Source organism: Nycticebus coucang, chromosome 12 (assembly GCF_027406575.1).
Source record: "Nycticebus coucang isolate mNycCou1 chromosome 12, mNycCou1.pri, whole genome shotgun sequence".
Taxonomy (NCBI): Eukaryota; Metazoa; Chordata; class Mammalia; order Primates; family Lorisidae; genus Nycticebus; species Nycticebus coucang.
Window position 1 is genome coordinate 88,489,881 of NC_069791.1, and position 144,179 is coordinate 88,634,059.

Consider the following 144,179-nt stretch of genomic DNA (forward strand, 5'->3'; position numbering starts at 1 on the left):
TGGGAAGGAAGAGTCAGAGAGGGGGAGGCTGCCCTGGCAGAGCACGGGTGCGTCCCTGTGCTACTTTCCATCACTGTGTCAGCCTCCGGCCCACCTTTCCCACCCCCTTGGCCGGGTACACTGGCCCTTTCACTATATGCCCCATCCAAAGTGACCACTGGCTCCAGCAAATGGGGAAAGGCTCATGCATGGGTGACCTTTGGGTGACTTTCTGCAGCTTCACCTCCACCACCCCATCTACTTGCTCTCGGGGTGTGTTGATGAGTTTGTCCCAACCAGCATTTCTGGAGTGGTGACTGTCAGGTGCCTCCCATAAACCAGCCACAGTGAGAACAAGTAAATAACTGCAGACCAGGAGTCTACCTAGGGGGCAAGCTCTGTCTCCACCCAGCACCCTCTGCTCCTGCTCACAGATTTTCCTTGAATCCATGCTGGGAGAGAAGAAGGTATAGCCGTTACCTTGATGACCCCCAAGAACACAGAAGAGTGATACAGGAGTTACCACCCTTTCCTCTAGGCACAGGCAACAGAGCACAGAGCCTGAGAGTGATAACTCCAGAGTCCAACTAGCTAGGTTCACATCGCCCATCCTGGAACTGGCTCCGTGACCTTGCACATGTCACTTAGCCATTCTGTATTTCAGTTTCCTCCTTCTGAAAAAGGGGTTCTTGGAAAAGTTCCATGAGCTTATTATATACAATAGATCTGCAGATACGTATATAGAATTAAATTGTCCCTATCATATTATAGTAGTGTAATTATATTTGTCAATATTGTAGCCCACTGCTAGATAAGCTCCACTAAGGCAAAGACTTTGTTGTATGCCCTGGAACCTAGCACAGTGTGTGTTAGTTTATAGATGCTGAGTAAATAATTATGGGAAAAATAATGGATGAAGGAAAGAAGGAGGAAGAAAGAGAGAGAGAAAGAGAGAAAGAGAAGGGGAGGGGAGTGGAGGAGAGGAGAGGAGAGGAGAGGGAGAAAGAAGAGAAAGACTTGGGCGGTTGAGAATGAGTTGTAGACCCACTTTTGATTTTGAGTTTGCTCATTAATGACTTGGGAGCATTTAGTTTCTTTTGATAATCTTGATAATCTCCCTCCCCTGCCCTTCCCCTCTCCCCACCCTCACACCTGCTTTGACAAATCCTGCCCGATTCTGATCTGCCTCCAGGATTGGTTTTCCATAATTCTGAGGAAGACTCTGATGACCCATTTAGAACAGGTCCTACGGCAGACAATAGGGCAGTAGCAAGGGCTGATCCTGCCTAGGGCCCCGTGATCTCAATTAATGGGGCTGGGTTCACCCAGATGAGGGTTTGGGGCACCTGAGATGTTTCCGGAAGTTACCTGGGTGTCACTTCTGAGTCAGCCTCTCCAGCTCACATTCTGGGGAGAGTGAGGCTATAAGCTTGGAGAGCTGGGGGTGGGACAGGGGACAGAGAATGGCTAAACTGGGATTAGTGGAGGAGGGCAAAGGGGTGTAGCTCATTCCAGGCTCAACCTCCAAAAGCAATAATGCTTGCATCCTCTCCTTCCTGCTTTCCCCAAGCCAGCCCATCCTCAGATGTTGCTGAAGGACCGAAAACTTGGTGCAGATTTAGAACCCTGGAGAGGGCAGTTTACCAATGTTGGCAACAAATTCAGATTTCTAAAAAGCATGTTTGCAGGCTAGCGCCAGCTCCCAGGCTAGTTAATTTCGGGAGGGCCTTTGGCCTCTGGAGAAGACTAGCCTCCCACTCCCATCGCCCTGCTCCTTCCTGCCTCTTACTTGTAGGGGTTGATGTTGCAGATGGTGACAGCAGGAAAATCCAGCTTCTGGAAATGGACTTTAATGGAGACAGAGACGGTGTAGAAGGAGAACACAAGGAGGGCACATTGCCAGAAAATAAGAGCCACGGCTGTCAGTGTGAACCCGATCCAGAGCAGGCGCCGGAGGCGGCCCCGGGACACCACGATGCGGCGGCAGCCGTGGGTGTTGGTGTTGAGGCAGTACCACCGCATCAGCTCTTTAATGGTAGGCGCCTGTGGGCCTGTCACTGGCAGATTCTTCTTGATTTTGGCTTTGATCTTCTCTCCGGGAGCCATGGCAAAGATAGGACTTTGAGGGCAGGTGTGCTGGAAGGGCAGAGGAGAAAAGCAGGTGAGCTGGCACATGTTGGGCCACTGCCATGTTCCTGGAGGCCAGAGCTGGGAAACACCAGCCCACGTGCCCTTAGAGAGCTCCCTACCTGTCCTGCTGTGGGTTGCACAGTCCACATTCTGAGGCTTTGGCCCCTTCTCCAGGATATTTGCTTTTGGCCACCACGGCTGCCAAAGAAGCTGCCTACTCCTCTTACAGCCCCCAGGCCTAGCCCTGTGGGGGCTGGGTGAGGTTTAACCTGTGAGTCACTGGCTGGATAGGCTGATGGACCTTTCTCTAGGTTCCTGGGGCAGGAGCCCCCAGAACAACCTGACCAGCAGCTCTCTTATCAGATAGGGGTACCCGTGCCTTATCGCCTCCTTCAGGGCAGCATTCCTATCTTACTATGCCCCCTGGTGCCTAACAGTGTCTGGCACAGAGCAAGTGCTTGGCATAATTGTTATGGGCAGATGAAATCTACCCAGAGAATTTCCTGGCAGCCACCTTACATCATGTTCCTGGCCATATTTTTCACAGGCTTTTCCCTGCCTGGAATAATTTTGTTTCCTCTCTTGACAGTCAAGCTCTTGGTGTTTCCAGAGCACCTGATACAACAAGAGCCCACAACTATTGGCCATTTAATATTTGCCAGGCAGTGTGCCATAGTTCCTTGATTCTAAGATACCATTAATTTGAAGAACACCTTCAATTTAGTAATGGCATTGGGGGAAAGTATAGTATTGGAAAGCAAATTACTGCATTTATCAATGTACATGGCACATTTCAATTATACAAAACTTTCCAATGTGAAATAATTTTAGAAATGAACTACCCCTCTACAGACTCATCTAATGTTTATGATATAGTCTCATTAATATTTGGAATCTCTCTCTATAAGTATACATGCGGCCTATATATATATATTTATATACACACACATATATAGTTCATTTCATGTTTCAACAATTCCATGAGGTAGACATACTGTTATTATTTTTATGTTAAGAGGAGGAAAGTGAGTTCAGAGAGGATGAGTAACTTGCACCAGAACACACAGCTAGTTAGTATAGTAGCTGGATTGGAACCTTGCAGCCTTAACCATTGGGTATATGCCTTGAGGGGCTTGGTATTGCACTGGGTGCTGCCACCCCCTGTCACAAAAAGCAGTACCTGGAAAGAAGGTAGGAGGAAAGAGAAGGGGGCCTGAGCTGTTTAATTCCCAAACTCTAGATAGTAAATGTGACTTCTAACAAGACTTGTAAGCACTAGTATTGGAAGTAGGGGATATATACAAACTCTGTCCCCTATGGCTTCCACAGTGACAAAGGCCAATTAGGACATACTCTACTTTGGAGTAGGGTATACAGGGTGGTACCCAGGATTCAAGTGATTCCCTGTAGAAGAATTAGTAGCCGCAAAACAGCACTTGCTCTTCTAAATACTCATTCTTCACAGGTATCACCTCATTCAACTTTCACAACAATCTTCTGAGGTGGGAATCAGTTACTCCCACTGTATGCATATACAAATGAAATTGAGACAGTGCGAGGTTAAGTAGTTGGCTCAAGGTGACACTAGAAAGTGGCTGAGCCGGGATTTGAACTCAGAAGTCCATACCTTTAACCATCAGCTATGCTTTGCCTCAGTAATAACAGTGACAACACCAGTAGCCCAGGAGCAATAACAGCAGCTATCATTTATTGATCCTTTACACTACTCCCAGGCACCCTACTCAGTCTTTTGTGCACATTACTTAATTTAATCCTTACTACAATTATATGATGTACTGTTGCTATGCCCATTTCACAGATGGGGAAACTGAGGTAGAAAGAGACGAAGTAATTCGCCCAAGGTCACACAGGTAGAATGGATCCAGCGGATCTTGAGTTTCAGGGCCCTGGCTCATGGCAGCGACTCCTCTGCACTCCCCTCGCCTACCCTCGACCTTGCCTTGCTCCTCCACCATAGGGAAGGAGCCCAAAACTCGGGGAGGGATGAGATATTTGTCCCAAATCTAGGGCCGGGTTCGGTGGACTAGAGCCTCACTGGTGGCAACCGCATCAGTCTGTGTGACAGCGCGGAAGTCTCTTGAGCCCCCGGCTTAGGACGCCGGATCGGACCTCCTCCAGGGCGACTCTGCAGCCCCTGCCCCGCCCCCGCGAAGCGAGCTGGTGCTGTCCTGCTGCCGAAGCCACGTCTGCCCCGGGCCAACCCGCTTCAAGTGTTTGCTTCTTTCTGCAACAATAGCCACCCCCAGAAAAAGCATTCCGGAGCAACAGCAGCGATCAAGTCCTCGCGCCTCACAGAGGCCGGGAAGGGCGCAGAGGAGGTGCTGGGCGGAGCGACGAGGTGAGGTGCAGCCACGACCCCCGGACCTCCAGGTTTCTGAGTAGCTCAGAAATGGCTCTGGCTCTGTTCTATGACCCGGGCCACGGCGACCGTAGGCTCCAGAGAGCTGGACCCGGATCGCGCCGGGAAAGGCGTCTCAGCATCCTGGCCACCGCGGAGTAGCCACTGGCTGATGCCCGCCTGGTCAGAGACCGCGCGGACGGCGCCGGTAAAGCCACAGGGCCCTGCGTCCTCCCTGGTGCCTGGACCCCCGAAGTGGTCCAGCCCGACCCGGTTGAGCTCACCTCTACGTTCCAAAGGATTCGTGGCTCACGTAGGCGCGATCCCGGTACTCTGCTCTGCTGCTCGGCTCACAGAGCTAGCTAGCATCCCCTGGCCGCCGCGGCCAAGGGCTCTTGTGGGCGGGCCTAGGCCCCGCCCCTAGAGCCCGCCCCTCAGGCTCCGCCCCCACCTGCCCAGGTGGTGTCTCCAGGCCGCAGACACCTGCAGCAGCTCGGAGCCAGCTACGACTCCACAGCGCCCCCTGCCGCCCCGAAGCCACCTTGGATCCTGCATTGCACCTCGCAGCGCCTCCTGCCGCCCAGTTACTGCCTCGCGCCTCCCTCTGTCGCACAGGTGACAAAGTCTTCCTCCTCCAGCATCAGGAAATCCCCCTCAGCCCCTCGTTATCCGGACTCCCGCTGGGCTTGCAGCGTGAGGCTGCTTCAGTGCCCACCTGGGTCTGGCTGTGAGCTGTTCAGCCAAGCCACCCATCCTTTGCTCTTTTCAGCTGCCTTTTTATAAGGACTCACATAGATAACTAAAAGAAGTGAGTTTAAGTTAACTATTAAATAAGTTATTATAGAGCAGCATGCCACTTCTCTGCTTAAACCTATTCAATGGCTTCTTACTTTATGCAGAGTAAAAGCCAAAGTCCTTATGATCATCTACAAGACCCTACATTATCTGATCCCTGTTCTCACTCTGCTTTCATCTCCTCCCACCTTAATATGGCTCATCCTGTTTCAACCTCACGGGCCTCTGTGATGTGCATTGAATATGACTATGATTGGAATTAGCCTTGGAAAAGTCACATTGCAGTGTATGCCATATCTAGTCCCGGGTGCAAATGTACAACTCTTTTTGGGAACACTTTTCTATGCCAGATGACACCAGTGAGGATCCTGATCTACTAAAAGGGAAAAGGGGTAATTATAACTCTGACAAGGAAATAGATTGTCCTTTTCTAGACCCCTTCAGCTACTTTGGTTTTTTTTTTAAGATACCTTTTTTTTTTTTTTGTAGAGACAGAGTTTCACTTTATGGCCTTTGGTAGAGTGCCATGGCATCATACAGCTCACAGCAACCTCCAACTCCTGGGCTTAAGCTATTCTCCTGCCTCAGCCTCCCGAGTAGCTGGGACTACAGGCGCCCGCCACAACGCCCGGCTATTTTTTGGTTGCAGTTCAGCCGGGGCCGGGTTTGAACCCGCCACCCTCGGTATATGGGGCCGGCGCCTTACCGACTGAGCCACAGGCGCAGCCTTACTTTGGTTTTTCTTTATACAAGGTCTTGCTCTGTTTCCCAGGTTAGAGTACAGCGGTGTTACATAGCTCACTTTAACCTTCTGCTCCTGGGCTCAAGCCAGTCTCCTGGCTCAGCTTCCCCAGTAGCTGCAACTACAGGCACAAGCCACCATGTCCAGCTAATTTTTCTATCTTTAGTAGAGCCTCTTGCTCAGGCTGGTCTTGAACTGCTGGCCTCATGTGATCTCCTGCTTCAGCCTTGTAAAGTGCTAGAATTACAGGCAGGAGCCACAATACCTAGACCTCCTTAGCTATCTTTGCAAGACCTAAGGCTAATATAAGCTAGGTGTGGGGTCAATGGGACTTAAACTTCCAGGCTCACATTTATATTATGTAATAGGATGGCAGGATTCCAAAAAATTATCAACGAGGTCTTCCATGACTTGCTGGGTTGATGAGGGGTGATGAAGGGGTTGTAACATGCTAGAAGACCACTCTTTGTCACCCTTGGTAGAGTGCTGAGTTGTCATAGCTCACAGCAACCTCAGACTCTTGGGCTCAAGCAACCGTCTTGCCTCAGCCTCTTGAGTAGGTGGGACCACTGGTGCCCACCACAAAGCCTGGCTATTTCTTTTAGAGATGGGGTCTTACTCTTGCTCAAGCTGGTCTCAAACTCATGAGCTCAAGCTATCTGCCTGCTTTGGCTTCTCAGAGTGTTAGGATTACAGGTGTGAGCCACCATGCCTGGCCTTCTTTATTCTTTTTAATTTTTTTTTTTCTTTTTGAGACAGAGTCTCACTCTATTGTCCATTCTAGAATGCCATGACATCAGTCTAGCTTACAGCAACCTCAAACTTCTGGGTTCAAGCAATTCTCCAACCTCAGCCTCCAGAGTACCTAGGACTACAGGCTCCTGCCTACAATGCCTGACTAATTTTTGCTATTTCTTAGTAAAGACGGGGTCTTGCTCTTGGTCAGGCTGGTCTCAAACATCTGACATCAAAGAATCCTCCCATTTCAGCCTCCCAGACTGTTAGGATTGCAGGTGTTAGCCACTGCACCCAGTCTAGAAAACTGTTTTTATTTATTAAGCAAGCCCTAGTTCTCAATAATTTGGACAATATTTCTGTGTGTAGCCTTAGCTTGGGCTAATAGCATCAATTGTTGAAATATTAGAGAAATGTAAATCTGGTTTCATTAAATTTCTAGGATCTTTTTTTCCCCTGAGGGGAATACATATGCTTCTGACAAAGGTTAACATCATTTTCCTAGTATAAGAAATATTCCCTTATTAAATTCTTTAAGGATCAAGAAACATGTGTAGATTACCTACATTAATGGGGGTTCGTGGAAATTATAACTTCCTGGCCATGTTGGAGGGGTTTTTATGCCCCATTCCCCACCTGCTTAGCCCTTGCCAATTTCACATTTTACCACCTGAAACACTCTGCTTCTAACACTTATTTCTAATTTAGGTAGGATTGTGTATATTGCAAACAAACGACAACAACAACAACAAAAAAAAAATGAGCCTAAGTTTAGTGGAAAAAAAATTAGCTCATGTACAGGGGAGTTTGGATTTAGGCCCAATTTAAACTTGAGTTCAAAAGATGTCACCAGGGCATGATTTCCCTGTCTGTAAGTCTTGGTTCTATTTTCTCAGCGTTTACATCATTCTCCATCCAGTGTAGTAACAAGATTGCTGCACTAGTCCAGCTCCTACTCAGTACATAAGTCTGAGTTCAGAAGGACTGGTGGCTCAAGCATAGACTGTAGGGATAGTTCTGAACAATCCCGATTGGGCTTTATTTGCCCTGATTGAGGCATGTTTCAGCTTCTAATTGAACACCTTGTTTAGACTGATGGATCGGCTTAGGTTTGGATTACATGCTGCGTAGAATCACTTTCACCCAAAACATACAGACTGAGAAGGCAGAATGTGTGGTTCTCCCAAAGAATCATGGTAAATCATGGGTTGCAAAAACATCTAGTCTTACAAAATTTCCCTACTTTTGCCTTAATTGTCACCTGCAATTGTCTCAGTGAAAAACTCTTCTCTTGGCTTTGCCTTTTCTAAGATTTATTTATACTCCTTAGAACTTTAAAAAATTCCTCTATAGGGCTTCTAGGCCTTAAAAGATCAGTGGAAGGATTCAGGGTCTTCAGATGCTAGTCACAAGAAATAGCAGAAGACTTTAAATCTTTTAGAAAGTCAGAGGAAATGTAAAGATGTCTAAAGTGGATTAGAAGACTAATCCACTAGTCCAGGTTAAACTGATACTAAGCCTTACCAGCGGTTCTCAACCTGTGGGTTGCGACACACAGGAACTGTAGTAAAGGGCCGCGGCAATAGGAAGGTTGAGAACCATTACCTTAGGCCTTAGTGGCACAGAATCGGCTAAGTGTGGGAACCCAGTGGGGTTAATAAGTAAGCTTGTTCCCAAGTTTGGCTCTTTCCAAGATTTCTGCAACTCTAGAAAGATGTCTCTGTTATCTTGTTCCACTAAGACGGGATCAAGGTTCTCTCTACATGCATGCTCACTAACCTAGTTTTTTTGGGCTACATACTATCCTTGATCACTGGGGAGTAGGGATCAGCATCTTTAGATCCTCTCGTGTGCATTTCATGATTTTTCTGATGTGGCTTCTCTTGAAGGGTGGTGGTTTTACACGATCAGCACCGTGGACAGCAGCCATAGCGCAGTCGTGACTTCTCCCTTTAGGCAGGAGGTCTCTAAGGGGATGCTAATCTCCCACAAAATGCCATTCAGAATTTTAGGATAAATATAGTGAAAAAGATCAAGGTGTAAAAGTGACAACCTCCAGCCAGTTTATTCAGTCTGTATGGATGAGAAATCATAGTTAGATTTCCTTTAGAACTAGAAGTATATGTTCCATTAGGGGTGGTTATGTTCTACACAGTTGCCATGAACAATGAATTAGTGAATATGAATATATGATTAGATTCTCGAGAGCCTCTGGTCACAGCATTTACATCAGCCAATCAATACATAACTTTTTTTTGCATGTGTTTCTGCTTAAAGTCACCTTATTTAATAGATAGTTGATTTGATAACACTGAAATCATGGAGACAAACATTATAATTCATGTCTGAATAAAGCTGATCTAACACCTATATTTTCTCAGTAAGGCAGATCACAGCCTTCTTGTGCTTAGGAATATTAGAGAGCACTTTAGCACTCTGCTTGGGGAGCCATTGTAAACAGCAAACTTGCCAACAAAAGCACAAAAATGCCAAAACTGTGGTACTAATTAGACTTCAAAAAAGGACACTTGTCTATAGTATATGAGCTGAAACAAGAAGGCGGAGTGTTGCCTTATTTGACCTCAGCTGGGAGCAAACACATTGAGGGACTCAAATTTTCTGCTGCTCTGCAAGTGTCTGTAAAGGGACACGGTATTGATTATAGGGTTACAAATAAATTTTAGTGAGTAGGCCAATTTGAAATCTGTGCATGAGAGTTGACTCTATTTTTCATTTTTCTTTAAACTAATTTGGGTTGATTCCTCATCTTTTAGACTTTCCCCCAGGTCTGAGTAAACAAAATATAACCAGAGGTTATAACCTTACAATGGATCCTTACAATGACTCGTAAGGCCTTACATGATTTCATTGGTTCTTCCTTTTCTTGAATCTGAGGATGCTTAATTAGATTATTGTCTTGAGATATTTCTTTTTTCAATGCGTTTACAACTATAAATTTCCCACTAATATGTTACATCCCATAATTTTTATACAAGGTGTCATTTTCACTTATCTCAAAGTGTTTTCTAATTTCCTTCATGACTTCTTCTTGGGGACAATGTTTATTTAGTGTCTTGTTTAATTGCCACATATTTGTGAATTTCCCAAGTTTCCTTCTGTTTACTGATTTCTGATTCCACTCAATTGTGGTCAGGATACATACATTGTGTGATTTCAATCCTCTTAAATTTATCTGGGCTTGTTTTATGGTTTATCATATGGCCTGTTTGGGGCCCGACATGATTTAGTGCCACTAAACCAGTTACCACTCTCACCTGAGATATATTGGTTGCTCATTTTTTCCCTTCCATCCTCTCTGGCCCCTTTGCTATTTTTCAAACACATCCAGGCATGTTCCCATCTTAAGATCTTTGCATCTGGCTCCCCTCTGCCTAGAAGGCCCTTCCTCCTCATTTTTGCCTAGCTCCTTGTTCTACCTCTTTCAGATCTTTGCCCAAAAGTCATCTTCCCAGTAAGTCTTTCATAACCACTGTATTTAAAATGTCATCCCCTCATTCTGTTTCTCTTTCCTGCTTTCTATTCTCCATAGCACCAATTTTCATTTGACATACTATGTATTATTTGTCTGTCGCCTGGCTTTCCCCATTAGAATGCAAGCTCCTTGAAAGCAGGTATTTCTGTTTCTGTTCACTGCTCTGTCCATAGTGTAAAAAACAGTAGTTGGTACACAATAGGAGCTCAATATGTCTCTTATAAGTCAACCAGGGAGTAAAGTAATAGAATCCATTTTAGTTTGGGTTATGATTCACTCCCCTATGTCAAGAAGAGTCTGCCCAAGGAGAAAAAGGTTGTCTCAGACAATGGAAGTGCAGGCTGGAGGGCTGAATAGCCCAGACAGAGACAGTTATGCTGCAATTTACATATTCCATGAGGGCTAGAACTTGAGTATAAATGATACACACAGGGCCAGCTTCATGGGTATGTGACTCACACTTGGAAGGACCTTATGTTTGATTTAATGCTTTGCTGTCTTGAATTTTTTAGTAATGTTTGAACAAGGAGCTCTGCATTTTCATTTTCGCCAGGTCCTACAAATTATGTAGCTGATCCTGCACTTGCAGACTCCGTGGACTTAAGAACATTGATAAAGGTGGGAAATTGCTAGAGAAAGCATTAATAAAATCCAGCTTTTCTAACAAAGAAGCCAGTAGTCAGATTGAGAACATAGATTAGAAAATTCAGGCTCTGGGGCAGTGCCTATGGCTCAGAGAAGTAGGACACAAGCCCCATATACTGGAGGTGGTGGATTCAAGCTCAGCCCAGGACAAAAAACTGCAAAAAAAGAAGAAAAAAAAAAAGAAGGCTCTAGAGGAAAAAACAATGTAAACGGACATTCACTAAATTTAAGCTGCATCTGTTTGTATTGATAAAAAAAAGAATGGATATTCAAAATGCTATTCTTTCAGCTTTTTTGTATGTTTGAAAAACGTCATAATGAAAAGTTTGGAAAATAAAAATAGCAGTATATTATGTGTATACATACACACATATGTATGTGTAATATAAATATTCATGATGTATAAAACATGCATAATATGTGTAACATCACTGAAACATATATAATATGTGTATTTCCAGGTTTTTTGTTTGTTTGTTTTTGAGCATTTTTAAGACAGAGTCTCACTCTGTCATGCTGATTAGAGTGCCAAGGCTTCATAGCTTACAGCAACCTCAAATTCCTGGGCTCAAGTGATCCTCTTGCTGCAGCCTCCAGAGTAGCTGGGACTACAGGTGCCTGCCACAATGCCCAGCTAGTTTTTCTATTTTTAGTAGAGATGAGGTCTTGCTCTTACTCAGGTTGGTCTCGAACTCCTAAGCTCAAGTGATCTACCTGCCTGGCCTCTCAGAGTGCTAGGGTTACAGGCATGAGTCACTGGGGCCATCTCTCCAGGTTTGTTATTCATCTACTGAGGAAGGTGATTATCTGTTGCTCCATGGTTTGGTCAATAGCTTACTCCACAATTGATCAATATGTAAAATATTTTAAAGTATTTCTTAGCAAACAGTTAATTTAGATTATTAGGAGGGAGTTTTGCTATTTGAAAAACTATTAATGTTTCTTCTACTATCTTTTTAAAAGATTTTGAATGTACTCAAATTTTGTTTGATAATATTAATCATTGTAAAAATGTTAAATAATATAGAAAATCTTGCCTAATTACCACTTACCACAGCCACTAAATCCCACCTCATTATTAACAGTTTTGTATATTCTTTCAGACTTAGAAATTGTTATATAAAATAATAGAAAACTGCATATAGGACCCAAATTAGCTTATGTTTTTCTGCAACTTATTTTTTTCCCACTCCCTGCAAATTACAGCAACCTTTCCCTATAAATCCATAAAAAGGTATCCTTTTTTTTTTGAAGAAGAAGACAGAGTCTCACTTTGTCACTCTCGGTAGAGTGCTCTGGTGTCACAGCTCACAGCAACCTCCAGCTCTTGGGCTTAGGCAATTCTCTTGCCTCAGCCCCCTGAGTAGCTGGGACTACAGGCACCCATCACAACACCTGGCTATTTTTTTCTTGTTGTTGCAGTTTGGCCGGGGGTGGGTTTGAACCCACCACCCTCGATATATGGGGCCGACGTCCTATTCACTGAGCCACAGGCACCGCCCCCCCAAAAGGTATCTTATTCCTTTTACTAGCCACAAAGTATTTACAATACCTGTTGATCCCTATTTTTCCTTACCTCATGTAACCAGCAAGTTTTTATGAAAATGTGATGTAAGTGTGCAAAATTTAAAAGAATTAAGTGAAAAGAACTTTTTGAAGAGATTCCAGGTTTTTTCAATACCATCTCAATTAAATTTTCTGTCCCTAACTGAATTCAAGATACTTAATTGAAGCCTTCAAATTTTATTTTCCCAAACACCAGATCATTGTTACTGGTGCTCCCTGGAGGTTGTACAAGGGTCATACTCAGGTGGAAATTTATTTAAAGGTATAATGTATACTACAAGAAACACACCTAGCTTCAAAAGACAAATTAAAACTCCAAGAAAGAAAAAATATATATACAAGTATATATTTAAAAAGCAGGTTTCCTGGCAAGGATGCAGGGAAACAATATTTCTCATACATTGCTTTTGGGAATGTAACATGGGACAGCAACTCTGGAAAATAGTTCGGCAGTTCTTATAAAAGTAAATGTGCACTTACCACAAAGCCCAGCAATAGAATTCTTGGGCATATTCCTAAGAAAAATGGAAACTTATGTTCAGGCAAATATCTGTACACAATGTTCATAACAACATTATTTTAGTAGACCCCAACTGGGAATAACCCACATGACCTTTAGTGGAATATTACTCAGCAATAAAAAAGAACAAACTATTGATACATGCAATGACTTGAATGGATCTCAGGGGCATTAGTTTAGTGAAAAGAAAGAGCCAATTTCAAAAGATTATGTACCGGGCGGCGCCTGTGGCTCAGTCCGTAGGGCACCGGCCCCATATGCCGAGGGTGGCGGGTTCAAACCCCTCCCCGGCCGAACTGCAACCAAAAAATAGCCGGGCGTTGTGGCGGGCGCCTGTAGTCCCAGCTACTCGGGAGGCTGAGGCAAGAGAATTGCTTAAGCCCAGGAGTTGGAGGTTGCTGTGAGCTGTGTGAGGCCACGGCACTCTACCGAGGGCTGTAAAGTGAGACTCTGTCTCTACAAAAGATTATGTACCATATGAAATTTATAAAATATTCTCAAACTGACAAAACTATAGAGATGAAGAACAGGTAGGTGGTTGCTAAAGGATAGGGGTGGCAGTAAAAATGGTTAGATGGGAATACAGCAGGAGGGAGTTCCTTTGTTGTGACAGATGGTACTGTATCTTGATTGTAGAATGTTTATATGAATCTATGCCTGCCTTTGAATTGCATAGACACCCCCCTGCACACACACAAACATGAATGAGTACGTGTTAAAACTGGTGAAAACAAAATAAGGTCTGTAATCAACAATGTCGATTTTCTAGTTTTGACATTTTACTTTAGTTATATGTCATCATAAGTAGAAGCTGAGCAAAAGGTCAAGAAAGTCTATGCTCTAGTTTTGTAACTTCCTGTGTGTATAATTATTTCAAAATAAACAGCTAAATTGAAAACATTTGAAAATCAATGATCTAAGCTTACATCTCAAGCTGGAACAAGAACAGTAAATTACACTTAAAGGAGAATGAAGGAATATAAAAGAGCAGACATCAACAAAATAATAAAAATAAGTTCTTTATATAAAGTCTTGATCTCTGATAGTGTAAGTCCTTATCATGCAAGATTATTATAAGATGTTCAGAAGGAAGGCAGCCATTTGTGTCAGATCCCCAGATGTCACTGTATGCTGATCTTTTCAGAGCCCTGTCTCTCTAGGAAAGAATGCCAATTTCCTGCTGGTTGCTGCCTAGAGCAGTCTGGGACCCCATGGCAAAAGTGGGTTAGGCCAGGGCTAATGTCTTGAATATTTAGGTTGCAGTCTTGTACTTGGTTCTCCAGTTTTCAGAGTAGTTTTTCTTCCCTGCTCTTCACTAGGCCTGTTTCTCTGAACTTGCACCCTCTCTAGTTTAATGTCTTTGTTGACTACCCTTCCTGCTTAAGTTGAGTCTAAATAGACTTCCAGTTGGGCCCCCTATTTTGAGCCTTATTCCTCTCTTTGGCTGCCTCTGAGGTGAAGGTGTTGGCAAGGTTAGTTTTTTAGGAGGCCTTTTCCTTGCCTTCTCTCTGTGTCTTTTTTTTTTTTTTTTTTTTTTTGCAGTTTTTGGCAGGGGCTGGGTTTGAACCCGCCACCTCCGGCATATTGGGCTGGCACCCTACTCCTTTGAGCCACAGGCGCTGCCCTTCTCTCTGTGTCTTTACGTGGTCTTCCCTCTGTGCGTGTCAGTGTCCTAATCTCCTCTTCCCAGAAGGACACCAGTCGTATTGGGTTACAGCCCACCCCCAATGACCTCATTTAACCTTAACTACCTCTTTAAAAACTTGATTTCCAAATACAATCACATTCTGAGGTACTAGGGGCTTAAGACTTCAATATGTGAATTTGGGAGGAATGCAATTCAGACCATAACGCTGACTTTTTAGAGATCCTACAAGGTTTGCTTGTTGACATTTTCCTCCATGCACGTATTTGATATTTTTCAGTTCTACTTAGATCTTGAGCTGTTTTCCAGATTTTGAAACTTCTTGACACCTCTCTGCTGGATTGTCTATTAGGGACTTCACGGTATTACTTTCCTCTGCATCACAGGGAAGAAGCCTAGAATTACATTTCCAAGAATCTCTTTCTTCGAGTTGGCCAATGTGACGTACTCAAAAAGATTTGGAAAATAAATGGGAAGAAGCTGTTGTTCTTTGGCAGCAATTATGGGCAGACAAATGAATAGACAACAGACCTGAGGTTCTCATTAGCTTCCAACCAGGCTGCTGCAAATGACCCATTTTAGTGCTGTGGGCAGCTGCTAAAGAAGACTGTAAGTCAGTTCTCCCAGAGGTCTTGAGCCGAGTTGGAATTAGGGAGAGATGAGTGAGGCTGGGTTGTACAAGCACAGGGTTGAATTTTGTTTTCATTTAAAATTTTGACATTTTGTTCATCATGGATTTTGTTTGCTTCAAGTTTGATTTTGAAAAGTACCACATTAAACTATCCATTAGCTTGACTGAATCTTTCTACAATGGGTATATAGGTCAAAACGTCACATTGCACCCCATAAATATACCCAATTATTTGTCAATTAAAAATAAATAAATTTGGCCAGGCACAGTGGCTCACGCCTGTAATCCTAACACTCTGGGAGGCCAAGGTGGGGAGACCACTTGAGGTCAGGAGTTTGAGACCAGCCTCAGCAGGAGTGAGACCCCTGTCTCTACTAAAAATAGAAAAATTAGCTGCACTTGGTGGTGGGCACCTGTAGCCTCAGCTACTTGGGAGGCTGAGGCAGGAGGATGACTTGAGCCCAGGAGTTTGAGATTGTTGTGAGTTAGGCTAAGGCCATGGAACTCTAGCACAGGTGACAGAGTGAGATGCTGTCTCGAAAAAACAAAAACAAAACCACAAAACATTTGAAAATACATTGCATAAAATATTCTTTGATGCCCCCTTAAAATTTGTGTCCTAGTTGACTGCCTCACTACCCTTACCTGAGTCCCAGCCCAGCCCTTACATTTCCAGAGGAACTCCTGAGATTCACTCTCCTCAGAGCTACTGTCTGAGATTGGTGTCAGTGGATTGCCTGCCCTTGGTATCCTCGGCTTTCCTACTTGAAATACATGGGCTGGTTTCTGTTTCCCGGATGAAAAGTTAACTTACATGATCTCTCATTGACTGGTTTTTCCTCTTCTGATTTCTCTGTTGTAGATCTATATCTTTTTTATTCATTTACTCTCCTTTCAGTAAAATTTTGATATGGAAAATCAGTATGTTTAACTCATAGTATTTTTCTAGAAATCCCTCTATCTCCAAATTTCATTTCCAAATCATTCAGACAATTATACATTACTCATTGCATCATATCCAAATTATAACTGAGGGCATCTTCCACATTTTTGCCCAGGTTTTAATCTTTAGCACTTCTTGACAAGACCATTAGGTCCTACGTTATCTCACCCCATTCCCATCTCCTCTACTTCATCTTTGGCCATTTTTCTGCTTGCTTTAGGAAAATCTTAGGACAGTATATATATATGGTCCTCCATACTGAGATGGAGCTGAGAAACCAAAGAATGACTCAACACAAATCCAGCTTGGTGATGAGGATGAGTATATTAGAGGCTACTGGTCACTTGTGGCCAGGACAGGAACCCTCTGGGCACTCACTCCTGGGTGGGAGAAGTTCTTCAGAGGGTAAGAGCTTCACTGCCTACCTGTCATGTTGCCTTTTCCCAGTGAGTGATGTAGAGCTTTTACATGTTGTCATTAAAACAAATCAAGCATGCCCAGTACAATCATCATGGGCCTTCATACAACCCATGTTATGTGAATGATATTATAATTTTCCACTAGGTGGAGATTTTAGCATTACTGTTAGCCAGGGCTGGTTTACAAGGGTTGCCTCTACCTCAAGAAAGCGCTGAAGCTCATTTCTTGTGCCTAGCAACTATCTTCTGGCTAGTTTCGCTTAATCTATTTTGTAACAAAATAATAGCCCATTGTTCCTCTTTGCGTGGTGGAGAACTTGCATTTCTCCCTCACCGCTTTGCTCAATTCACTGCAGCCACTCTGTACTCTTTCTGGGACATGCCCAAGTCATTCCCAACTCAGGGCTCTTGTACTTCCTCTTGCTTCTGTCTAGAGTGGTCACCCCCAGATTTCCATGGCTGCTGTTCCTTTACCCCATTCAGTTCCCTGTTCAAATATTCCTCCTTGAAGAGGCTGTCTTCAATACTCTGCATAAACTAGTCTTTCTCACATCATTCCCTAGCTCTTTATTGGTTTTATTTTTCTGCAAAGCAATCATCAGTAGCTGAAATTATATTGCATACAGCATTTGTTTATTTGCTTATTTTCTGTCATTTCCTATTAGAACGGAAAACACTTTGTATTTTCACTGCTACATCCCCAGCACTGATATTTTTAATATATGCACTGGAATGAATCTCATGATTCTCTTATTTTTGGCTTTTTTTTTTCTTTCCAGTGAGTTATGGTGTTACTTGAGCATCTTACTCCCCCAAGTCTTTGGAAGGCATCTTAGGCAGGGCCGGGGCCTCTGTTCCATTGTCTCTGACTCCTTCTAAGATAGTCTTAAGATTCCCTTAGGAACCTGCTCTCTGAGTAATAATCATCTAATTTCCCCTCCTTTCTGATCTCAGAGTCCTAGAGGCTGAGAGCCCACTCTATGCGGCTGGTACCCAACGAGCACATCACTTGCCTTTCTAGGTGCCCAGAGGTTACCACTCCCTTAAAGGAATCATCATTTCCTCAGTCTGTCTCATGTCATCCAAAGTTCATGTTATGATTACTCAATATTATTTTTTAAATTTACCTTTCCATTTTTTTAAAAGATGGAGTCTCACTCTGTTTCTTCAAGCTAGAGTGCTATGGCATCATAGCTCACAGCAACCTCAAACCATGGAGCTCAAGTGCTCCTCTTGCCTCAGACTCCCAAGTAGCAGGGAGTATAGGCATCCCCAACAATGCCCGGCTAGTTTTTCTATTTTTTAGTAGTGACAGGCTCTCACTCTTGCTTAGTCTGGTCTTGAACAATCCACCTGCCTTGGCCTCCGAGAGTGCTAGGATTATAGACATGAGCTGCTGTGCCCGGCCTACCTCTTGGTTTTTTAAACTTACACATATTTTATCTTTTTAGAGATGGGGTCTCACTATGTTGCCCAGACTGGAGTACAGTGGCCATTCACAAGTCTAATCATAATGCACTATAATCTCAAACTCCTGGGCTCAAGTGATTCTCTGGCCTCAGCCTTCCAAGTTAAATGTATTTTTGACGAACTTTTAAAGTTGGAATAATTTTAGATTTACAGAAGGGTTGCAAAGACAATACAGAGCGTTCTGGTCTACCCTTCACCCAATGTCCCCTAACGTTAACATTTCACATAACCATAGTACTACAGTACATTTACTAAACTAAGAAATTAACATCTGTCTAACACTGTTAGCTTCCCCAGATTTTATGATGGAAACCTGCTTCATCAGATTTTCCACCAACATCCTTTTTCTGTTCTGGGATCCAGTCTTGGATACTATGTTGCATTTAGTCATATATTTTTAGTCTCATCTAATCAGTGATACTTTCTCAGGTTCTTTTTCTTTTTTCTGACCTCAACAGGTAATGCTGTAGAACAGCCCTAAATTTAGGTTTGTCTGATGTTTTTCCTCACCATTAGAATGGGATTTGGTGTCTGGGCAGAGTACACCGCAGAGTTAAAGTGCTGTCTTCATCCCATCCCATTGAGAGAAACTTGACATCAACTTGATTTATCATTATGAATGTTAATCTTGATTTCTTGGTGTAGATCATATCTGCCAGATTTTTCCATTGTAAAGTCATTATTTTCCTCTTTCTATACTTTGTTATTTGAAAGTGAGCCACAAAGTCTAGCTCACTCTCTAGGAGTAGATGTATTTTCAAAGAAAACTTTGCATTATCGCTGCAAGTGGCTGATCGGTATTGCCATCGGTATTGAATAGAGGGAGAATGTAAAAATAAATAGAAGAAGACAAAATGATGTAATTAAATCTATCTGGCTATCCAATCCTTTTTTTTTTATTGTTGGGGATTCATTGAGGGTACAATAAGCCAGGTTACACTGATTGCAATTGTTAGGTAAAGTCCCTCTTGCAATCATGTCTTGCCCCCATAAAGTGTGACACACACCAAGGCCCCACCCCCCTCCCTCCATCCCTCTTTCTGGTTTTCCTCTCCCCCCCATAACCTTAATTGTCATTAATTGTCCTCATATCAAAATTGAGTACATAGGATTCATGCTTCTCCATTCTTGTGATGCTTTACTAAGAATAATGTCTTCCACTTCCATCCAGGTTAACACGAAGGGTGTAAAGTCTCCATTTTTTTAATAGCTGAATAGTATTCCATGGTATACATATACTACAGCTTGTTAATCCATTCCAGGGTTGGTGGGCATTTAGGCTGTTTCCACATTTTGGCGATTGTAAATTGAGCTGCAATAAACAGTCTAGTACAAGTGTCCTTATGATAAAAGGATTTTTTTCCTTCTGGGTAGATGCCCAGTAATGGGATTGCAGGATCAAATGGGAGGTCTAGCTTGAGTGCTTTGAGGTTTCTCCATACTTCCTTCCAGAAAGGTTGTACTAGTTTGCAGTCCCACCAGCAGTGTAAAAGTGTTCCCTTCTCTCCACATCCACGCCAGCATCTGCAGTTTTGAGATTTTGTGATGTGGGCCATTCTCACTGGGGTTAGATGATATCTCAGGGTTGTTTTGATTTGCATTTCTCTAATATATAGAGATGATGAACATTTTTTCATGTGTTTGTTAGCCATTCGTCTGTCATCTTTAGAGAAAGTTCTATTCATGTCTCTTGCCCATTGATATATGGGATTGTTGGCTTTTTTCATATGGATTAATTTGAGTTCTCTATAGATCCTAGTTATCAAGCTTTTGTCTGATTGAAAATATGCAAATATCCTTTCCCATTGTGTAGGTTATCTCTTTGCTTTGGTTGCTGTCTCCTTAGCTGTACAGAAGCTTTTCAGTTTAATGAAGTCTCATTTGTTTATTTTTGTTGTTGCAATTGCCATGGCAGTCTTCTTCATGAAGTCTTTCCCCAGGCAATATCTTCCAGTGTTTTTTCTATGCTTTCTTTGAGGATTTTTATTGTTTCATGCCTTAAATTTAAGTCCTTTATCCATCTTGAATCAATTTTTGTGAGTGGGGAAAGGTGTGGGTCCAGTTTCAGTCTTTTACATGTAGACATCCAGTTCTCCCAACACCATTTATTGAATAGGGAGTCTTTCCCCCAAGGTATGTTCCTGTTTGGTTTATCAAAGAATAGGTGGTTGTAAGATGTTAGTTTCATTTCTTGGTGTTCAATTTGATTCCAAGTGTCCATGTCTCTATTTTTGTGCCAGTACCATGCTGTCTTGACCACTATGGCTTTGTAGTACAGACTAAAATCTGGTATGCTGATGCTCCCAGCTTTATTTTTATTGCTAAGAACTGCCTTAGCTATACAGGGTTTTTTCCAGTTCCATACAAAAATGCAGAATCATTTTCTCCAAATCTTGAAAGTACGATGTTGGTATTTTGATAGGAATGGCATTGAATAGGTAGATTGCTTTGGGAAGTATACACATTTTAACAATGTTGATTCTTCCCATCCATGAGCATGGTATGTTCTTCCATTTGTTAATATCCTCTGCTATTTCCTTTCTGAGGATTTCATAATTTTTCTTTATAGAGGTCCTTCACCTCCTTCGTTAGGTATATTCCTAGGTATTTCATTTTCTTTGAAACTATGGTGAAGGGAGTTGTGTCCTTAATTAGCTTCTCATCTGGACTGTTATTGGTGTACACAAAGGCTACTGACTTGTGGACATTGATTTTATATCCTGAAACATTACTGTATTTTTTGATGACATCTAGGAGTCTTGTGGTTCAATCTTTGGGGTTCTCTAAGTATAAGATCATGTCATCAGCAAAGAGGGAGAGTTTGACCTCCTCTGCTCCCATTTGGATTCCCTTTATTTCCTTGTCTTGCCTAATTGTATTGGCTAGAACTTCCAGCACTATGTTGAATAGTAAAGGTGACAGAGGACAACCTTGTCTGGTTCCAGTTCTAAGAGAAAAAGCTTTCAGTTTTACTCCATTCAGTAAAATATTAGCTGTGGGTTTGTCATAGATACTTCAATCAGTTTTAGAAATGTGCCACCTATGCCTATACTCTTCAGTGTTCTAATTAGAAAAGGATGCTGGATTTTATCAAATGCTTTTTCTGCATCTATTGAGAGGATCATGTGATCCTTATTTTTGCCTCTGTTAATATGGTGGATAATGTTTATGGACTTGCATATGTTAAACCAGCCTTGCATCCCTGGGATGAAGCCTACTTGATCATGATGAATGACTTTTTTGATGATAAGCTGTAATCTATTGGCTAGGATATTGTTGAGAATTTTTGCATCTGTATTCATGAGTGAGATTGGTCTGAAATTCTCCTTTTTGTTTGGGTCTTTTCCTGGTTTTGGTATCAGGGTGATGTTTGCTTCATAGAATGTGTTGGGGAGGATTCCTTCTTCCTCAAGTTTTTGGAATAATTTCTGCAGTACAGGAATAAGCTCTTTCTTGAAGGTTTGATAGAATTCTGGTGTGAAGCCATCTCGACCAGGGCATTTTTTGTTTGGAAGATTTTTTATTGTTTCTTTGATCTCAGTGCTTGAAATTGGTCTGTTCAGGAGCTCTATTTCTTCCTGGCTGAGTCTAGGGAGAGGGTGTGATTCCAAATATTGATCCATTTCCTTCACATTGTCAAATTTCTAGGCATAGAGTTTCTGGTAGTATTCAGAGATGATCTCTTGTATCTCTGTGGGATCAGTTGTTATTTCCCCTTTATCATTTCTGATTGAGGTTACTAGAGATTTTACTTTTCTATTCCTCGTTAGTCTGGCCAATGGTTTATCTATTTTATTTATTTTTTCAAAAAACCAACTCCTTGTTTCATTAATTTTCTGAATGATTCTTTTGTTTTCAATTTCATTGATCTCTGATTTGATTTTGGATATTTCTTTTCTTCTACTGAGTTTAAGCTTAGATTGTTCTTTTTCCAATTCCATAAGATCTCTTGTGAGATTGTTGATGTGCTCTCTTTCTGTTTTTCGAATGTAGGCATCTAAAGGGATGAATTTTCCTCTCAAAACTGCTTTTGCAGTATCCCACAGGTTTTGGTAGCTTGTGTCTTCATTATTGTTATGCTCAAGGAAGTTAATGATTTCCTGTTTTATTTCTTCCTGCACTCATCTGTTTTTCAACAGAAGATTGTTTAATTTCCATGCCTTTGTGTGGGGTCGATCGTTTTTGTTAGAGTTGAGTTCCACCTTTAGTGCCTTATGGTCTGAGAAGATACAAGGTAAAATTTCAATTCTTTTGATTCTGTTGATATTGGTTTTGTGTCCCAGGATATGATCAATTTTGGAGAATGTTCCATGGGGTGATGAGAAGAATGTGTATTCTTTATCTTTGGGATGGAGTGTTCTATATGCGTCTATCAAGCACAGTTATTCTAGGGTATCATTTAAATCTCTTATATCTTTGTTTAATTTCTGTTTAGAGGATCTGTCCAGCTCTGTAAGAGGAGTGTTAAAGTCCCCTGTTATGATGGTATTATCGGATATCATATTGCTCAGACTGAGTAAGGTCTGTTTCAAGAATCTGGGAGCATTTAAATTGGGTGCATAAATATTTAGAATTGAAACATCTTCTTGTTGTATTCCTCCCTTGACCAATATAAAGTGACCATCTTTGTCTTTTTGACTTTAGTTGCTTTAAATTCACATGTATCTGAAAATAAGATTGCAACTCCCCTTTTCTTCTGAATGCCATTTGCCTGAAAAATTGTCTTCCAACCCTTGACTCGGAGCTTTAATTTGTCTTTTGAAGCCAGGTGTGTTTCTTGCAGACAGCAAATGGATGGCTTGTATTTTTTAATCCAGTCAACCAATCTATGTCTCTTCAGTGGGGAATTCAAGCCATTAACATTTATTGAGATAATTGATAAGTGTGGTAGTATTCTATTCATCTTATTTCGTGAGAGTCTATTGCTTAGTTTTATCTTTTGCATCAGTGTGGAGGTTAGGTTCTGTCCTTTAATTTCTGAGTTCTTACTTTGCTGCTGATCCATTGTGGTGGTCAGTGTGCAGAACAGGTTGAAGTATTTCCTGTAGAGCTGGTCTTGTTGTGGCAAATTTTCTCAATGTTTGTATATCCATAAATGATTTGATTTCTCCATCAATTTTGAAGCTTAGCTTAGCAGGGTACAGAATTCTGGGCTGGAAATTGTTCTGTTTAAGTAGATTAAAGGTAGATGACCATTGTCTTCTTGCTTGGAAAGTTTATCGGTATTATCGGATATCATATTGCTCAGACTGAGTAAGGTCTGTTTCAAGAATCTGGGAGCATTTAAATTGGGTGCATAAATATTTAGAATTGAAACATCTTCTTGTTGTATTCCTTCTTGTTGTATTAGAGAAGTCTGTGGTCACTCTGATGGATTTGCCCCTGTAGGTCAACTGGTGCTTACTCCTGGCAGCTTGCAGAATCTTTTCTTTTGTCTTGACTTTGGACAGGTTCATCACAATGTGTCTTGGAGAAGCTCGGTTAGAGTTGAGGCGACCTGGGGTCCGATAGCCCTCTGAAAGCAGTGTGTCAGAATCTTTGGTGATATTTGGGAAATTTTCTTTCGTAATATTCTCTAGTATGGCTTCCATTCCTCTGGGGCATTCTTCTTCCCCTTCTGGGATTCCTATAACTTGTATGTTGGAACGCTTCATAAAGTCCCATAATTCTGACAGTGAACGTTTTGCTTTCTCTCTCTTCTTTTCTGCCTCTTTTACTATCTGAGTTATCTCAAGAACTTTGTCTTCTACCTCTGAAATTCTTTCTTCTGCATGGTCTAACCTGTTGATGATACTTTCCATTGCATCTTTAAGTTCCCTAATTGACTGTTTCATTTCCTTCAGCTCTGCTATATCCTTTTTATATTCTTCATATCGTTCATCTCTTATTTGATTCTGTTTTTGGATTTCCTTTTGGTTATTTTCCACTTTATTAGCAGTTTCCTTTATTGTTTCCATCATTTCTTTCATTGTTTTCATCATGTGTATTCTAAATTCCCTTTCTGTCATTCCTAACATTTCTGTATAGGTGGAATCCTCTGCAGTAGCTACCTCATGGTCCCTTGGTGGGGTTGTTCTGGACTGGTTCTTCATGTTGCCTGGAGTTTTCTGCTGATTCTTCCTCATGAGTGATTTCTTTTATCTGTTTCCTTGCCCTAATTTTCCTTTCACTTCCTCTTGCTCTTTAAGTTCTTGTGCCTGTGGACTAAGGGTTCGATGAGTCCTTTTGGTACGGGACCAGAACGGTGAAAAGATTGAAGAGCAAGAAAGGGATGAAAGAAAGGAGGACTGAGTGAAAAGAAAAAAAAAAAAAAGAGAAAGCAGAGGGGGTGGGTAAAAGGAATATTGACAAAAAGAAGAGAGGCACAGAAAGAGGGAGACAGAGCAATATAGGTGTACAGTAGGGTACTTTGACACAACCTTAAAAAGAAACCACCTTCAGGGGGTGCCCAGTTGGGTGGTTCCCTTGAGGTCAGCAGCTCTTTGCTAACCTGATCAGACACAGTACCCCACCTCCACCAAGTAGAGAGGAAAGACAAAAATGCTATAAATCAAACCAAAACAAGCAAACAGAAAACTTTACGGGATAATATTGGGTGAAAAACCAAATAATAGTGGTAGAAACACTATCAAAAATGAAGTTCTAGTTATTAAAAAAGGCAGCAATGGGAAATTATAATTAAACTAGAAAAATTGAGAAAGAAAAAAGATCTGTACAGAAAAGGTTGAAATTAAAAACAACAACATCAACAACATGAAATAAACTAAAAAACAACCAAACCAAAAAACAAACAAACAAACAAATAAACAAAAAAAAAAACACAACCAAAAACAAAGCAGTATGTACATGTTGTTGAAGATTGTCTGGGCAACATGTGGTCTTCTGGGGTATGAGATGTTAATCACAGTTCTGATATGACTGGAGGCTGCTGATTTCTCAAACCCCAGCAGGTAGACAGCCTAAATCTCTCTTCAGCCTACTTAAAAGGCACTTTGAACTTGTAAACTTGCTGAGCAGAAGCTTTCCCAGGAAAGTGCTTGTCGCTGGAATCACTGCTGAAGTGGGTATCCACTTACCCAGTGTGCCAAAACCAGTCTCACTCTGCCCCTGAGGGTTAGGGCTGCAAGGTGGCTCAGACCCCACCCTTAGGCTACTCCGTCGCTGGGTTACTAGCTCCCACCCAATTCTAGCTCTGCGACCTTGAGGGCGGAGCTTGCCGGGGCAGATTGCTCACAATGGCTCCCTGTGGCCCATAGCCAAACACTATTAGCTCCGTCTGGCTCAGCGGCTCAGACTGGGGCCCTAGACAACGGCCAAAGTTCTCCACATTCCTGCTCAGGCTCTCCCCAAGGCAGTTCAACTGAGTGCCAAGTCCAAAGACACCAAAACAGTTCGCAGGTAAGGCCTTTCCGGTTTGCAGTCTCGCTGCTACTGAACTTACAGTTGAGGGGCAGGTCTAGACCGATTGAACACACGCGACCACTTGCCGGTTTTCCACTGTATTAGTCCTCCTCTTGGGGTCCAGAAGTCTCTCACTGACTCTCTGTATCCTCACAGGGGTGATAATAGGCAGATCCCACCAGCCAGAGATGCCTGGAGTCCTATCTCCCCGGACTCACGGTGCCCAGATGCAAGGAAGCTGTTACTCAGCTGCCATCTTGCTCTCCTCCCTGGCTATCCAATCCTAAGTAACAAAAGACCCTTAGTACTTCACAGGTTAAAACAACACAATAATCCATTTTGCCCACTAATCCTGTAGGGCTTGGCAGGGAGGGCTGTCTCTGTGCTATGTGGCATCACTGGAGCAAATGGACTGTGAGCTGAAGGATCCACTTCCAAGATTGCTCACTCACATGGCCTACACCAAGCAAGTTGGTGCCAGTTGTCAGCTGGAGCTCAGCCAGGACCAAGGGCTTGGTTTGGTCCTTTTCCATATGGGCCTCTCAGTGTGTCCTAGGTTCCCTCCTAGGAAGGCAGCTGGCTTCCAAGGGTGAACATCTTGAGAGACAGAGAAAACCAAATGGAAGGCATAGGTGACCTATTATGATCTGGCCTCAAATGTCACATAGTCTCAATTCCACCAAATTCTTTCAGTTGAGGCAAAAGTTCATCAAAATGCAAAAGAGAGAGGTTTTACATTCTACCGCTCCATCAGGGACTGGCAAGATTCTCAAAAAGCCTGTGGAATGTGAAATACAAACTGCTACCATACTGTTTCCTTCTGAAGGCTCTGAACTTGAGGTTTGCTCCCTTTGTGGGTAAGGAGAGAAGGAAAGATGTTGGTAAGTGTTGGAGAGGGTTACAAAACCCGTTAGCACCAACTGGAGAGTTTTCTCTTTACAAGAAATTAATGAAAAGGGCATGCTTTTCTTAGAATCTGAGTCTGTAGATCCACCTTGAACTCCTCATGCTTCCTTAACACACCAAACCTTTTCATGTCCCTGTGTGGTATATGTGAGTCTCTCTTCTTGAGGTCCCCTCACTCCCTTATCTGCTAGAAAGCTCATTTTCTGTCTTCCAGACCCAGCTCCATTCTCAGAGGCAAGAACAATAGCTTCTTGTTTATTCTAACTCTTATTTATCCCTTATACTATAATTTCTATAATTTCTGAGACCTGTTTGGTTTTCCAAGTTCATTCATCACATTTTGAATTCATAACACACAGGAACAGCATATTATTTGTAATGATAAGTTTTTGTCCATTTGATCTCTGCTTGTAACACCCCACCTAACAACTATTAACACATTTTCTATTGTTTAAACTCCTATTTATCCTTCAAAATCCAACTTGACTAACACTTCCTAAATGAAGTGTTACTTTTTCCTCTCATTTAAGTCCATTGGGCTGGCTCTGCGCCCGTAGCTCAGTAGCTAGGGCACTGGCCACATACACCAGGACTGGCGGTTTCAAACCCAGCCCAGGACTGCCAAGCAACAAAAACAACAACAACAACAACAACAAAATAGCCGGGTGTTGTGGCAGGTGCATGTAGTACCAGCTACTTGGGAGGCTGAGGCAAGAGAATCGCTTAAGCCCAAGAATTTGAGGTTGCTGTGAGCTGTGATGCCATAGCACTTTACTGAGGGTGACATAGTAAGACTCTGTCTCAAAAAAAAAAAAAAAAAAGTCCATTGGGCTGATATAACAAAATACTATAGACTAAGAAGCATATAAACAACAGAAATTTATTTTTGGTAGGGCAGTGCCTGTGGCTCAAAGGAATAGGGCACCAGCCCCATATACCAGAGATGGCGGGTTCAAACCTAGCCCCAGCCAAAAACTGCAAAAAAAAGGAAAAAAAATTATTTGTACAGTTCTGGGGGCTAGAAAGTCCAAGATCAGGGTGCTGGCAGATTTGCTGTCTGGTGAGACCCTGTTTTCTGGTTCACAGGGGAGGGTCTTCTTGCTGCATTCTTATTGGTAAAAGGAGCAAGAGGGCTTTTTATGAGGGCAGTAATCCCACTGACCTAATTACCTCCCAAAGGCCCCACCTCTTACCGTCATCACCTTGGGGGTAGAATTTCAACATATGAATTTGGGGAGAACACAAGTATTCAAACCATAATACATCCGAATTGAGTTATTCCCCTCATCTTCTGTATTCTCACAAGATTTCATTTGTCTCCCTATTACAATGCCCAGGTGTTACAGTGTCATCTTTAAGGGCAGAGACCAAGTTAAGTCATCTTTATCTTATACCAGTTAACCAGATTCTGAGATAAGAATTCATGTGCAAGTGATTTATTAAGGAAGTGATCTCAGAAGAAACTGTCGAGGGCCGAGAGAAAACAGATCAAGAAAAAGGAAGAAGTCAAGCAAGATTGGAATGTGGGACAGTCTTAGAAAAAGTACCTTCAGCTGAATCCTGCAGAGGGGCTCAGAAGTTGCCTTGATTACAGGCAAGGAAGCTAGCTTCTATACTCATATGCCCAGCAGTTACTGGCCAAGAACAGGAGACACGCCCTGCCTCAGTCTCCTGAATAGTAGGGACTACCAGCACCCGCTACAAATCCCAACTAATTTTTCTATTTTTAGTAGAGATGGAGTCTCCTGTTCAGGCTGGTTTCAAATTCCTGAGCTCAAGTGATCCTCCCACCTTGGCCTCCCAGCGTGCTAGGATTACAGGTATGAACTTCCTTGCCCAGCCCATAGTTGCTTTTTTTTTTTTTTTAATTTTTTTTTGTAGAGACAGAGTCTTACTTTATTGCCCTTGGTAGAGTGCCATGGCATCCCATAGCTCATAGCAACCTCCAACTCCTGAGGTGATTCTCTTACCTCAGCCTCCCGAGTAGCTGGGACTACAGGCGCCCTCCAGAATGCCTGGCTATTTTTTTTGTTGCAGTTTGGCTGGGGCTGGGTTTGAACCCACCACCCTCAGTATACGGGGCTGGCGCCCTACTCAGTGAGCCACAGGCCCCGCCCCCCCATAGTTGTTTTTTAAAAAGCTGATAAAACTGAAATCTGATGAGGATAGCATGCTCACACATGTACATGCACACATATACACTTCAAGCTGACTTTCTTATAAATATGGATCTAAAATTCTACATGAAATGTTACCAAAGAAATCAAGCAACACATTTCATACGATTGAAATGACACCCCTCATGAATAGGTCGTAGTGGACATCTGTTAATTTTGGTTGTCCAGCATTGAATGATCTTCCTTTTGGGAGGAATTTTAAGATAAATGGAAGACAGCTCTCCTACAATAGGAGCTGACAGGAGAGGACAGTCCTCTCCCTGCTGCCCAGCAGCTAGTGACCACACACAGGGCCTAGCCCATCCAGATGTGCGCTTCCACTTTGAGCTTAGAAGAAGAAAGGTGTGTTAGCAAAAGTCCAGAGACAATTAGAAACTATTCGAGATCATACACAGTGGCTGGCCATGTCGTGTGACTGTCACTGTCTGACAACGATGCCAGCTGTGCCGATGGTGCCAATGCTTAAGCAGCATTTTCTAGAACAGGGGCTTGGCTAGGTACTGTCTTCCTTCGTTTCCAAAGACTGATTCTGAAGTTTTTCTGACAGTGCTGTGAGCTGTCTATGTTCTCTTAAGGAACTCCTTTTCTGCTGAAGTTAGTAAAAGTCGTTTATGTTGTTTGCAAACAAGAACTGATGATGGGTACAGAGTCCAAAGGAGAAAAAAAGTGGATGAATGCTCATGTCTCTTGATGCCCAGAAGGCATCTGATAAAATTCAAGATCCGTTTCTGATAATAACCCTTTCTGAAGTAGGAATAAATGGATACCACTTTAATGCAATAAATAATATATAGCTCAAACCAAAAGCAAGCATCATGCCTAATGGCAAAGCACCAGAAGAATTGTTATTAATGTCAGAAACGATGCAGGCCTTCCTACTCTTATTACTACTCCTGACAAAATTTTGGAAGTGCAATTAGACAGGAGGAAAGAAACAATTGTAGAGGAAGAGGCAAGGTTATCATCTTGTGCATTGATATAAATTCTTAAAAAACTCAAGAGAATCAACTGAAAATTATGAGAAAGAACTAATATTTATCAAAGTGTCTGGTTACAAAAGTAATTTTGTCCCATAGACAAACAACAGAAAATATAATGGCATAATACAGGGCAGCCATAAAGTTCGTGCTCAATTTAAAATTAAAAATTGCACACGAACTTTATGGCCACTCTGTATAACACTCATCATAGTAATAAAGAGGAAGGAAATGATGGTGCTCTGATGGACATAAAAATCCCTTGTCTAGTTTTTTAAAAACATATTTTATTCTCAGATAAGATTAATATTGTGATGATGTCAATTTTCCCTAAATTAATTTATTTAAATTAAACAAACTAACCAACAGCTAAGAAAATCTACAAGGTATTGCCCTATGAAGCATTCCAGTATATTCTAAACCTATATTACCCTGGGATATAGAGACACATCAATATAGAACAGTATTTTTAAAACCTTAAATGTATGTGGAATTTTATAGGTGATAAAAGTGTCATTTTAAAGTGGTGGGAAAAGGTCAGATTACTTTGAAAATGGTTCTGAGACAATTGGCTAGCCCTATAGGATGGGGAAAAGGCAAGATCACTACCTAATTTTTCACACAAAAATAAATTCCAGATGGAGACGACATTGAAAGTAATGAAAAAACTCTCATGACAGCATTAAATGAAAATGTGGATGAGTATTCTGATGATCTGGGAGTAGGGAAGGCTATTTGTCTAAGCATGTAAAAAAATCAGAAAACTTTAAGAAAAAGACTGATCCATTTGATTCTTAATTAAAATTCTCTATATGATGTGAAAACACTGTAAACATGGTTGAAAGGTAACCAAAATGAAATGACATTGACCAAGAAATAATATAATTCATATTCAAAACTTTTATGAACCAACATTTATAAAAGGAATACAACAAAAAGAAAAATTGGCAAATGATGTTGGAGGTAAATTATACCAGTAAAAATACAAATTGCTAATACAAAAAGTATTACCAGTCATTTTCTTGTTTGCAAAAAATAGAAACTGACACTAGTTTCCACAAAAAAGGAATTTACAGGAAGCTTATCAGGTTAGGCCACAGAATAAAGCAAGCTGGAGAAACAGGCTTGGGCAGTAAACCAGGGAGGCAGACACCTGTAAGAACTTGCCACTAGAGTAGCCAGTTGGACACTTGCTGCTACCACACGTAGCACTGTATACTGCTGTACTGTCACACTGCTGAATATATAGCCAATAGATTCATTAATTCACTTCATTATCTCCAGCTAACCTTGTATCAATATTTCCAGACCTGAAGTCCAGGTAGGAGCATCTGGTTAGTGCTTCTTAGGTCATCTTTCTGGGCTCTGGCTTTTAGAGGTGGGAAAGGAAATGCCTGTTCCTCACCTCCTTCTCAGTTTTCATAATGGGAGCTTGAGTTGTCCTGTTTTAGATATTGGATAGCCGAAAGTCCAGCACATGACGTTTAACCTCATTCATACAGATAAACCACATTAATCTGCCATCTTTTGTTCTTCAGACTTGTCAATGTGAAAAAGGCTGAAAATTTCAACACTGTTTTGGGATTAGGAAATGTGTGTTCCCCATTCACCGTTGGCTGGATAAAACCTTTCTAGAGGTCAGTTTGACAACTGGTGTCAAATACAATACATACACACCTTGTGATCTAAGGTCTCTAAGGAGATAGTTGCGAGGTTGACAAAGTATAGGTCATGATGATATTTGCTGCATTGTTGTTTTTAATTTGTGTTTCTCTAGCTTGAGGTAAGGAGTAGAAACAGAGAGGCAGTGGAAGATTTATTTACTATGGAATTTTGTTCTGGGTAAGTCTTCAAGAATGACCGTCTGGGTATTCCAACTAGAGACTCTTCCAAACCTGTTCTGGTCAAGCTGAGATTGGATGGCTTGGGGCCCCAGTGGGGACCAATAAGCCTAGAATGGTGGGAGGAGCCAGATTGGAAAGAGGATTCTTACAGGTTCCAGCAAGGAGTTTAGGTGTGATTTAGATACACTGTTGCCAAATAACCAATCTGCTCTATGATGGCTACACACTGGGTACTCAATAATGAAACAGACGGGTCTCAGTAAGGTTGAAGCCTATACTTCAGTGATGGTGACAGACTGTAAAATAGAATTCTAATATAGTCAAGTCAGGGTCAGTGTCATGCCTGAGAGGTGCCAAGAGAGCCTGTGGAAGGGATGCTTCCTGAAGTGGGTGATACATAAGGTGAAACTTTAAGGAGGAGAAGTTAGCTCAGTGAAGAGGGTCAAGGGAAAGTGTTCATGGCAGAGGGAACAGCTTGGGCAAAGGTCCTTGTGTCTGGATCAAATCACCTGGAGCCACAACTGTATATGTGAAAGTTGAGGGCTATCGCATTCACACGTTAGTACGAATGATCAGATAGCTCTTTCGTCCTGATATTCAGATGAACCCAAGGTTCAGTGAGGAATATTTTGACTTGGAGGTGGGAGAGAGGTGATTAGGCATAGTGAAGAACACTTGGGGATGTCATCATAGAGCCCTACTTACAATGCGGTGGGAGGCCAGAAACAAAAAAAAATCGTTTACTTTAAATGTGATGTAAGGTTGCCTTCAAGCTTTAAAAAGGCAGAGGGCTCTTCCTTTCCTGATTTCTCTCTTCTGCAGTAAGCTGGATTCAGGCTAACAATGAAGGCAGTCCAAAGATGTACCTTTTTTTTTTCTGTACTATTTTTTCTTTAATGGAACCAACATTTAAAAATAGGATTTCCACCTTCTCTTAAAAAAAAAAAAAAAAAAAAAGATCAGTTGATTTGGTAACACCTAGCTCTCATTCTCACCTGGGAACAATTGACTGGAACTGAGTAGCAGCCACCCCTTTAGAAGGATATTAATTTGCAGTTTGCTACAGAGCCTATCATTCCTTATTTTCTCCCCAACACTGAGAGCCAAGTCACTTAAAGGTCAATATGATCCAAACACCAGAATTCCTCACTCATTGCTGTGACCTAGATCTGGTCCCTGTGATATTTGTGGGTCTGTGAACTCTGGTTTAGAGGCTGAATATAGGGGCTTTATTCAAACTTGCGTTTGAATTGGATAAGGACTATACCAATTTCAAAAGCGTTGAACAGAAGATTAAAGAAGATATTGCATACTGGGCATAATGTGTAGAATACAGCAGCTATTATAAACACCCACCAGGAATTAAGCTGCAGGAGGGCAGGGAGAAATCGTGTATCATTCCTTGTAGTATCTCCAAGGTTTAGCACAATGCCTGGCACATAGGTTCTCAGTAATTATCTGTTGAATGAATGAACGAACGAATGATGGAAGAGCTCAGCAGGGTTCTAAATGTTTCAATGAAAAGGAAGGTAGTTCCGGTAACTACTCCAAGGTACAGCCTGGAAGCCAAGCCCACCCTGTAGTGGAAGGCTCTGTGACAGCCTTCGGATGGTACGCAGACGGTAGGTAATCTGCAATGTCCCTTGGGGACCAGGCAGGGCTAACCTGTCCAAAACTGGTCAGGGCCATGTCCACCAGTTCTTCCATGGTCTGGTAAACGGCGGCATCCTGATTCCTACACGTACCCCAGGCCTCCCCCATCTGATCAGCAAAGAGCACGACCCACCCTTGTGGTCCCACCGCCCAGAGCCTCTACGTCCGGACCGCGCCCACACTAGACATGGCCTCCCTCGGGCTTCACGCAGCAGCACCGCGCCCGCAGCCGAGAATCATCGCTTTTGGCTGGATAGGAGGCTATGTTCCCACAGTCAATATGGCGACCTTGGCGGCTTCACCTACAGGCGGGAGGTGCCGGAGGCAGGTCACGTGAGCGACCCAGCTGGGCGGACCGCGCGCGTGCCCGCCTGCCCCGCCGGCCGCTGCTCGCTCGCTAGTTCTCTGGCTCGGCGGCGCTCTGAGGAGTCTGGGGCGTCGAACCCCGGGCCCGGTGAGGCGAGGTGAGGCGAGGCGCGGCGCGGCAGGATGCGGCGACGGCCGTGGCGGAGCCGCGGGCCGGGCGGGCGGGCGCGGTGATGAGCGTCTGCACCCGCCGCCATGTCCAAGGTAACGGCGCCCGGGCCCGGGCCGCCGGTGGCGGCGGCGGCGGGCGGGAAGGAGAAGCGCTCCTTCAGCAAGCGGCTGTTCCGGAGCGGCCGCGCGGGCGGCAGCGGCGGTGGCGGCGCTGGCGCAGGGGGGCCCGGGCCGGCCGCGCCCTCCTCGCCCTCCTCGGCGCGCTCGGTGGGCAGTTTCATGAGCCGGGTCCTCAAGACGCTGTCCACGCTCTCGCACCTTAGCTCTGAGGGCGCCGCCCCGGACCGCGGCGGCCTCCGCAGCTGCTTCCCGCCCGGGCCGGCCGCCGCGCCCACGCCGCCTCCGCCCGCCTCGCCCGCGCCTCCCGCGCCGCCCGCCTGTGCCGCCGAGCCGGTGCCCGGCGTGGCGGGGCTCCGCAACCACGGCAACACGTGCTTCATGAACGCCACGCTGCAGTGCCTCAGCAACACCGACCTCTTCGCGGAGTACCTGGCGCTGGGCCAGTACCGGGTGGGGCGGCCGGAGCCCTCGCCTGACCCGGAGCAGCCTGCGGGCCGCAGCACGCAGGGCCAGGGCGAGGTCACCGAACAGCTGGCGCACCTGGTGCGGGCCCTCTGGACCCTGGAGTACACGCCGCAGCACAGTCGCGACTTCAAGGTAAGCCCGCGCGCGGCGCCGCTCCCGGAGTCCCTGGGGCGCCCGCCCGCCCGCCCAAGTCTTCTTTCTCCTGGCCCTTCTCGGCTGGGCTGACGTCTACCTTGGTTGCTTAAAGAGGTCTGGGAGAGATGCCACTGATCGTAAGGGACATTCATTCATTGTGTACTTATTGAGAGCTTACTACATAATGTGCCAGTACTCGTGAGAGGCACAGGGCAGCGATATTGCGGTGAGCAAGACTGCCTGCCTGCCTTCATGGAACTTGTAATCTTCCGGGGGATGAGGTGGGTGGGAGTGTCGAGTCTGGGTTCAGTATCCTGGTTCTGCCGCTTCCTAGCGGTGTGACTGCGGGCAAGTTACTCAACTTCTCTCTCCTGCAATTTCTTCATCTGGAATCTACCTTATAAGGTGGTTGAGAGCTACAAACAAGTGGATATATGCATTAGGTTGGACACTGTGGAATTTATCCATTTTGGAACTATAGGCGTTTTTTATAGTGTTCGATGTTATATTTAAAATGGTTCACCTGTGCCTAGTACCATGTGTATTTGTCATTATTTTTGTCATTTAACACTTCAATTAAGTTAACGAGATGATACCAGAAGTTTAAGGAAAGCAAAACCTGGTGATGTGATTTAAGGAAACAAACCCTTGTTTTTTAAACAAGACAAGCGTCAAGTTTAGAAGCTTTGGCAGGTTATGGCAAATGGTACTGGTTTCCATAAATTTTCTTTATAAAATAAATTTATTTGCTAAAAATAGATGATTTGGTTAAAATGGAAAATGGTGATAAGTCTGCACTTGGTTAAGGTGCTACTCTCTTGGTAAGGAACTACAGGAGTGGTGTGCATCCCTCTCCTTTTTACTTTAGAATTTGAATGGAAATACTTCAGTGAGATAGGGACTAGAAAAAAAGGAGATCTTTGTCAGCGATCTCAAAATACGAAAATAGAAGTAAAATGGCCAGGAGGCCTGGCTACCGTAGTGTCCCCCCATCCCCACCACCTTGTAGTTGCCTGTAAGTAGCCACAGCAGTTGCAGACTTTTCAAGGACAGAGTCTAGTGTTTAAGTTTGGTATGAAAATGAGTTTCTTCAGCATCTTTGTATGTGAACATTTTAATCGCTTTTAATGAGTTTGTATTCAGTTTTTTTTTATCCATTAAACTGAATCAATAATTTTAGAAGTTCAGAGATTGATTTATAGGAATACTTTGGCAGACTTGAACAGATTCCTAGAGGCCTAGCTTTTAAAAAATGTATCTTCTGAACCTTCAGTAGGTTTCACTCTGCATTCATTCATTCAGCTTTCATTCATTGAAGGTTTACTCAATCAGATAGGAATGCATTCAGCATAAGAAAGAGAAATCCCTAATGGTAGAGCCTTAAGCAATAAAAGTGTTGAATTAGGTCATACTGTTAAGTCTGGAGGTGGTGGTTGTAAGGTGGTACAGTGGCATGATGGACCCAACAAGGACCCAGACCATTTCTGTGTTCATACCTGGTTGTCCGTATGTGTTATGGCTTTTTGTTCTCATGTTTGTCACTTCATGATTGTCTGATGATGGCAGCTGCAGTACCAGACACTTTACCCAGGAAGGGAGGAAGTCATTAGGGAAATAAAAGTTCTTCCAGAAGTCCCTTTAGCAGGCCCTGCTGACATTTCATTGAGTATAACTGTGTCAGTTGGCTGCCACAGAAGGTGGAAGGTGGGTTTTTTGGTTCTCCTGCCTTAATAGACATGAGAAAGGAGGGGTTTTACCTCTTAGGCAGCCCATCAAAGTGACTCACTTACCATGAGCCTGGACACTTTCATTTGGGAAGGCACTGTACCTGCCTATGAAGAGCTGAGTCTGGTGTGTCTGGTAAGTTTCCTAAGATAGATTCTCACACTATATGTGCATAATTCACCTGGGTATCTTGTTACAAAGTAAATTCGGATTCAGTAGAGCTGAAGTGATACCTGAGATTCTGCATTTCTAGAAGTCTCCCAGGTAATGTTGGTGCTGCAGGTCCAAGATCCACCCTTTGAACATCAGGCTCCCCAGAATAAGCAAAGCATCACAGCAAAGGTGACTTCTGAACAATATTCTGAAGGATAGATAGAAATGTGCCAGGAAGGGAGGTAAAGGTGGCATGAAAGAGCATGTCATCTTGGGGGAATAGATGTTTAGGGGCTGCTTAAATCATGGAGAACTTTGGGGGTGCAGAAAGTGTGGGAGAAGTGTGTTGTAAAATGGATCCTGAAGGGCTTTGTGAGCTATGCTGGTTTGAACTTTATCCCCTGGAAGCTGGGAATCCAGAGCTGATTTTTTTTTTTTTATCTTTTGAGACAGAGTTTCACTTTGTTGCCCTTGGTAGAGTGCTATGGTGTTATAGCTCACAGCAACCTCAAACTTTAGGGCTCATGAGATTCTCTTGCCTAAGCCTCCCAAGTAGCTGAGACTACAGGAGGCCGGCACAACACTTGGTTAGTTTTTAGAGATGGAGTCTTGCTCAGGCTGGTCTCGAACTCGTGAGCTCAGGCAATCCACCGGCCTTGCCCTGGCCTCCCAGAGTGCTGGGATTACAAGTGTGAGCCCTGGCGCCCAGCCACTAAAGCTGATTTTTAAGTAGGGGAATAATATAATCAGATATGTATGTTTTTCCTTTTTTTCCTCCCAATTAGGTAAGCCTGGTGGCATTGTGGAGGATTACTTTTTTTTCCAAAATATTTTATTATAGCCAAATGTGATGTGTATTATCTTGAACATAAAGAAAGTTGAACACCAAGAAGGTGGACCTGAGGAGTACCTGTCACCAGGCCTTGCCTGTTTGTGACAGACATCAGTATTTGATTCTTTACTTTCAGATAGCTTTCAGCCCCAGAATCCTGCTCCGTTCTGGGCTCCAATTGGCTGGAGTTGACAGAGGAGATAAAACAAATATGTCATCTTGAGATAGTTTGCTTTGGGGTTGGAAAAGGACTTACTGTGTCTTTGCGCTTTTGTTGTCTTAAAACTTTAAGTTACTAATGCTTTTCTTTGTAAGTTTTTCAATTAGAATTCTTTCTTGCTTTCTAACCATATTGATTTGAGTTTTAGGAGCTTGCCAGATATTTTTTGGTTTTGGATAGCCTAGATGGTTGTTAAAGTTGTGATTGCACTTCCCAGAGTGAGTTGACTGGTCCTACTTTGATACTTTAAAATAACTTCTCTAGCTTCTTATATATAGCTCCTTACTCTTTATACATAGATATTCTTCTCCTCTTCTTAGGGCACTGGTTCTCAGCCAGAGGACTTCTGTCTCTTCCTTCACTCCCCACCCCACCCCTACCCCTCATGGCATTTGTTGATAAGGAGATTTACTTGGTTTGTCACAACTGGGATGATGTGGGTAGATTCCAGAGGTGTTGCTAAATGTCGCACAACAGACAGGATAGCCCCCCTCAATGAAGGATTATCCAGCCTAAACTCCATTAGTGCTAAGGTTGAGAAGCTCATTTGGAGAAATAGCCCCCTCAGCCCAGCTTTCCCTTACTTCCCAGTTTAAAATGGTTACTTCGTTACTTTTTCTTCTCTTTGTGAATATGTGTATGCAGCAGTACTAAGGTAAAACTTGGACTTCACTGACAGGACCTCTGTATCATTTTCTTAATAAAACAATAGTAGTAAGTCATTTTGAAACCTGATTATTCAATATGTTATTTTTGGGGTAAATCAGCTTACATCTTTAGTAGGAGCTTGGGTGCTCCAAGTTCTTACATATGCTTTCAGATTTCTAGTACTTGGTACCCTTTTACAAAAAAATAAAAAGATGAATAGTCATCTTTTCAAGCAAGAAAGATAAGTTTTATAGCAGCGGTTTTTAAACTCTGCTGGCAAAGGACAGCTAGAACATAGTGATCTACTGATAAAAGAATTGTGGGGACTTCTTCCAAATTCGCAGTTAAACAAAAAGTAATTGATGATTGTATTTTGTCTTCCATGTTTTCCCCTTGAACTTGGGTGCCTGGTGGTGCTTATTTATTAGTGAGAGTTCTTAAGTTACAAAAGGAATAAACACATATAAATGAATAGTGGTAAACAAACTAGCAGTTGGGGTTACACTTACCTAGTTTCCTACCTGACTTTTTTATGGACTCAAGCTGTGGAACTCTGATGTTATGCTGCAAGCATATAGGACATGTTTTTCTGGTTTGTGTGAAGCTCTTTAGTATATTAATATTTCACATTGCTTCCCATGAAGTACTTGGACTTTATTTGAAGTCCCTTGAATTCATTTGAAACATGGGGAAAAGGTGAAATTGAGTAAGTCACATTTAGTTTTCTGACAGAATATAAAGTAGAAAGTACATCTCTTCCTGGTCAGTTTCCTGGTCCATCAAACACTGTCACTTGGGCTTTTATAAAGCTCCATGTCTCTGAAGGAGAAAGAAGGTGATAGAATCACAAAGTTTTGGACTTGCATGTGATATGAATACGAGGGAACTAAGGGTCACCCTTTGGCTAGTGGCTAAGGGAGCAGTGCTTCCATTCATTCTTCTGCTCTCTGGGCATCCCTGTGTTGCTGTTGCACATAACTGTGCCCTGAGTCTAGAGTGGCCTTATGCGTATAGCCACAGAAATGATAGGTCTCAACTTAAAACAAACAGGCAGAGTAGACATGCTGAAACATGAGATTGTGGTGCTGAATCGTAGAGAGAATCAGGTCATCTGCAGCTAGTTTCATATTTATGCCAGTGCTCCTCAGGCTTAGGTACTTTTGGAAGAAGTCTTCCTTAAAAAAAATCCTTTCAGACTGTTTAAATGCATGTATAAACACGTGCAGATCTCTCTCTGGTAAGGTTTGAGCTAAAATATGCAGCTTCCTATCAAGTTTGGTAAAGGGGAATTGGGAATTACAAGAAATTTTCCAACAGTATTGGTTGGGGGAATAAAAATACACAGGACAATTATAGAAAATCCGTGTTTGCTGACTTAATATCATATTTGCCATGCAATTACTTTGTATAAAGGGGCTAGTTTAGGTGAGGGATTGGGACTAGAGGATTAAGTTTGAAGATTACAGGACAAGGTTCTTGCCCTCAGAAAACTTACCTGCTTATAAGGAAGCTGTTTTAAACTATTGATTAAGACAGTTCAGTGGGAGTTCAGAGAAGGTTGAGATCGTTGTGAGCTGAGGTGTAAGTGGAAGGTTCATTTATTTGTCTTTGTATTCATGGTCAGCAACTAAGCTTCTACAGATTTGAGTTCCTAATTCCATGTCACTTCCTCGTACTAGTCGCTGGGTATATAGTGGTAAACAAAAGGGTATGAACGTGGTAAAAGGTTGCATGGTCCCTTCTTTCATAGAACTTCTATTCTATGAGGAGAAGGCAGTACTAACCAATAAACACTGATAAATGTGAAATTGAAAATTACTATGTAAGAGTGGAAAAGATAAGGTGTAGGTGAGAGAGCAATGAGTATGACCAAGCAGGGAGGAATAACGTGTGTAAAAGGCCCTATGTTTGGAAAGAGCTGGGGGTGGATTTGAAAGTCTGACAGGCCTGTGTGCAGCTAAAGAGCCAAGAAGAGAGCCGCCTAGCAGAGGCTGGAGAGGGGCAGGTAGGCAGAGACCAGATTGTGCAGGGCCTTGGGGAGGGATTTTGGTTTTATTCTAAGAGCAATGGGGGCTACTGAAGTTTTTTTTTTTTTGCAGTTTCTGGCCTGGGCTGGGTTTGAACCTGCCACCTCCAGCATATGGGGCCGGTGCCCTACTCCCTTAAGCCGCAGGCGCCGCCCGCTACTGCAGTTTTTAAACAGAGTTCTGACATGATCTCATGAAAATGTGAAATGGTCCTTTTGGATGCTGAATAGTGAATGAAATGGAAGCAGGCCACCAATTAATTAGGAGACTTTTGTGATGGACTAGGCAAAAATAATGGTAGTAGATGGAGATGGAGAAATGCGTGGAGGTAGACTCTTTTTTTTTTTTTTTTTTTTTGGAAACTGCATGGCTCCTGGGAGCAGACAAGCCTATACCTAAGATGCAGATGGCTCGGCAGGGGAGGTAGACTCTTGTTCATTTATGGATTGATTTGCAGGGAGATACTAAAACAGAGGGAGCTTCAGTAGTGCCTCCCAGCTGTTTGTTCTGAGCCAGGGGATAGCTGGTGCTGTATGCATATCTGAGAGCAGGATATGCATATCAGATGTGTTCAATAAGACGCTCATTGGCTTGGTGCTCGTAGCACAGTGTTAAGGTGGCAGCTGCATACACCAATGCCGGTGGGTTCAAACCCGGCAGGGGCCAGCTAAACAATAATGACAACTGCGACAAAAAATAGCTGGGCATTGTGGTGGGCACCTGTAGTCCCAGCTGGGAGGCTGAGGCAAGAGAATTGCTTAAGCCCAAGAGTCTGAGGTTGCTGTGAGCTGGGACATGACGACACTCTACCGAGGGCAACACAGTGAGACTCTATCAGAAAAAAAAAACAAAACAAAAACAAAACAACACTCATGAGGTGCCCAGTAGACAGCTGTATAAGGGAGTCTCAGGTTCAGAAGATTGATGCTGGAGATAAACATTTGGGAGTCATCAGCCATTGGATATTTAAAGCCATAGGATATGGACTTAAAATGAAATTTGAAGAGAAATAAGGGTGGGTAGTTAAGGCAAAGAGATATTTTAGGTTGCTGGGGGAAATATTCTGAGCAAAGGCATAGAGGTGGCACGGTCTAGGGATAGATAGCCTTGGTTTGGAGCAGGGATTCTCAGCTTTGGCACTGCTGCCATCGTGGGCCACATAATTCTTTGTTGTGGGGAGCTGCCTTGGCTCCCCGTCTCATTGTAAGATGTTTGGCAGAATCCCTGTTCTTTCCAGTAGACATCAGGACAACCAAAAATGTCCCCAGATAGTGCCAGATGTTTCTGGGCTGCAGTTGCCTTTGGTTTGAGAACCACTGATTTGGGGAGATAAATGTAGATGGCTGGGCAGAGGAGAAGGGGCAAATTATGGAAGGTTTTGAAAGTCTGTCACAACAGTTTAGACTTGGAACTGCAATCAGTAGTGATTCAGTTGAGGCTTTGTGAGTTGTACAAGACTGATTAGATAAAATGATATTTTAGAAAAATGGGTCTGATGGTGAACAAAAATGAATCAGATGGGAGAATAAGTATATGCAGGGAGAGAACAGTCACAAGTATGAAGTGAGGAAAAGGAAAGGGTGAATTCAAGAGACATTTTGTAGGACATTGCAGCATTATTAGGGAGACTGCAAGAGGTGGAGTGGTAAAGAGGTTTCAGGCCAGGGTGATGAAGAAGTAGCAGGGATATCTCATAGAAACTGAGCAGCTGGAAAGGAGAAATGGTTTGTAGAGCAAGAGGAGCAGAGAAGAGTATTGTGCATTTGATTTGAATATGTGGGGTTGAGGGTCATGGGCTATGACCACCCCCATAAAGAAGGAGAGTTTTAATATATAGTTGGAAATTAGGCACAGTTTGGGACTAGCTTTATAGACTTGGATTCAGCTGTATAGAGTTGAGAATTGAGCCCGTTGAGTGTATCCAGAAGGTCAGAGTGTATCCCCAAGGCCAGGCCCTAAGGGGAAACTAAAAATGAAAGGATAGGAGGAGAGAGAGAGGACCTGGTCAAGGGGCAGTCAGAGAGGTAGGAGGAAAACCAGGAAAGCAGAGCTGTGAAACCTGGTTTACTTTACAGTTTGACTATGTGTTCTTAGCCCTAAATACAATGTAGAGCTGCAGAAATGTCAGTTAATACCTGTTGAGGATCAAATTCAAGTTGGTATTCGGTAGACACAGTATGGCTTTATTAAGTCCATAGATTGTGCACATTTTGTGTGCTAGTCCTGCATTACAAGGTACTAGGGATATTAAGATGAGTGACATGGTCCATGCCCTCAAGGAATTCAGGGTTTAGAAGGGAGAGTAGATGAGTAAAGAAATAATTGCAGTAGGGTAGGATGAGTGCTGTGACAGAGTCATAAAAGTGCTTTGCAAAGTCAGGGGTAAGATCAGGAATGGGGACCCTGTGTGGGGACCGAAGAAACAATACCTGGATTGTATCTTGTAGGATTAGGAATCCTCTAAGTCCTGGTTCTCAGCCCTCCTAATGCTGCGACTCTTTAATACCCTATAAGGAACAAAAATAATTTTATGGATAGGGGTCACCACAACATGAGGAACTGAATTAAAGGGTCACAGCATTAGGAAGGTTGAGAACCACTGGCGTAAGGTAACATCTTCATTAAACCTTTGATAAATTTGAAATAGACATTTTCCTTATTCTTTTGTTCTTTAATATTAGTTTGGTACTTTTATATATTACAGAGGGTTTAATTTACATTTTTAAACCTGTTTATCTTATTGCTTTTATTACTATATCCTTGAGAAAGTTATTCTTGTATATAGGATAGTTTTCCTAGTTTTTTTTTAGTTTTTCAATTATGTTCTAGAATATTTATCTCTTTTGGAATATGGAATTTACTTTGGAGAATGTATAAAGTGGGGATTTATTTTGAGGTTTGATATTTTCCCATAAGAGCTTGACCGGAGGGCCAGACTGCCTCTGTTCAGATGTTGGCTGCAGCACCTGCTAGCCGTAGAACCTTTGGTACTTAACTGTCTGGGCTTAATTTCCTCCTCTGTAAAGTAGAGATAAGAGTATGTCTACTTCATAAGGTGGTTTTGAAAACAAATGAGAGGAGGATCTTGGCAGAGGCCCCGGCACATGGTCAGTGCTGGGTTCAGGGTGTTGGCTGATGTTTGTTGCCATTGTTACCCCAGCCTCATTATCATCTTGTTTATTTATAAAAGGGTTCTCTGGATTTAGAATTTTATGGTTTAATCAATTCTGTCATTGGTATTGCATAGTATTATCATCACTTACTCTTTCTTATGCTGTTCTTTAGAAGTTTAAGTTTTAGAGTCATTTTGTAAAGTTTCAAAAAGCAAAGTAATCCTAGTGAATTTTAATGTTAAATCTCTACATTAATTTGGGGCAGATAACTATGCTTACTGAATGCCTGCCTGTCACTGGTAAAGTCAGTAACTTTCAACAAAACATGAACTTTACAATAAAAAGCCTAAATTGGCTGATAACTGAGGAAGGAATTGAAAGTTATTAAAGAACTGCCTGTTCCCACAAGGGATAACAGGAGTGGATGGATTTATTCATACATTCTTCTGAGGGTCAGATAATCCCCATGTTGTATGAACTGTTTAAAAACATAGGAAATCTCATCCTCAGAGGCAAGTGCATCTTGTTTCCTGAATCCATTGCTATCTCCCTCCCCCACTCTGCAGCGATCCTGTCTTATGTCTTGTGCAGCATTGAATCTGCACGGGGTTTTAGGAGGTGCACAGTGTTGATCCGTCTGAGGTCAGCATGCCACAACCAGGGACAGCTTGTAGACCAGCGTCTGTAATAGACGTAGGTTTGCTGGTGCTGGGCCACTTCTGTTGTGGACTTAGGTCAGACCTCATTTGAGGACTATGATGACTCTTGAGTTTTAAGCTTTGAGAGAGGAGGGGAGAAATTTGAAAAGGGAGTGGGCGAGCTTCAGTGTACAAGATTTTATGAGTAAGTTGTCTGAAAGGAGAATGAGCTGCCTCTCATAATAATAATATTTTCTCTACTGGGTACTTTGAGAGTTTTGGGTGAGATAGGGGGAGTCATATGCCCCATAGTGGATTGGGTTGGATTCAGTTCCTTTCTTTTCCTTGTTTCTTGTTCCTTTCTCTGGCTTTTGAACATATATAAAAATGTATATTAAAAACAAAGTTGATGGTGTTGACAGCTTTATGGATATGTGAAGAGTGAATAGAGGAGATAAAAATAATACTGAAGTTTTGAAACATGGTGTCTTGGGGTGGTGCTTGGTCAAGATTAGAAAAGAACGGTTCTGATGGTGGGGGCATAAGTTCAATTTTGAACAGGTCATATAGTATTTGAACATAAGAATCTTTTTTTTTTTTGAGACAAAGTCACTATGTCGCCTGGGTAGAGTGCTGTAGCATCACAGCTCACAGCAACTTCAAACTCTTGGGCTTACGCGATTCTCTTGCCTTAGCCTCTCAAATAGCTGGGACTACAGGCACCTGCCACAGTGCCCGGCTATGAACATAAGAATCTTGAGAAAACTTTGTTTTAAAGCCATATTTGTGAATGTTATCATTTTCAGATATTGTGTAAAGTGAATCATTTAAATTTTTGATGACCCATGTAGAAAGGAGCTGATCTGGTCTAAACATGGCAGCATCTCTTTAAGTCAAGACACAGATGTAGTAATATCATAGGTGCTTGTCCTGGGTTGTTTTACATCTTCCTTTGTGTGGCTTAAAGTTTTTAGTTTGACTCTTCTACTTTTGTTTTGTTATTGGTGTGGGGTTTGATGGATTTTTCCTCTCTCCATCTATACATGTGTCACAACGAGGGGCTACTAAATAGGGCAGTGTTTGCTGTGTGTGTGTAGTCCCCACAGCTGTTTCCTATAGTAAAGACTCTGGAAAACAATGACCTCATAGTTTCCACAAAAACCCTTTTATATTTAGTAGTGGAAAAGAAATCATTCAAAATTGAGTAATTTAAAGTTCGGTCCTCTGTTGTTTCTTCCTGCAAAAATATTCTTTTTTGCTCTAATTAATTGTTCATTGGCTGTTCCTCAAATGACCTTTTATGTTTAACAAACAACATTTTTGCAGTGGAGCACATCGGGATGTCTTGTCTTTCATTTGATTGTGATCTTTTTCTATTTAGAAATCATTGTTTTATGCCATGGACTGTGGCAGTTCCTAGAGGAATTGGCTAGTCACCCAACATCTGTTGCTTCTTCCCTCCAATTGTTGAGCTCGGATGGTAGCAAACAATGCATCCACAAAAAAACAGTTCACACTTAGGAACATTTCATAGGGCTGGTCAGGAAATGGCTTTTGTTGGTGTCTCTTTCTATTGGAAAGAATCTTTCTTTGTAAGCTTGTCACCAGCTCAGTAATTTTTTGACTTTAAATCTTGATATTCTAATCTTTAAGAGCAAGGAAGAGCCATCTGATTCTCAGGAGATTAAGGAACAGTAATAATCATGGTAATGAAAATACGGCTTATTTGTGTTGGACCAGACCATATACAAAGTGAATTCATACACCATTTTTAATTTAATTCTCAGAGCAGTCTTGTCAAAGAGACATTGTTAGTTCATTTTTAAAATTAAGACACTGGGATTCAGTATTAGTAAGTAGCAGAGCTAGGACTGCAACCTTGCATAGTTTTGTGAGCATTATGTAGGAGTAAGGGTTTACTGTAGAAACAAACACATAGTATTTAAGAAATGGCAAGTGGTCGTAATGCAGGTACTTGTTCTAAACCCGTGACCACTCTAGTATCCTTTCCTTTTTCTCCAAAAAGCCCAGAGAAAGAAGTAAGCTGATGACAGCATGTTCCTTGTGCCTTATGTTGTTCTATAGGTTCTTCGGCCTCAGGTGCCATGCCATTCACTGCTACGCTTAATTTTATTGACCTTCTCATTTCAGTCCTGTAGTTCTATAGTGACACTACAGGTTTCCATGTTTGGTCCTGTTCCCAGCAACATTTTTGCCAATGAATTGGATGAGGGGCTAAAAGGTGTATCAATTGAATTTGTAAATATCTTGAAACATATGTTAGTAGTATATACTCCACCTTAAAGAATGCAGGTTCACAAAGATGCTTTAATTAAAATTAACAGTTGAAATTTGATAGAATTCTGTATCTTGCATTTGGGTGAAAAATGAGCCACTCCGTGGCTTTCACATACAGCTTAGGCTGATGGAGCTGCCAAAAATGTTCAAGATTTTTGTTCAACCTTCAGAGAAGTGTTGTGATCTGGGGAAGTGATAGTGTAGTTCTTGTCAGACCACACCTAGGATTTTATTTGTCCTTCTGGGAACCTAGGGTATTGTGTAATTTCTGGTACTGGTAAACTACAACGTGTCTGGAGCTGTTGGTTGAAGACTCCCTAGAGGAGTCCTTCAGTAGAGGGAGAGGGTTACTTTGAGAGAAGACATTTGATAGTCTCTCTGCAGGGGATTCCCACTCCTCTGGTGTACCCCTTCATTATGTCTCAGTCACACAATTGCAGTAGTCTTCTAGCCCCCTCCCTATTTCTAAACTCCATCTCTTCTAATTGATGGTTTTTATTGCTGCCAAATTAATCTTCTTAACGTTGACCTATAATTACATTATTTCTCTTCTCAAAAATTGCCATTGTTTTTCCCTTTTCTATATACAAAATACCATGTAAATATTCTAGCCTGGCGTTTAAGCTTTCCCCATGATGTGGCCCCATCTTCCACCCTACCCTGAGGTGGTTGTGGAACACAGCAAAAGAGCTGTGGTCAGAGACTGGTTCAGATTCTGAGATTTGAGGCAAGTGACTTTCCTTCGCCTAGCCATGCTTCTTTCTTCTTTTATGTTATTGGTGTAGTAATGCATTCTTCATAGGGTTGATAATGAGTGAGGAATACATGTCCAGTGCCTAATCCATTGCATAGGCGGGAGATGTCTTTTGGCATTGTTATTCTTAGTATTTGACAGTCACCTGCCCACCTTGCTGACTCTTATTTATGCCCATACTTTCCCAGGTATCTTGCTTTTTCTCTTCTTGGGACCAAGTTAAGTCTAGAGGTTTAATGAGATTTAAGCTTGAGGGTTTTTTCCCCTCTTTGTTTTTTTTGGTAAAACTATTCCGTTGTGGGTTAGGAAACTTATACTGTCTAGGTATGATATCAGCAGTAACTGTCATTGATGGTTATTCCCTGATCCGTTCATTAAAGGTTGGAAAATGGTGACATTATAATTCTAACATTTCTTTTTCACATGTTAGCTAGAGTATTTCTACAGGGACTTTTGCCCAAATATTTGGTTATCTTAAAGTAAATTTTGTGACAGAAAGCCTAGTTAAATGCTTGATTTTTCCCCTTCCTTCTCCAATTTTCAAAATAATTAGTTGATTTCCAAATGTGGTTAGTGTGATTTTGTAACCTGATGAGCTCATGGGCTTAAACGTATTTGATGTGTTCAGTCAATTACAGTTACTAACCTTATTGATACTCCAATTGTCCTGTTTTTGGCCATTGGGAAAAGTTAGCTCCTAAGTCCTTTGGTCACAATGCTTGTAGTGATGTCAAAGCAGAATGCAGGGAAGTTAAGGTATTCAGGCTCATCTTTTTTTTTTTTCTTCAAATTTTTTTTTATTGTTAAATCATAGCTGTGTACATTAGTGCAATCGCCTGTATCCATTCTAAGATGCACCATAGATGTGGCCCCACCCATTACCCTCCCTCCACCAAAACCTCCCCCCTCCCTTCCCCTTCCTTGGCCCTTTCCCCATAGTCTTGTGCTATAGTTGGGTTATAGTCTTCATGTCAAAGCTATAATTTAGCTTCATAGTAGGGCTGAGTACATTGCATACTTTTTCTTCCATTCCTGAGATACTTTGCTAAGAAGAATATGTTCCAGCTCCATCCATGTAAACATGAAAGAGGTAAAGTCTCCATCTTTCTTTAAGGCTGCATAGTATTCCATGGTATACATGTACCACAATTTGCTAGTCCATTCGTGGGTCGATGGGCACTTGGGCTTCTTCCATGACTTAGCAATTATGAATTGGGCTGCAGTAAACATTCTGGTACAGATGTCTTTGTTATATTGTGACTTTTGGTCTTCTGGGTATAAACCTAGTAAAGGAATTATAGGATCGAATGGCAGGTCTATTTTCAGGTCTCTAAGTGTTCTCCAAACATCCTTCCAGAAGGAACGTATTAGTGTGCATTCCCACTAGCAGTGTAGAAGTGTGCCCTTTTCTCCACATCCACACCAACATCTCTGGTTTTGGGATTTTGTTATGTGGGCTACTCTTACTGGGGTTAGGTGATATGTCAGAGTAGTTTTGATTTGCATTTCTCTGATGATTAAGGATCATGAGCTTTTTTTCATGTGTTTGTAGATTTTGCGTCCGTCTTCTTTAGAGAAGTTTCTCTTCAAGTCCCTTGCCCACCCTGAGATGGGGTCACGTGTTCTTTTCTTGTTAATACGTTTGAGTTCTCTGTGGATTCTGGTTATTAGACCTTTATCAGAGATATAACCTGCAAATATTTTCTCCCATTCTGAGGGCTGTCTGCTTGCTTTACTCAGTATGTTCTTGGCTGTGCAGAAGCTTTTCAGTTTGATCAGGTCCCAGTAGTGTATTTTTGATACTGCTTCAATTGCCTGGGGAGTCCTCCTCATAAAATATTCACCCAAGCCGATTCCTTCAAGAGTTTTCCCTGCACTTTCTTCAAGTATTTTTATAGTTTCATATCTTAAGTTTAAATCTTTTATCCAGTGAGAGTCTATCTTAGTTAATGGTGAAAGGTGTGGGTCCAGTTTCAATCTTCTACAGGTTGCCAGCCAGTTTACCCAGCACCATTTGTTAAATAGGGAATCTTTTCCCCACTTAATGTTTTTAATTGGCTTGTCAAAGATCAAATAACGGTAAGTAGCTGGATCCATCTCTTGGTTCTCTATTCTGTTCCAGACATCTACTTCTCTGCTTTTGTGCCAGTGCCATGCTGTTTTGATCACTATGGATTTATAGTAAAGTCTCAGGTCTGGTAGCATGATTCCTCCTGCTTTGTTTTTATTGCTGAGTAATGTTTTGGCTATTCGAGGTTTTTTCTGATTCCATATAAAACGAAGTACTATTTTTTCAAGATCTTTAAAGTATGACAATGGAGCTTTAATAGGAATTGCATTAAAATTATATATTGCTTTGGGCAGTATGGACATTTTAACAATGTTGATTCTTCCCAGCCATGAGCATGGTATGTTTTTCCATCTGTTAACATCTTCGGCTATTTCTTTTCTTAGAGTTTCATAGTTCTCTTTGTAGAGATCTTTCACATCCTTTGTTAGGTATACTCCCAAATATTTCATCTTCTTTGGCACTACTGTGAAAGGAATAGAGTCCTTGACTGTTTGTTCGGCTTGGTTATTGTTGGTATATATAAAGGCTACAGATTTATGGGTGTTGATTTTGTAGCCTGAGACATTGTTGTATTCCTTGATCACGTCTAAAAGTTTTGTAGTAGAATCCCTAGTGTTTTCCAGATATACAATCATATCATCTGCGAAGAGTGAAAGTTTGATCTCTTCTGACCCTATGTGGATACCCTTGATCGCCTTTTCTTCCCTAATTGCAATGGCTAAAACTTCCATTACAGTGTTAAAGAGCAATGGAGACAATGGGCAACCTTGCCTGGTTCCTGATCTTAAGTGGAAATGATTTCAATTTAACTCCATTCAATATGATTATTGGCTGTGGGTTTGCCGTAGATGGCCTCTATTAGTTTAAGAAATGTCCCTTCTATACCAATTTTCTTAAGTGCTTTGATCATGAAGGGATGCTGGATATTATGAAAAGCTTTTCCTGCATCAATTGAAAGAATCATATGGTCTTTATTTTTAAGTTTGTTTATGTGTTGAATTACATTTATAGATTTACGTATATTGAACCAGCCTTGAGACCCTGGGATAAATCCAACTTGGTCATGATGTATAATTTTTTTGATGTGTTGTTGGATTCTGTTTGTTAGGATCTTATTGAGTATTTTAGCATCTATATTCATTAGTGATATTGGTCACTAATAATGATAATAGTGATAATTTTCTTTTCTTGTTGGGTCTTTCCCTGGTTTGGGGATCAAGGTGACGTTTGCTTCATAGAATGTGCTGGGTAATATTCCCTCTTTTTCTATATTTTGGAAGAGGTTTAGTAGTATAGGTACTAGTTCTTCTTTAAATGTTTGGTAGAATTCTGATGTAAAGCCATCTGGTCCTGGGCTTTTCTTTTTAAGGGAGATTTTGTATAGTTGATGCTATTTCAGAACTTGATATAGGCCTGTTCAACATTTCCACTTCATTCTGGCTAATTTTTGGTAGGTGGCGTGCTTCCAGGTATTGGTCGATTTCTTTCAGATTTTCATATTTGTGAGAGTAGAGTTTCTTGTAGTAATAGTTAAGGATTTTTTGAATTTCTAAGGGGTCTGTTGTTATTTCATCATTACCTTTTCTGATAGATGAAATTAGAGATTTTACTCTTTTTTTCCTGGTTAGGTTGGCCAAAGGTTTATCCATTTTATTGATCTTTTCAAAAAACCAGCTTTTGGATTTATTGATCTGTTGTATAGTTCTTTTGTTTTCAATTTCATTTAATTCTGCTCTGATTTTGCTTATTTCTTTTTTTCTGCTGCGTTTGGGGTTGAAGTGTTTTTCTTTCTCCAGTTGCTTGAGATGTTCCATTAAGTTATTGACTTCCTCTCTTTCCGTTTTCTTGAGGAAGGCTTGCAGTGCTATAAATTTCCCTCTTAGGACTGACTTTGCAGTATCCCAGAGATTCTGGTAATTCGTGTCTTGATTGTTGTTTTGTTCCAAAAATATGGTGATTTCCTTCTTAATCTCGTCTATAACCCATGTATCCTTCAGCATAAGGTTGTTTAGCTTCCATGTTTTTGTATGGGTATGCAGGTTCCTGTTGTTATTTAGTTCAACTTTTATTCCATGATGGTCTGAGAAGATGCAAGGAATAATTTCTGTTATTTAAAATTTGCTGAGGTTAGATTTGTGGCCTAGGATGTGGTCGATTTTGGAGTATGTTCCATGGGCTGATGAGAAGAATGTGTATTCAGTTTTGTTGGGATGAAATGTTCTGAAGATGTCTGTTAAGTCCAGATGTTGAATGGTTGAGTTTAAATCTAAAATTTCTTTGCTTAGCTTCTTTTTGGAGGACCTATCCAGGACTGCTAAAGGGGTGTTAAAATCTCCAACTACTATGGAAGTGGAGGAAATCGAGTTGCTCATGTCTGTTAGAGTTTCTTTTATAAATTGAGGTGCGTTGTGGTTGGATGCATAAATATTAATAATTGAGATCTCATCATATTGAATATTACCTTTAACAAATATGAAGTGTCCATCCTTATCCTTAATTATTTTGGTTGGTTTAAAGCCTATTGCGTCTGCGAACAGGATTGCAATGCCTACTTTTTTCTGCTTTCCATTTGCCTGGAATATAGATGACCATCCCTTCACCTTGAGTCTATATCTGTCTTTTAATGTAAGATGCGATTCTTGGATGCAGCAGATATCTGGGTTGAGTTTTTGTATCCAGTCTGCCAACCTATGCCTCTTTAGAGGACAGTTTAAACCATTCACATTAATTGAGAGTATTGATAAGCCTTTGGAGAGACCGGTGGACATTTTTAATCCTTTTGTGACTGTGAAAGTTGGAATTTGATTAAAAATTTTTTGGGTGGGTTTACTTTTGTGGTGGAGAATTACGCTGGTCTTTATGGAGGATAGGTCTAAGAATGTCCTGGAGAGCTGGTTTAGTTGTGGCAAATTTCTTCAACATGTGAATGTCGTTGAAGTATTTAATTTCTCCATCATAAATGAAGCTCAGTTTAGCTGGGTACAGGATCCTGGGTTGAAAGTTATTTTGTTTTAGGAGATTAAAAGTTGATGACCATCCTCTTCTAGCTTGAAAGTTTTCAGCAGAGAGATCTGCAGTTATTCTGATATTCTTCCCCTTGTAGGTAATGTTTTCTTTCGTCTGGCAGCTTTCAGAATTTTCTCCTTCATATTAACTTTAGTGAAATTGATTATGATGTGTCTGGGGGATGTCTTATTTGGGTTGAGTCGTGGTGGAGTTCTGAAACTGTCTGCTATCTGAATTTCGAAATCTCTTGGCATGTCTGGAAAGTTCTCCTTCATAATCTCATGGAGAAGAGAGTCTGTGCCTTGTGAAGCCACTTTGTCACTTTCGCGGATCCCTATAAGACGAATATTGCTTTTCTTCAAATTATCCGAGAGCTCTCCGAGAGAGTGGTCTGTTTTTGCTCTCCATTTCTCTTCTTCTTTGAGGGTTTGGGAGTGTTTGAAAGCTTTGTCTTCAGTGTCAGAAATCCTTTCTTCTGCTTGCTCCATTCTGTTACTGAGGGATTCTACTGTGTTTCTCAGATCTTTGAGGGATGCAACTTCTTGTCTCAATGTGTAGAAATCTTTGGTCATTTGGTTTTTGAATCCGTTGAATTCTTGAGATAACTTTTGGAATTCTAATTCGATCTTATTTGCTATCCAGATCCTGAATTCAATTTCTGACATCTAAACTATTTGTTTGTGCATGTGGTCTTGTGCTGTTTCTGCCCCATTGATCCTTGGGGGAGTTGATCTACTCTGATTATTCATATTGCCAGAGTTTTTCTGTTGATTTTTTTTTCATGATTGTTTTTCACTGTTGCCTGTGGCTGTCCTCAGAGTTGGGGAGGTGTCTCTCCAAGATTAGACCCCAGCAGGATCACTCTATTGTTGCTGGATCTTTGTAGGGAGTGACCCTGTGTAGTTCCTCTGGGGCTGCTCTAGCTAGGGAGTTCTGGTTGTGGAAGCAGCTCCGGTTTGTGACACACCCGGATCCAGGAACAGGGCTGGGGGTGGTGCGCACGGTTCTGGGAGTGCCAGGTGCCCAATGACTTTGGCACAGAGAGCCCAAGGCTCCAGCAGTCTCTGGCCAGGAGAAGAGTGCTGTGCAGAGGCAGGGAGGGCTCCAAAGGGCACGCAGCTACCAGAGTCCCTGTCCAGATGAACAGGCTAGTGTGGAAGCTGGGAGGACGTAAGAGGGAGGATGCAGGGTTGCATGGCTCCCGCAGTTCCTGGTCAGGGAATGTGGAGGCCCGGTGGGTGCGGGTCACCGGTTGGGGGTCGCTGCACAGGTCTTATGGAGGTCTGGGCAGCGCCAAGCCCAGGAGTTTGAGGTTGCTATGAGCTGTGATGTCACGGCACTCTACCCAGGGCGACAGCCCAAGGCTCTAGTGTGCCAAAACCGTCTCACTCTGCCCCTAAGGATTAAGGCTGTAAGGCAGCTCAGTCTCCGCCTTTAGGCTGCTCAGTCAGTAGGTTACTTTGACCCACCCAATCCTTGCTCTGAGACCCTGAGGGCAGAGCTTGCTGGGGCAGTTCTTTCACAATGGCTTCCTGCACCCAGCTCAGTGGCTCAGTCTGGGGCCCCAGACAATGCCCAAAGTTCTCCACACTCCTGCTCAAGCTCTCCCCAAGACAGTTCAACTCAGTGCCAAGTCCAAGAACACCGAAACAGTTCACAGGTAAGGTCTTTCCGGTTTGCAGTCTCACTGCTGCCTGTACTTACGGTTGCCAGCATGATTAGGTCGATCGAACACATGCAACCACTTGCCAGTTTTCTGCTGTTTTTGTCCTCCTCTTGCGGTCCAGAAGTCCTTGCTGTCTTCCTGTATCCTCAAAGGGATGATTATAGGCAGATCCCTCTGGCCAGAGATGCCTGGAGTCTTGTCTCCCCAGACTCGCTGTTCCCAGTTGCAGGGAAGCTGTTACTTGGCCGCCATCTTTAATCTCCTCGACCTCAGGCTCATCTATATATTTCATGAACCAGATGTGCAATCAGTCATTTCCAGATATTGGAATAAGATTCCTTTGGTAACAAATGGTAGTGCGATCACACAGCTAGGCATTAGGGATGTTCATGTTTTCTAAGAAATGGGTAATTTTTTTTAAAGGTGAGTCGTGAATTTATGTTTAGAATTCCAGTTAGAATTTCAGGGTGGTTTTCATGTAGCCTCATTGGTCTTACATCTCTATATCGTTCCTCTCAGGGTAAAAATCCAATTTATGACACCTGTGTAAATTATTATTTGCCTTATCCCACAATGCAGTCATAAATCTCAAAATAGTAATCCTAGTACTGCTACCAACATTTGAGTATTGGAAAATGGCTTTTCTTAGTTTTTCTGTTGATAGAATATATCCTACGATGACTGTACAGTATGTCTGACTGTGTTTTAAAGTCACCTGGGGCCTGGCATGGTGACTTGACACCTGTAATCCTAGCAGTCTGGGAGGCCAAGGCAGGAACATCACTTGAGGTCAGGAGTTCAAGACTAGCCTGAGCAAAGCAAAACCCCATCTTTACTAATACAGAAAAAAACACATAGGTAGGCATTGTGGTGGGTGCCTATAGTCCCAGCTCCTTGGAGGCTGAGGTAGAAGGATCACTCGAACCCAGGAGATTGAGGTTGCTATGAGCTATCCTGATATCTCAAAAAAAGTCACTTGGAATAGTTTTCCATGTGGTTTTGTCACCAACTGAGTATGTGGTTAAAATTATTTCTCTTTTACTTTTGATATTGAGGGATTGCTTTTTAAAATTTATTTATTTATTGCAAAAAAATAGAATATATGGTCTAAAGTCAGATTTACAAAACAAGGTCTATTCGGAATTCTAGGTCTGTCTCTGATCCTCACACTGTATCCCCTTTGTCCCTAAATTTTATGATTATTTCAGTGTTTAAATATAAGCAAGTATGTGCATGTATGTATTCATATTCTCTCTTATTTAGATAAACCTCCAGTGGGAGGCTCATATACTTGGTTTTCTCCTCTTTTTTTCATATAGCTAACACAAATGCTTACCATATGCCTTGCACAGTGGATTATTTTATTTGCTCCTTATAATGTTGTTAGGTAAATAGACACAGTATGATTTCTGCTTTACAGATGAAGAGATAGACGTTTCTAGACTGACCTTTTGTTCTAGGGTTCCCCTTATCTTCCATAGTTACTAGTGCTGTCTTTTGTGTGCTTGTTCACGAATGAATGAATGAGCAGGGAACTAACTGCTGTATCTGGTTTGGGGCAGAGAAAGGCTGTGTTTACACTTAAGAGAAGGAAATTCAACCTTTTCTTTATTTGAAGGCCATAGCTCTCTATAGCTGGAGAACAACAGTAGAAAGAACTTTTTCCTTGTCCAGAGTTGCTCCTACTAATTGTAAAGATACAGTAAGTAGGAATGTCCTTTAATCTTGTCCTAAAATAATATACCCTTTTAACAGTGCAGTGACAAATCTCCCTCATTTTAGAGTCTTAATGTTGTGGAAGTTATAATAAAATAGGGTAGTTAAAGAAGAGACAAACTCCTTAAAAGCAATAGCGCATGGAAAATATCCTGAGTTCAGGATTTTAATGGTGACAGGAAGAAGGGAAAAAGGAGAGTAGCTTCATTTCCCTGCAGGCAGGAAAGGAAGAGGAGCATTGATAGCTTTTTATCTTATAGCCAGTGCGTGGTTCGTTACCCTCTTGCTCTCTTGTGATGTGAGCAGCTGGTTAGGTTGCAGTAACTGCCCTTGTCCTCTTCCTGGATTCTCTCAAGCTTCTCAGGGTAGTGCTGGGAGGAGGGCAAGAGCAGCCAGGGTCAGGGGCTATTCTTTTCCTTTTGAAAATCTGTAAACCCTGTTTCCTGCATTTAACAGCCATTGGCTGCTTTATACTTAAGTGATGGGAACATTTTAGCAAGAACAACCAACACACCCACCAGCCAGCTTAGCCTGTAAGACCAAGTCTGAGATACCGGAAATGGACCCTGGGGGCAAAGATGTGGAGGAGCCTGCAGAAGGTCATTAATTATAATTAAGTGCTGAAGAGAAAAATGCTTCCCCTCAGAATTTTCTGTATCTGGCCTTGCAGCTCTTTTCTAGCTTATTTTTGATGCATGTGTGCTCTAGGTTTTGACTTTTTGGATTTCAGACTGTTTTTGAAGGGACCATCCTCAGTGGTGCCGTGCAAAATGACTAAAGAGTTTGTCTTTTAAGGGGGTACTTCTTTCTTGTGCTTTTGTATTGTGATTGTATGATCTTTTTGAATAACACATTAATACCCCCATTCCTTAGGCCTTTTGGGGAATAAGTCTTTTACATAACTTCTCAAAAAGTTACTTATGAACATCAAATCCTTAAAATTTTAACTTTCTTGGGATAAGTGGCTTGATCATATATTTTACACACTTCTTCCCTTGGTGATTTAGGGTCTTTTGTTGTGAACATTATCTGTTGAACACCTCTTCTGTAATACAGAGGTTTCCATTGAGACTAATGGGCCTATAACTTCTGCTTTTTATGATACTTCCCTGTGCTCTCCACCATCTTCCTTCATCCCAATTTTCTCTTGCTTTATCCTGCCTCTGGGAGCCTGTACCTTCTTCCTCACTCATGTATTTTGCAGTTTCTAATCTGCCTCTAATTAACTAGATAGAATCAGCTCTAAATAAGACCAGACAGACTGAGTTAAGGCGTGAGAATCTGGCTAAATTAAGAAACTTCAGTATTTCTCCTTTATGAAGTCAATTTTTTAAGGAAGTATGGCATACATACAGAAAACTGCACAAGTCATTAGTGTACAACTTTGTGAATTATACAAAGTAATAATTTATCACCCAGATAAGGAAGAGGGCATTGCCAATACTCCAGAAGCTGCCCCTACCTGGCTTCACACCTTTTATGAGTTTTGTCTGTTCTTGAACTTTATTGTGAATCAAGTGATAAGTATGTTTTCTTTTAAAAACAGCTTTATTGAGGTGCAGTTCACCTACCATATAATTCACCCATTTGAAGTGTACAATTCAGTGACTTTTGTAATAGTATATATTCATGGAGTTGTGTGACTATCACTACAATTAGTTTTACTAGTGGAACATTTTATTACCTCCCAAAGGAACTCGTACCCTGTACCAGTCACTCTCTATTTCCCCCACAATGTCCTAGCCTAAATGACTATTAATCTACTTTCTTTCTCTATAAATTAATCTGTTATGGACATTTCATATAAATGGGACCACATAATATGTGGCCTTTTGCACCTGGCTTCTTTCACTTAGCATGATGTTTTCAAGGTTAATTGGGTTGTAGCATAAATCATACTTAATTCCTTTTTGTACCTAAAAAATATTCCTTTATGAGTGTTCCACATTTTTTTATCCGTTCATCTGTTGATGGATACTTGAGTTATTTCCACTTTTTGCCTGTTATGAATGATGCTGGTATGGTCTGTATTTTCATGCACATTTGCATGTGGATGTATGTTTTAATTCCTCTTGGTTATATACCAGGAGTGGAATTGCTGGGTCATATGGTAACTATTTCAATTGTTTGAGGAGCATTTTGACACTGTTTTACATTCTCTCTAGCAGTGTGTGGCGGTTCTAATCTTTCCATGTTATCGTCAACACTTGTTAATGTCTTTTTTATTATGGCCATCCTAATAAAGTGAAATCTCTTTGTGGTTTTTGTTTGCATTAAATGTATTTTTTTTGTGTTTGGTTGCTTATTTCATATTGTATTATGGAGTAATTTTGTCATAAAAACTCTTCAGATCATCATATTGGAGGTATTATAACCTATTTTTGGACAGTTAGTTGGCTTCTGATTGTACGAACATACTTTTTATATAAATTTTTCATTTCTGATTATTTCTTTAAGCTATGTAAAAAGTGAAATTCCTGTCAGTAATTACCTGTTTATAAGGCTTTTAAGTCATATTATTACCTTATTTTATAGAAGGAGGATACCACTAGCATTTTGTAAGGAATGTCTGTGGTACCCTACTGTTACAGTTAGAAAAGAAATTTTAGAGTTGCCAAGTGGAAAATAGCATTTTATTGTTTTAATTTGCATTTCTTCGATTAGTAGTGAGGTTAGACGGCTTTATTTATTCTTTGAAGTTACTGTGACAATAGCATTTCAGTATTAGGGAACTAACTATTTTGATTTCACGCACTCTGCTATCTCTCTCTTTATACCCTGTCCTCTTTACCAGCCACATACCACATGCACATGACCAAGGCCTGAACGGACTAGAATTGGTCAAGGTTTGGCTAGGTCAGGCCCAGGCTAGGAAGGTTCTAAATTGTACTTTGCTAAGAAAGACTGGAGCCATTGTGAGCTGGAGAGGCTGAGTGCTGGTTTTTATGAGCTGATTCTGTTGCGAGGATTGAAAGAAAGGGTTGGGTTATGACTGATTGGAGGCCTCTTGTATGTGACTTAAGTCTGGTTTGACTGTTAAGAGTGCAGTGTTGGCCCATCACTTAACAGCATCTTCAGCACTTAGTGTGCTGAGGGAAGTCTGAGTGTATGACAATATGAATTCATGGATTATAGTGAAATTGGTGGATTTGCTTATGAATAATGTCTTTTGTTTAGTACTAATTGTTTTCAGTTATAAAATTGCAGTAGTGATTCAAAGCAAGGTTATTTCCAGAATATTTTTAATCCTCTTATAAAATTTGATGTTCAATAGAAAACATTTTATATCTGTTATGATCAAATGCCAATACTTTCAAAGTCCAGAGGATGTATACCTTGCCTCTTGTGTGTGTGCATGTGTTTATAGAAGACGTACATGCCTGTTTGGATGTTTGGACTCCACTCATTGACTTTCCCATCTTATTCCACCTCTGAGAGTATATAGGTCCCTTCACTTTCACCCAAGAGAAAACTTTGATTTAAGCCTCCATAGTTGTGTCTGTTTTAATTTTTAAAATAGTTTTATTGAGATACCATTAACATTTAAAATCGGAAGTATTTAAGGTGTACAACTTGATTTTTAAACTCTTAACCGTTTGTAATGTTCTATGGTAAGAATATACTATATTAATTTCTTAGGTGTTTAGATGGATTTTCCAGTTTTTCTGTTTTGACTTTTACACTTAGGGTATGATGCCCTTTTAGTTGCAGTAGGACTAGGTGTTTGCTTTTTTGATTGTGGTAATTGTAAGACAGAATTTCCCTCTTCCTCCTTACAAAGGGGCTTTGTTTTACTATAATTGAAAAGAATTTTACATTATGTTGGAAAATGGCAAGGAGGCCAAAAAGAAGGTACTTTTGAGATACTTGAGTTACTTAATTGGATATATATAGACATTTTAGTGACCTGAGCTGACTTTAAACTTGGAGTCAACTAGGCTTGGCCACTTAGAATGTGCAGGGAAGGATGGACAGTCATAATTAATCTCCACTAGCAGAGCAGCTTGAGCATTCTAATATGAACATTCCCCTTTACATTAGCTCTTAAGCCACATCTTTGCCTCTCTTGTTTGTTTTCTCAAGCATCCTGGGACATTCAGGAAGGCAAGACATACTTTTTCACATGTTGCAACTTGCTCTTCCTGCATAGTCTGAATTCCTCCCTATTTCTCAAATAATACCTCAATAGATAAACTGCATTTTTTGTTTCTGGGCCATATTTCAGTCATAGGAAAAATGCAAATGACAACAAAACAGAGACTGATTAATAAGGATTTATTTAAAAGCACATAAAGTCCTGGAAGCCTCAGGATTGGTGCAGCTGTAGTTTAGCCTCCAATGTATGTTTTATATCTGATTGAGAATTACTGGTGAGAATGAAGAACATTAAGTCCTAAATGATCCTCAGTCATATATGGGGACAAATCATTTTAAAGTACTTTATTTATTGAAGAGAGATTATGGACAATTTAAGGCTTTTTAAATCAGATAAGGTTGAAGAATAGCGATAAGTTTGTGCAAATTCATTCCTCTGAGCCTAAGTTTTTTCTTTTATAAATAATAATATAGCATTAGGAATTTCCTAAGAGTGAATTTTATAGGAAATAGCATCTATTTAGTACACTGTACCAGGCATTAAATATTAAGTATTACTTTTACTCTTTATGCCAAGGGTTATATTTGCTAGGTATTGGGAAAATAATATTGATTAAGACATTCCTGATCACTGTCTAGTGATGCATATGAGACTGTATGTCTTGGAGATAGGAATAAAACACAGTGTAATAAATGATATAATGTACTTACGACAGAGGAGCCTCCCATAGTTTTAGTGCTTTTGAAAGTGAAACTCCAGAGCTTTTCCAATATGGCCATCTTCAATTTTAGTCCTGGCTGCATATTAGAAATACAGTAATTTTTTTTTTTTTTAAATCACACATGGAAAAAAAAAATTAACAATGGGCTACTGCCAGGACATGGTTTTTATTTTTTTAAGTTTTCCTAGGTAATTCTAATGTTCAGGCAGAGTTGATAACTAATGCTTTACGTATTTACTCCTTTTCTTTCTCTTTGGTATTTTTTAGGATTATATAGTACCATTAGGTGATTTCTTTCTTTTTTTTTTTTCTTTGAGACAGAGCCTCAAGCTGTTGCCCTGCATAGAGTGCCTGGCGGCACAGCTCACAGCCAACCTCAAACTCTTGGGCTTAAGCGATTCTCTTGCCTTAGCCTTCCAAGCAGCTAGGACTATAAGTGCCCACTACAACGCCTGGCCATTTTTTGGTGGTAATTGTCATTGTTGTTTGGCAGGCCTGGGCTGGATTTGAACCCGCCAGATCTGGTATATGTGGCTGGCGTCCTTGCCGCTGAGCTACAGGTGCCGAGCTTCTTGATTCTTTTTTTTTTTTTGAAACTTACATAATAGTATCTGTGCAGAGTTTTAGAATTTATAAAATGCTTTTATCATCTCATTAAAAACTGACAGTAGTCTTTTTAGAAAAAGTATCACTACCATTCCCATTTTGCAGAAAAGATGGCTGAGGCTCAGAGAAAACACACATTAGGTAAAAAGTGGTGGGAAGAGGACTTGCACAAAGGTGTTCCTAATCCAATCTTTGTTTCTAGTGAATTCCTGGCAGAAACTTTTACCACTGTTTAAATACTTGGAGGTCTTCTCTGGCTGCTTTATTTTCTCCTTGTGTAGCTTATGATCTGTTGGGAAAGATCTTAGCGAACACAATTTTGTTATTGTTCTTCTGGCCCATCCACTTGTAGGATATTCCTTTTAATATTTCTCTCTTTTAGCTGGCTCTTGACCATACTTCAACTCTTAGTTTTATGACTGCACATACTGGTTATAATTTCTTGAAGTGCAATAACTATTACTCAGTCCCTTTATTATAGATAGCTTTTTTCTTTTAGATGTGGAATATGAACCCTTTCCTAGTCTTTATTCAGCATTGAGCCTTTCCACCAGGTTTTGCAGTACTTGGCTTAAAATCTGAAATTAATCAGACATTCTTTGCTATTCAAATCTGTTTGGTTCCTGAGTTTGATCCTGAGAACTTGGATGTGAGGAACACCTGGACTTAGGTTACCCTATGTTTAACTCTTCTGTTTGGAAGGATTAGGAGTTCTATATAAATTGAGCATCCTCCCACATCCAAAAGCCCAAAATGTTCCAAAACTTGAAACCTTTTTTGAGCGCTGATATGACATGCAAAGGAAATGCTTGTTTGGAGCATTTTGGATTGGGGATTTTCAAATTTGGGATGCTTAGTTGGTAAGTATAATGCAAATATCCCCAAATCCAAAAAACTCTAAAATCTGAAACACTTTTGCTTCCAAGCATTTTGGATAAGGAATACTCAACCTATACGAGGGATAACAAATTTTCCCCAGGGGCTGTGTGTGGCATTTGCTACTGTTCTCATTGAGCTGTCCCTCCATCCTGGACGGGACCCCCCTTTCCCTCTGCCTCCTTTCCCACTAGAGTTCTTGCTTCATCCTCTTGAGGAAGGCGAGTGAGAGACTGATTTTGGCAGTGGGGTAGAGGCCATTCTAGTCATAGAGAAAATAGGTGTGAAAGTCTGGAAGCTTCAGGGTTTCTTTCAAGGGCCTGTGTTGCCTTTGTTGGCTAACATGGAGGGCTTCTCAGATGAATGTGTGCTGTTACATTAAAAGACCTCCCACCAGAGGTGAAGATGAGGAAGAGGACTGGATGAAAGCCCCAGCGAGCCCAGCCCCTTTGGGCATAGCTGCATTCTGTACCCTGATGTGGCATACTATTGCATGGACACTTTCTTTATCACTATTTTTTCGTGGGTCATATCTGTTTTTATAGTTCAACCATTTGTACAGATTTTTCCCTTACATTTTAGTTAATGATTTTTTTTTACATATTATATATACATCTTTAATTATAAAATATTCCAAGCATACAGAAAGCAGTGTAAAAGAAACCTACATTCACACCACTCAGATTAGTTAATGTTTCTTTATTAGCTAAATAGGTATCCTGAAAGTCAGATTCAAAAGATGAAACTTTTCTCAAGACAAGTGCTTATTTCCAAATGCCAAATTTCACTTTCAGTTACTATCTATGAAGTCAGCTAGTCACATTTCATCTATTTCTTTCTCTGCAAGTGTAAATAATATTGTCCTCCTGAGTTCTTCTGTTTTTTACCTAGGATCACTAGAAATAAATTTTTCATTTTTTTCTGGCATAGAATCAAAGAAAATAAGTTGGGTTTGCTGAGTCTTGCAAGATGCCCTCTTCCCATAAGAATAGCCCTATTCAGTGGGTCACTAATGCCTGTTCAGTCATGTCACCATGTTACCACATCCATTCCCCAGGGGAGGAAATTAGTAATGACCCTTGCTTTATTTTCTTCTTCCTGGGGTCAGGTAAAGGATGTCTTGGAGTAGTCATTGTCTTTTTCTTGGGCCCTGAGATATTGTGCCTCTTTACTAGGGTTCTGTGGGTAGAAAGAACCTCATATCTAATTTTATGGCTCTAGTTATATAGACTTCATTCTTTTTCTTTTCTGACTCATATTTCCTACTCATTTTGTTCTTTAAGGGGGGGAAAATGTTCTCTATTTCAAGGGTAAGTAGAAATTTATGAAACCCTGGAAATATTTTGACTTTTATCTTATTATTTAGTAACTATATGTTAAGGATTATCCCAATTGAGGGGAATATTGGAACAATGGTCAGAACAGTGGGCTATATAAGAGTTAAGCTAATAGACTTCAAGTAATATTTTTTTCAAACCAAAATAGACACAAATATGTAAGGTTAAATTTAAGAAAGTTCCCATTCTATTTTTCATAGAAGTGACAAGTTTAATTTCTCAGATTGTAGGAATACTTTTATTTATAAATGACAGTGATAATCTTTTTTAAAACTGCAAAAATACAAAGATTAATTTTAGGACATCAAATAAAGTCAGGTTGAATTGTGAGGAATTTGGCAGACCAAAACAGTATTAAATGTGACTCAAAGCATAAACTAAATTACTTGCTGGGAGTCTAAGGGAAGGACATTGGTGACGATTTGAGATGCAGGGGTCTCATCTGCTCATTTCATAAACCTGATATCACAGGTTGTGTGAGTTGCCTTAAAAAACCAGTGGTTTGTGGCAGAGTCAGGGCTTGAACTCAGATTTCTTGTCTCCCACTGTTTTTCTTTTTCTGTTACACATACTAATGGATTGGCTATTATTCTGTGTTTTGTTTTGTCTGAGGAAGAGATAAAATAAATTATCCCTTGGGTATCTGCAGTGGAAGAAGTGACCATTGTAAGGGGTAGAAAAGGCAGAAAGAGGCGCTTTTGTGCACGTGCATTGAGATTTTCTTTTCCTCAACTGTCTTTTAGTTTGCGATGGTAGTGATTTAGGGTAGGACTGACCAGAGCAGTTTTTGCCCTAGTTACAGAGGGTTGTGGAAATCCTGTTACTTGTTAAGTTGTGCCCGAGAAAAATCTTAGTAAGTAGCAATTGGTGGATAAGTGCTGGATAATTGAAGTGATAGTGGCAAGAAGCATAAATAAATTTCCTGTAGTCTTGATAAAGAATTGAGTATTGTCTCCACTCTGAAATTTGAATGGATGTTGTGTATAAGATACCTGCTTTTGATACATAATGAAAAGTTTGATTTCAGTTGATTTGTTTTATTGGGATGCATATGCTGAGAACTCGCCCCCCCGCCCCCGTTTTTCCCCATTGGCAGTACATAAGAGAGAGAGTTCTGAACAGAAGCTTACCCTGCTCTGACAGTTTGCATAACCCAATTGTGTGCCATGAGATTTGTTAATAGCCTGGTATACCTAAGACTTCCTCTTGGCAGTTGTCCTGTGCTTCGTCCATGAAATAAACAAACTCTAAAAAACAGGTTCCCTGCCTTGGTGTCTGTAGCTTATCTGAATCTATAACTATCTTTTTTTCTTTTTTTTTTGAGACAGAGTCTCAAGCTGTTACTCTGGGTAGAGTGCTGTGGTGTCACAGTTCATGGCGACCTCTAACTTTTGAGCTCAAGAGATTCTCTTGTCTCAGCCTCCCAAGTAGCTGGGATTACAGGTGCCTGCCACAATGCCTGGCTATTTTTTGGTTGTAGTTGTCGTTGTTTGGCGGGCCGGGGTTGGATTCAAACCCGCCAGCTCCGGTGTAGGTGGTTGGCACTTTGGCCGCTTGAGCTATAGGCACTGAGCCTATAACTATCTTTTACCTCCTTCTCTTCTGTCTCTCCCATTCCCTGTTTAAGGCTAATTCTTTTACCTCTTTGAGTCAATCCTTCCTTCTCCCCTTATTGAAGAATCATCTTTTTTAAATACCTCCTTTCTGTTAGCTTCTTCCTTCAGCCTGGAGGTCTCTCTGCTCCAGATAGTCAGGGCAACTTTACTTGTTCCTTTTATAACCAAGCTTCTTGGATATAAACAATGGTCTTATGGCAGTCATCCAATTCCTTACCTTTTCTTCTTTTTTAGCTGGGTTAGATCAGTATCTCCTTCACTGATACAGGCAAGCAACCTCTTAATTTGCCATTCCAAAGACTGCCTCTGTGCTTATCTTACTTGACTTTTCTGCAGTAGCTTACCTTGTTGCTTTTATCTACCTGGAGCTTTGTCCCCTCCTTAGCTTGTATAATGCCACTCTCTCCTGGCTACCTCTTATCTCCTTCATGGCCTGCTTTTCTGTGACCTGTCTCAGTGTTCTTCAAGATTCTGTCCCAGCTGTCTCCTTTTGTCACGAGACATTCCCTGGGTTCTCTCTCTCTGCACAGTGGCAGGTGTATGCTGCTCTGATTGACGTTTCCAGCTCAAATCTCATTCCTGAGCACCAAACTTGGTTTGGATCAAACTCAGCTTGTTAAAACACTGCAGTTCCCCAGTCTCTTCCTGTTCCTGATTTCATTATCTACCTAAGCCAGAAATAGAAAACTTTGATGCCATTCTGATTTCTTTTTTATTTTTATTTAATATATATATATACTTTTTGAGACAGAGTTGCCCTGGCTAGAGTGCCATAATGTCATAGCTCACAGCAACATCCAGCCCTTGGGCTCAGGCGATCCTCTTGCCTTCTTGCCTCAGCCTCCCAAGTAGCTGGGCCTACAGGTACCCACTATAAGCCCAGCTAGTTTTTTTTTTTTTTTTCCTATTTGTAGTAGAGACAGGGTCTCACCCTTGCTCAGGCTGGTCTTGAACGCCTGAGGTCAAGTTATCCACCTGCCTTGGGCTTCCAGAGTGCTAGGATTACAGGCGTGAGCCACTGCTCCCAGCCCCTGATTTCCTTTTTAGATTAATCAATTTAGTGTCATCAGCCACTTGTTTCTCTTTCATCTTGAGTCAGGTAAAGTTTTGTAGTTCCTGTGCTAGTGATGTTTTTTATTGATCTAATTTTTCTTTAACTAGGAAATCTTCACTTTCTTCTGTAGCTCACATTCTTAACACTACACATAACAATGTTTTTGGTTTTGATTCTTCTAAACGAGGTGAAACCAAACCATTTCAAGATTAAGGTGTCAGGTACATAAAATGCCACAGGGATATCAAAAAAATGAAGACTGGGGGAAAAATGCATTTGGTGCTTCTGTGGCATCTGACCTTTGGGGGAAGTTTAGCGAAGACTTTTCTGCCACACCTGTTCTTCCTTTCGTGTGTCTGTTTCTGAGATGGCATCCAAATTGTCTCCTTCCAGTCTCTTGAAACGTTGTTTGTTACCAGGGTCATTCTTTTTCCTTTCCCACTTTATCTAGTTAGTAAGTTTTGCCAGTGACATCTCTGTATTTTTTCTGATAATCTTTTATCCCCCCATCTGAATCTGAAGATCTTTTATAAATCAGTATTTTGTTATCATTTACATGTCATTGATCATCATGTTGTGATGCAAATTGCAAATCTGTTTCTTCTTTTCATCTTTATTATTATCTTAGTTGAAAACACGGTGTACTGTGTTCAGGTCTTTGGTCTCCTTTTTCATTCTTTAATCTTTATCACTACTGATGACTCTTTCCCACATGAAATTCCTCATTTGACTCTTGAGACTCCATTCTCCTGATATTCTTGCTATATCTTTGATGACTGTTTCTTTTTTTTTTTTTTTTTTTGATGACTGTTTCTTGGTCTCCTTTGATCAGTACCACCCCATAGGTTCCTCTGGCTTGATCTCTCATGTTTCTTCCTGGGTAATCTCAGCTACACATGGGATTTTAACTACCACCTGTCTGTTGACTTCCAAATCTTTGTCCTTAGCTTAGAGTCCATGAGTGTTTATAATAGCCTTTATCTCTGTTAAGCTAAACATGAGTTCATTCTGACGTCTCCAACTGAGTCATTCTAGCCTTCTCTTGTTGCTTATTTATTACTTCCCTCTCTGACTATGAGGAGATTGGCTTTCACCAGTACCATCCCCACTGGGTTATACTTTAAGCATGGACTTTTTTTTTTCTCCTGTCCCTCTAATAGGAGTTGTACACTTGTTAAATCTTTGTTGTACGAAGTGTACCTCATACACTTATTAAATCTTTGTTGAATGAATGATGAACATTGAAGCTGTCGTGTATCTTACATAAAAAGGTTAGCATTTTATTTTAGCAAAATCTATTTAAATAAATCTTACTGTAAAGTTTGAAACAAAACTTTTAATCACTTTATTATGTAGGTAATATGTAGTCATTGTAGAAAATTTAGAAAATATGAAAGGTGAGAAAGAAAAAAGTACCTATAATTTTTTTCATTCAGAGACAACACTTAATATTTTGGTATATGTCAGTTTAGAACTTTATATATATAACACATACATGTATACATATATACATATTTTTGGAGAGTATATTCACAGTGCTTATTTATATACAACCTTTTTTCATTTAATATAGCTATATTATTTAGAATGGTTATATCATGTAATTGTACCATAATTTATTTAATCAGCTACCATTTTTAACATATTCCAAGTTATTACCATTTTTTTGCTATTATAAACACTGATGAATATTTTCTTAGAAATATTTAAAAAAAATTATTTCTATAAATTTAAGGGGTACAAGTAGAGTTTTTTAGAAGTCTTGATATGCTGTTCTGATGGTTTCCTTTTGATATGTTTCTAAAAGTAGAGGTTTTGTACATGTTTCTGGGGATGAAGTTTTTATATTAAGCATCTATTTTTACATTGCTGTCCTTCCAGAGAATACTGTCTAACACTCTTAAGATCTTGCATCCCTCTTTGAGATTATAAATGCATAGTTTATCTTTAATGCCAGAAACTCACAACTGTTTGTGTTGATTTCTTTTCTCTATAGAGTATTGTGTCAAAGAATGCACTACAGTATCGGGGAAATTCCCAGCATGATGCCCAGGAGTTTCTGCTGTGGCTTTTGGACCGAGTTCATGAAGACCTCAATCATGCTGTGAAGCAGAGTGGCCAGCCTTCTCTGAAGGTAAGGATGCACACTCACCTGAGGAGGTCTGGGAGCAGTTAGGAGCAGTGAACAGAGTAAGGAGAGAGTGTGGATTATTTTCCTGTGCTTTTGGTTAATGTAATGAAATTGACTAAGCTCTGGGTGAATATAAAATTTGGTGAATACTTAAAGAACATTTTACCTTGTTTTCTATTGTGTTGGCAGTATAAGATAAAAGAGACACTGTCCGTGAGGAACTTATTGTCTAAGGAGGGGGGAAACATTTGCATATATGACTGACTTAGATTATAAGTGATTCCATCTAATTAAATTGTTTTTAAAGTAGAATACTTTATATTCTAATAAGATATTCCTTATAGATCACTGGAATGAATACATGATTACAAAGGAAATGTATGACTGTCTCTGCTGTTAGGTATGGATTTGAGCATAGGAACTGAATCCTCACAGGATTTACTGAGAAATGTAATGATTTATTCAATTTTTATTGCCTTAATGTGATGGAAAAAATGATTTATATAGTGGGAAAAAATTAAGACTAAAGAATTGCCTCCTCCACACAGCTTTTAAAGTTTTTGATAATTCTTCTATGTACTTCAAATTTTAAATTTCTGGTTTTGGTAAGTTGTACATTATTCTGATTTAAGGTCTTTTTGTGCCTGAACACTCTGTACTCTCATATAACTATATGCGTGTGGCTGACTCTCCCACCAAATTGAGACATCCTGAGGGTTGGGCACTGTGTCTTCCTCATCTTTGTATCCTAATGTCCTGTATAGTGCTCTCTACACGTGGTAACAGATGCTCAGTAGCTAAATTATTAGACAGAGGTACATACAAAAGTTAAGTAAATTATGAAGTAGAGTGTGGTAAGGCACCAAAATGAACAGCACAGCTATTATCATATTACATGCTTGAGAATTTAGGTATTGGAAGAATTAGTACTTTCAAAGTGGTTGGGGGTTACTTTCTGGAAGAGGTTGGGGTGGAGGGCTTTGCGGGTTGGAGGGAGATTGGAGCATCCTGGGGAAGGAATGCTGCTCTGCTGTCTAAATTGGGTGGAGAGATAGATAAACATGGTCAAATGCAGAGTCTGTTTGAGGAGATGAGTCCATGTGGTCCACGTCTGTCTGGTGTGTTCTGGTTCCTTTAGCAGGTGGCTGTCACTGAAGCTTTGGGACTTGGTGCATAGCATGTAAAAGAAGTTAAGGACATTTGTGACTTTCTGGGTTCATCTTCAGTCAAGAATTTGTACTTCTAGTCTGTGAAATTATACTTTCTTTTTTCTAGCCACCATCAGAGACTGATATGATACCCGAGGGACCATCTTTTCCTGTCTGTAGCACTTTTGTACAAGAACTTTTTCAAGCCCAATACAGGTATGAGCAAATCAAATGTTTGCTCTTACTTTGTTTGCTTGGCATACATCTAGGTAATCTTAATGCGTGTATCTTACCTTTTTATTTTTGAAGATCTTCTTTGACATGTCCTCATTGTCAGAAACAGAGCAACACTTTTGACCCTTTCCTCTGCATTTCTTTGCCAATTCCTCTACCCCATACAAGGTAAGAACAAATTTAGTTAAAATTAAAACCTGCAGTTCCTACAGTATTCCTTTTCTGCTACAGGCTCCAATTATTAGGTCTTCTTACTTATTTAGACAAGTCATAGGGTTAAAGATAAATTAAATACAGGTATTGTTACAGCCTTACAAAAATAAATGCCTGTCTGAGTTTGCAGGGTGAGTGCTGCTTGTCATCCACAGTCAGTGTTGGGAGAGGGCAGGGTTGTTGGGTGACTTCTAATTTCTCTAGAGACCTTGTATTGCACTTCTTATTTCTTAGTTGCTTTATTTTGAAATGTTTCTTAAAATTTCCAGGAGTTACACTGTTTTAAAGAAAATGGAAAGCATGGAACCAAATATGGATATGTTTGTTTTGTGAAGGTTACCTTTTCCAGAGGTGTTGATTATTCTTTGGTAGTTTTACTTAGATCCAAGTAAAGTTAGTTCATTAGGCTTCAATAAAGCCTTCAAAAGAAAGGTGTGGGTTAGCTTTAGTTTTGTGATTTCAGACCAGGCTCGTTTTGCTTCTTCTATGTTTTAGTTGAAGTAAGTGGCTAATGAGAAGATCTGACTTTGATCTGTACAGGCCTCTCTATGTCACCGTAGTGTATCAGGGGAAATGTTCTCACTGCATGAGGATTGGCGTGGCTGTGCCTCTCTCTGGGACTGTTGCCAGACTTCGGGAAGCAGTGTCTGTGGAAACAAAGATCCCCACCGATCAGGTAATAAGTCTGCTAGGATACATTACATATGCGCCATGAAAGTATTGCTTTCTGTTCTCCTAGAATTTTTTGCTGTTCTCTGCCGAATATGGTTAGATAGAAATTTAAAACCAGTTGTATCTGGTGTTGAGGAAAACAAAAATAAGACTTAGTAAAACTTAGAGAAACTTTTCAGTCTTCATTTATTGTACATTTTTTAAAAGGCAAAGGTGTGACTTTACACCAAGACCTTCTTGTAGCTTTGTTTTATAAATATTGAAGCCCTTTTAAATTATTCTTATGGATGCATATATAGAGGGTCCCTGTGGTATTTGACAGTTAAAGAGGCTTAGAAAATCTGAGCAGTGACTCTGGAAAATCCCTCCCTGTTACAGTGATAAGAATGGACATCTTGCTAATACAGTGTTCTGTACATAGTAAATGCTCAGTGCATTTCATTGTCCTATTAAAGCTGTACCAGACTCTCTTACATTGTTTAGATAAGAGAAAGGAAAGTGCCCCTGTCTCCTTTTGGGGTATATCTTTGATAAGTGGTTATGTTTAAATTGACCAGAAATCACTTTTAGCCTATTTGTGAATATTTACTATTGTAGTTTTATTTGGGAAAATATTCCTTATTTAAAATTTACTAAGAAAAGGTGACTCAGTGGCTAAATAGCTTTTCCCTGGATAGCTTCTGGAAGCTGCCATGTAATCACTGAAATATTAAAGGTGTAATGTATTTGAGCCTCGTGGGCTCTGTTCGGGAAGTTACTACAGTAAAACAAATGCAGCCAGCAGTATTGCCCTAATATGTACAACAAATATCTCACATTTTCATAGGCCCAAGTACTGGCATATTGATAACATGCTCATATTCTACCTTACTCTGAAGAGCTCATGAGTCTTTTTCCCCCTTCAGTAAAAGGGAAAAGGCAGAAGGGGGGAAGGGTTTGGTGGTGTCCAGGACAAACCTGCTTGAATCTTTGAAGCTGCTAGTGCTGTCTGGCTCTTTTTGCATGTGGTTTAAATTGGGGAAATATTGCAGGTTTTCTTTTGACCTCAGCTTGCTGGAGAGATAGAGAGAGTGAATTTACTTGCGTGTTCACCAGCAGAAAAACAACGTGATTATTAAATTCATTAGAAGGGATACACAATTGTAAGAGGGACTTTCGCTAACAAATGCAATCAGTGTAACCTGGTGTCTTGTACCCTCAGTGAATCCCCAACAATAAATATGGGGGGGGAAAAAAGGGATATATGCCAGGAATAGTTTTGCTGGACTATTTGTAGAATATGCCACTAACCCCTTTTACCTCGTAGATTTTTGAAATGTAAGTGCTGGTAGAGAGGGCCTTGGGGGGTCCAGTCCAACCCCCTCATATGAAGAGGCCAGAGAAACTCCACAGGGCTGGTCGGTGACAGCAGAGTTAGGACCTCCTCGTGCCCAAGCCGGTGCTTTTTCACTACAGAGTGCTGCTGAGTGTGTGCTGAGCTTTTAGAACTTCACATTGTTTTCTTCCCCATCTTTTGTTTTTCTATTTTGTTATAAAATTGTCAGTTATTTCAGAAATGTAACTTAGGAAGTGGAATATCTTATACTAAGTCTCTTATTACTAAGGGTTCCTAAGTTTAGTACTGTGTTTCATAGTATTCACATTTTTTTCTATGTATTACATTATTTTATAAAAGTGGAATCATTTACACATTGTCCTTGCTTTTTGTTTACTTAAATCTTTCCACATCAGGTCAGTGCAAATAATATCTAGCTCATTCTTCTTTAGCTTTATAATTCCAGGAGGGGTATGACAATTCAGTTACTATTGTAGGACTCTTGAGTTATTTAATTTTTTTTTTTTACCAATACACAGATCTGTGGTTTTTTTTTTTTATTGTTGGGGATTCATTGAGGGTATAATAAGCCAGGTTACATTGATTGCAATTGTTAGGCAAAGTCCCTCTTGCAATCATGTCTTGCCCCCATAATATTCCACATTTTTAATTTGAAAAGAAGGTGAGAAAGTCTCAGAATCAGAAGCAGACTGTATTCTTGACATGAGACTGGATAGTTATAGAATCTTTGGCAAGTCTCTATACTTTTCTTAGTGAATCAAGGGGGTTAGACTTTATACTCTTCTTATGTCTCTTTTATGTAAAGATTTAGAGCAGTGGTTCTCAACCTTCCTAATGCCGTGGCCCTTTAATACAGTTCCTGTGTGTCACGACTCACAGGTTGAGAACTGCTGATTTAGAGGATCTCTGGATTGACTGCCATAGAATTCCAAAATCAGAGTTACAGGTATCTATGAGGAATTAGTAGGACCTTCCTTCCTCCCAAGGATACCAAAATCCATGGATGCTGAAGTCCTTTATATAAAATGGCATAAGCATTTGCATATAACCGACACATATGCTCTTATATACTTTAAATCATCTGTAGACTACTTATAATACGTAACATAAATGTTATATAAATACTGTATTTATACTATATTTTTTGGGAATAATAACAAGGAAAAAATCTTTACATGTTCAATACAGATGGAACCATCTTTTTTTTTTTTTCCCTTCTGAATATTGTTACTTTGTAGCTGGTTAAATTACTGTTGTGGAACCCAGGGACATAGAGGCCTGTCTACATAGTGTTACACAATTACAGAGGATACAGAGGATAGGGCGGCACCTGTGGCTCAACAGAGTAAGGTGCCAGCCCCATATCTGGAGGTGGTGGGTTCAAACCCAGCCCCAGCCAAAAACTGCAAGAAAAAAAAAAAAAAAAAATTACAGAGGATATTGTGCTTCTAAGATTTGTCTTGTTAATGGCAAATAATGGGGGCTCTATGAGATGTTATATAGCTCTCTCAAGCCACTGCAAATCCTGATGGTTTAGAGAAGTTCAAAGAATTGGGAAATTAATTAGTATTAATTTTACAGTTATCTGGCTATTTACGTTTTTTCTATTTTTAGATTGTGTTAACAGAAATGTACTACGATGGGTTCCATCGTTCCTTTTGTGATACAGACGACCTGGAAACTGTCCATGAGAGTGACTGCATTTTTGCCTTTGAAACCCCCGAAATATTTAGGCCTGAAGGAATTCTCAGTCAAAGAGGTAAATGGGTATCTATTTTCATAATACTACTTGGGTTCTCAAGTTTAAAACTGTGTATCTTTTTAGATGTCTGTTATATGATATCCAATATTTAAAAATTGGGGTAAATATAATACATATAACATGATTTTTTATAATGGCATATATTTTATGGTAACATTTCCCTAGAAAAAGGCAGCTCTTACAGTTTTAAGAAAAGATTTATGTCCAAAGTTGGGACAGCCCTTTACTCTTAAGTGCCTTGTTTGGCATGCTATAATAGCATTTGGGAAGATATAAGAAGACTTTCTGGAAAGTATCCAGCCATGTAATATGAAAAATAGTATTTTAACAATGGCTGGATACTTTCTGGACAGCCCTTGTACTGTCCATTGCTTGTTTTGGTTTGTTTTTCAATTTTTGAATTTTGCTACTAGCTCTTATGCTTAATTTTTAAATTCTGTAATCTTTGCTATAGAATGTTTTCTTGATTCTTGTTTTTAAGAAATTTGTATGTAAGTCTTTATTGGTAAATAGGAAGAATAAAGTAAAACTCTGGACAGTATTGTTTTTGTTTTTATTTTTGGGTTTTTTTTAGACAGAGTCTTACTCTGTTGCTCACATATTCAGTTGCTAGAATGCCATGGCATCAGCCTAGCTCACAGCACCTTCAAACTCCTGGACTCAAGCAATCCTCCTGCCTCATCTTCCCAAGTAACTGGGGCTATAGGTATCTGCCACAATGTTGGCTAAGTTTTTCTATTTTTAGTAGAGATGGAGTATTGCTCTTGCTCAGGTTGGTCTCGAACTCCTAACCTCAAGGGATCCTCCTGCCTCAGCCTCCTAGAGTGCTAGGATTATAGGTGTGAGCCACTGCATCTGGCCAAATAGCATTGTTTCTTTTATTCAGTTTGGACTCTGATTTAGAATCTAGCTTTTCTCTCCACTGTGCTTGGAGGACTTTGGGGCTATCTGATTTTGAGAGTGGCCAAGCAACTCAAACTTTGTTCCTGGTTTTAGTATTCTTAAAAGATTTTCCTGGGGTTCCTCGTATTTTTGCTTTTACTCCAAGGTTATTAATGCATACATGTCATCTAGGAACTGGTTAGGAATACAAATCCTTGGATCCTGCCCCTGTTCTATTAAAGGAAAAACTCTGGGACCTGGACCTAGTAATCTGTTTTTCATGGTTCCATCTGTATTGAACATATAAAGGTCAGATGACCTGGGGTAGACTTTGCTGCTTACCCGCTTACCAAATTTTTCTTTGAATTTTAGTTTCTTTATGTGCGGTGTGGGAGTAGTAGCCACTGTGTTGTACCATTGATGACAAGATTGTATGAAATCAGATGTGTCAGGCATTCTGTGGAAACTGCTTTCATGTTCTAGTTATTGATTCCAGTGTTCTGTTATTGTAACTCAACATTTAGGCGACTCTGCTCCAAGAACAAAGGATTCAGTCAATTATGAATGTTTGGGGCATCTGTCAAATAACCTGTACCATACATAATTGGCATAAGTGGTAAATATAAAAGAAGTAGGTCTTTGATTCTATTTGAACTGAAATTTATGTAACTTATTTAGCAAAGGTACTGTGGAAGGTACGGATGAACACAAAGAAGAGAAAGCTCTGGCCTTCAAAGAACTTAGCATTTAGAGAGAGGTCTTTTTAACAGTTCAGCCTTGGGCAGTTCAAAATAAACTGGAGTATTGGGGAAAGGGTAAAAGGGAATCACTAAAACTGTCTGGGTTGCATCAGGATGCCACAGGGGTGGTGACAGACTTGAGTGTGAAAGATGAGTAGGCTATCAAAGGCAAAGAAGTACAGAGGTGATACTTTGTAGTTTCAGTAGTGTGGAAGGGGCAGAAGCCAGAGTGAGATGGGTCAGGGGAGCGAGTCAGTGAATGTCTTCTCCTTTTGACCTCAGTATAAAGCATAGGTGGTTGATTGTGTTTAATCTTTAAAAGATAAAAGGGCAGGTGCCTGTAATCCCAGTGCTTTGGGAGGCAGAGGTGAGAGGGTTGTTTGAGGCCAGTTAGTTTGACATCAGCCTGGGCAAAATAGCGAGATCCCATCTCTACAAAAATGAAAAAATGTCTGTAATCCTAACTACTTGGGAGGCTGAGGCAGGACGATCACTTGAGCCCGGGAGTTCGAGGCTGCAGTGAGCTGTGATTGTGCCACTGAACCTCAGCCTGGGTGCAGAGAATGACTCTGTCTCTTTAAAAAAAAAAGTGAAGGGACATTTTCTTCTGAGACAGAGAAAAAGTGGGGGCTGTGAGTGAGGATGAAGACATTTGAGGTGGAGCAGAGGGAAGGTGAGGTAGTTTGGATCCAGAAGACTTGATCAGCGAAGGAGGAGATAGGGTCAGCAGGATAAGTAGATGTGTTTTGGGCACTTGAACAGAAAGGAGACATTTTGGAGCAGGGGGAATTTGGCCGATACTCCCCTTGACACCATGTTGTGTCCAGGGACCCACCCAAGCCTCCCTTCTCAATGTTTTTGCCAGGAGCTTTCTTCTCCCCATTTTCAAAGTTTGGAATTCCAGGGTGTTCTGTTCTCATCCTTTATCTTAGTCTCTTAGACCCTCTAATCAACTCTCAGGGTTTGAACTACCACCCATACATCCCATGTATTAAGTATTTCTATGCTAGACATGAATCCTGCTTTCAGACCTGTTCAAATAGTATCTTCCCCTGGGTGTCCACAGTTACTTCAAACTTTGTTTAAAATCTGATTTTCTATTTTTTTTTTCCTCATTAGACTAGTTCCTTTCTCTTATTCCTTATTTTAGTTAATAAGGAATCCAGTCTCCCAAGATAGTTACTTGAGAATTAAACTTCTCTTTTTGCTTTTCTTTTCTATACATACCTTAACCCTTATTATTCATTTTACCATTTAAATATTTTAAGCCCATCCCTTCTGCACCCATTGCCCTGCTATTTCTATTTTGGATGATCATTCTTTCTTATTTAGAGTAGAGCAGCAATTGCCTGCCTGCCCCTGTCTCATTCCTTCTGCAAGTCCATTGTGACTGTCCTGTCCAACTCCAGTGATTTAGAAGCACAGGCACAGTGTGGGGAGGAGCAGTACCAGCTTTATGGGTATTAAGAGGATATAAAGTGATAATGCATGTGTTTTCAGACCTGTGGAGCTTTTTGCCACAGGTTGATTGCTCTTTCTGAAATGTGTTTCTCTCCTCTTCTGGCCTGAGGAACTCCTTTCAGTTTTACCTTGAGCCCTGGAATCTTCTGTGTTCTCTACCCATAGACCCTGGGGCTTCGTTCTCTGACTCAGACGTTCTGGGCCTATGAATATTATTATGACACATATCAAAGGATTCTCTATTTGTATGTCTGTCTCTCCACTAGACTAGGAAGGCAATGGTTTATCTTTCATTAGGTTCTTTGGTAATTGGCATGTGGCAGGGCCTTAATAAATATTGATTAAATAAGTAGTTGACAGTTTTGGGCAGATAGATCAGATGAAATATGTACAGAAAGTCAAGCATGGTTCTGCCTCTTAATAAGTAAAGAAGAAAGCAATAATTTTTGAAAAAACTTACACATATTGTAAACTTTTCACTTTGAGATAATTGCAGACTTGGAGAAAAGTTGTAAGAAAAGTTCAAAGAATTCCCACATACATTTCCCACAGAAACCCCCAAATTTTAACATTTTATTATGTTTTATCACATTTCTTCTGTTATATGTGCATGTTTGTAAATTTTTTCTGAAACATGTAAGTTGCAGGTTATATTGATCCTTTATGCTTAAAGACTTCATTGTGTATTTCCCAAAAACAAAGATTATTGCCGTATATGACCAAAGTACAATTACCAAAATGTAGGAAATTAAAATTGATAAAATACTACAGTTTTTTAGCCTCACAATTTTTTACTGGTTGGAAAGTTGTTACTATACGATCTACTTTCAAATGGTACAGGTTTCAGAAATACGAGGAATCCATAAAGTTTGTGTACAGTTTGCTATGTTAAACTGTTTTAAATTGCACATGAACTTTATGTCCACCCTGTATACTAGGCATATTGGATATTTTATCCTGGACTTTTCTCCTGAATTCCAGACTTGCAATACTATCATCTTACCTGTTGACTGTATTCAAATTTTGCCCTTTGTCCCACACTTAGACTATAGAAGCATAAAAGCAGATTTTTTTTTTTTTTTTCAGATTTTTTATTTAGTATCTAATCACACATTCTATTTAGTTGTCATTTCTCTTTGGTCTCTTTTAGTGTGCTAGAAACAGTTTATTATATATAATATGTAATATTCATTAGTTATATATTATATATAATGTATATTATATATTAATACAGTTTTCATGCAAAGTCATGAAAAATTTTTGAAGAATATGGGAATTTTTTTGGTAGAATGTCCCTCAATTTGGGTTTGACTGACATTTCCTCATCACTAGATTCAGGTTATGTATTTTTGCAGGAACACCGTGGAAGTGCTGTTGTGCACTTCTCAGGATGGCCTAACAAACGGCACGCCTGTCTTTCCTGTAGCTGTAATTGTAAACTTTGATAACAAGTTTAAGGTGACATCTGCCAAGTTTCCCTGATGTAAAGTTACTATTTTCCCCTTTTAATGAACGGGTATTTTATAAATAAACTTTGAGAGTATGTAAATAACCTATTTTTCCTCGAACTTTCACCCACTAGGTTTAGCATTTATTGGATAATTTTGCCTGAATCACTTCATGAGATGGTTACTCAATGATTTCCTAATTTTGTCCATCCTTCTACATTTATTAGTTGGATTTCTGAACCAGTTTTTAACAAGCTGGCAGGACTATAAAGACAAAGACACTATGATTTAATACACTGCTTTTAGAAATGTGAATAGTGTAACCTTTGTGGAAAGCAGAAGTCAAGCGCCTTAAAAATATGTAAAGCTTTTATTCAGTAACTTCTCTTCTAGGAAACAGTCCTAAAGGACTGATCAGATTTATGCATAAGATATCTACCATGTAGTTAATAGTGAAAAATTGGAAACATTCTAATTGTCCACGAATGTGAACTCTACTGATGCCATATCTAAACACTGAAATGTTTTATAAGCCTGAAATATCATGCATGCTTTAAGAGAAATCTTCAAGGACACAAGATGTGAATGATACTATAATTACGTGAAAAAACCCCAGTGTGGTAAATTTTTAATATGTATTTATGTAGATATGTGGAAATATTTCAGATATTTCAAAATAGTAATAGGTATACCTGGGTTTTGGAATTACAGGAGATTTTGATTATTTTAAAAATACTTTTGTATATTTTCAAAGTTTTACATTGAGCACGTACCATTTTTGTAACTAGGGAGAAAGCATTTGGAAAAGGAAAATATGATGACAGCAATAGAAATTATTAAAAAGTATACTTTTGTTTTTGAGACAGAGTCTCACTGTGTTGTAAAGTGCCTGGCGTCACAGCTCACAGCAACCTCAAACTCTTGGGCTTAAGCGATTCTCTTGCCTCAGTCTCCCAAGCTGGGACTATAGGTGTCCACCACTATTCCCGGCTGTAGGGGTTTTTTTTTTTTTTGGTTATAGTTGTCATTGTTGTTTGGCAGGCCTGGGCTGGGTTCGAACCCACCAGCTCCAGTGTATGTGGCTGGTTTCCTAACCACTGAGCTATAAGCGCTGAGCCTAAAAAGTATACTTTTATTTATTTATTTAATATTAAATTATAAAAATAATTTGAGATTAATTAGATGATTACATATTGATAATGATTATATATTGATAATTGATTATATATTGATATAGATGGATAACTTTGTAAATACATAATACAAATACATAAGCAAAATACATAATTAAAAAAAGAAGAAATTTTTAAACTTGCCATTGTTTGCCTGTTAAAATTAACATTGAAGACATAGAAGATATGACTAATATTAATATAATTGACACAGAAAGGCACAGTTACTAGTGTCAGTGAACTAGAGGGGTAAACTAAGCAAAAAGATCTGAATATATTTTTAAAAGTTGTCAGTTTAGAGGATAAGTAGATTACAAAATGATATAAACAGAAATATGTAAGGGTAAGGAAAACGAAAGCATTTTAAAAATAATTCTAAGAATAAATGAATGTAATTAAAAGCTATTCAAGATAGTAAGGAAAATAGAAAATTCATATAAAAACCCCCGGAAGACAGCCAAAAGAGTGCTTAGAGATAAGTGCCTGGCTTTGAATACTTTTATCAAACATTAAAAGAGAAAAGAGAAAATTAAGCATTTAATTTCTGATTATAGGTAAAACCAACAAAGAAAAATAGAAGGAAAAGAATAAAAGTGAGAAATCTAGGAGTCCTCTGAGGCTTGATTTCTTAACCTATTTCTTGCTTCTGTGTTTCTGTCTTTGTCTCCCACTTCTGTCACCACTGCTGTCTGTTCAGGTCATCTTTTGTCTTTATCATCATCATGATGATGATCATCATCAGTTCTTGTTTTCAGCAAATCTCCATTTCCCTTCTTGCCAATATGGATCTTTCTGAATCCCACATCTGATCCCTCTGTATTGGACCATTGCTTCATTACCTTTTGTACAAAGTTTTTCACAGTACTTGATAATGCATGGGGGCTTTCTGGGTGCGGTCCTTTTATACCTTACCAGCTTCTCTCACTACTTGTGCAGGTTCACCTTAAGCCACTTGCACAGTCTTTAATCATGCATGTATGCACATGCTTTTTTTTTTTTTATTGTTGGGGATTCATTGAGGGTACAATAAGCCAGGTTACACTGATTGCAATTGTTAGGTAAAGTCCCTCTTGCAATCATGTCTTGCCCCCATAAAGTGTATATCGCTGTGCTATTCCCTCTACTGTACTCTAGAACACTATTTTAAGCACCTTTTAAAGGTATACTTTAATATGACAAAAATATTCTAATTTGTAGACCAACATTGTGTTTAAAGGATATAGGTAAAAAACAATGACTCAAAGTTGTCATTGTCAAATCAGTAGTTGGGAGACCTCTTTCTATCCTATCTCATTTGCTTAGACGTGAAACAGATAAAATAGAATTCAGTTTAAAAACCTTTATTGGTAAGAGATGGGAGGGAGAGGGGTAGTATGGAGAGAGGAGAGATCTCTTTGGGGGTGGACTTGATGGAACGCAGGTTCAGGGAAATTACTCACTGAATTTATAATTCATAATTACAAATTTATAATTTACGATTCCTTTGATTGTCTCAATTTTATTAAATTTTAGTTTGGCCAGTTATCAGTAATGACTTGGGGACCTCTGTCCAGGGTTGTTTTCAACCTAGACTGCATGCTGAATCATCTGAGAAGCTTAAAAAACAACAGGAAAATAAATGCCTTGGAACACAAGTTAAATCAATTAAGTCAGTATTTCTGGGGAATGAGGCCTGGGTCTTTCAAGGTGGTAGGGGGAGAAAGAAAGCTTCCCAGGTGATTTTAATGTGCTGGCAGGTCCCAGGATTATTAACCACAGGTTTAAGGGAGGATAAAAAGCCATTACTTTCAACAGAGTCCTCTCCTTTGTTAATTCAGTTTCTAAATTTTTATGGCTCCTGTTTTTAATATTTATCTTTTCAAGATGAATTCTAGAATAGTTTTGTCAAGCTCCCTTAATAATACTTTTAAGATTGGATTAAGTGTATAAATGTCATGTGAAGTGCTGACTCTTCTCTTTCGGTAACATGCTGTCTCCAGTCATCCATGTATTTTATATTCCTGAGGGACAGTTTTGTAATTTTCTCTGTTTAGGTCCTGTATATTTCAAGGTTGTTTCTAGGTATTTTGTTGGTATTGTAATATCCTTGTTCTGTTATATGTTTTGTCCAGATACTACTGCTTTGCAGGAAGTTGCCTATTTTTACATAGTTTTTTTTTAGTTGATATTCATACCAAACTCTTATCTGCTGATTCCTCTTGGTTTGTTGGTTTTCTAGAGAATCACATAATCTACAAATCATGACAATTTTAATCTCTTGCTGTCTAGTAATTATATACTTTGGTTTTTATTCTGGGTGAATTACATTAATAATGTTTGCATCCCTGCCTTAATTTTTCACTAGAGGGAGAGTTCCTCTGGTGCATATTTACCATGATACTTGCTGTTGGTTTGTAATATGTGTTATTTATGTTTTTTTCCTTGCCATTTCTGGTTTACTGAGGGTTTAAACCAGGAATGAACGCTAAGATTCTGAAAGGGCATTTGATAAAATATATCAGATGATGATAATGACAGCTTTTAATGAATGCTTTCTGTATATCAGGCAGTATTCTATATATGTAACATGTATCATTTTATGTAACATATTACTTATATAATTAACATGTATCACTTAATTCTGACAATTCTTGCTGTTCAAAAAGTTTGAAATTTGGGAGCATTTTAGATTTTCACATTAGGAATGCTCAACCTGTATTATTACTTTTATATTACTGATGAGAGAACCTAAGACACAATTTAGGAATGATGGAGCCAGAATTTAGGCAGTCTGGCTTCAGAGCTTCTCATAACCATCCTGCCAACTGCCTGTCAGTTTCCCCATTGGGTTTATTAATAATGATGCTTGACATAGGTAGATTTTTCTAATATTGAACCATTCTGGAATTCCTTGGTCTAGCGTGTTTTTCTTTTAATGGTATATTCTAGGAGAATTTTCTGAATTCACCTTTTTTTTTGATCTTGTAATTGTCTAATTTAGTTTTTACTAGTGTCCCTTTTGTTATTCAGTAGAGGCTTGATGAGTTTTTATTTAAGCAGTTATGTTCATTTCTAAGACTACTTAGCTCTGTTTGCTTCTTTTTAATAGTAACCCTTGTTTTATAGATATAAACCATCTTTATGGTTGTAATTTTTTTCTTTTTTTGTTTAATTTCAGAATATGGGGGTACACACATTTTGGTTGCATAATTAGCTTTTGTACAGATTGAGTCAAGTTCTTTTTTCTAAGTTAAACATGCACACAGTGTAAAAAGTCCTATGAGTTTTCTTTTAAAAAGCAATAGACCCATTATTGCAGGACTGACTAATTGAAACTAATAGACTCTCACCAGAGATTATAGGGAAAGGGATTTTATTTGCTGGTGGGGAAACTCAGCTGGCTATCAGCCTTAAAATACTCAATCTGGTTAGTTATAGCCACAAAGCTCTTTCATACAATTTTAACTCAGTTACAGTTACAGAGTTAACATTTACAGATGTTAGGTGATGGGAAAAGTTTTTAGCTAGCAGGCAAAAAAATCATAAAGAGTTAATAATTATATTTCTCAAGAAACCAGAGTGCTATTATTTATTACATAGTCTCTTTCAAGGTTATTTCTGCTTAGTGTATATTGTAAAGTTCTGTATATTGGATTGGGCAGCTCTCTCCAATGTCAGTTTAGGACTCAATTTTTTCTAGTCTACTTTAGATAGTTTATTATCCCAATTGTCATTCTTCTTTGATCCAGGAGCTCTTTTGTTTGTTTTCCAGCTGTTGCATTTTCATTAGTGCTGTTGTTTGTTTAAATTATTTTCTGATTTTATTGTATTATAGTAAAAAATAACTTATTATCACCTTGACCAGAAGGCCTTTCTTCCCTTTCCCTACAATCTGGCAGACTAACTTCTGCTGTTCTGTGCTCCAGTTATAACTTCTCTTAATCTCTCACACTGGCATGTTGTATAGCTATGTGAAATTCTCTGGAGCTGGGACCAGTGTGCTTTATCTTTTCCTATCCAGCATTTCATATAGTTCCTAATATGCAATAAGAGCCCAGTTAGTTTATTCAACTGAAAAAATTTCTCACAATGCCTGAGTATTTTTTTTAAGTAAAGAGTCTTGCTCTTGTTCAGCCTGGTATTGAACTCCTGAGCGCAAGGGATCCACTCTTGGCCTTCCAGAGTACTAGGATTACAGGCATGAGCTCAGCTGGAACGGTTCTTATTGAAGAGTCAAAAACAATAGATGCTGGTGTGAATACAGAGAGATAGGACCACTTACACAGCATTGAAGGAACTGTAAATTAGTTTAACCTCTATAGGAAACAGTATGGTGATTCCTCAAAGAAGTTTAGGTCTGCCATTTATTTAATCCAGAAATTCTACCACTGGGTATCTGCGCTAAAGAAAATAAGTCATTTTTTCAAAAAGGCACTGTACTCAGAGTTTTATCACAGCACAATTCACAATTGCAAAGATGTGGAATCAACCTAAGTGCTTGTCAATTCGTGAGTGGAAAAGAAAATGTGGAAATCATAATAGTCAAAGTATACCAATAACAAAAGATGAATATAAGTCACATTGAGCACCTCTTGTAATTGCAGAAGTTAAATGTGACTTGAGTATTACAAATTCAGAAGTTTTTACTTTCTTAAAATTGTATACATTTTTTCGTACCCTTTGTGTATTCACCATGGAGAACTACTCAGTTATAAAAGGAAATGAAATAGTAATGTCTTTTGTAGCAACTTGGATGGAACTGGAGACCACTGTCCTAAGTGAATTATCTTAGGAATAGAAAAACATGAGTACACACCATGTACTCTCTAATGATTGGGAGCTAAGTGATGGGCACACCTGGGTACTAAGAGATACAAAGGTCATTAGAAACCAGGAATTGGGGAGGGTAGAAAGGGTGGGGCAAAACATACTTATCGGGTATGAACACTGTTCTGGTAATGGGCCCATTAAAAGTTTGAAGAAGAAAAAAGTCTCCTATGTTAACCAGTGTGATGAAAATGTGTCCAACGGTCTATAAAATCAGTGTATGGTGCCCCATGATCGCATTAATGTACACAGCTATGATTTAATAATAAAAAATTTAAAAAAGTCCCTACTTAAGCATTATACAAGATTCCCATGAAACAAACATTTGTATCCCTTTAATATTTTAAATTAAGAAAAATAAAGTGGTTATGAAGTGAAATCTGTTCCTTTGTGATTTCTTTATGGTGTTTAAGCTTAAAAAGTTTTCTTCCCTTTAATAGCTTGAAAAAGGTTCAGTTTTTCCTTATTCTAGTTTGTGTGTGTGTGTTAAACTCTGTCTTGAATTCATGTTGATGGTAACTATGTACTCATCATTTTAGGTTGTTAAAATGCTGAAGTATCTTACGAGGCTCAGCAACTCTTGTATATTGCTGGACGTTTAGGTTATTGCCGGGATTCTGCTCTGAATACTTCTTAAGTCATTTTTATTTTATTCTTTTTCTGGTGTTATTATTTACAGAGGTGGTTGAAAGGGCTTCTTTCTTCTGCTCTCCAGTTGAGGTACCATTTCTTTAATCTGTACTTCCAAAGGATTAAAGAAATTAACAGCTATTTAGATAGGCATTTATTGAGTTTCTACTAAGTACAGGGTGTAGTGCTGGGTCTCACATTGCTAGGTAGCTTTAATTGATGGGAGTCTCTGCTTTTGGGCATTTTGGAAGATCAGTGCTGTGCCAAACATACTGTTGTTCATTCTAATACAGGTCGATTCAGCTTAGTCGATTGTATTTATGTTGGCATGTTCTTATAATGGCTCAGAGACTAGTAAGAGTAGTTTATCTTTTGTTTCTTATAAGTTTGGCTTTTTAATCAGGAAGAAGAAACTACTGTTGAACATTGAAGACCATTTTACTTGTTTTTGTCTTTTTTTTTGAGACAGAGTCTCACTTTGTCATCCTCCATAGAGTGTTGTGGTGTCATAGCTCACAGCAACCTCAAACTTTGGGCTCAAGCGATTCTCTTGCTTTAGCCTCCTGAGTACCTGGGACTACAGGTGCCCACCACAATGCCCGGCTATTTTTAGAGACAAGGTTTTTCTCTGGCTGAGGCTGGTCTCGAACTCCTGAGCTCAGGCAATCCACCCATCTTGGCCTCCCAAGTGCTAGGATTACAGTTGTGATCCACTGTGCTGGCCTTTTATCTTTATTTATTATTATTTTTTTAAATTTGATTGCTGGTTTCATGGTCTGACTTTAAATTTTTTGGTGGATCATTTCAGCAAACTTGCTGTTCTGAAATTGTAACAAACATACATTCATCATGTAGCATTTTAATTTTCAATTTTTAAGATAAGTAGGGCTAGTCTAAAGGAAATAATGGATGCTAAAGAAATTATCTTGATGGTTAGATGAGTAATCTGAATATTTGTTCCTTTTTTTCTTTTGCAGTTTAAATTATATAATGACAATTTTTAATTTTTTTAAAAAGGGTAAATTTCTTTTTAATGAATGAATGAAAAGAATTTTGAAGAGATAAAATGAATTGTTTTTATTTTATTTCAGGAATTCACTTAAATAACAATCTAAATCACTTGAAATTTGGCTTGGATCATCATAGACTATCTTCCCCTACACAAATAGCAGCAAGGCAAGGGAAAATGGATTTGCCCACCACAAGAACAGGAAGTGACAAGATTGTTCTGTTGGTGTGCAACCGAGCCTGCACTGGGCAACAGGGGAAAAGGTAAAAACCTACTTATTTTCTGAGAGGTGAAAGTCTAATATTTGCAAACATTTTGAAAAAGTTTTAGTAGTTAATTTTTTGATTCTGATATTTAGAAAGAACATGTACAAATTAACCTGATTTTAAGGAGTTGAGAAGGGAAGAGTATAAAATTAGGATGACAGAATCTAGGTTAGAAAGGTTTTTAAGGCTCATTTCTTACATATTTTTCAGTTTAGGCTCCTCCTGGGTCTTTAGACCTCATATCCAGCTACTTGGCAGCTTTTTTTCCTTTTTAAACTCTTCACATATCTACTTGGATAGTACAATGCTCCCTTCAGTCTTATGTCCCAAATGGAACTCATTATTTTTCTCTCTAAAGCTGGCCCTTTAGTATTTCTTGTCTCAGCATATGGCATCACTATTCTTGCAGCTTCAGAAGTCTGAAATTTGGAAGTCAGAAATCTGCCAAATCTGTCTGCTGTCCTCCCTAATAATTTGTGGGTATTTATTTATTTATTCTTGAGACAGAGCCTCAAGCTGTTGCCCTGGGTATAGTGCTGTGGCATCATAGCTCACAGCAACCTCCAACTCCTGGGCTTAAGCGATTCTCTTGCCTCAGTCTCCCAAGTAGCTGGGACTACACGTGCATGCGCCACAACGCCAGGCTATTTTTTGGTTGTAGTTGTCCTTGTTTGGCAGGCCTGGGCTGGATACGAACCTTCCAGCTCTGTGTATGTGGCTGGCGCCTTAGCCGCGTGAGCTACAGGTACTGAGCCTTGTGGGTGTTTTAGAGTATCTTTTGAAGTAACCATATCATGATAATAAAGTAACCTCAGTAATAATAACAGACAAGCTATTTCAAGAAGAGAGGACTCTGTGTTTCTAATATTTGTAAGGATAGCTGTTATATTGGCCTTTTAAAATTTTGCTTTGAAATAAGTTCCTTATATGATAAATAACATAAAACGTGCTGATATAGCTATTTATGGTTCTATGAATGAATGTTAGTGTGTATAGTGTGTTGAGTACTGTTCTAAGCCCTGGGATACAGCAGCGAACAAGATACACAGGGTCAGCATCTTTATGGAACTTACATTCCAGTTAGGACAGACTGACTATAAACAAGGGAATGCATTTAGCTTCAGACAGGCCTTTTACCATTTTGAAGATATTAAAACAGTCAATGATCGAGTGTGAGGGTGGAGAGGCTGGCAAGACTACATTCAGAAGGTTGGGGCAGGCATCCCTGAGAAGCTGCAGCCAGGCTGACCCCTGGCGAACTGTGTGGAGAACATCTGGGGAAAGGACCCAATGCAGAGGGAATCCAGTACAAACACACCAGAACTAGATAGAGCTTGGCATGATCAAGGCACAGAAGGTATGAAGTAAGGAGGCTGTGGAATCTCCTTCATGATGCTAATCTCTTAAGAGTGAAGACATTGTCTTATGAAAAATATGGTTTGATGATTTACCCGTGCTTGTAACTCATTTCACATCATAGTACTTTTTAAACAGAAAAGTTCACTGTTCAGGAATACTGTGAGTAAACAATTTGATGGTTAGGAGCTGTGTTTTTGGAGATCTTAACACCTCTGCTTCTTCCTGGGCCTGAGTCAGAGTCCATCTGTTAGGTAGATCGATCATTCATTCATTCATTATCTAGTTTCTAGACATTGGCTGTTTGAACTGCTAAGATAAATAAATCAAAGTTCTGGCTATCAAATAATTCATAGTCTGTTGGAGGAGGCAGAGTTTATAGCACAGTGCACACAGGGAACAAAACAACAGGATGCTTCCTGGAGGAGGATACCTCCACAGGGTCTCATGTGGATGAGCAGGAGATAACCTGGAGGAAGACCAGGAAGGGGAATTCCAGGCTGAGAGAATTCCCTGCACAAAGACATGGATATGTGAGAGTAGGGCACATTCAGATAGGCAAATAGGTTTGAATGACTGGGGTGTAGGTGAGAGTTGATTCTAGGCAGTGGTTCTCAACTTTGGCTGCATTGAGAACCAATTAGGGAACTTCTGAAAAAATATCTCAGTGCTCATGTCACATTCCAGACTAATTTCCTCAGACTCTCTGGGGGCTTTAGGCATCCTTATTTTCTAAAGCTTCCTTGGTGATTTTAGTGTATAGCTGAAGTCAAGAGCCACTGTACTACCTCTGATTGATTCTCTGTAACCTGGTAGAGGTCAGACATCTTCTGGGCTAGGGTAGTTACTTTCAGTGTTACTTGCTTGGCAGTGCCTCCCTTGTTATCTGCTAAGCCTTCCATCCCTATCTATTATAGGTCTGATCCATGCTGTTTGCCAGACTCATGCCCACCCCTTCCTCCTTTCCTCAGCATCTCCATTAATCCTGTCACCTTACCACCTAATACCATGGCATCATACTTCCCTATGAGCCATTTTGGTATATAAGCTAATAAATTTCACTTAGAAATTTAAGCTGTTCATCTCTTTCTGGGACTACCATTAAACTTTCTGTTTCATTTATCTTGAGAACTACCCTAAAATCAATTATCTTGTGATTCCATTTAAAAACAGCAAGAAGAAGGCATTAAAAGAATTGCCACACTTTTAAGGTGATTACGATGTTTGTGTGTCTTAGATTTGGACTGCCTTTTGTGCTGCACTTAGAGAAGACAATAGCATGGGACCTTCTGCAGAAGGAAATTTTGGAGAAAATGAAGTATTTCCTGAGGCCCACGGTTTGCATTCAGGTTTGTAAACATTTTGCTATTCCAGCATAGCATACATGTATACCTAGTAAAGAAGCAGTCATTATAATGAAATTTGAATTTCTTGGGTTCAGACTTTCAAGACTGAGAATTTATCCCTAATTTTATGAAAGGAGCTGGCCACCACAAAGTTTTCCTTGAATTGCTGTTTATTTATTTTTTTTTTTCTTTTTCTTCGAGACAGAGTCTTACTCTGTCACTCTGGGTAGAATACTATGGTGTCATAACTCACAGCAACTTCAAACTTTTGGGCACAAGTATCCTCTTGCCTGAGCCTCCTGACTAGCTGGGATGACAGGTGCCTACCACAATGCTTGGCTAATTTTTCTATTTTTAGTAGAGACGGGGTCTCACTGTTGCTTAGGTTGGTCTTGAACTCCAGAGCTCTGGCAATAATAAAGTTTAGTACATGATCAGCTTGGAGAGGATTTAGAACATCTACCTGTATGTGGAAGACCATTAAGTTAATGATGAGTTAAGGCAATGTTATTTGTCTTAACATTTGATATGTAAATTGATTTGGATAGATCGAATTTAAAGTGTATTATAGTGCATCAACAACCTAACAATGGTATAGAGAAGCATTCTGCAAAACAATTTACTTATAATTTTGGAAGTGCTACTGTGAAACTGATGCTTTTGAAGAGAGGTTCAGCCTAATTCTCATTTAACATTTGATGCAGGTGTGTCCATTTAGTTTGCGTGTGGTCAGTGTTGTGGGAATAACATATTTGCTACCCCAGGAGGAGCAACCCTTGTGCCACCCGACAGTAGAAAGGTAAACAAAAAACCCCCCAAAATTACCTTCTAGAATTTCACATATGCTCATGTGTGATTTCAAGCAATGTCTGGTGTAATTTCAACATAAGTGTGATATGTCTTTAGGCTTATTTAAAAATAAAGTACTTGTTTTACTTTTATTATTCATATAATATTTTATGACTTTTCTTGAAATCAGAAAGCCATGGAGGACTCATGTTAGGAAAGGAAATTGGTATGTGTTCTAGGGCTGTAGATAAATTACTTTTCGTATTCATCAGGATTAAAGTTTTCCAAAGTCACATTCCGGTCAGGCCACATTGCTCTTTGAAACCCTTAAATGGTAATTTGTAGCCTAAAGATAAAGCCTGAGTGCTATAGTATATGAAGTTCTTCCCGGTTTGAATTCTTTGTTAGACCTTGGTGTTCTTCTCTCCACTGTCCTAGACTTTGAACTGCATCAAAGTACTGATGATGGTTTGGACAGACAATATTATTATTTATTTTATTTTATTTTTTTATTGTTGGGGATTCATTGAGCAGACAATATTATTTTATATGTGTTCTTTCACATGTGTGGTTTTCCCTATCCAGGCTTCCTTTCTTTTAAGCCTTTCTTTACGCTGTTCCTCCTCCTCCCCCAGTAGAATTAATCCCTCTACTCTGTTAATCTCTGTGCTTTCCACATATTTCTGTTATATTTATAAGAAACTCTCACATTAGTAAAATAATGGTATTGGCAGGGGGTTGGTTCTAAGACTCCCTGCATATACTCAAGTATTGCAGTTGGCCCTGTGGAATTCATATATGTAAAAAATCGGCCTCCATATACACAGGTTTCACATCCTATAAATAACTGTATTTTCAGTCCACATTGGGTTGAAAAAAATCTTCACGTAAGTGTATCAGACCAATTCAAACCTGTGTTTCAAGGGTCAAATATAAATATATTTATTTATATGGATTCATAAATATAAAAATTCATTTTTATTGTAATTTTTTTCCCAACAAATACTGTAGTGTCTGCATTTTAGAATTCTAAAAAGAGTATATAGTATGTTCCTGTTTGAAAGCTCACTTTTTGGTTTTAGAGATAAGAGTTAATAGATTAATGATCCAAACTATTGCACAGCATGAAAAAGAGTAGACAAATAATTTTAACTGAATGCTTCAAGAGTTTCTCAAGGGGATGGCAGTGAGCCAGTGAACTTGGGAGGGGGTGGCCTTATGGAGGAAGGGTGCAATTTAGATCAGGCGTGGTGTATGATTGGAGGTGAAGAGGGGTCAGAGCAGATTTTTTCAGAGAGGCTGTTGTCTAGCTCTCTTTGGGTGGGTGAGAATTGGGCAAAAAAGTTGGAAAGTTCGTACAGAATATCAGACAGTGATTTTGGGCAGCCTGTAATGTGATACTAAATTTCTTCCAATCTCTTTGTTTCTATATTGGGCATTTTAATTTAAGGATTTTTCAGTTCAGTTATAACCTAGCTATTAAGTCTGTGGGTATAATGGTTTTACTAACAATTTCTTCTGATGGGGAACTATGCTGAACATTTTCAGTATTCACATACCACACTTAAATAAAGTAATTTATTTAGAAGATAATATATGGCTTTCCTCCCCTTTCCCCAAATTCTACAGGGCATTAAAATCTTGTGGACCGGGTGGTACTGCTCATGTGAAATTAGTAGTAGAATGGGACAAGGAGACAAAAGACTTGTGAGTATTATTTTCCTTAGAATTTATGGAATTATTGTTTTAATTATTTAGTAGTATACCTTTGATCTTTCAAATTAACTGAAACAAGTCTCTCTTTTGGCTAAAGAGAGTGTGTGGTTAATCCTTTTTTTAAGCAGTTTATTATTCCTTTCTTGTCTCTTTTCCAATCTTAAAACCTTAGAACATTTACTCACTGCTGAGAGGGAAGCTGTATGTTCATTAACTACTCTATAGGTCCAGTTTCCTTTATTTTTATTACAGGCCCATTAATGCTACTAAGCAGTGTCAAGTTCATGCCCTCAGACATGAAGGACAAGAATATACATATGAGTAAATCAGTGAAGTTTGTGGCCAGTTCCAGAAAAATCAACTTCAAGTCACTTCTTGAAGTAACTTTGTAGATAGAGAACTTTTCAAGAACATTTTGAAACATTTGGAATATGGAAAAGTTAGACCACTGCTTTTGTTTTCTTACACATTGATCTTTTTGATTATGAATTTATAGCCGTTTTATGGAGTTGCGATTGTATTTAGTGTTGTTTTGCAAGCCAGTCTCTGATAAATACCTGATTGCAGCTTGTTTGGAAATACCGAAGATGAATATATCCCAGATGCAGAAAGTGTCCGTCTGCAAAGAGAGCATCATCATCAGCCTCAAACCTGCACTTTATCCCAGTGTTTCCAACTCTACACCAAAGAGGAACGGGTAAGAGGTTGGGCTGCATTTCTTGGGTGCTCAGGGTGTGAGGAGAGGGGCACGGCGTGGTGACAGTTGAGAAACAAGTTCTGTCCCAAATTATTCTCCATGATCTCAGAGTCACACAGCTTCTACACATGTAGTAGGTGTCTCAGCGCTGCTGCTTTTAGGATTTTAACAAAAAGTAATTCAAGTTTCTAGAAAATCTTGATTAATTGAAATGCTCTAGAAATAAACCTTTGTAGTTAATTCTTTTTAATAGTTACTGGTCAGGATTTTTTTATCAGGTTAATAAATTTTAAATTATTTTCCTTAGTATCAAAACAGTGATTCTCAACGTTTTGGTACTAAGAACATAGGTGCCAAGACCTGTTTAAATTTAAATTAGTTAGAATTAAATAAAACGTTCATTTCCTTAGTTGCATTAGCCACATTCCAAGTGCTCAGTAAACACATGTTGCTAATGACTCCTGTGTTCAACAGTCAGATATAGATAGAAAGTTCTGTCAGCGTAGATATAGACAGAAAATAGATAGCATGGTCCAACTACTTAGCACCAGTGCTTTACAGATAGTAGGGACACAGTATTTAAATGAATATATGGACAGATAGTTGTATAAATAAGTCTCTGTGGGTGGGTTCCAGGCCCTGTGTTGTTTTTATGCACCTTGAGAAACCTTGCCCACATGGAGTTCATCTAATCTTGCATCAGTGTTTAGGATCACAATTTTGACTACAAGTTGTTACTCTCCACTCTTGTATATAGGGAATCATGCAATTTTAGGATCGGAGGGGACTTTAAAACTCCTTTGTTCTAATGATTGGTTCTTCTATCTAATTTTAAGCAGGGGATTGTTCAGCCTCTGTTTGAATATCTTTTGTTATGAGATGTTTGCCTGCTTAAGACTTTTGACAAACCATTTTCTCTCTGGAGAGCTCTGATGATAATACAAGTTAACCTGAATATGTCGCCTGGTTACTGTGACCAACAGATGTTCTCTCTCTTGAATTTATTAAGACTCAAAAGTCTTAATTTTCTTCTACTTGCTTATCCTTCAAATATTTGAAAATAATTTTCATATTCTCATTGAGTCTTCCTTTCCTCAATTTATTCATAGCTACTTCTTTTACCAATAGTTTTCCATAATACTTTTTAAATATTTTTCTGTTTTGGACTCAATTTTAAAATAGTTGGCTTTGGATTGGTTGATCACAGACTTTATATGATCTCTTGTCTTATTTAGCTTTTTAAAAAGAAAATTGACTTAGGAGATGTTTGAGAATAGCACAAAACTTAGTGGTGAACAGACCTACTAGATGACAGCATTGGTATTCTACAAAACATCTCACAGATCTAGAAGGCTAGAAAGATACATTTTATAGGAGCTCATTCAGTAGGTATTTTTTGCGTACTTACTATGTGCTAGATAATGTACTACTGGGGATACAGCAAGGACCAAGGCAGACAGTGTTTTTGCCCTCATGCTGTTATAGTCTATAGTGGGTAAACAAGTAAATAAAGGAAGCAGAGGTCCTGGAGTAGGAACAAATTTGGTGTGGTTGAAACACAAAGATGAGGGCAGAGTACCTGGAGCACAGGAGGTAAAGGAGAAAGGTTCAGGCAGTGAGCTCCATGAGAACACATACTCCATCTGTCTTGGTCACTAAACAATCCTAGTATCTAGAGCAGTGCCTGACACATAGAAAAGTGTTAAATAGGTACCGGAATTGCGGAGCAGTAATTGGGAAGATCAGTATTGGGCCCAAAGATAATTGTACAAATACAGGCCAGGCATGGTGACTCATACCTATAATCCTGTCACTCTAGGAGGCCAAAGTGGGAGGATCACTTGAGCTCAGGAGTTTGAGACCAGCCTGAGCAAAGTGAGACCCCCCATCTCTACTAAAAATAGAAAAATTAGTTGATGTCTTTAGTCCCAGTTACTCAGGAGGCTGAGGCAGGAGGGTTGCTTGAACTCAAGAGTTTGAGGTTGCTGTGAGCTAGGCCGATGCAATGGCACTCTAGCCTGGGCAACAGAGACTCTTGTCTCAAAAAATAAACAACAACAACAAAAAAAAAACAGTGCAAATACAGAAGAGGTGAAGGTGAGACTTAGCAGTGGACTTTGTGACAATAACTTTGTGGAGTCTACAATTTTGGTATTGATCAGCACTGCCATGTGGGTGTCCGTCAGCCAGTGTCCTGCCTTTTGGGTGACTTACAAACTGTCTAGACTCTGAAGGTGTAGAGCTGCTCTTCTCGTGAATACTCACTGTTAAGACAATGGTGAGATGGGACACATCTGGAGAGAGTGGGCTGTGAGGGCACTTTAAGAGGTCATGATGTGAGTGACTGTGTTTTGACAAAGGAAGCCTTAACCTGGGGATCTGATAGTTATTTTGAGGCACTTGAAGGACTGTCCTGTGGATGAGGGGCAGTGCATTTAATTTTATGTAAAAAGCAGAATTTAAAGACCAGACATCATAAGAAGTGTGACTCTGTCTTTGTATGAGGAAGCACTGTAGCAGAGTGTAGGGTAATAGCTGCCTGCCGAGGTGGCCCTCTCACTAGTGGGGCAGAGCCGGCTCCATCAGTGGTGCTCACGTGTGGCCTGCAGGCCTGGGACCTCTTTTTAGCAGTTTATGGCAAGATCAGTATAGAAATCAGGGAAGTGTTTCAGAAATTATCACAGCTTTTAGACATTGTCTTGACATTCTTACTGTATGTTATAAAAATGTCCTTTTATAATATACCGGAATTTAAACAAACAAAAAAATCTGCTTTTTTATTGCAAGCACTGTGCAGGATGGCCACATGTGTAGAATATGTGTCACACAGAGATGTGGACTTGCTAGATGACAAGGCCATTCCAGTCTTACTTTCTGATTTATTCCCTCCCACCTACCTAACCGTCTGTCCCTGAAATGTCAGAATCATATTTCTGATACACATGATTGAGTCTCCTTGTCATAAAAGTGTTGCCTCAGTTCTGCTTCCCTTACAAGTCACCAGACCAGTGTTTCTCCTCTTTTTCTGCCAAAATTTATCATTAGTAGTTTCAACTCTTTTTTACTCATTCCAAAACTGCTTATTATCTGTCTGACTTGAATTTGGACATTGCTTTCTGAAGTTCTGTTGGCCCCAGTTTGCTCAGTCCAGTGGGCTCTGCTTAGTCTTCATGTGACCTCTCCAGAGGATGTGGTTCTCCTGAGCACCCCATCTGTCTACTCTCTTTTCTTGGTATGCATAAAAGGGAGTGCTTCAGGTTTGCCTGTTTTTATGACTGTGCATCCTCAGGTTCTGTGGTTTTTCAGTTTTGGTGTTTCCCTTAATAGACTTCCCGGAGATTCTGTCTGTGGCTCCTTTCCCTCCCATCTCAGTGGCATTGTCATTCTTTCCCAGGGCTTCCCTGACCTCATCGTGTTGACAGTCCCGGATCTGACGTATCCTCTGAACCGTGGGGTAGATTAAAATCTCACCTGTTGACACCTCTGACATGAACACATCTTGAAGCCCTTCCCTGCAGAGATGACATATGTGGATTTGGAGCCTCAGATTGACATTTATAAAGTTCTTATTAATAGCAGGAGGGGAAGTGCTATTTGGAGCAGTTTAATGCTTAGGGAAGAATACAGTCAGGAGACTCAAAGATGTCCAGGGAGAGAAGGTGTGAGGACTCTGAATAAAGGTGGTGTTTGTGGGCATGGAGAGGAGGTGGGAAGAGCATCAGAGAGATTTACTTTGGATGGATGTGGGGGAAGAGGGAAGGGTTGAGAGTTTGTGTAACCATCCTTGTTCTGCCTTTGGTGGGTGGTAGTGGTATTTACTGGGGAGGACGTGCAGGCAGAGAAGAAAGGAACCATTTTGATAAAAAGATGACAAGTTGAGTTGGGGGTATGCTGAGTTTGACGTGCTTCTGTGATATGTAATGTCCTTTGTAAAATATTTAGCGGTTTAGGCACCCCTTTGAGGGATAATCTATTCAGCAAACCAAAATCTGTTTAAACTTTGGTTGCCAGCTTTGGCCTCTTCAATTGTATTATTTCTTCTTTTTTTTTTTTTTTTGCAGTTTTTGACCAGGGCTGGGTTTGAACCTGCCACCTCCGGCATATGGAGCCAGCGCCCTACTCCTTTGAGCCATAGGCACCGGCCCCAAGTGTATTATTTCATTGACTGCCATCATATGCAGTTTCCTAAGAGTTTCTGAGTTATGCCATGCCCTGGATATGAAATTAGTCCAGTTTTTTCCCTTGAAGTTTTGTATTCAGCGGTGCTTCACGGAAGTCATACTTTTTGTTTTCAGCTTGCCCCAGATGATGCCTGGCGTTGCCCACACTGTAAGCAGCTGCAGCAGGGAAGCATCACGTTAAGCTTGTGGACTCTGCCTGATGTGCTTATTATACATCTAAAGAGATTTCGTCAGGTAAGGAAATCCTCTGTAGTGGGGAAAACATAGGGAAAAAACAGCCATGACCATGTTTATTAACATCCTGTGGTGATGGGCTAGCTGGAGTTCTTTAGTGTCCCTGTTTGAGCCAGTGACTCCTGTCTATGTTATAGACCCTATATTTGAGGTTGTGTTATGTTCTTTCTCAAAGCAAAATTTGATCATCTTGTGACACTTTAAATAAAACATTTAAGTTCATATTGTCTTTGGTATTGAAGGTTTGCTTTAGATTTGTAAATGTTGTGCCTACATTTTGATATGGTACTTGGAGATTTAAAACAAAATAAGTAAAGATCCTTTCTGGGGGAGGTAGATTCTATTTCTGTCTAATGTAATTAACGGGTGTTGTCTTGCTCCCAAGGAGCTGTTGTATAGTTAGGGGAGAAGACTCATGACTATACACAAAGAAGTCTGCTTCCAGTAGCATTGCTTAGTGAGTCAGTTTTTCCAAAAAGGCTGTCTATTCCCTGAGGTTATGATTGTCCTAGACAGCCCAATTGTGTAAGAGAGGTAAATGAGAAGTAAATGTTGACAGAGCCCTCAAGGCCTGATGTTAAGAAGGTTTGTAATGAAAGATGAGTAGGCTCTTCCTGGGGGAGGTGAGAGCAGTGATGCACCCAAGGAGTTGTGATGTATGCAAAGACTGATGGCCCAAGGGAGTATATAGCACACGCAAAGGACTGAAAGCTGGCCTGTTGGGCGGGTGCTCCAGGAGGTGGGATGGTGGCAGGAACTGAGGCAGATGAGATGGCGGAGGCTGGTTGTTCAAGCAGAGTCAGATTCTGATGGAGGGTCTTGAGCAGGGAAGCAGCGCTACCAAATGTGCATTTTGAAAAGATCATTCTGGTTGTTGGTTGAAGACCAGATTAGAGGCTACAAGAATGAAGACAGGGAGACCTGAAGGAGGTCATTGCAGTCATTTGGGGCTGGGCTGCTAATGGCTTGGAACAGAGCTGTGGCAGTGGAAATGAGGGGATGTGAATAGATTCCAGAGATGTTTAGGGTTCACCAGGGAAGCAGAGGTTTCCGGGTCATTGACACACACATGATCCCCAGGGTCAGGACTTGTACACAGAGGTTTGGGGTTTAGCTCTGACTGTAGTGAAGAGTGTGCCTTGGCCTTCCCCTGTATACTTCCATTGGAAAGGTAGTTGAAGGTTTGGATCCCACTTTCTCTTTCTCCTCCCCCTGATGCAGACAGATTTCCTTTGTTTTCTGTTTCTTTGGAAGGCACAACATCACCTTTCTAGTAGCCCAGACTCAAATCTGCAGTGTGGTCTTTGACTCTTCTTTTTTGTCCCTTTCATCTAGGAAGTCACTCTCAGCTTAGCCGTGCCCTTTCATTGACTCCTGTGCATGTCACCGCCCCATTCTTGCTGTCACCCTGCCAGTTCAAACTTTGTGTCACTTTTCAGCTGGTGCAGTTGCAGTCTCCCTTAATTGATTTCTTTACCTGCACTGCTCTCCCCTTCCTCATGTGTTTTACGCAGTGTTTACACAGTGCTTCACCTACAGCTCTGGTGACGTCACCTCCACCATTTATTTATTTAAGGCTCAGTGCTTCTCCCTTAAGTATAGGAATAAGATACAAACTCCTCAGCCTGGCCTTTCTCATCATCTACGACCCATCCTCCCTTTCTCTTATGAACATTTTTCTTCCCCTAATAGATCCATACATAGCTCTTTGGGGTGGGCACATCCATGTCTGGTTACTTTTTTAAAGTTCCAATAGACACAGGAAACAGTTGAAAGTATCTTTTCAACTGATGATTAGATTTTAAGGATTTTCCTATGGGCTTAATGGAAAATACAGATTACCCAGGATTATCAACTAGATGAATATATTAGGCTAAGTCAGTGTTAACTTTTAATGTATTTATTGGAAGAGGTGGGAGGAAAGGGGCGCTGCTTATCGAATGGCTCTTCTGTGTTAGGCACTATGGTTTGCCCTTTACATAGTTGATACTTGATAAATTTTCATACCTCTGTAATGGAGATACTGGGATGAATCACCTGAAATTGTCATTTTTGTAAGTAAGAAACCTAAAACCCTGGCTTGGTGCTATAGCATAGTGGTTATGGTGCTGGCCACATACACCAAGGCTGGTGGGTTCGAACCCAGCACGGGCCAGCTAAACAACAATGACAACCTCAACAAAAAATAGCCGGGCATTGTGGCAGGCGCCTATAGTCCCAGCTACTTGGGAGGCTGAGGCAAGAGACTCACTTAAGCCCCCAAGAGTTTGAGGTTGCTGTGAGCTGTGATGCCATGGCACTCTACGGAGGGTGACATAGTGAGACTGTCTCAAAAAAAAAAAAAAAGGAAAGAAACCTAAAACCCCTTTAAACGGACAAGGAAATGAAGACTCAGAGAGGCTCTTTTACCCCATTTATGTAGTTCTACTTCTCGTGATACTGAAACCTGTTCCTCTAGATAGTTAAAACTGTTTGTCTGTTTCCCTGCTTTGTTATGTATCTTGGGAAACATCAGATAGGTAACTCAAACCCCTTTATCTGATAATGTTCACATTCCACCCTAAACTGATTTGCCATCTGCTTGCATTAAAATATCATCAGAACTTGTTTTTCTCCTTGCAACAGGAAGGAGACAGGCGTATGAAACTTCAGAACATGGTCAAGTTCCCCTTGACTGGCCTGGACATGACACCTCATGTGGTTAAGAGAAGCCAAAGCAGCTGGAGTTTGCCATCCCACTGGTCCCCGTGGAGACGGCCCTATGGACTCGGGAGGGACCCTGAGGACTACATCTATGACCTGTATGCTGTGTGCAATCATCATGGCACCATGCAAGGGGGGCACTACACAGGTCTGCAGTGTGAGAGGCCGCGTGTCTGTGCTGGCGAGTCCTTCACATGGGTTTGCTTGTGACAGAATGAGTTGGCTTTAGAGCCTTACTTTCCCTTTCAGGGGGCAGCATGTCAACTGTGAAGGCAGTTTCCATCCTCTGGATCTCTGTCCAAGAGCAAATAAACTAAAATGCTTCCTCTTTTTCTTGAGTTGGATCATCCATTGGTTATCTAACTGGGGAATGGTGTGTGTAAATAACATTGTCCAGTCAACTGAGGATTCACTTTTTGCTTACCTAACTTACACTGTCTCCTCTTTCGAGGTTCTGACTTCTCTGTTATTTGGAGAGATTGTGTACCACTTTTCTTATTTTTATTTTTTAAAGAAATAGGGTCTTGCTATGTTGCCTAGCCTAGAGTGCAGTGGCTATTGACAGGTTTGATCATATAGCTCATTATAGTCTTAAAATCTTGGGCTCAGCCTCCCAAGTAGCTGGTTCTGGTATGCACCACTACACCTGGCTTATGAACCACTTTCGTAGTGTCTTTAAAGTAACTTGGAAGGGTTTTTGTTTTAAGTTTAAATATGATTTTTTCATTTATAGCTCACTGTAGCCTCAATCTCCTGGCCTCAAGTGGTCTTCCTGCCTTGGTTTCCCAAGTGCTAGTCATGAACCCCTGTGCCTAGACACTTTTTAATTTATAAAAGTAACTATGTTTGTCATAGGAAGGCTAGAGGTAGAAAGAATACTATCAGCAGTGGGCTTCTCATGCAAAGATAATTGCTGATATTAATAGCAGTTAAAAAATGGTGATAAAATATACATAATAGAATTTACCATTTTAACCATTTTCAAGTGAATAGTTTAGTAGTATTAAGTACACTCACATTATTCTGCAACCATCATCACTCTTTGTCTCCAGAACTTCTTTCATCTTCCCAAACGGAAACTCTAGAAACCTATTAGACACTAAATCTACATTTGTCCCACCCCTAACCCCAACTCCAACCTCTGGCTACCACCATTTTGCTTTTGTCTCTATGAAATTGACCATACTAGGTACCTCCTATAAGTAGAATCATTCAGTATTTGTTTTTCATGACTGGTTAATTTCACTTAGCAGGATGTCTTTAAGGTTTCCATGTTGTCACATGTATCAAAATATCTTTCCTTTTTAGGGCTGATTGATGTTCCACCATATATAGGTAACGTTATGATATCTAAGTTTTTGCCATTATTTTGCACTATTGTAATTATGCTGGTGTGTTTTGTTCAGGAGAGCATTTATTGAGCATCTCATCTCTGTCTTGCACTGGCCTCTATCACATCAGAGCTGAATAGGTCTCAGCTTCTGTCTTCTGGGAGTGTAATCAAGTAGGCAGAGATATAGGTACAAATTAAAATTTAAAAGGAGGAGTGACATATAATAGATTCTGTAGTGGAAGTGTGACCAGTGTGTAGAGGCAGGAACTAGAAGAGAGGATGGTCGGAGTGTGGAGAGACAGAAGAAGCTTTGGGATTAGAAACCTGCTATCTGCATCCCAATATCTGATGGACCAGTGGGGTGGGTGGACATGTAAAAAATTTGGAATCAGAGTGGCATGTGTATGCTTCTGTGTCCCGAGCTTCACACTTGATATTGTCATGTAAGTATTTTGATGTGGGCTCTTAATTTTTATAAACACTATTTTTAATGACCATTGAATGTTCTGTTGATAGACCTAGTGTTATATAACCATTCCCCATTGCTGAACATATATGTTGGTTTCTGGTTTTTAACTTTTAGTGTAACATTGATGAATATCTTTGTGCATATTCACTTTTTCTGAATTTTAATTCTGCTTATTGCCTTGAGGTTGAGTCTGAGAAATGGAATTACTGGGTTAAGGGCATGCCACGAGTCTTTTGGAGGCCACCTTTAGATTTTAAAGCTTTGTCTACATGGGGATGGATGTGATGAGGGTAATGCTGTTAATTTGGTTATCTGTATGGGTAGCCAGGACTTGGATTTATGCACTCAGTGTATATAATGATCTTCCTAGGGACTTTTTGTTTTTCTGTAAGACCCTAGAGAGCTGATGCTGATCACTAATTTATATGGGTTGGGGTGAGGGGTGAGTGGCCTCTGCCAGTTGGTGTTGTGAAATCCCTGGGACTCTTTTCTAGCAGTTGGCCGGGAACCCCTCCCCATTAACAAGGTCAGGAAGGCTACTGGCCTTCCCAGCCTCTGCACACTCACTCCGAGCCTGTCCTGTTCCCTCTCAGAAAGACAGGGAGTCAGGGAAGATGACTGGATATAATGATATTTTATTCTAGAAACTGTTTTAGTTCAAGTTTTTTAAATATTTAAATGCTGCAGGCAGCAATTCTTTGTGAGAGGAGTGTTCTAACTTTGTGTGTATCTCATAATGGGCTAGTTAGATTGCCTCTGCTTTCCCCAGGAAGCCCTTCCAAAGAGAAAAAGAAGATAGAGAAGTTTAAAATGTGCTCTAAGGTCATAGAAAACAAAAGTTGATTCATTGTTTAAATTTACTTTACCTTGCACTTTGGTTTAAGCCAAATTTAAATGATAATGTTTTATTTGCTGGCTTACATGTTTTATATTTGTATTTTATGGGGCCGCTTGTATAAATATTGTGTGTCTAGTTGGATTTTTGCTTTTGTGGCATTCTAGTCCTGTCTGTGTTCTTTGATACTGAGTCATGGCATTACATGTGGGTCATTATGAAAGTTTTGAGATAACACAAAAACCAAGGAATGTAAAATCCATGGGGACAGAAACGAAGCCCTTGCAAAAACACTGATAAGCTGAGCAAGTTGAAACGTGCATGAGTGAATCAGAAAGGATGCTGTCAACTGTGTTTCTTGGAAGTGAAATAAGGGACTGTCAGAATTTTTATATTGACCTACATACACATACAGACTTTTAGAATGGAAAGGGACTTAGAAATAATTTAATTTCACCAATTAGCCAATGTAGTAAATGCCTTTGCTAGTATCCCTCATTAATGTTCATTCTGCTTCAGTTTTGGTAAAGAGTGTATCTTCCTTTTATAATAGTGTTTCTTAGGAAAATATGGACTTGCTTGTTATATAGTTTCTAGCAAGAAATTGTTGAGAAAAATAGGACAGTGCTAGATTTTAGCATATCATGTTGCTCTTTATTAGAAAAGATTTTGTAAAATGCCTGAAAATCCTCAACTGCCTTGAAGACAGAACAATTTACTGAAAGGAGCTTAAAAGTAGAAGCCAGATACATTCTCCTAGCTCTATGACCTTAGTAGGCAAGTACCCTTACTCTAACTTGACTGCCATGTCAGTGAGCTGGAAGTAGTCATGCCTACCTCAAGGGACCCCTTACCTGGGAGGTGCCAGATATGTTCTGTATTCTTTCACCTTTCTCATGCTGAGGTCATTCTACTACTGTTCTGGTATGTGAAATGTTTAGAGAACATTTAAAATACTCAGCAATGTTGAATTAAAGATATTCTGTTTTAAAGGTTTCAGTTGGAACATTTATTTTGATGTGTTCTTTATTTTGCACTCGTTCTAGCTAAATTTTATGATATGTATATGGTTAATTTCTGTAAGGATTCTAGAGCAGTGCTTCTCATACTATCTGTGATAAAGAACTTGTATTTTTCCATTTTAAATGTCCGGTTCTTGATGAACCAGTGCTTTGTAAATGCAATAAAAATTTCACAGCAGTATCAGATGGCTGTGAAGGATTTAAATGCTTGTCTCTGTTTTGGTGCTTCTCTTGTTATGGGCTGGCAGTCTGCGAGCCATAATTTGAGTAGCACTGGCCTAGAAAGTACTTCAGAAAATAGTGCTTGGAAGAAAAGCAAGTAGAATTGTTTTGTAAATACATAGTTTACCCACCACTGAGTTACTGTGCTGTTGCTGTCCACCAGCCCAATCAACGACACAGAGGTATCACTGCAGACAGAATGATTGATTAAGGGAAGTCTGAGGCTCGCTCAGGCCTACAGCAGTTGCACAGCTTTATTCACTGTATTATATATCCAAACTCATCAGATAAGAATAAGTAAGAATAAAGAACAAAAGCATTAATTGAGACTGCTATAAAAAAGTTCTCCTCAGCATAAATGTTGCAAAGCACATACACGTCATTTCTAAGTCTGGAGCATATAACTTAAAGATAAACTACAAGGACACCAGGCTGTCTGTTTCTGTTCATCCACCTCCCTAACAAGTTAAATGAAACTTTTGTGTAATTTGATGTTAGGGAATGAAGAGCAACAGTTTAGCTCCAGGCAGGTGCTACATCTCCAGCTATGACTTGGCGAGGACTTCAGGGAATCATTTCTCAAGGCCTTTTCAGCAAGCAGGGAGGAATTAACCCTTGCATCTCTGCTGTTTTAGCAAGCAGGGAGGAATTAACCCCCGAGTCTCGCTTATGGCCAAGAATGGAATTTTCCCGTCTTAGGTTCTCATACTTCAAGGAGCACATATGGGACAAAGCCATCTTTCCGGGGTGCTGAGAACCATGCCCCTTCACTGTGCTGCCTTAGTTTCTACTCTGTGATTTAGAACAGACCATCTTGAAGAGAAACAGGCTGAAACTAGTACAAGGCTGTCACCTTGTCTTGGGTGTGTTCCCCCATAGCTCTACCTCCACTCACCACTTCAGAATATCAGCTACGTTGCCAGCTGGGTCATTTGCACTTCAAGCCCAACCTGACATCATTGGCCAAACAAATCTTTTTTTTTTTAGCTCCATTTGCAGCTTACAGACTCATTTCTCTGCCTTTCTGGCTCTGGTGACTTTTTGGACGCAGTTGACTTTGCTCCCTGTACTCAGAGATACTAATTCTCCTCTGGGGGACCCCTCTGATGTAGTCCTTCCTTGCCTGAGTCCTTTTGATCACTTAAGATTCCATACTTGCACAAGTGATTATAATTTATTGAGGTAGATACTCCTGGTGCCTCCCAGGACCTTATATAGGATCCTGGGGTCATGCTGAACGAGTCTATTCCAGCATTCAGCTAAATATTCCAGCACTCACCCCAATAAATGAGTATTCCTAGAAAATGTGAAAATAGTGTACCTTTATCCATCAAGCTTATAACACCCTTAATATATCCTTACAGAATGACTTGGCTTTATGAATTCTTCTGTCTGCTCTTGCTGGTACTTGAATGCTATGTATTTCCAGGGAAGGCTTAGAATTTGAACTGGAGGGAGGGCCTCATGTGTTTATGAGCTCACATATTCTAACTTTGCCAGGGGACTTCCACGGAGCTTTTTTTGTCCTACCCCTGAGGGAAGCAGGTGAGGATAGGGGTTTAAGTGCAAGCTTAAGGACAAGATAAACTTGAAATGAGCTAGACTCTGCTATTTACCATCCGCATGACCTTGTGCAAGCTGGTTAATATTTTTCAGACTCTGCAAATTGAAAGTAATAGTAGTACAAATCTCAGGATTGGCTGAGATACATGTGACATAGTAGGTATTAAATATTAGCTGCTGTTATCATTAATGTTTTTATTTCTATTCATATTATTTTCTGTCTCTAATAGATAACTAAAGTGTTGCAACATGCTTAAATCAGGATTTCTTAATCTTGGCACTGTTAACTTTTCGGCAGGATAATTTTGTGTGGTGGTGGGGACTGTACCGTAGGATGTTTAGCAGCGTCCATTGGCTCTATCCACTAGATTCTGGGAACATACTATACCTCCACTCCCACTTGAGACAATAAAAAATGTCTTCATTCATTGCCAGATATCCCCTGCAGGGCAGAATTATCCCTGGTTGATATCCACTGGTGTAAGTATATTGTGTTTTCTAAGATGAAATAGAAATTCATCTACTTAAAATAGTTTGGAATTTCCCAAAACATTTCACCTGAGTATAATACGGAATTTGGAATTTTTAAAAATTTCTTTCTATGTGACTACATGCAGCCTTTAAAAGTTTTTGAATTATATGAGCCAAAGAGATGGTGTCTGTGGGTAGAATGGAATGGCTGATACCGATACTAACAGTGGGCTCTATTTGGCAGCCTACTGTAAGAACTCTGTGGACGGCCTCTGGTATTGCTTCGATGACAGCGATGTGCAGCAGCTGTCAGAAGATGAGGTCTGCACGCAGACAGCCTACATCCTCTTCTACCAGAGGCGGACAGCCATACCTTCGTGGTCAGCCAACAGCTCTGTGGCAGGTGAGGCCCACTCTAGTTCTCGAGCAGTTTTTTCCTAGGGGAGGAATTTACAATTAATGGTTCAGAGGACCTCTCTGGAAGGTCTCATGACTATCAGTTTGGTCAGGTTAATTCTTTTTTTTTTGTAGAGACAGAGTCTCACTTTACTGCCCTCGGTAGAGTGCCGTGGCGTCACACGGCTCACAGCAACCTCCAGCTCTTGGGCTTATGTGATTCTCTTGCCTCAGCCTCCCGAGCAGCCGGGACTACAGGCGCCCGCCACAATGCTCGGCCATTTTTTGGTTGCAGTTTGGCCGGGGCTGGGTTTGAACCCACCACCCTCGGTATATGGGGCCGGTGCCCCACTCACTGAGCCACAGGCACCACCCCAGGTTAATTCTTACACTTTCATTTAATCTGGAAATCAAAATGATTACAATTAAGGAAATGGTAGAGTATGAGAGCAGCGGTGGACCAGCAGAGTTCATGTTGGGGTGGTGGTAGGAACCGGCTCAGAGAAAGCTCTTGCAGTTTACCTGCAGAAGAAATGCATGAAGGAGCTGAGAAGCAGCCTGGCATGTTACCTTGATGGCTTTGTCTCTGTTGTCCTGAAGCACTGCCCATCTGAGCCATGTAGTTGTCATCGATAACATGGGTTTAATACTAATACCTACCTCATAGGGTTATTGTAGGATCCAGTTAGAAATTGTTCCAGTCAGAAGATTGGCCTATTCTGTAAGGGGAAGCATTGACAGCTATAATAATACAGTAGAACCTCTACAGTTGACCACCTCCCTCTACTGCCCACCTCCTTAAGTTGACCTAATTTTCATAGACCGGATATGCACCACATGTTCGTATCAGTATAGTAGGCCTAGTTCTTATGTTGACCACCTTCGTAGATTGACCTGTTTGTGACAATCCCTTGGGTAGTCAACTTACCAAGGCTCTGCTGTATTAGATAGCTTGGGTTCAGCCTGATGGAATCTAGCCTGTTGTGTTTAATAAATGCAGGGACCAGTACCCATATGTGCTGTGGATGCAGCCACACAATTCAAACAAGGGGATGCATGCTTCTTAGTGTGGAGTTTGACTTTAAGAAAGTATGACACGGAACTGAAACATCCTAATGTGTGATCAAGTTAGGGAATATTAATTCCTACAAAGCTTGGTGGTGTGAGGGAGGTGAGTTCAAAGCAGCCAAATGGAAGCATCTCTGGAGCAGAGTGTGTAGTATGTAGCTGCTCACTTACTTAATAGAAGGTGGACTTCAGTGCTTTTATGCCTTCCCTCAGTGCTTTCTAGAGTCTGAGATATTTTCAGATGCGCCATTCTCTTGAGGTCTACATGAGGCACTCATGCTGCTTCATGTACTCAAATTTCAAGAGCAGTTTCTTGTTGCTCTAATAAAGATTTAAGGCCATCTCAGAAACAGGACAGATTGACATACAGCTGTGTGTATATGTGTATTATTAATATTATGAAAATAGTTAAAAATTTCCATGAAACAGGCTAAGAAGAAGTATACTGTTGCTTGCTCTCTTCTCTGAGTGTCAGAAATACTACAACAAGTGTTTAAAACAGTGCCTGGAACATAGGTACTTGTTTGTGGAATGACTGTATGATTGATTTTCTATTTTCTTAGCAATTCTTTATTTTTTTATTATTTTTTTTTTTTGAGATAGGGTTTTGCTCTGTTACCCGGGTAGTGTGCAGTGGCATCATTATAGCTTATTATAACCTCAAACATGTGGGCTCAAGTGGTCCTCCTGCCTCAACTTCCCAAGTAGCTGGGACTACAGGGACAGGCCACCACACCTGACTAATTTTTCATTTTTAATAGAGGCACAGTCTTGCTGTGTTGCTCAGGCTGGTCTCCAACTCCTGACCTCAAGCAGTCCTCCTGCCTCGGCCTCCCAGAGTGCTAGGATTATGGGAATGGACCATCATGCCCATCCTCTTGCCAGTTCTTAAGTACTACAATGGAATCAGCCCTCCATTGCTTCATCTTAACTAAGTAGACATGATACCACGTGGGGGCTGAGAGTTAATGCCAGCCTTGGGGTGGGGACATCAGTCACCCCCAGCTCAGCTCATAGCATATTCACAAGGGTGTGTGCAGGGCAGACTGGCCACGGGACCCTGGTCTGACCTTTGTGTCTGCTTCCTCCTCTGTAGGCTCAACAAGTTCTTCCCTGTGTGAACACTGGGTGAGTCGGCTCCCTGGGAGCAAGCCAGCCAGTGTGACCTCTGCGGCTTCCTCCAGACGCACGTCCTTGGCCTCACTCTCGGAGTCTGTGGAGATGGCTGGGGAGAGGAGTGAAGATGACGGTGGGTGTAGTCTTTGATGACAAATTTCCAAAATGGTAACTCACAGACGCAGCAAAGAGTCCTTCAGGTTTAGGAACTTAGTGCCCAGGACATTGCAGGAGAACGCAAAGGGAGCTCTAGTGGGTGGTGCAGCATAGCTGTAGATTATAATCCTAAGAAGTAACATTTTATGTAAACAGGGTCATTTGCTTTACCTCTATGACCTTGGACTTTCTCCTCCCACTTCATTATTTTCCACTGTTAAGGCCTAGTCTAGAGGGTGGAGCATTAAAATCAGGTAAGCATGTGTGTATTTTATTCAAAGTACAGCCATAAGGGGCTCAGACACCTTATGCTTTGCCCCAGGCCACTAGTGAGAAGTTGCTGTTCCAGGCCTGGCATGGAGGCTTCTGGCTGTCTCGGCCTCGGGAGTCCTTGCCTTTCTACTGCACTGCGCTCCGTGCAGGCAGTTGTGGTGTGCTCGCTTTACTACAGATGCATCTAGAACAAAAACTATTGCCTTTGCATAGAAGTAGTTGTTAAGAATTCGGAAGAGAATCATAATGTAAAACTTAGAAAATCTGATAAAAGTTGAACTCTAACCTTTCATCCACCACCTGAGTAATGGCAGGACAGACCTTAGTTCTGACAGGGACCCCAGGTGGTGTGGGAAGGTCAGGTAGCCAGAGTATGGAGAGCTGGAAGGAGGAGAGAGTGAGCCTAGCTTCTGTAATGAGCAGGGTGACTCAACTTTCAGCAGGTCTCCCTCTGTGGCTAGCATTTCGATTGCTGTAATCTACTTGTAGTGGTGATGGATAATTCTGAGAAAATGAAATGGAGTTAGAATTCTAGGAGATTGGAAGAAGAATACCAGATGAGGAGATCTGTGCCATAGCCCCAGCTCTGTGACCTCTTTGGGCTTATCACTTTATTTGTAAAACAAGACTACTGGACTATAATCGCTGCTCTCCTAGCTGCTCGCGCTTTATGAGAAACTGACTAGTGAACCTTTGCTTGTCTAGGTAGAGGTTATTTCCAATACAGACTTTAAACTTAGAATTCACTGTCATTTTAATAATAAGTTTGGGTATGTTTTGCCCCAATCTATTTTTAAATAGCGTAGTTGGTGAAATCAATGTCTTCTCAAGCATTGTCATCATGTAATGGTGCTGAGTGGCTCCCACAGAGTAGGGCTTGTCTCTAAGGATCTTAGGCAGCATTTTCTAAATACCTCAGTTACAGTCAAGTGTGTGTAGATTTAATTTAGAATATTTTCTTCAGAATTTTAAAGTCACTCCAAATAGGAATGTACATTGTTTTAATTATGAATATAGTAGAACCTGTGTAGCTTGACTACCCAGGGATCTGTAAAACAAACAGTCAACATACAGAGGTGGTCAAGGTAAGGAACTAGGCCTCCTGTATTGATACGTACATGGTGGTTCGTGTCTGGTCTATGAAAATTAGGTCAGTGGGCTCAGCACCCATAGCTCAGTGGTTGGGGCGCTGGCCACATACACCCAGGCTGGTGGGTTTGAACCTGGCCTGGGCCTGCTAAACAACAATGACAACTACAAAAACAAATAGCCAGGTGGTGTGACAGGCGCCTGTAGTCCCAGCTACTTGGTATGCTGAGATAAGAGAATTGCTTCAGCCCAAGAGTTGCTGTGAGCTATGATGCCACGGCACTCTACCAAGGATGACATAGCGAGACTGTAAAAAAAAAAAAAATTATATTAGTGTAGGGAGGTAGTCAACTGTGCAGCTTTTACTCCATTTTCTTTGGAATTTTTAAGTCACTTAGGATAGGAATGTATTGTATCTGGGTCTCTTTAGTTCTTCCCCTTTGATTTTTTTATAGTCAACAATACAGGCCAACTTACATGTGGTATTGAGTGGATGGCAAGGGGTTTCAGGTTCTAATATTAACTTTGTCTTTAATTATTTGTGTAATCGCAGTCAAGCACTTCACTTTCGTGAGCCTGAGATGTCATTCAGTAAGGTTAGTGAGCATTGGTGGAATGCTAGTGACCCTAGTGGGTAAAAGACTTTGAAGATTTTATTTAGTTCTCACAGAAACTCCGTGAGTTAGATCCAAGGGTCAGCAAAATACAGCCCACTGCCTTTTTCGTAAGTAAAATTTTTTTGGAATAAAGCTGCACCAATTCATTTAGGAGTCTGTGGCTGCCGTGGCAGAGTAGATTGGTTGGCCCACAAAGCCTAACATAGTTACTCTCTGGCTTTTTAAAGGAAAAGCATGCTGAGTCCTAATGTAGAACAAGGAGGTACAGAGAACAGTTTGCTGATCTCTGAGTCAGAATGTCCGTGTTTTATAGATAAAGGGAGTTAGTCTCAGAGATGTTGAAGCCACACAGCTACTCTTTGACTGCAGATGGGAGGGCTCTGAATGTCATGCTCCTGTCATTCCCTGAGGCTTACCTTTGTTTCATCATCAGTATCTCAACTTATTGCTAGAATGCTTTTGTTGGCTTAGGATAACAGTATTCTCTTTGCCATGTTCAGGAGGCTTTTCAACTCGACCATTTGTAAGAAGTGTCCAGCGCCAGAGCTTGTCCTCCAGATCTTCTGTCACCAGCCCCTTGGCCGTCAATGAAAACTGCATGAGACCTTCCTGGTCCTTGTCTGCTAAGCTGCAGATGCGCTCCAGTTCTCCTTCCCGATTCTCAGGGGACTCTCCAATTCACAGCTCTGCTTCCACCTTGGAGAAGATTGGGGAGGCGGTAGATGACAAGGTTTCCATCTCTTGCTTTGGTAGCTTGAGGAACCTTTCTAGCAGTTACCAGGAACCTAGTGATAGTCACAGTCGTCGTGAGCACAAGGCTGTGGGCCGGGCTCCTCTGGCTGTCATGGAAGGTGTGTTCAGAGACGAAGCAGACATCCGCAAATTGAACTCCAGCGTTGCAGATACACAGAGCAAACACTCAGCACAAGGGGATCACTTGCCCCCCGTCTCTGATCCATTTGATAACAATAACCAGATTGCTTATGTAGATCAGAGCGATTCTGTAGACAGCTCTCCAGTCAAAGAGGTGAAACCCCCGAGCCACCCAGGCTCACTTACAAAGAAACCAGAGAGCACAACCAAGAGATCCCCCAGTTCCAAAGGTGGTTCCGAGCCAGATAAAAGCTTGCGGAAGGGGAGACCAGCCTTGGCAAGCCAAGAATCATCTCTTTCAAGTACATCTCCTTCTTCTCCTCTTCCTATAAAAGTTTCTCGAAAGCCTTCTCGCTCCCGAAGCAAAGCAGATTCTTCTTCCAGGGCCAGTGGAAGGCATTCATCCCCTACCCCTGCCCAATCCAAAAAGGAGTCGCCCTCCAAATCCCAAGACTCTGTGTCTTCTCCTTCACCACAGAAGCAGAAGTCAGCTCCTGCCCTCGCCTACACTGCTTCCTCCACATCTGCCAAAAAAGCCTCAGGCCCTGCCACAAAGAGCCCCTTTCCTCCTGGGAAAAGCAGGACTTCAGACCGGAGCCTAAGTAGAGAGGGCTCCAGACAAAGCCTGGGTTCTGACAGAGGTAGCATCACCTCCACTTCCAAACCCAACTCCCCTCGGGTGAGCCAGGCCAAAGCTGGAGAGGGCAGAGGGGATGGGAAACACGTCAGGAGCTCCTCCATGGCCAGCTTGCACTCTCCCAGCACAAGCATGAGGTCTGCTCTGAAGAGGGACAGCAAATCTGAGGACAAAGGGCTGTCCTTCTTCAAATCAGCCTTGAGACAGAAGGAGACTCGGCGGTCAACTGATCTTGGCAAGACAACCTTGCTCTCTAAAAAGACTAGTGGGGGCTCTGTTAAGTCAATCTGTAAGAACACTGTGGATGACAAGGCAGAGAAAGGCCATCAGCCTCCAGGTTCCCAGCAGCTGAATGCAAATGCAGTTGGAAAAGAGCAGCTTGTCTCTAAGGACTCTGCTTCTGCTAAACATTCCCTGCTGTCTGCTCGCAAATCCAAGTCTTCCCAGCTAGATTCTGGAGTTCCCTCTTCTCCCAGTGGCAGGCAGTCTGCTGAAAAATCCTCAAAAAAGTTATCTTCTAGCATGCAAACCTCTGCACGGCCTTCTCAAAAACCTCAGTGATATATTTCTGCAATCTAAGTGTTTTATCTGTAAAGATGTTTATTTATTTAGATCCCCTCCTTACCCACCAAAACCCTCTATGCTTTTGTTTTGTATTTTTTGGGTCATGTGCCTGATGTATGCGTGCGCGCGTGTGTATGTGTGTGTGAAAAGAATTTAATTGCAAATTGTTAAAAGTGTCGCCTTATTCTGCCATTGAACCAAATAACAGCCATAGGCAAAGCATTGATACCAAGCTAACTGGAATAATTGTAGATGATACCCTGGATGGTCCCTTTGGCAATTGTACGTATTTCTTTCTAAAGAACTCTAATGATTTTCTTTGGACATGAGGTTTTTGAAACCTGTGAACCAGTTAAGCTATCATTAGTGTAGAGAAGGATGAATTATTTGACTTGGGTTCTTTCTAAGCAGGATTTGTCCTTACTGCGGATTGTTGGGTGGCACCAGGAGCTCTAAAAACTGTGACACTAACAATGAAACCAGTGGAGAGAAAAACTATTGCTTTCTGCACTTTCGCCCCATTTACCAGTCTTTGTAAAGGGCAATATTTTAACACTAATGTTTCTCAGGTATATACTCAGCTAGTCTAGGCTGGATGCACATCAGTCAGTGGATAAAAGAGGGAGGTGACATGTGGGTGCCTGTGTCGTTTTTCCTACTGCCACAGATATTTTGGAAGTAGAAGTGAAGCTTTTCACTACCTTCATATTGCAGAGATGTGTGTGCTGTCACTGTCTTGACTTTCGAGATAAGTCCTAAGAGGTGTCAAATTGGATAGCCAGAAAGCCAGTCACTAGTAATTAATTTTTTTCCTTCTAAATTTACTAGGTTGGGATTTTGCACTGTAGTAAATAGAGCAATAGAACCTTTGACAGATTACTGGACAAAAGTGGATTCTAAACACCGTAAAAGACTCTACCGTTTTCCTTCCCTGATGTGCTTTTTTCTGTTAGGTGTTGAAAGCTCCATGCTGCCCGTGTCTGCATGCTTGTGTTTCCTCATCTTGTAACTTAGAGAAGAAGACAGTTCCTTACTGCCAAAGTCCACGATGGTACAGTACACTGAAGCGATGTATGACCAAGTATTACATATACACTTCAGATCTTGCTTGTTAGTCTTAGTTATAGTAGCTTTTCAGTAACTCTTTTATTTCTTATTTGTGCTTAAGATTTAATCTCGTGCTCAGAACTTACAAGTAGGATTTGGAGTGTATGTTCCATCTGGCAGTGTCAGTGAAGATTGCATTTCTTATCAAGGAAAAGTAGAATCTCACAAAAATCTCATAGTAAGGAAAATACATAGTTTTACAAGCCCCCCCCACACCCCCCCATTTTTTTTGAATGTCAAGAGAGCAGTGGTTCTAATTCTCTTTGAATAGTGTTTGTCACTTTGCCATAAAATACAGCATGCTAAGTTTATGTGCTTTTAAATATCAACTTTTTTTTGGTCATAAACTCTGCAGTTTGTTCCTGAACTCTTGGTGCACAGATCATTTCTAATTTTCCTTTTCAGTATTGCCGTATTTGAAGTAACTGCAACACATGTGCAGGCATAGCTATGAATTCTGCACTGTCCCCCCCCCCCTTTTCTTTTAGTTTTCTTTCCAAGAATACCTCTTGGGAAATGTTTTTAGTAGGTTACTTTATTTTGCTGCTAATTTGGACATTAGCTGGTAACTTTTAAGTCTGGAGCCCATTTATGTTGAGGGTGACAGGAATTTTAGACCCTTAACAGTATTTAAGACCTACATGATTAGCCTTGTGAAAGTTATCATAGTGCTCTGTGTAGTTCATTGAGCATGAGCCTGTGGCCCATGGCACTCAGTGCTGCCCTAGGTGTCCCTGTTTTATTGTACAGGTTTCAGTGGTCTCTCACAGCAGCATTACTGTTTTCAATACTGTCCTTGCTTCCAGCAGCACATGGACATGTTGATCAGCTAGCCACTGCTCTAGTTTTTCTTTATAATTCTAGCTTTTCCTGGAAAAGATGTAGCAAATGTGAGAACATCAGTAGCAGGAACTGAATGTTTGTCTAATTTGAACCTCTCATCTTTGTTTTATAGGAAATTCTCATTTGAAATCTATCTGAAGCTCTGAAACAGTTTTAGAATTATAGTTTGATTAGACAAAGGGCTTTAATGACTTTTTTTCTGGCTATAGTCAGTTCATTATTAATAGAAACTAGTTTAATTTTCACAATGGTAAATATTTTTATTCTTGAGTCCTTTAGGAATGGATTTTCCACGATGTCTAGTGTCTTTAAAAAGGCTTCTACAAATCCCTTTTATTTTCCAAGGGATCTAGAAATAAAATTTCAGTACCTGCAAAATGTTTGTCTGTGGAGTTTAGTCCATATTTCACATTTACTAGAAAAATAATCAGAAAGTGTTGTGTTATGGTGTTTTCTAGGCATCTTTAAGCAGTTTTTTTTCCCTAGGTTGGTAAACACTGACAATGTCATTATCCTTATAGGTACAACTTTTAGAAAAAAGGGATATTTTGACTGTAAAAAGGTGCTCTTTGAGATGTGAAATATCTTATGGGAAAATTGTTACTTGGTTCTGTTCAGTTCTCTGGTAAGGTTAAGGACTTGGTGCTTTTTTTTTATTTTTTTTTATTTTCCAAGTGACATTTGGCACAACGAACAGGTATGTGCTTTGGGTTAAAGATCATCTGCTAAGGATGGTAGGCCTGGGTTTCTGGTTGACAACCAGGTGGGCCTGAACAGTCACTTCATGGTAGGCACAAAATAATCAACAGTAGTGGCATTTGTAGTGTTTGTTTACTTTTTTTTTTAAAAAAAGTTTTATTCTTGATTTCTTGTAAACGCACTGAAGCTGTTATCATTTCATAAGCTGGCCCCACACCTTGACACCTTGAGCACAAAGAAACCTTTAAGCTTTGGTCATCTTAAGAGACCATTTCCCATCCCTTTTGTATTTTCTCATCTTAAAAGCAGCCTAACTGAGAGTAAGTTATAATATGCTGGACCAATAAATCTGGATGTGGTAGTGTTTGTGGTGTGATAAGATGTTGTAATTATCTGTGAAGCTAACTTCCACTCTTTTGCAGTTATTCTTTCATCATTTATTCTGCAAGCATTCATTGAGGGCCTGTATTTTGCACAACGGCAAGCAGAAAGCTTCAGGAATTTGCTGTAGCTGAGGATGGCCTATCGAGTATGGCTGATTGAGCAGGGGGTGTGGTGATATCGTAAAAGGAGTGACAGTTTTGAACTAAAAGATCAGATGGGTTCTGGCCAATCAGTGAAGGCTTATGGTTCTCTTGAGCAAGTCTATTCTGTCTGGAAACCAAAGTGCCCTTCCTCATCTTGGAAACATTTTACTCTTAACATCCACTTTTCCAGACTGAGCTGTCTCTACTATTTAGGGTTTGAATATCATTCCACAGTCATTTTACATTAGAATTTGGTCATTTGTGTTTGTACGAGATGGATGTGGGGATTTAAGGGGAAGTGGGAGAAAATTGTTTAAAATAACTATCATGAAAAAAAAAAACACACAAAAAACCGGGAACAGTATGTAAAGGGAACAGTTGCGGCAGCCTTTAGGGAAAATGGAGCAGAGAAGAGCTGTGAACAAAGCTCATTTACTTCAAATAAATGTGTTTTTAAACAATGGGCATCTGATGTTACATTTTGTTCTGAGAAGTTATTGAACAGTAAAAATTGTTTTCCTATGTAGCTTATTTTAATTATTGGGTACAAAGATCATTAGCATTTCTTGGTTGGATGTTTGAGATAGTATGCACATCATAAGCACAGTTTCAATAAAACACATTCTGGAGGTACGTGGAACTTTGTGTTATTTGGAGTTGAGTAGACCAAAATTTGCTGACAAAAACCAGTGCCTGTCATAAACATGAAAAGTAGCTGTTACTGTGCAGGCTATCTTTGTCTTTAATTTCCTAAAGGATATACATTATTGTTAAGCTTGACTTAACACATGTTTTGAGGGGAAATGCGATGCTTTAATTTAAGTTAACAGTATCTCACATTGCCTTTTTTGATCAACTTTCAAAGTATTTGTTTTTGTAGCTTCATTTTGAGCATGACTGATCATTTTCCCCCCAACTAATGGAAATAATTTTGCATGGCCTCCATATAATTCAAAAAGCATGCTCTTACTACCTATGCAAGCAACTAAATAAAACAGATACACTAAATGTTAAGTTTTAAAAAAGAAGATAACTTTTAGATTATGGAGCTCTATTTTTAAATTTGTAGTTTAAAAAATACGGCTTAATCATTAGCATAAAAGAGCATGAATGTGATTTCTTATTTTGCTCTGCATTTACAGTAGAACCTCTGTAAGTGGACCACCCAACGGACTGTAACAAACTGGTCAGCAGACAGGTGGTTAGCATAAGGAACTAGACCTGCTGTACTGATACATACATGTGGTTTATGTCCAGTCTGTGAAAATTAGGTCAGTGTAAGGAGGTGGTCAACTGTGGAGGCTCTACTATATTGCTCTTTGCTGATTGTTTTGATCCCTGGCAAGACTGCAAAAAAAAAGTATTTTGCAAGCAGGAAGGGAATTGGGTATGTTGAACATACATTGTTGGTTGTATATACTGTATTTAGCCCGAAGACTTTCCTAAAGTATTTTGTTCTAAAAATAACCTGCCATTTTTCTATAGATTTTAATTTTTTGTATCTTCTAGGGTTCTATTGTGGTCACAAGGAAAGAATGTGACTTTATATAGTGCTAACAATTTTAAAATGCTTTTGTAGAGACAAAGAGCCGTTTTGGAAAACTTTAGAGCTTTTCAACTACTGGTTACAATAAGACTAAGTTCGTGGAGTTTATGGTAGCGTTGTACAGTAGAGGAGGTTCTAAATCATTTCACGTTAATTTTAAACCAGTGTTTCCAGTTTGGGGAAGAAAGAGGGTTCGTAGCAGACTTGAGAGGCTTTTTTGAATCTCACACATGTACTCTTCCCAACATGGAAGTCTAGAACAATGTCTGAGATTGTGAAGCCCACCATTCACTAAAATCATCCCAGGAATTTTTTTTTTTTTTTTTGTAGAGACAGAGTCTCACTGTACCGCCCTCGGGTAGAGTGCTGTGGCGTCACACGGCTCACAGCAACCTCTAACTCTTGGGCTTACGTGATTCTCTTGCCTCAGCCTCCCGAGCAGCTGGGACTACAGGCACCCGCCACAACGTCCGGCTATTTTTCTGGGGCAGTTTGGCAGGGGCTAGGTCCGAACCCGCCATCCTTGACATATGGGGCCAGCGCCCTACTCACTGAGCCACAGGCGCTGCCCGATCCCAGGAATTTTTTAAATTACGGTGCCTGGGCCCCATTCCCCATGTTTTTGATCTAATTAGCGTAGGAGCAGGTCCTAGGAGCGAACATATATTTTAAAGCTCTAAATTAGCTCTTCTAATTTGCAGTCAGAATTGAGAACCAGTGTGACACACCACCCCTTTACTGAGAATTACGGTGAGAATCACTGCCATGTGATCTTTAGGAGTGACTCTGATTCCTTAATTATATTCAAAAAAGAAAAAAAATTGAGACCTACTGATACCAAGCTTCTGTTTGAAATATGGGGTGGGGAGTTACAGTATTTCTGAGGTTGGAGTTCTCTTTGTAGGCCTTTCAAATTCAAGGGGGTCTTTCTGCTTCAAGGCCTGATTTGGGACCTTGGAGCATTTTGTGGGTGGCCTAGCACTGTCCAGTCTGGGGGGCATTGGTGGTCTTAGTTGTTGGTAGGCAGAGTGCTCTGGGGGCTTCATGTCCTTTCCCAGAGCCTTTTCCTTCAGGTGCATGGGGGAATAGGAAGGTCACTCTGAGTTAGAAAATGCTGAAGATGAAAATAGAAAACAACCTTTGTAGCCTTGGAAAACTGCCCCCTGCTTTTGACCTTTTTGTAGTAATTATAATAGCAAACCCCAGGCTGCCACTGAATTTCCTACTTAGCTAATTCTCTACTGTAGTTCTTTCCAGAATGTAGTTGCAGAGTTTTTTTTTTTTTTTTAGTTTGAAAATGAATGTGAAACATTTTGTTTGGAGTCCTTTGGCGGGCGGGGGGGGGGGGGTCGTTTGCCATTTTTTTTTTTTTTCATGTTATTTTTAAAAATCATGTAACCACACATCTAAAAATTTGGGACTATTTTACCTATGGAGGCAAATAAATTGAGTTTTAATCTGTGGTGAGCTGAAAGCACTATAACATCTTTGAAATAATAATCTGTGTTCAGGTGGTTTCATCCTACCTACAAAAAAAGAAAGAAAAAACTAACGTAATTTACCTGGTGTTTTCAACATTTTAAAGGATATTTAAGTAAAAAGCCAAGTTGGAAATGCTTTGTTAGAAAGGCTACCCAGAGTCATGATACTGTTGCAGTTGTGAAAATGCAATATGAAATTTCCTAGGTGCTACTCTAAACGGTGTGGTGTCATTATATCAAATGGAAAGGCAGTTACAGTATTTCTGAGGTTGGAGTTCTCTTTGTAGGCCTTTCAAATATGTGTTTGTGTTCCGTATGGGTTTGCTCACCAACTGTGCCTCTCACCACTGGTTAAAATTGAATTCAGGCCCCATTACAAAAATAGTTTTCTTGATTGAAGTCTTCAGTTTTTACCTGGGAATTTCTATAGTTGTCTTAAAAGCTGCATGTCATATCACTGTACACACAATGCTTTGGTATTATTCACCCACCATTGAGAGTGATTTCTGTGTATTTTTTTTTTTTAGTTGTACAGTAATATGGAAGGCAAGTGTCTTTCCTAGAAGCTGGAAGAAAAGTGTATTATACTTTTTAAATTATTTTAGAACAAGTGCATGAGATGTGTCACTGACTTCTGTTATTTATTTGTATGTTTTATTATCAAAGTTGTAAGCACTTTTAAGAAGCAGAATTTATATTTTTATGTTAAAACATTTTATTTCTGAAACAGCAGTTGAATATACAGTTGGAATTAAGAGACACGTGGAAAATGTAACTAAATAAATTTATTACATGATGTCCTCTGCAAGCCACATTCCTCCTTTCTCTACCTTGCCGACCATTATCTTTTTGCTATTGACTGTTAGTATATTTGTATTGCATCAATCTATACAAAATGCTTTTCAATTGCAGTATTAAATTTAAAAAGCAAGTTATAGAAAGATGCATACAGATAGCTCTCAATGTAAAAGTTCAAAACAAAAAAGTGTTACCCATGCTTATATAATTTTAATAATTAGGAATTATTACTCCCATTTTCTCCGTGACAGGTCAGAGGCAATTTGTTGTGGGCCATTGAGGTGAACAAAAACTCGTATTCTGACTCAGTCCCATCAGTCTTTCAACATTTCATATTTCCCCTCTTTTACCAGACTTTTATGATGAGAGGAAATAGTGTAAAAGGGCCTGTTCCTTTTGGGGTCTTCTCTCATCCTTATATTCAGTATCTTTGTTTTAAAATATCATTTTCTGATAGCATTTTTCCAGCTATCTTTTTCTACCCCTCAAGATAGAACTCTCTATTGAGGGTGTCACATCACTTACAGCCACTTGGGGGCACTAAAGATTGTCATTATCAAACATATTTTTAAAAGTCCAGCCTGCAAGTTCTTAGTCTCTCTTCTTTGTCGAAGTGCTTATTCGATATGACTATCTGTGAGCAGGGGTTTCCATTTGGGTAAGTACCACTAGCCATCATTTGTTCCCAGAAACTCTTGGGTACAGAAGAGCAGATCTTGCTTTCCTAAAGTACATTGTGGTTTACAGTTGGGGCAGGGAGATGGTGTTTCTAACATAGGATGAATGTGAACCACATGTCATAAAACCTGACATGCAGCACTTAAAAACCTCTGATTTGAATGGCAAAATTTTGCTTTAGGTTCTATTAAAGAATATTTCTGTGTAGTACACTGATGATTCAAGAGGCCTCCTTATGCCTGGAAGTATTGGCATCTCTTATAAAATATATTAATAATTATGCAGATATTTAAGGATCATTTTGCCTGTCTCCTTAGAAGTTGGAAGTATTATTTTCAAATACTTGAATGGTCAGTATCTTTCTGAGCGCTGTCCGTGCCTCTGTCAGTCTTTCTGAAGAAAGTAAAGGAAGACGCGAGAAAACCCTTTTCCCAGGGTGTATGTTAAGCTGGACCACCCTGAGTGGTTCTGGCCCACTCCGACTCAGCAGATGTGGCCGAGGCCTGCCACCTCCCTCCAGTGTTCCCTACCCTCCTCCCAGGTCTTCACAGTATCTGTTGCAATTGTCCTGTCTGCAGCCCTGGTCCCTTTCTTAAGCATCTCCATGTGGGTAATCTAGTAGATTTCCCCTCTCTGGGCAGGTTGGATCTGTCCACCTCATGCACATCCCTCTGGGATTCAGTCTTGAATTGATCAGGTTTTTGCTGTGCTTTTCACTCCTTGCCAGCATTTGGTATACAGAGGACAAGGGTTCTCCTCTCCCATGGTGATAAATTTTTCATTACGCTGTATGAACCAGCGGCCTTGTGTCCCATTTCTTAGACTTTTTCAGGGATTTGACATTAATTTGACTTGTTCTTTGGATTTACAGCATCTCTATTTTTCTTGAAAGCGAGACGGTGATGTGAGTGAGACCACAGTATTCAGTCAAAATCGGGTCTCCGTGGTGCTGGCAGGGTCCTAGACATGCTGTATCCAGCATGTCTCTCCTGTGCCTCTGCTTTGTTTAGGAAGACTCCATAGAGCAGTGGTTCTCAACCTTCCTAATGCTGCGGCCCTTTAATACAGTTCCTGTGGGTCGCGACCCATGGCTGGAGAACCGCTACGATAGAGGCTCCACAGTCGATGGATCCAGTTTCAGAGACTCAAGGGATGAGCACGTCAGATAACATTTTCCCCTCCAAGAGTGTGGAGTGGATGGCTTCGGGATTGTGCAGTATAGGCTGAGGACAGATGGTGCCAGCTCAGGGTTTCAGATTCACACAAAGTTTTGGTAGGGGAGGCACTACTTTACCATCACTCAAAATCCAAGTCGAAGTTTTTTTCATTCAGCAATGCTTCCTCTCTGCCCAGCTGCTGGAGATGTGACCATGCCCTGAGCAGCTCACTGTCTAGTCAGGGCTCGCCGGTGGGTAACGTAACAATCAGTGAGTAGGTTCTTTCCTCAAGGTGTTCTGCCTAGAGTGCTGTTCTCTGAGATGCCTGCAGAGCTCATGCCTTCGCCTCATTTGTGTCTTCACACCAGTACCACATTCTCATCAGGGTCTTCCTTGACCACCCCTATAGCACTGCAACTCCTCCAACTCTCTACCCCTTCCTACTTTATTTTCTGCATGTCACTTAGCACCATCTACGATAGTGCACATGTGAACTCATCTGTGGGCTGGCATGAGACCAGTTTGTCTTTTCTGTTTATAGCTCTTAGCTCAGCATTTAGGAGAGTGCCAGGCTCATACCAGTTACATAGTGAACACTAGCTGAATTAGTGGATTCACTTGGGTAATCTACTTAACCATTCTGAATCTACTTTCCTATCCGGAAGATGGGGAATGTTGATGCATACATCATAGCGTGGTGAGGGTTACATGGGAATGATGCCTATAAGGAGCTCAGCACAGTGCCTGGCACAGAGAAAGCACTCGGTGAGTGGTGCCAGTTATAACAGTAGTGATGGAGAGAATGGGGGCATTGGAACATAACTCACATTCCAGGCAGAGGAAACCCCTGGGACATAGCAAGGGGAAGCAGGGGAGGCAGAGGCTTCATCTAGAGTGACCTTTTGTGGTCTGCTATATTTGTCCTGAAGTATATGAGAATCCAGAAAGAGGTTTTAATTTAGGGAAGAAGAGATCTAGTTTGTGCCTGAGAATGGTCACCATGACAATGATATGGTACCAGAGAGCCTTACAATAAGGAGCTGGTTGCAGGAATCTGTGCAGTCTGTGGAAGGGCAGAGTTGGGTGGAAGGAGAGGAAGAAACCACCTGGGAAACCAATGTGCTCGGGCCTTGGAGGCAGGCTGCTGGATTTGAATCCTGGTATGATGACTGCTAGCTGGGCAACCTCTGGCAGGCTGCTCAACTCCGTGCCTCACGTTATTCTGTAAGATGTGGGTAATAGTACCCACATGATCACTGAGAGGCTTACTCAGGATGTCTGGTTTATTGACATGTATAATTACTAATGTATTTGGTTTTATGTACTATCTTACTGTTTCTTTGGTATTTGTCACACCTATTTTATGTTTATTTTTTCTTTTAGATATACCAAACATTTTTTGAATTTCTAATTTTCTATGTGTTTGTTATTTTTTTTATTCTTCTTTTAGTGGTTATCCTTGTGATTTTAACATGCATTTTTTATTTAGGAATCTAAAAAAATTAGTGTTTTCCCCTTTTCAATTATTCCCTTTACCCCTTTCCACCAATTCTAACAAATGAATGAATTTGTTGTCATGCATTTTATGTTCATATAATCTCATAACATTATTGCTAGTGTTGAATAGTCAGTGTTCACTTAGATTTACACATACATTTCCTTTTCATTGTTCTTCATTTCTTCCTGTGTTTATTTCTGGGATTGTTTTAATTTGGACTGAAGAACTCCCCTTAGTATTAAGCCTATGTCAATCATGCATTCTCTCAGTTTTTATTTCATTGAAAATACCTGTATTTTGCCTTTATTGTAAAAAAAATTTATTCATTTATTTTTGTTTGTTTTTGCCTTCATTTTTGAAGGGTATTTTCACTGGGGAGGATTTTGTGCTGTGAGTTACTTCATTTCTATTCCATGGTCTTCTGCGTTTCATTGTTCGTAGGTCAGTTACTAGTCTTCTTTCTGTCCCTTTGAAGATGTAGGTTCTTTTCTTTTATCTGAATGCTTTGAAGAACTTTCTTTTTGTTTTTCTTCAGTGTTATTATGATTGGTCTAGCCGTGGTGTTTGGTTGTTTTGTTTTTATTCTTCATTTTGTAAATCAGACTTGGACTCAGCCATTACTGCTTTAAATATTGCTTCTGATGTATTTTTCTATTCTTGCCTAAGACTCCAACTTCATGTATTTTAAACCAAGCCTCAAATGTCTCTTTCACTCCTTTTTGTAATTTCCATTCTTTTTGATCCCCATACTTTAGTCTGGATATTTTCTACTGAATGAATCCTCTTTGCCACTGTTTCTAGTCTTGCCAGATGAGATGAAGAACATCTCACTGCATTTGAATTTCAGATAAACAATGAATAATTTTTTTAAGTGTAAGTATGTCTAAATTTTTGAGACAGAGCTTTGCTGTGTCACCCTGGCTAGAGCGTGGTTGTGTCATTATAGCTCACGGCAACCTCCAGCTCCTGGGCTCAAGTGATCCTCCTGCTTTATTCTACTTAATAGCTGGGACCAGAGGGGCATGCCACCACTCCTGGCTAATTTTTCTATTTTTAGTAGAGATGAGGTCTCGCTCTTGCTCAGGTTGGTCAAGCAATCCTCACCTTGTCCTCCCAGAGTGCTAGGATTATAGGTATGAGCCACTGCACCCAGCCATGTCCAAAATTTTGAATGAACATACTAACTTTAACACACTAACTTTAAAATATTATTTGTTGTTTATCTGAAATTCTAATTTAACTGAGTGTCCTTTATTTTTATTTGCCATATCTGTCAACCCTAGCTCTGTATGATTTCCTGTGAAACCCATCTAATTGTATTCTTAATTTTGATTATTATATTTTTCATTTCTACAATTTGTATTGGGTTCTCGATAGATTCTAGGTCTCTGGTGAAATTCTTCATTTGGTTTCTATTTTCTTAAACAAATTAGTTATTTTAAAGCAGCGGTTCTCAACCTGTGGGTCGTGACCCACAGGAACTGTATTAAAGGGTCATGGCATTAGGAAGGTTCAGAACCTTCCTAAAGGTTCTGGTAATACTAGTATTTAGTCACATGTACATTTCTATTGTCTGTTTTTTTTCTTTTGTTTTACTTCTATTTGTGCTTTTTGATTTAATGCTAGGTAATGTGTAGGGAAAAAACTGTATAGGCTCTGGATGATGACATTTTCCTCTGGAGAGAATTTACCCTATTCCCTGGTGAGCTGCTAGGGACTGAACTGTCTCAAGGTTGGGTTGTGGTGTTTTATAAGACTGCCTGCTGTCATGTCATCCAGTATAAGATTGGTCATTCTAACATAAATCCAACAAGTATTTGTAGAGCACCTACTGTGCCAAACACTGGTCAGGAGCTTGGAGTACATTAGCAAGTAAAAAGGGAAAATAAAATCCCTTCCTTCGTGGAATTTATTATTTACTTCACCTGTCCAGAAGAGACAGTAAATTTGCCAGACTCACACCTGTAATCCCAACACTCTGGGAGGCCAAGGTGGGTGGATTGCTTGAGCTCAGGAGTTGGAGATCAGGCTTGGCCCCTGTAGTTATGGTGCCGGCCACATACACCACGGCTGATGGGTTCGAACCTGGCCTGGGCCAGCTAAACAATAATGATAACTGCAACAAAACAGTAGCCAGGTGTGTGGTGGGTGCCTATAGTCCTAGATACTTGGGAGGTTGAGGCAAGAGAATCGCTTAAGCCTAAGAGTTTGAGGTTTCTGTGAGCCGTGACGCCACGTCACTCTACCAAGGGTGACGTAGTGAGTGGGACTCAGTCTAAAAAAAAGAAAAAAGAGTTCGAGATCAGCCTGAGCAAGAATAAGATCCCATCTCTAAAAATAGCTGGGCATTGTGACGGGCACCTGTAGTCCCAGCTACTTGGGGAGGCTGAGGCAAGAGGATCACTTGAGCCCAAGAATTTGAGTTTGCTGTGAGCTATGATGCCATGGCACTCTACCAAGGGCATCCAAGTGAGACTTTGTCTCAAAAAACAAACAAACAACCCAGTAAATTAATGATCAGCTTCCAGAAGGAAAGAAGAGTGGAGATAAGTTGGTATTAAAACAGTTTGTGGGGCGGCGCCTGTGGCTCAGTCTGTGGGGCGCCGGCCCCATATACCGAGGGTGGCAGGTTCAAACCCGGCCCCGGCCAAACTGCAACCAAAAAATAGCCGGGCGTTGTGGCGGGCGCCTGTAGTCCCAGCTACTCGGGAGGCTGAGGCAAGAGAATCGCTTGGGCCCGGGAGTTGGAGGTTGCTGTGAGCTTTGTGAGGCCACGGCACTCTACCCAGGGCCATAAAGTGAGACTCTGTCTCTACAAAAAAAAAAAAACAACAGTTTGTGGAGGTTGACATCAAAACATGCTTGATGCTCTGTTCCTACCTGTACCCCAGGCTTCCTGTCTCAGTAAATGACATTATGGTCCACCTCTGCTGCTCATTCCAGAGACTGAAGCTCCTTTCTTGATGCTGCTCTTCCCACACACCCCCTCCTCACGTCACATCCATTTGCAAGGCCTGTCCAGCTCTACTTCCACAATTAAGTCCTAAATCTGCTCACTTCTCTTCTTCTCCCTGTCATCCCTCCACTTCAAGCCACATGGTTTCTAGACTGGACTCCTGTCTCAGCTTAATTTTGTCAACTGCTCCAATCCCAACTTAGTCTGTTCCTGTGCTGCTATAACAAAACGCCTTAGACTGAGAAACAATAGAAATTTACTGCTCAGAATTTTAAAAGTTGGGAAGTCCAAAATCAAAGGTGCCGTCAGATTCAGTGTCTTGTGAGGGCCTGTTCCTCGTAGGTGGCTCCCTCTAGCTATCTCTTTACAGGTGGAAAGGGCAAACAAGCTCCCTGAAACCTCTTTTATAAGGACATGAATCCCATCCAGGAGGCTCTGCCTTCATGACATAGTCACCTCGAAAAGGCCCCACCTCTTAAAACTGTTGCGTTAGGTCTCAACACCTGAATTTGAAAGGAACACCAACATTCAGACGATAGCACTATCTTATATCACTCTTTGTTCACTTCAGGCACAGAAACCACCTTTTTGTGTTTGAACACAGGGCCTTCACACTTGCTGTCTCCCCTGCCAGGCGTGTTCCTCCCGCAGATGGTCCTATGGCAAGTCCTGTTTTATCTCTCAGGTGGAACCTAAAAGTCTTCCATGGACAATGAGACCTAATATCACCCTCTCACTGCATAGTCATTTCTTATCTCATCACCTTATTTTATCTAAGTTGTACTTCTGCATCTCTGAAATGCTTATTTATTTGTTCACTAGTTTATCACCTGTCTTCCCCCACTGGAATGTTGTTATTAATTACATGATTGCAGAATCTTTTGTCTTTTCTCTGTGTCATTCTGGATACTTTCAGCTGTGAGTAACAGAATGCCCAAAGTAGGCTCTATTATTTCAATTTTATATTTATGCTTACTGAAGCCCTGCCCAGCCTCAGTATATCACAAAAGCAACATGCCCTTCTTGGTGCTGCATAAGGGGGTTAGCAAGGCACCAATAATTATTATTACTGGTGATATTAACCTTGGTCACTTGATTAAGATGGGAGTCACCCCTGTAAAGATACTACTTTCTCCTTCATCATTAATATATAGCTTGGTGGAGATACTTTTTTTAGGCCATGCAGATATCCTGTTTCTTCTCAAATGCTGGCCTAATTTTAGCATCCATCAGTGGATTTTGCCTGGAACAATTTATATTACTGTGGTATTCTAATGGTGAAAGACATTTTAAAAGCCTCACTTAATGAGAAGTCTAGTGGCAGGGCAGGGGCTGGGTCAGTGCCTCAGCGATGCTGTCAAGGACTGAGCCTTCTCACCTGCCACTCTCACAGGTGTTAGCATTTATCCTCAAAGTTGTCTTCAGTGGCTGCCACGGGGCGCTCCATGCTAGAACAGCCAGTTGAAGAAAGTGGGACGTTTCTCTATCTAGATCTCTTTTAACTAGAAATGAAAATATTCCCCAGAACCACCTGTGCACTCTGAACACCTTACCTCAGGTCACCTACCCATGGCCAATTTGCAAGGCAAGCTGAGGAAGAAGAATCTGGCATTTTCAGCCAGTGTTGGGCATTGAGGTTGGGCTCTGGCACAGAAGACACTGAAGGGTCAAGTGCTGGAGAGGCAGCCCATGGTGTCACTCTTGACCAGAGGCAGTGTCATGTGTCAGCTGGTGCTCAGTGCTTTGTGAAGTGAATGAGGTTCTTTGTTGCCTTGGAGGCTTATCATTGGCTGACCATGGAATCAGAGAGGAGAGGGACTTGGAGAATAGATAATAGATAAGGGGAAAGACGAGGTCAGTGTGACAACCCAGAACAGCAAGGGTAGGTGCCTGGTGAGGGGGAAGGTGTGTCCCTGGCTCAACAACATCCCTGGCATCACTGTCCTTTAGTTCCCATTAGGGTGCTGCATATGTAGCCCTGAAGTTGCCTGTGTTGAAACCCTGGAGCGACCTCAGGAGGCATTTCTGAGAACTGAAAAGGTTCTCCAGAGGAGCAGGGGAGCTAAGGGGAGGTCTCTGCTGTGTACACTCAGGAGTCTTGCACTGCGGGGCCTCAGACACACCCTGGTGGCTTGTTTGGTAAATAATGTTACTGTTATAAATATTAAATAAGTCAAGGGGCTACAGCACATGAAAATTGATCGGGTCCCTGTGTGGGAAATGCGAGCTTTTCTGTCTATGTATGCTTTGGAGGAAGCAGTTAGAGTCTGACGTCTGCTGAGGCTGACATCTGTATTGGTGGTAGGGCTGATGAATGGCTGGAGAAATATTCTCCATGTTTAGGAAGCATCGATCCATCATGCTGGAGTTGAGGCTGTGGGAGGAATTCACAGCCATCAATATTCCCTGTGTTTGTTAGGCACTGCGAGTCCCGCACTGGGCCTGGGAGCAGAGCCTCTGGAAAGGGCACAGTGGCTCCTTGATGAATGACTTTAATAAGAAGCAGCTTGGAAGCACCTTCAAGTAAGAAACTAATCACAATAATTAGATGTTTCTTAATCATTTATTTATTTTATAATTTATGCCCTGCCTGCTTCCAGAAAAAGAATGGAAGTGGCTTGCAATTAAAACACATCTACCCAGGATGGTTCAAATGAAGATAAACAAGAGATCAGAAGCCGTATTGAGGGAGAGAATTTTTCTTAATCAACTTTCCTGCTACCAGCTGAGAATATTGTATTCCCTTTCCTGGGCGGTCACTTTTTGCTTCCTGGAGCCACGAGTGCAATTGTAAAGCAGCGGCTCAAGGTGTCATGGGGACAGAAGGAGGAGGAGGCATGAAGTGACCTGTAGCCTTGGCTTCTCAGCACTGGGCTTCCAGCCACACTTGGATTTCATTTATTATTGCTCCGAACAAATCTGTGTGTCTGCAGCAGGGTGGCATGAAAAATTAATGGTCCTATGTCAGGTAGAGCTTGTCAGAGTGACAGTGCAGAAAGGAAGTCACAAAAGGGTGACATGCATGGTACTATCTACTTAGCAGCTGCTCTTGTGTTCCCTGAATGCCTTCTGAGCCTGCATATTGGGGCTAATGGAGCTTCAGCAGCCAGACCCTCCCTATAGGCTGAAGGTAGAGAGCCTGCCTCTGGGCCGTGGCTTGGTCCACCTATCCAGTGAGAGGAGGAAAAGTCAGTATGGTCAGAGCTGGGTGACAAGTCTTTGCTGAGCCCTCCTGGGCACAGAGGAGGGGAAAGAAGGCAGCCCTCTAGAAGAACCTCAGAAAACAGGCTAAGGCAGAGATGTTCTAGATGGCTCCAGTGTAGAATAAGTGGATGAGAGGCTGAAGGACTTGATCATCTATTACTTTAGAACTTTCTTGAGAGGTAAATTGGAAGTTTTCGAGTCCATGTAAGTCCTCAACCAGTCCTGGTTTAATCTGAATCCAGTATTATCTTCTTTCTGAGCTATGGTCACAGCAATGGAAATAGCAATCTCCTTCCTGCAGTAGAAATGGTATGGTATAGGGTACAGCAGTCAAGATCATGAATTCTGGACCAGACTGCTGGTTTTATCACTTCCTGACTCTGGGACCTTGGCCTATGCCTCAGTTTCACATACTAAGTACTTGAAAAAATGTTTGGTGCTTAGTATTGGCTGGCTTCATGGTTATTTCCCTGATCTTCATCCGGGTGAGTAGATGAGGAAAGACCATGGAACTCCATGACCATCTTGAGCTACATTGAAAAAGCCAAGTGGCTTGAGCTTTGGAGTAGCAGGCAGGAGCGTGCTGATTTGCTGAATTGCCTTGGGAAAAAATCTACATCTTCTTCTGTCTCATTGACCCACCAAAGAAAAGAAATCCATCTTGTGTCTCTTCTCTATAAGGATGAGCATAAATGTGATGTTAGGTTTATGAGATGAACCACCCCCATCTAAGCCAGGGCTAAGCAAGTTTCTTCTTATGAAAGAAGAAGGAACAGGCCTTTCCTGCCCTTTGTGGAAATTTAACACACAGGATGTTAATGCTCTGGATCTTTTCCATCTTGCACATAAGGATGCTCCAGGGGCATTTTAAAAAATAGCTAAAGTCTATAATGTTCACTTAGAGATTCTGATCCGATTGGTTTAAGGTGAGGCATAGATAATAGTGTATTTTTTTTTTCTACAGTCTATTAGGGGGTATGCATGTTTTGTTTACATACTTTGCTTTTTGCACAAATTAAGTCACAATTGTAAGTGTGTGGCTGGGCTCCCAGAGCTCAATGGTTAAAGAGTGCTGGCTGCATATACTGGAGATGGCAGGTTCAAACCTGGCCTGGGCCTGCTAAACAAAAACAAACAAAAAAAGGTTATAAGTGTGCCCCCCACCCAGACAGTGTGCACTGTACCCGGTAGGTGTGAATTTATCCACCTCCTGCTCCCAACCCAGCTTGACTTTTATTGAGATGTATTTCCATGTGTACACTTAAGTGTTGATCAATCAGTTCCAACCTGATCTTCCTGGCCAGAATTTAGTTGCATGACCATACCTACCTGCAGAGATACTGGAAAATGTAGCCTCTGGCAGAGTAGAAAAGAATGGATTATGGAAGAAAATCAGAAGTTTCTGCTGATACATGTGTTTGTGCCTGCATTTCTGAGATGTTTCACTTAGAATAATGGTCTCCAATTCCATCAGGTTATCACAAAACATACTAGATCACCAATGTATGTTTATGTTTTCCAGGTGATCCTGATATGCCGAGAGGGTTGAGTATCTCTGGTTTAAGGTCCTCTGATTATTGCAATATTTAATTCTGGAATACACAGGGAGATCATGAATGAGTCTGCAGGAGCTATGTAGGACTGACAAGGAAGGGTGTGTACACCTCTGATATAAGGGCTGTGATGTGATTTTGCTTGGGACTGGTTCTAAAATAGTGGGAATTTGGGAAAACTCTGGAATAGATCATTCACTGTGGTTTGAAACTGTGTGGGCCATCGTATTTCCTGCTCTAGTCCATGAAATAGGAATGTCTATGATTAAGAGGCATTGAGAAAGAAATTTATTTCCCTGGATTAATGATCAGTAGAAACTTCTGGTTTTCTTCCATAATCCATTCTTTTCTACCCTGCCAGAGGCTACATTTTCCAGTATCTCTTCAGGTAGGTATGGTCATGCAACTAAATTCTGGCCAGGAAGATGTAAGAAGAAGTGCTATGTACAGCTGCCAGATCGCATCTTTAAAAAGAAGCAGGGCGCCATCCACTTCCTCTCTTTCCCCTTCTTGCTGGCATGGAAATAGCAATTTCTGGAATTCAGACCCAGAAATGGAAGCCACTTGTCAGGGAAGGCAAGGCAACCCTGATGCTTGGACTGCTCACCTCTGGATATGTAGGGGAAAAATAAAAGCCTATTAGTTTAGGTAAATTACTCTATTGTTGGGTCTTTGTTTCAACAACATAGCCTGTATCTTAACTAATGCAATACATATTTCATTTGGCACTAAGTGTGTCACCCTCCAGAATTCTAGGACAAGAAGAGTAGAAAGAAGATGGGAAAGAGGATAAGGGCAAAAGGAAAGAATAGGAGGGTTTTCCCCTCCCTTTTTCACCTAGTGGATCTCTTCTCAAGTCTCCAGAAAAGTCTTCCCTGACTCTGTGACCAGCTAATTGCCCTCCAACCCCACTATAAAAATGCCTTTTTATGTCCATGCACCCTGGATTTGCAGCATTTCTCACAGTTGTCATTTCACACACTTCTTGGCCCTTGCGTTTCTTGCAGGTTTGCCCTCAACTGGCTCAGGTTCTAATTTTGTTGTCCAAACCCTGCCAGGGCAGGGGGAACAGGACATTATTCCCTGACATCTTGTCCCATTATCATTAGGGAACAATGATCTGCAGCTCGATTCAATATCCTGATCCTGTGGTCTGTACATGGAACAGCGGTTCTAGCTAAAGCTCTACATTTCATTGCCAGTTTTACCCAGCCACCCATTGTTTTGTTGAAGATCTCATTCATTCAATAAACATTTATTGAATACCTACTACATATCAGCTACAGTGTGGTAAACACTAGAAATATAATGTTGAGAAAAATTGACACGTTCTTTATGGGTAGCTTATAGGCAAACAGAGAGAAAGATACTAATTGGATAACACATTGACTCACAGAGTTATTGACAGAGACATATTTGTATTTCTTTACTTTGCTCAGGTGTATCAGAAAAATAAGAAAGGAGTATTAGCCACCAGTGGCCTTTCTTTTGGTAATGGAGAATGATTCTAGGATCATTTTGATTCTTATGACTTAGGCTTTTTTTTCTGATGTGACTGTGAAGAAATAAGCTAGAGAAAAGAATTGTACAGACCAGATGACAAAATAAAACCATGTATCTGACTCTCTGTCTTTCAGTATACCATTGAAGTGTCCAGGCTTAAACAAAGGGGAAAGTTCTAAGCCAGTACTAGAAATAGAAGTAGAGTCTTTCCACACCTGGAAACACAAAAGGAGTTGCTTAGAAATTAATAACAGAATATAGAAAAACTATGGGTAAAAATTAACAAAACCAAAAGTTGGTACTTTGAAAAGATCAACAAAATTGGGAAATCTCTAGATAAACTGACCAAGAAAAAAAAACTCAAATTACTAAAATTTGGAGTAAAAGGGAGGACATTACTACTGACATTACAGAAATAAAAGGGATTATAAGAGAATACTATGAACATTGTTCAATCCAACAAATTAGATAACTTAGAGGAAATGGACAAATTCCTAGAAAGAAAATACCAAATTGACTCAAGAAGAAGAACATCTGAATAGACTTTTAACAAGAGATTTAATTAGTAAAACAAAACAAAACATAAAATACCTGCAAAGAAAATCCTAGGTCCAGATGATTTGATTGGTGAATCCTATCAGAAATTTAAAGAATTAATACTAAACTCTTCACAACCTCTTCCAAAAAATAGAAGAGGAGGGAACACTTTTCAATTCATTTCATGAGAGCAGTGTTATCCTGATACCCAAACAAGATAAAGACATCACAAGAAAAGAAAACTAGTATCTAATGAATATGGGTGCAAAAACTTTCAACAAAGAACTAGTAAACTGAATTTAGCATTATATAAAAAGGATTACATATCATAAATGCAAGGTTGGTTTAATATCCAAAAAATCAATTTAATATGCTATAAGAATATAACAAAAGACAAAAACCACATGATTATTTCAACAGATGGAGAAACAGTGTTTGATAATATTCAACACCCTTCATTATAAAAACAATAAGCTAGCAATAGAAGGGAACATCTTCAGTCTAAAGGACATCTATGGGAAAAAAAAAAAACAACAAACAGCTAACATCATGTTTAGTGGTGAAGTACTTAATGCTTTTTTCTTAAGATCAGTAACAAGATCACTTCTATTCAATCCAGGGTTCTATCCAGGGCGATTAGGATAGAAAATGAAATAAATGGCATCCAGACTGGCAAAAAAGAAGTCAAATTATACCTATTTGCAGATGACATGATCTTGTATGTAGAAAGTTCTCAGGAATCTACCAACAAACTATTAGAATTAATAAATGAGTTTGCAAGGCTTCGGGACACAAGATCAATACACAACTGATAAATTGTATTTCTATGCATTAGTAAAGAACAATCTGAAAATAAAACAGTTCAATTTATGATTCTCAAAAGAATAAAATAGGAATAAACATAACAAAAGAAGTGCTATGCTAGAATACTAAAACTACAAAGTATTGTTGAAAGATATGAAAGTTAAGGGCGGCGCCTGTGGCTCAGTGAGTAGGGCGCTGGCCCCATATGCCGAGGGTGGTGGGTTCAAACCCAGCCCTGGCCAAACTGCAACAAAAAAATAGCCGGGTGTTGTGGCGGGTGCCTGTAGTCCCAGCTGCTTGGGAGGCTGAGGCAAGAGAATCGTGTAAGCCCAAGAGTTAGAGGTTGCTGTGAGCCGTGTGACCTCATGGCACTCTACCCGAGGGGGTACAGTGAGACTCTGTCTCTACGAAAAAAAAAAAAAAGATATGAAAGTTAAGATTTAAATAAATACAAAGACATTCCATATTCATGGATAATAAGACACCATTGTTAAGATGGCAATACTCCCCAAGTCCATCTACAGTGTCAGTGTAATTCCTATTACACTGAAACCACAGCTGTCTTCTGTGGAGAATTGACAAGCTGATCCTAAAATCCACATAGAAATTTAAGGGACCCAGAATAGCCAAAAGGAAGGATCAAGTTTGAGGACTCCTATTTCCTGATTTCATTATTTACTAGAAAGCTACAGTAATCAAGACATGTACTATTGACATAAGGACAAACATATAGATCAATGGAATAGAATTGAGAGTACAGAAATAAACCCTCACATTTATGTTTTATTAATTTTCAATAAGGGTGTCAGTACAATCCAGTGGGAAACAATAGTTTTTTCAGCAAATGGTGCCACAACTGCATAAAACATGCCAAAATGAAGTTGAACCCCTGCCTCACATCATATACAAAAATTGACCCCAAATGGATCAAATGCCTAAATGTGAGTGCTAAAACTATTAAGAAATAAAACATAGATGAAAATGTTTTCGAAGACAACATAGATGTAAATCTTTCCGACTTTGGTTTAGGCAATGGTTTCTCAGATATGACACCAAAATCACAAGCAACAGAAGAAAACGTGGAATAGATAAATCTGACATCACCAATATTAACAGCTTTTGTGTCTCAAAGGAGGACATCATCAGAAAGTAAAAAGATAACCCACAAAAGGGAATTTGTAGTTTTTTTTCTTTTTTTGCAGTTTTTGGCCAGGGCTGGATTTGAACCTACCACCTCCAGCATATGGGGCCGGTGCCCTACTCCTTTGAGCCACAGGCACTGCCTGGGAACTTGTAGTTTTTGCAAACCATATGTATAAGAAACTTGTATATATATAGAACTCTTACAACTTAATAATGGAAAGGCAAATAACCTAATTAAATGAGAAAATAAATAGTTGCCCAAAGAAGAAATATACATGGCTAGTAAAGCACATAAAAAGAGTCAACATCCTTTACCAGCTGGAAAATGCAAATCAAACTCACAAGGAGATACTACTCAACATCCATTAGAATGTTTATAATCAAAAGGCAGATGATAAGAGTTAGAGTATGGAGAAGTTTGAACACTCATACATTGTCAGTGGAAATGTAAAAGGGTGGTTTGGAAAATAGCCTGGAATTTCCACAGGAAGTTAAGCATTACCAAACATCCCAGCAATTCCACTCTTAGGTGTGTATGTAACTAAAAGAATTGAAAACAGGTGTTCAAACAAAATCTTGTAAACCAATAGCCACATTATTCTTAACAGCAAAAAAGAAAATAGCCCAAATGTCCATTGACTGATGAATGGATTAAGAAACGTAGTATACTACCCAAAGCAATATACAGATTTAATGCAATCCCTATTAAAGCACCATTTTCATACTTTAAGGAACTGGAAAAAAAGTACTTTGTTTTATATGGAATCAGAAAAAACCTCAAATAGCAAATACATTACTCAGAAATAAGAACAAATCAGGAGGTATCACGTTACCAGACTTCAGGCTACACTATAAATCTATAGTGATCAAAACAGCATGGTACTGGCACAAAAACAGAGAGGTAGATGTATGGAACTGAATAGAAAACCAAGAGATGAACCCAGCTACTTATCGTCATTTGATCTTCAACAAGCCTATCAAAAATATTCAGTGGGGGAAAGACTCCCTATTTAACAAATGGTGCTGGGTGAACTGGCTGGCGACCTGTAGAAGACTGAAACTGGACCCCCACCTTTCACCATTAACAAAAATTGATTCTCACTGGATAAAAGATTTAAACTTAAGACATGAAACTATAAAAATACTAGAAGAGATTGCAGGGAAAACACTTGAAGAAATCGGCCTGGGAGAATATTTCGGTCCCTGGACAATTGAAGCAACACCAAAAATACATCACTGGGATCTGATCAAACTAAAAAGTTTTTGCACAGCCAAGAGCACAGTAAGTAAAGCAAACAGACAACCTTCAGAATGGGAGAAGATTTTTGCAGGTCATGCTTCTGACAACGGTCTGATAAGTAGAATCTACAGAGAACTCAAACTAATCAATAAGAAAAGAATAAATAACCCCATTTCTATGTGGGCAAAAGACTTGAACAGAAATTTCTCTGATGAAGATAGGTGCATGGCCTACAAACACATGAAAAAATGCTCATCATCCTTAATCATCAGAGAAATGCAAATCAAAACCACTTTGAGATATCATCTAACTCCAGTAAGATTAGCCCACATTATAAAATCCCAAAACTACAGATGTTGACGTGGATACGGAGGGAAGGGAACACTTCTACACTGCTGGTGGAAATGCAAGAAAATACGACGTTTTTGGAAGAAGTTTGGAAAACACTTAAGGAACTAAAAGTGGACCTACCATTCGATCCTGCAATTCCTCTATTAGCTATATACCCAGATGATCAAAAATTATTTTACAACAAAGTCGTTTGTACCAGAATGTTTATTGCAGCCCAATTCATGATAGCCAAAACATAGAAACAGTCCAAGTGCCCATCAACCCATGCATGGATTAACAAATTGTGGTATATGAACACCATAGAATACTATGTTGCCATAAAAAGATGGAGACTTCACATCATTTATGTTTACCTGGATGGAGTTTGAACATAATGTTCTGTATCCAATGTACTCAATAGTACTATGAAATCAATATATAATCACCTACACATTCATATGAATGGCAAAACATAACTATAGTCCAGAAAGTAGGAGAGAGAGGGAAGGGGAGGGGACATATGGGAGAAAGGAGGGTATTCAGGGGGACCTCACCTAATGTGCATGATGCAATAGTACATTTCAAAACTATTAAGAAATGAGTATAATTGTGATGGATGTGTTAGTTCAATATAAGCATTTCACATTGTATATCAAAGCGGTACCCTGAACCCCATAAATGTATCAATGTACAAAGTTATGATTTAACCAAAAATAATAATAAAATTAAAAAAAGAAATGTAGTATATTTGTACAAGGGAAATTTTCAAGAAAAATTTGGATGTACTGATATATGCTACAACGTGCATGAATCAGGAAAAAATACCAGTAGACGCAAGCTAATCACAAGAGGTCACATAATGTATGGTGACTTCATTTATATAAAATAGCTAGAAAAGGTAGATCCATAGAAACAAAAATAGATTAGTGGTTGCCTAGGGTTGCAGGTGGGGGAAGGGTGAGGAGGTCGGAGTGGGTTGAAATAGGGAGTATTTCTAATGGGTTCAGTGTTTCTTGTTGAGGTGATGAAAATATTCTAAAATAGATCATGGTAATGGTTGCGCAACTCTGAATATATTAAAAACGATTGAATTGGACACTTTCCCTGAGTGAATTGTATGATATATGAATTTTATTTTAATGAAGTTTGTTATAAAAAAGGTACAGTGGTAAATCAATAACATCAGTGAAGGAATTGGCTAAGTAATTGTTAGTATGGTTGTTAGGCTATTATAATTGATAAAAGTATTTTTTGGAAAAAAATGAATTTTTGTAAAGAAAACATATAATGTACTTTTATTATAAGATTTTCATATATGAAATAGAAAATATAATGGATCGCTCTTTATTTACCTGTCGCTCATCCTCAGCAGTTATCAACATTTTGCTAATCTTGTTTTATGTCGTATTTCTAATAGATCAGTGATAATATCGAAACAAACCCTTTCTCATATAGGTAGACCTTGTTTTGTGGCCCTTTGCCTTGTTGCTGTTTATGGATATCACATTTTTTGTAAACTGAAGGTTTGTGGTGATGCTATGTCAAGCAGTTCTATCGGCACCATTTTTGCGGCAGCATGTGCTCACTTCGTGTCCCTGCATCATATTTTGGGATATCTTGCAATATCCCAAACTTTTTCATTGTTACATCTATTGATGGTGATCTGTAATCAGTACTCTTTGATGTTACTATTTAATTGTTTTGGGGTGCTATGAACTGCACCCACATAAGATGGTAAACTTTTTGGGGGGGGACAGAGTCTCATTAGGTCACCCTTGGTAGAGTGCCGTGATGTCACAGCTCACAGCAACCTCAAATTCTTGGGCTCAAGCGATTCTCTTGCCTCAGCCTCCCTTGTAGCTGGGAGGTGCTACAGGTGCCTGCCACAATGCCTGGCTAGTTTTGTTGTTGTTGTTGTTTGTTTGTTTATCAGGTTCTGGACGGGTTCAAACCCACCAGCCCCAGTGCATGTGGACAATGCCCTAAGTGCTGAGCTAGGGGCACTGAGCCTAAGGCACTAAGCCTTAATTGATAAAAGCTGTGTGTGTTACGACTGCAGCACCAACCATTCCCTGGCCTCTCTCCCTTTCCTCAGGCCTCACTATTTTCTGACACAACAAGATTGAAATTAAGCCATAACCCTACAATGGCCTCTAAGTAAATATTCAAGTGGAAGGAAGAGTTGCAAGTCTCTCACCTTAGATCAAAAGCTAGAAATGACTAAGCTTATTGCATGTTGAGAGCTGAGATAGGCTGAAAGATAGGCCTCTTTGTGCCAAACAGCTAAGTTGTGAATGCAATGGAAAAGTGTTTGAAGGAAATTAAAGGTGCTATTCCAGTGAATACCTGAAGTAAAACAGTCTTATTGCAGATAAGGAGCAAGCTTGAAGTGATCTGGATAGAATATCAAACTAGCCACAACATTCCCAAACTATAGCCTACTTCTGTAAAGGCTGACAAAGGTAAGGATGCTGTAGGAACAAAGCTTGAAGCTGGCGTAAGTTGGTTCAGGAGGTTTAAGGAAGGAAGTGAATTAACATAAAAGTGCAAGGTAAAGTAGGAAATGCCATGTAGAAGCTGCAGCAAGTTATCCTGAAGATCTAGGTGGGATCATTGTTGAAGGTAAATAACAGGTTTTCAATGTACGTAAAGCAGTCTTATGTGGACGCAAATGCCATCTAAAATAGGACTTTCACAGCTAGCGAGGACAAGTCAATGCCTGGCTGCAAAGCTTCAAAGGTCAGGCTCACTCTCTTCTTAGGGGCCAATGTAGTTGACGAATTGTCAACTAGGAACCAATGCTTATTTACCATTCTGAAAATCCTGGGACCCTTAAGGATTATGTTAAATCTGTTCTGCCTATGTACTATAATTAGAAAAACAAAGCTTAGAGAAGAGCACATCTATATATAGCACAGTTTACTGAATATTTTAAGCCCACGATTGAGACTTATTGCTCAGAAAAAAAGATTTCTTTCAAAATATTCCTACCCACAGACAATGTACCATGTCATCCAAGAGCTGTAATGGAGATGAACAAGAAGATTAATATCACTTTCATGCTTGCTAACATAACACCCATTCTGTGTCCCTTGGATCAAGGAGTAATTTTGACTCTCAAGTATTATTATTAAAGAAATACATTCCACAAGGCTATTGCTACCATAAGTAGTGATTCCTCTAATGGATCTGGGCAAAGTTAAATTGAAAACTTTCTGGGGGAAAAAATTACCTTCCTAGATATCCTTAAGAACATTTGTGATCCATGGGAGGGGTTTAGAATATCAATACGAACTGTTCTTTGTAACAAGGTGGTTTTAACGCTCATGGATGACTCTGAGGGGCTTAAGACTTAGTGGAGGAAGTAACTGCAGATGTGGTGAAAGCAGCATGAGAACTAGAATTAGAAGTGGAGCCTGAATATGTGATTGAATTGATGCAATCTCATGGTCAAAGTTGAAGGAATGAGGAGCTGCATCTTAGGGATGAGCAAAGAAAGTGGTTTCTTGAGGTGGAATCTACTCCTGGTGAAGATGCCATGAACAGTGTTGAAATGACAGCTGAGGATTTAGAATATCACATAAACTTAGTTGATAGAGCAATGGCAAGGTTTGAGAAGATTGACTTCAGTTTTAAAGACGTTTTCCTGTGGGTAAAATTCTATCAAACAACATTGCATTCTACAGAGAGATTTTCTGTGAAAGGAAAAGTCTACCAATGTGGTAAATTTCATTGTTGCTTTATTTTATTTTAAGAAATTGCCACAGCCACCCTGATCAGTCAGCAGCTATCAACCTCAAGGCAAGACCCTCCATCAGCAAGAAGATTATACCTTGCTGAAGACTCAGATGTTTGTTAGCATCCTAGCATTTAAAAATTAAGGGATGTTCGTTGTTTCTAGACATAATGCTATTGCACACTTACTAGATTACATTATAGTGTAAACATAACTTTTATGTGTGCTGGGAAACCAAACAGCTCGTGTGACTTGCTTTAATAGTTGTGATATTGTGGTGGTCTAGAAGTGAACCTGCCTGTATCTCCGGGGTATGCTTGTGTTTAGAAATGCACAGTTAGTATTCTTCTCAGTTGCCCACAGAATACTTCCAAAAGATTATTATTCCCTGAAGGTGAGAATGGTCTGTCTTGTTTACGTGATGAGTTCTTTTATCACTCAGAAATGCTTTCAGATGAAAGTAACAAGAATCCCAACCACAGTTGCTTGTACAAACATGAGGTTTTTGGTTTTTTTTCCCCCCTCATATAAGAAATCTGAGGTAGGCACTTCTGCTATTCAGATGCTCAGCAATGTCAAGGCAAATATTTCTGGGATTCTCTTAGCCTTTCTCACATTAGCAGGTGAGACAGGGAGAAGGAAGGAGACAGCGTCATCATAGCAGAAAAGCAAAAGCAAAAAGCTTTCCCGGGAATGCCACCTTCTACTTATATTTGGGTTGCACAGCTAATTCTGGCTAGAAAGTGGATGGAAAAAAGGGGATTGGAAATGGGAATGGAGGTTGGTAGGTCACCAGCTAAAAATATCTGGCAGACAGTCCCTGGAATATAGTAGGAGGTATCTCAATAGTTCTTTGTAAAACATCTGTTGAATGCCTATGGTGGAATATTTGTTCAGAGATATTCAGTACATTTCTCATCACAGGACGAGACATTTATACTCTGTTGATTTCAGGCATTTAAATATTTTTGGCCAATGAAATCTACACAGAAGTGGCTTTAAGAGCCAGGCTCTTTCCTCTACCTCTGTGATTAGGAAGCATGTGTCAAGTGACTGTGGTGAGAACTCCCAGCTGACCCATATGAACATGTAGCATGAGCAGGGACCAACCTTTATTGTTTAAGTCCCTCAATTTTTTTTCTGTTGTTTGCTGCTGCAGCCTAACATAACTTCCCCTGATTGTTACAATGCCACCTACTAGGTTACAGAGAAATCCATACCAAATTCTCCAAACTAAAATTTCATAAACTATATCTTCTGATCACATTAGTAGGAATAATATACCTAAATTAAGATAAATGATAGCTACTTAGCAACTAAACAATATTTTAAAAACCCCTGCTACCAAAGTGGGAAACAGTACTGAAAGGGTAGAATATTTAGACATTTAAGATATGAGATCCATTGTATAAAAATACCTATGGATACTTTAAGTAAAATCCATATACTAAAGCTGTTATTAAAATAAATTTCTTTAAGTGTTTAAAGATTGAGAATATTTAAGAATTCAAAATAAGTAGAAAATGAACAGCAAAATAAAAATAAGAGAGGAAGCAATTATTAAAGATAAGAGCATACATTAATCATGAAGCGAAAGTTAGTAGAATTGATTAATCAAATCAAGAACCAGAACTTTGAAATGAAAAATAAAATAGGCAAATCTTTGGAAAATTTGACTCCCCTTGATACAAAAGAAAACACATATTCAGGGTAAAGTATGAGAAAAGGAAAGTATTGGTACATTTCTGGGGAGTGGTTTGACACCACTGTCAAGATGTTAAATGTGCATACCTTGAAAATGAACACACAAATGTTAGAACGAACTGAACAAGATTCTCGAATATGAAGGCTCATGTAAAAATACTTTTTTGTGAGAAGTTGGGGTCCCTAAACATGCAGAACCGGGGATGAAGTGGAACCCTTTCCCAACAACATTCAGAGAAGGATATATCTCAATATTCTGGTTCTGGGGATGGGCTATAGGACCCAGTCCCAATGATTCTATAAATTCCATGCAAGGGAGATAGTCCTGGTTATCCCATTACCTTTCCTCGTCCTCTTCCAAAATTTCTCTCTGATTGTCCTTATGTTTTAAAAGACACAATTACCCCCAGGAGCCCAGGGATGCTTTATTCATTCACTGAGGTGTCCCTGGTCTCTGATGCCTTCAGAGAAGTTCCTTGGGTAAATGTGCCTCCTCTTATGCTATAAACCAGGGTCCTTTCTGAGCACAGGCTCGTGCTTGCTCCTCTTTGACCATTTTGCTCTAGGCTTAGAAGAATTAACACAGCTGGAAGGCTAAAGGTCATTCTAAGCTCTGGATCTCAGTCTGCCCTTCACAACTCCATCTCCAAGGGGAAGATGATATATCTTCTTTAACACCAAGAATCCTACAATGCAAAGCACACATGCATCCAGACTCCTGGTCTAAAAGTAAATCTTGACCACTGGAATTCACAGCCAGAAAAAATGCACTGTTAATCTGTGCATGCTTATATTTATTCATTTACTCATTCACTCAGAAATCTTTATTTGTATACCTACTTTGTTTTTTTTTTTTTGAAACAGAGTTTCACTTTGTCGCCCTCGGTAGAGTGCTGTGGCACTAAAATAGGGAATGTGGAGTGGATGCAATTCTAAGTAGGGCAGTTGGAGGCCCCACTGACAGGGGACTTTTTTTTTTTTTTTAGAGACAGAGTTTCATTTTGTCACCCTCGGTAGAGTGCTGTGACGTCACAGCTCACAGCAACCTCCAGCTCTTGGGCTTAGGTGATTCTCTTGCCTCATGCCTCCCGAGTAGCTGCGACTACAGGTGCCCGCCACAATGCCCAGCTATTTTTTGGTTGCAGTTTGGCCGGGGCTGGGTTTGAACCTACCACCCTCGGTATATGGGCCTGTGCCCTACCTGCTGAGCCACAGGCGCCACCCGGGATGTTTAAATAAAGGCACAAAAGAGGTGAGAAACCACTCAGGTTCCTGCGGGAGACATTTTTCAAGTTGAGAGAACCATGAGGGAAAAGCCCTAAAGAGGAAGCATGTGAAAAATATTCAAGGAAACAGCAAGGACGTCAGAATAGCTGATGCTGAAGGAGTAGAGGAGAAAGGCAGCCGTAACAGCAGGGTGGCGGCATTGGCAGGTGGAACCTTGGTTTTTTTCTGAGTGAGCTGAAAGCTGGGAACGGTTGTGAGATGGGGAGGAATATGATATTCCTGTGGCTGCCTGCTGGGAAGCTGGGATATATGCAGGCACCCAGTCAAGAAGCTCCTGTGATGTCCTGGGTGAGAGATAGTGGTGTCTTGGCCCTGGATGATGACGTGGAGGTGATGAGAAGTGTCTAGATTTGGGGGCTCCTGACGGTGGTGTGGGGTAGGGGTAGCGGGACAGAAAGGAGTTAGTGATGCCACCAACACCAGCTTTAAATGCCAAGAACCTTCTGCAGGAACCTCCCGCAACATAGTATAGTCTCCCAGATTAACTATTTCCTTTCCCTCTGAGGACCTGCAAAGATCATCTCTGAAAGCTGCTTCCTAGAACTTGCTGAGCTGCCCTCCAGAGGGCTCCGCTTCCCATTTTTGGGCCAAAAAACGGAAGAGGAGATGAGCGAAGCTCATCTGAATTCCACCTCAGTCCCCTTCTCTCTTCAGCAAAGAAACGGCACTGTGTAACCTGCTCAGTGAAGAACAATATTCAATTAGGGCTGAGAGAGTTAGACAAGCAAACAATTAAATGTTCTATTACGATCAGTCTTGAGCCATTTAAGCTTCAGTTGAATAAGGAACCGTTGCAAAGGTCTAATGGAAACGAAAATATAAATAGTTCAGGTTTGGGTTTCATTCCGACCGAGTTTCCACAGCCTTGCACATCTAAAGTCAGCTTGACTGTGGCGGAGGAAAGCTCCCAGCCATGAGGGGATTTAGTGCAAACCTCAAGGAGGCAGAAGGCAGGTGAGCCCACCAGTGGCTGAGGAGGAGGATGGGGCCTTTCAGCTAAGCTGCCTTGAACCAGCACAGAAGGGACTTTTCACCTAATTTTCGATGTCTGAGAAGCAACATGAATATTCTGCCTAAGAGGGAGAAGCAGCAGCTTAAAAGAAACTCCTGGATGTCTTGTGAGATGCTGGATTATAAAATAAATATATCTAATAAAATCTCCCTGGTTACACAGATTTGAGGATTTGCAAATGACCTCAGAATGTTTCATGAAGGCATGGCTTTACTACAGCTGGAAAAATACCTGCTGAACACTAACCAACCGCAGCAGAGGGCTTTGGGATGAAGAGCCCACCTATCCCTGAACTAGGACTTCAGGACTTTTGGGCTGTGGAGGTGCAAACTCAGGCCACTTCTTCCTTGTTCCCTGTTGACATCTCCCCTCTAGCTACTGAGGATTTCTATTCCTCTCTCAGAATACCCAGTGTGTAATGAGAATATGGCATGGATATATGTTTTTTAAAGAAAGTTAAGGTTAATGTGAGGGTTCGTACAACCAAGTCACAATAATTGAATTTGTTAGGTAGAGTGGATATAGGCTTAGTATAAGTCAGGTCTTTGGTGGTGCTGCAAATGGCAGAAAACCCAAACTAAATTGGTTGGCACAATGGAGAATCTGTTGGTTCATGTAATTGAAAAGTCCAGGGCTAGATTTAGCTTCAGGCATGTTTGGATCAAGATACTGAGATAACGTCTGACTCTGTTTTCCCATGTGTTGGCATCACTTTCAGACGAACTTTCCCTTTGTGGCCCTTGGAGGCAGCAGCTTTACACATCATCCTCTCAACAATAGTAACAAAGAGGGTAGCTCAAGGAGTAGGGTGCTGGGTCCATATACTGGGGGTGGTGGGTTCAAACCTAGCCCCGGCCAAAACTGAAAACAAAACAAAGGAACTGTTTCTCTTTCCTGTAGCACTAGTCAAACACAGCTTGGGTTCATCCCCAACCTGTTTATGATGGTGAGAGGAATGGAATATTTGGATTGCCCAGACTAGGGTCATACTGCCATCACCTTTGGGTCCAGAGGTGAGATTGACCCTTATACAAATGATATGATTACGAGTGGGAGAGGGATTGTTTCTCAAAGGAGAAGTGGTAGATGTTTAATTTTCACAGTCATGGTCAAAAGCTTGTAAATTCCTTTCAGCCCAGACACACAGTGGCTGTGTGGCTTGCTGGTGTGGCTTCATGGTAAAGGCTGGGGCTGGTGGGAGGAGGAGCCGTGCTGTACATGGGGAGATGACACAGCTCCTGCCCTTGATCTTCCAAGAGCTTCCAGGCTCTGAACTTGAAATTAGAGTCCCTTCATTGACGTTAGGATCTTGTTGAGACCAGTTATGAGTTGGGGAGGAACACACAAAAATGAGACACAAAGTGGGTGTCTTAGAGCTACATAAGACCTTAGGAAGAGACCCTCTTTTTAAATTGCATTAATTTTTGCTTGCCATCAGTACTGTGTTATCTAGAGCAGGGAGTAGCAAACTTTCTCTATAAAGGGCAAGATATTTAACATTTTTAAATATTTTCCAGCTTAGTCTCTGTTGCAACTGTTCTACCACTGTAGTTCAAAAACAGCCACAGACAATAAAGGCTGTTTACAAAAACAGGGTATAGACCATGATTGGGCCGTAGGCTATAACTTGCTGACCTCTGATCTAGAGCTCTGTTACAGGCTGGGCTCCTCAGGATGCTGCAGTAGGGTTGGAGGGCAAAAGGTTTTGGGGAGAAGAGACAGGATTGTGCCAGAAGAGCCATGAGACCACACTGCAGACCTCAAAGGTCTCTGCCAGTTCAGGTGGGGAGCTCTGAAGCA

The 144,179-nt window shown here is 40.4% G+C and overlaps 2 protein-coding genes across 3 annotated transcripts in view; one reads left to right on the forward strand and one right to left on the reverse strand.

Moving 5' to 3' along the window:
- SCNN1G (sodium channel epithelial 1 subunit gamma) overlaps positions 1-4,854 on the reverse strand; it is a 27,179-nt gene extending 22,325 nt beyond the window's left edge. Inside the window, exons 1-2 of the mRNA XM_053557907.1 lie at positions 4,753-4,854; positions 1,769-2,115 (exon numbers count right to left, since the gene is read on the reverse strand). Coding sequence (XP_053413882.1) covers positions 1,769-2,085 — 317 coding nt within the window. The 5' untranslated portion in view covers positions 2,086-2,115; positions 4,753-4,854. The remainder of the gene's footprint in view (positions 1-1,768; positions 2,116-4,752) is intronic.
- Positions 4,855-33,457: 28,603 nt separating this feature from the next.
- Positions 33,458-111,665, forward strand: USP31 (ubiquitin specific peptidase 31). 2 transcript variants are annotated; one of them, XM_053556846.1, is made up of 17 exons: positions 33,458-34,224; positions 67,397-67,534; positions 68,807-68,895; positions 68,989-69,081; positions 69,667-69,802; positions 72,749-72,893; positions 85,127-85,307; positions 87,904-88,015; positions 88,717-88,811; positions 90,431-90,508; positions 91,085-91,214; positions 95,510-95,629; positions 98,255-98,480; positions 99,641-99,667; positions 104,492-104,650; positions 106,808-106,960; positions 109,463-111,665. In XM_053556846.1, the coding sequence occupies exons 1-17, from the start codon at positions 33,592-33,594 to the stop codon at positions 111,031-111,033; spliced, it is 4,086 nt and encodes a 1,361-aa protein (XP_053412821.1). In that variant the 5' UTR covers positions 33,458-33,591; the 3' UTR covers positions 111,034-111,665. The 2 variants fall into 2 exon arrangements, with proteins under 2 accessions (XP_053412821.1, XP_053412822.1); XM_053556847.1 differs by lacking the exon at positions 99,641-99,667.
- Positions 111,666-144,179: the final 32,514 nt, after the last annotated feature.

Coding starts and splice junctions, on each gene's coding strand:
- USP31 (XM_053556846.1), top strand. CDS start 33,592: ATGTCCAAGGTAACGGCGCCCGGGCCCGGGCCGCCGGTGGCGGCGGCG. Junction 69,803..72,748: donor CAAAGATCCCCACCGATCAG/GTAATAAGTCTG, acceptor TTCTATTTTTAG/ATTGTGTTAACAGAAATGTA. Junction 106,961..109,462: donor GGAGAGGAGTGAAGATGACG/GTGGGTGTAGTC, acceptor TGCCATGTTCAG/GAGGCTTTTCAACTCGACCA.